Source organism: Mesoplodon mirus (genome assembly GCF_964341445.2).
Source record: "Mesoplodon mirus genome assembly, chromosome: 2".
Classification (NCBI taxonomy): domain Eukaryota; kingdom Metazoa; phylum Chordata; class Mammalia; order Artiodactyla; family Ziphiidae; genus Mesoplodon; species Mesoplodon mirus.
In genome coordinates, this window is record NC_138977.1 from 152,101,458 (window position 1) to 152,245,636 (window position 144,179).

Genomic DNA, 144,179 nt, shown 5'->3' on the forward strand with positions numbered 1-144,179 from the left:
ATTTGCTGCAAGATTTACTGCCTCTTGGTTGCCTAATTTATGAATTTAATCCTTTTATGCAGACTTCTATGTGGGCTATGTCTACAGGTCACAAGTTAAAGAGTATGAATTTCTGTTGTGTCTGTGTTGGGGTTGGCTAATTGCTATAACAAAAAATACCAAAAGTTTTGGAGCTTCACATAATAAAACATATTTTTCTCTCCTGTAACAGTCCATCATGGATGTTCCCAGTCAGAAAGTTTTTCTGGTGGCTTTCCTCCAGGTGGTGATTCAGGGACTAAGGCTTCTTCCATCATGTGGCTCTAATATCTCTTAAGGCCTTGGAGTCATCTCCAAGGAAATAGAAAGAGCATGGATGCTTGCTGGTGAGAGGGTTTATTGGCTAGGCCTGGGAGTGGCGTGGCATATATCACTTCCACTCATATCCCATTGGTCAAAACTTGGTCATGTTGTTCCACCTAATGGAAATGAGTCTTGAAAATATGGTTTAACTGCATGTTCAAGAGAAAAAGCAAAAGGGATATATTTGTCTCTGCCACAAAGGTATTTCTAAATTTCCATATGTACATCTTAATGAATCTTACGATTGCATCTCTGTGTAATGTTAATTCAAAAAGTGTGACAATAAGATGAATGATCACACACTCTGAATCTCCTTTTTGTGCATATGTGTGACATATAAACCTGGCTAAACAGTGGTTTTTTTGCGGTACGCAGGCCTCTCACTGCTGTGGCCTCTCCAGTTGTGGAGCACAGGCTCCGTACGCGCAGGCTCAGTGGCCATGGCTCACGGGCCCAGCCACTCCGCGGCATGTGCGATCCTCCCGGATCGGGGCCTGAACCCGTGTCCCCTGCATTGGCAGGCGGACTTTCAACCACTGCGCCATCAGGGAAGCCCTAAACAGTGTTTTAATACACAAAAATTGCTTCCAGAAAAACTTTTCTTAGCAAAATTTCCTTATATTTTGTAATTCTTAAGATGTATATCCATATCATATAATATATATTTATTTTTAATCTATTTTAAAATTGAGAAACCTTTGTTAGATGTGAAAATATATATTTCTTTTTCAAACTGAATCACTTTTCTTCAACTTTCCTAAGACATGAAAAATATAATCTTGCATGCAAAATATAATCTTGAAAGCTATCACTTCCCCACAAAATAATTTTCAATAAACTTAGTTGTGAATTTTAATTCAAGTGCTAAGTTTAAATACTGAAATTTATCATTTGGTAAGCTGACTTTGCACAGTATTTTGGAAGCCAAAATAGTCTAAAGCATGGGAAACCATATGTTCCTTGAAGGCACACTAGACCTCAGGGGATAATCATACTAAGAAGTGCCTTGAATAAAAAGAATTCGGTAATAAATTATTATTATTTTTGTAAATATTTAAACAAAACGCTCCATCGTATTCAGTGCTCAGGTTCATCATATCCAGAGATGCACTGATTCTTAAAGAGCTTACTGTTAGTGTAACAGATTAGAGTAGACCTAAGATTTGTACCAAAAAAAAAAAAAGAAAGAAATATGATACATATACTAAGTTCTGAAAGACATTTAGAAAAAATATGAGAGTTCAGAGAAAGCACCAGCTTGCTTCTGGTTGTGAGGGAAATCAGGGGGTGCTTCAAAGAAGAGATGGCATTTTAATTAGTTCTTGAAGATACACTTGATGACAAAAATAAGGAAAGATAATTTTCTCCAGAGGAATAATTTATATACAAAATTAGAGAGGAAAAAAGTTGAGAATCAATGGTACACAAGAAACGATGTTGTTAAATCTGTCCCCCACATAGAAGGCAGAGGAGATTACGAACTAATAGTGTTGTGCAAGTAGATAGGGATAGATGAGCTTGAAATCATTGGCAAAATCACCGTAAGCATACTTCAGTGAGAAAAGATATTGTATTCTTGCCACACATTATTTTAGGAAAGAGAGATGGAGATAGATGGTAGATAGAAAATTGATAGACTAGAGAGAGAGAGACAGAGAGAGAGAGACAGAGACAGAGACAGAGAAGGCGAAAGTATTGAACGCCTTTAGATTAAATTTGAACTCTAGTGTTCACCTGTACAGGTATACTCTGCTTTCCAAAAGTTTGTCTTACACCACTTTGCTTTTACAGAAAACCTACATTAGTGCCTGTATTCTATAATGGAAAGAAATCGGAAGAGGATTTTTGCTTTCAAGAAAAAAAGGTAAAAAGAGAAAATTATGTCTGCCAAGCAGTGAGGGGAGCACTGCCAAGCTCTTTCTCCTGGAACTATATTCAGTATCTTAGCATCAGGGCTCCATAGCTTTGAACTGAGTCTGTGAGCATATGTGCTTTATATCAATTTATTTTAGCGTCTCTTAGCAAGATGTGTCCTAAGGTAACTGCTTTTTCGATTTATACAATTTTAGCTTACTAAAGGTTTCATAGAAACACTCTACTTTCAAATAGTGGGGAAAACTTGTATTATCGAATATTTGTTACAATATTGGTCCCTTTAGTACTCGAAGGTAGTGAGCCCTACCTTATATTACTGTGTGCTAAAAAAGAGCAAGAATGTTATTTATTTGAAAACATGACCAATACATCAATCACAAACTGAGAATCTGGAAAAGAAGATGAGGAAAAGCTTCAGAAAGATTTGTCAGTAAAAAAAAAAAAACTTAGTGAGATTAAAAATCCATAAACCGTCAACAGTGAGTTACAATAAAAAATTTCAACATTTTCTATAAAGTCTTGTTCTGCCTGGGATAGATTAACTGTGTTTTAGCTTTATTTTTACTCATGTATTCCAGTAGCATTTTAGAAAAGAATATGATAAATGTCATAACAATGTTATCTATTGTGAAACGAAAGTGTAAGTTAAAGAGCACAGTGCGTTGCTTCATCCCCAGGACCTGGGACCATGCCTAACTCATAAGAGCTACTGAATATTTAGTTGTCTGACGAACGAATAAATGTTCAATCTGAATCAAAAGTACATACAGTTTAATTTCTTTTCTGCATTCTAGAAGTGTGAATAAATGTTTATGAAATTAAACTTTTCTGAACATTTGGAGTTTCAGTATTACTCTTCTTGTTTTGTTGAAAACTTTTAAAAGAAATATAGGTGTTATAAGTTTCAAGCTAAGAATTTGAATTTTATGGCTGTTAAATACTTGCCTTTATTCTTTAAAATTGTACTGGCATCAAAAGAAGTAAATATATACATGAAACTACACACCTTTCATAAGGTCAGTGTGAACATGTAACTAATACTCATTCATCTTCAGCCCATGTTTACCTCTCCCCTGCCCAACCCCCAGCTCCCAACACAGACATATAGTACTAATCTTCAAAATTAGATTAATGATCAATATGTTAATAGTCTATATTAACACAGACACAAGGAAACAACTCAAGAAACTTTCCTCTTTTATGTTGTATCATTCCTGATGGGCTTGGTCAAGTTAAATGTTCATGCTACAGAGCAGACCAGAAGGAAAAGTTCCTTGTTTTTCATTGAAGTTGAACAATACGTTTTTCTTTCTTGCTATGGAGGACATTAATATCCTACTAACTTTTCCTATAGATGGACCCTTTGAGTAATCATTGGATCATGACAAAATATTAATGAAAATTAATTTTTCAGCCCTCTTATACTTTCAAATCACAGTGCAATAGTGCTTTTCTACATGGGATTTAAATATAATGGGAGAGTTAAATGAGAAGTGGTTTCCAAAGTGGACTTCATAAATATCTTATTTGCAAGTGATTACATAGTATTATAACACATAATATTGTAACACAATATTATATGGCATATCTAGAGATTTGTTGGTTCCCAGTAGAAATAATGTATAATTTCTTATATATAATTAATACCGATATATTTACAATAAAAATGAAGGTAATTTTATTACCAATCGCTCTGAATTAAAAATACCTTCCTTTGAAGTGTTCTTCAGAGGAATTAAAAAGCAAGCAGAAATTGAAATGATTTTCAGTAAGTGGGAATTTATTAACCATATCATTTAGTCAGTACAAACCCTGACCCCAAACCCTTTTAAATGGATTATTTCACCCACTGTAAAACTGTTTTACATTAGAATGATATACCAGCATTACTGTCATATGAATGTCATAGTTTACACAGTGCATATTAAGATTCTGGCATATAGGAGTTATGGAGAAATTATTGTGACAACTCAGTAATGTTACAAATTTTAGAGGAGTGGAATTTTCCACAGAAATTTGATTTTTCAAATTCAAACTTCATGAAAAAAGTGTAAAGCAAATACTTATTTTTTAATCAAAAGAAATTATAATTAGTTTTGTTCCGAAAATTCTGCTACACCCTTTATGATATCGGGTAATAACACACATTAAGATCAAGTTTGGAATTCAGTGCTTGCAAATTTCCTTTTGAAATCCAAACTTTTAACCAGCGACTCCAGCAGAGGGCACCGTGCCTAATTTCCAACCTTGAAGTCTTTCTTCTCCAGGCTGCGTTTGGTTTCCTTAAGTCATGCAGGGGCTCCCTCTGCTGTCCTTTTAGACCAGAGAACAGAAAGATGTCAATGCACTGACCCCAAACCTTTTATAGTTGCACAAATTTTGTGCAACTATATTCCAAAGAATAACATTGCGTAATGTTGTAGTTGTAGATCTAGTCAACTTCACTACCCACAGGCTTACAAGAAAAGATAGCAAACAAGTTGAGTAAGGCTTAGTTAAATACTTCAGTAAATAAATGCTGACAAATGTTTCTTCTAAGATGACTAGGTAGATGAATAAAAAATTCAGATAGTACTTGCATATTATATAGTAAGAGGGGAGAATGACACGTAGACATTGAACCTTGATTAATTGTGATGAATTAAAACGTCAAAATAGCTGGGTAAATGTCTCTGTGAGGGCATAAATGTGTATGTATGTAAGTGCAATGTGTATGTGTATGGAGGTGTATGCATGGTGTGCATGGGTGTATGCATGTGCGTGCGTGTGTGTGTGTGTGCGTGTGCATGCAGTAGCTGAAGAAGAGAAGGACAGGGGAAAGGGATACTATGTACTTGAACTCTGTAACTACTTTTGATCCAAGTTATTTTTCATTAGTTTTTTGATTTGTATTTTCATTTTAAATGAAGCCAGAGAATAGATTTTGGCTAACTCTTAGTTTGTCCACTTACCTAACAGGATAAAAATAAATGAGGTCGTTTGATTCTGCACATGCAAAAAGAATACATATTTAAGCAACTGTCTTGATAATTTTTTTTTCAAATCATTTTCAAGCTAAATTGCAGGATAATTGCCAAAAAAGGTCTTTCTTTTCTTGCTACTTACTGAATTCTGTCCAATTTCTGTAACAAAGCAATTAACAAATTAATGAAATAGCATCAATTTTAATTTCAAGCAAGTATTCTAATTCTTTGCTTTCCTATCTGGAAGATTATGTATTAATAAATGAAATTTATGTATTAATAAATGAAATAGTGTAGGCCTTTTATACCTCAAGCTAAACACAGGTAACAGTTTCAAGCAAAATTATGGATATTCTGTTAACATTCACCAGCTTCCTTTTAGTTATAAATCTTAAGAAATGGAATATTCAGGCTTTCATGTCACAATAATGATAGAGCTCTAATTGGCCAGGTGAGTTTTTAAGTTGTTAATAATAAATATTGTCTATGGTATATTAATTGAATGGATAAATGATAAGAGTAAAGGGAAATAATTTTATGCAACACAGTATAAGAAACATGGATTGTCACATCTGCTGACATTTCTCTTGTGAGGTTGCTGTAACATGTGTAATGCTGTCTGGCTACGTGATGTTACTATCTTGAAGATAGGTATTCTTTGTTCCATTGACACTACTATATTTCTGCAGTGGTTCTGAGATCACAATTTAGGAAAACTTAAACAGCCATCACCACTAAAATATTTTTGTTTCATTTTTATGATCACATAACTCTATTATTCCATAGACAGAGAACATTTCCAAACAAACACAATGAGACCATAATGTAATAGGAAATGGAGCTTACAATTTGGGTAATTAAGATTTTAGTTAAGTTAGTCCATTTGCCTCATGATTGTTTCAGGTTTGGGGGACTGGTTGAAGTGCAGAAGGTAAAATGTTAAACTTTAATGAGTGATGCAATTTTAGGTGGAGCAAAAACGAATCCTTTTTGATATTTTAGAATAGATCTTTGGGTGTGGTATATTTCAAGGGGTAGATTTTACTCTTCCAATTTGGAATAATTTTAGCTAGAAAATTATATTTTTGAAAATTAATTTTCCTTATTCCATACTTATTTTAGTCCCAAAGTATTGTGGAAAATTTAGATCATTATCTCACCTTTAACATCACCCTAGTTGCTCTTAAAGTTGATGGGAAGACCTTCTCACCTTGGTTGTGTAATTCCTATCTCCTGTCCTTACCTATTGCTTGTCTTTAAAAGCAATTGACAGTGCTAAAATTTCATGCCAAATTAAATATTTTACTTAATATTATGATTAAAATTACATTTTGTTCGGAAATAAGAAACACTGTGTTTTACTCAGAGTCCAATACTATAGAACAGATCATTCTAATTAGGTATAAATAATTTTTAGGTGATTTTATATTAAAAGGCTTGCCCAGATATACTTATCATAAAGGTAGGATTTGACATGTTTATGTATGTCTGAATTTTTTTCTTTAGAATTGCTACCATTAAGAAAAAATGACTCAACTTCACACAACAGGCTTCTTTGCTGTAACTAATCCCTCCAGATCAGACTGAGCTGTTCAGGCTGTTCTTCCTGCCTGAACCCGCCGAGGTGAACTGAAGGCAGAACAAAAACAAAATAAAAATTCGGCAAAAATTCATTTCATTATTTTTTAGGAATTCCAGAACTTGTCAAATTATTTGAATTTCCAAGTAGTTCCTTGTCTCTCTATCACTGTCTGTGTATAAGATCCTACTCATTGTCTTCATAAAAGAGGGCACGGATCTTTTCAGGGAGCTTTTCAAGTAACCTCTGCATATCCCAGCAATAAGAAGGCATGAAGGCACTGCAGCCGTGTAAAGCCAGAGCAAATCAAACTCTTTCTCCTTGAAATAAGAATTCCTACAGAAATATGACATCTCAGGGGATTTTTTTTTTAGGAAAGCCTATAAAATAATCTGCTTCAAATATGAGGGTTTTTTCCATTCCCTATTTTTTAAAGATAAGAGGAATTAGAACTACAGATAAGTCATATGGATCAAAGTGGGTTGGTTTGGTTATCTGTTGTAAGGTTTTATTTTGAATCTTTTACAAAAAGATTATAGGTTAAGTTTTGTTGGGTCTCTGTTCTGCAACTCTAAGCTCTGTGTTATTTATAATATTTTAAAAGGGATTAGTGGAAGGGAGGTAAAGTGATAAACTTCCACATTTAAATACTTTTTCTGGCAAATTTTAGTTAAAATATCACAGACTATATTTGCACAGATGGAACACACTGATAGAACATCAGTCTACCAGTGACTCAAGTCCAGGTCTCTCTTGTGGACATTCGTCCTAGGAAGATATTTCACAACAGGAAACCTTCTAGACAATGTGCCCCTCTGATCTGTTAATATTCCTAGTTCTCACACAGACCACCCTGATTTCACTACTGGTATAGTAAGAATTTTTAGAAAGTTGGACTAAAAAATGTTCAAGAATTATGTGACTCCACCATTTTGTAATTCTAAAACCCCTGGAAGATATCCTCAACCAACACATTCTTCAGGGCAATATGTTACCTTTAAAGACTGTCAATCTAGAAAGATGGACTATAGAACTTTCCTCCTTACTATAACATGATTTTCAGTCCTATAATAAACACATGCACTTTGCCCCAAAGAAATTCATTCTATATACATTTCAGTTTATTTTTTTCCTCCAAGATGACCCCTCTCTGACAAAAGTTTCTGAGTCATTGTGTTTTTCCTTTAATTTTCCACTCTAGCTACATTTGGGTGGTATCCACATCAGCTAATTTCTAGTAGAAATTTAAGTCTTATTTTCCCTATCTTTGGAAGCTGAAACCATTGTGAGGGAATTCTTTCTGTGAGTACTTCATGCTGGGTGTTTTTGTTTCCCATAGAAGAATGTAATCTGTTGCTCAACTGGTAGACTCTGATTTAGGAGAAAAGTAGAGCTCATGAGTATAACGAGGGTCACGTAATCACATAGGACTCTTCATACTGCCCACTGGTTATGTATATATCCATATACATGGCTTTTAGATTATTTTTCAATTATACTCCATCCAGACATCAACCCAATCATCTCTGTATTATTTATGTTCGACCTTGTTCCACATGTTACATTCTATGGTTGACAACAAATATGGACATCTCAAAAATATATGCAAATACATATCAGTGTTTCAGGGACTAAGGAAAAATGAAAAACAAGAGTGTAACATCCTGGAGATGAAGGACTAAGCACACAAAATGTGCTCAATAATTTGTTGAAGAAATGAATGAATAAGAAAATTATAAATGTGAGGGCAAGATTAAAAGGCAAAAATGTATAGTTTGTCTTTTGGTATCTGAGTAGCCTAACACACACACAATGGTAAACCTAATAAAATCAGATTTTTGTTTTTCAAAGTTTTTTCTCTCTAAACAAGAAGCATGGTAGTTTAGGGGAGATTATGAAGTAAGTTGTTCCACCTTGTGTTGGGGGTGTATTTTCTTTTAATTCCTAAAAAGGTGCATGGATAGTATTCTCTAGAATTCAACTGAGAGAATATACTATTAAGGGAAATGAAAAAAATATTTCTTATCAGTTTTCTAATGGCTCAGTTTGTCAAATAATGCACCAGTTGTGAAGTTTTTAATAATAACTTCTTAAAATTAAACATTGAGGACCTGGAAAATATTTATTTTCTAGATAGAAAAAAGAAATGGAAAATCCCTGACTTACATGTCACTTTAGATCAATGTAAGAACTGTCATAGAAAGTCTACCAGCCCCACTTTCTTCCGGTGAAAGTAGAGCAAAAGACTATTTATCTTCCTTGATATCAACCACGAAAAGTTAGAAATAGAAAAAAGACACCCTAGTTTCTATGACTAACCTTTTGTTACTCTGCTGTCTATGAATTCATAGAAACTTTAAAATTTTCATTTTCAGGATATTTTCAAGCCCTAAAATATGATTACGTTATTCCCATTTATGCCTGTATATTCACTCCTGCATCCACACATAACACAATATAGACGGAGTGTATCTCTGGGTGCTTGTATATACATATATATCTATATACTCATATATTATTATGCCTTTTTCATATCCAGGGTAACTGAACATATTTATGCATGAATGTGCATGAACTCACAAGTGTACATTATTGCAGACACACCTACACGCTCTCCCAATTGTCATCTTCGGCCTTGCACATTACTGTTTCCCAACCTTCATGGCCTCAAGCATAAACATACCTTTCCTCCCCTGTTTACTGATTTACTCTTCATCAGTTAAACACAATCTTGTGACCATGACCTGCCCTCTTATCCTGTCTTTCTTTTCCAACTAAAAGAGCTGTGACTACCCGAGATCCTTATCAGGGGAAAATATCATTTATCAGTGGTAAAGTTTGGGACTCACAGGAGGGAAACTGACACTTCTGTGCAGTCCATTGAATCTCTGGAGCCAGCAGATGTTACTCTGCATGTTTTAAGCTTAATGACCTCTCCCACCATGTAAAGATTATAATGTTTCATTCCTCAGTAAACTTAAGTGAAAACCTACTATTTGAGAAAGAATATCATTTCTCTGGGGAAATCAAATCAATACCAGTTCTCTAGTTTCAATAGTTACAGTAAGTGCATATTTCTCATGCTTTATTCACAAAGGCATCCCTTTATACAAATAAGTTTAGATGCTAAAATCCAGCCAGGGCAGCCTGAGTCTGTAAGAACATTGACAAGTCAAGGTTTTCACACAGAGATCATGTGCACATTTTGCTTGTGCTATATTAAATTAATAATTGAGAAATATGGTTGAAAAAATATATACCATTGGCAACCACAGATGTCTATATTACACAGTATGTGGTTGGGCTAAAAGCTATTGCATGCAAAGAATACCCGGCACCAACTTTCTCTTCTGAACGCCATGACAGTATGAATTGTCATATATTAGAGCAAAAAATAAGACCGTTAAATCAAAAGGGATAAATGTAACCTTTGCAGTCTAAGAAAAGTCTGACATTTTGACTTTTATATCATTGACTAGAAAAAATACCTTAACTATTGGCATTAACCATGTTTCAAACCTTCCTCACTAGCAGGATGTCTTTTTCCTTGGTTGGAGTTAATTGTTCAGTACACTACTTTACACTCCTTTCTTTGAGTCTCCCCATTTTTAGTATGAATTTCTAGTATAACAACCCCACTACTCTCCAAAGTTTCTGGCTTTTACACTAAAATGTTTTTTGTGCTCTAATTACTGGTACTTGCAACACCACCATAGGGAAAATATTTCAATATCAATTTCTTTAGCACCAGAGTCTCACAATGAGTTAGATAGTTCATTTTTATACATGTACCACAAATAGTGGGAAACCAAGGGAAGGTCACAGGAATTTCTTTTACATAGCACACCCATTAGTTGTCCATGTTATTAGTTTCTGTATTACATAGTAAAGCACCCCAAGTGGATTCCGAATGTGCAGCAAATTTGTACGAACTTACCATGTTTTTTTTTCCAGGCTGTGCTCACCACTTCTTTCCCTTCCTGCCTGACAATATGTTGCCATGCTGTAAAAGCCCTAATGCCCATTTTCAACGATTAGCTGTACATCAGCATTACCACCACAAATCCACAAGTTTCACATCAAGCATTAAATGGGATGAATATTGATCTGCTAAAGAGGATTTATTTATTTCTAACTCTATCCAAAGATCAACTGCTAGCAGCTTTTGGGGGATCTGTGAAGCTCTCACAGCACAAAGCTACTGCATACATGACACTGGACTTGACATTTCAGTTCTGGAAGAAAACCAAACAGTAAATTCAGTGCAATAATCCTAGATAAATGAGATGATCACTGGAAAAGCTGAGATAGTTAAGTGGTCTATCAGAGAAGTCCAACGGATGGTATTGAACAGTTGCTACATAGAATCCTCACTCATGTCAGTATGGTCCAAAGCACCATCATATCAGATGCCAATATAATCACATTAAAACAATCTCTACCTCCTGCTTTGATTTCTCTGCCTGTGTATTTTGCTGGATTTACAAGTGATTGTAGATAATACACAATGTGGCAAAAGCTGTAGCCTAACGGGTATGAACAACAATTGTTTTGAATATGTGTAAGCTGCATTATAATGTAGCATGACGTATATGAAATGCATTAAATCGAATTATGCTATATAGCATGTGGGATGCAGCTCCACATTCTTACTGATAGCACAAGGGATGAAGGAGCAGATCTGAGTAACTTAAAGCCCATCAGTTGTAAAAAAACAATAAAGAATCAAATTCTGTCATAAGTATGGACTTGTGGAGTTCCCTCTTTCCCCCTAATTTGGAATAACCGTTCTCCTATATACCATTCAAGTACTATAATCACTTTAAAACTCACAAGCTAATATTGGCTGAACCAGATAAATATTCGGCTTTTGCATAAATTCAGTGTTGCTGAGAGCCGTGTCCTTTAACTTTAGGGTAACCAAAACTTTACTTCTATGCATATGAGTATTTAAACCACCCCCCTCCCACCCCTTAAATCTTTGATTACCAGAAGGTGTGGACATTTGCATTCATTCAGTTTATTTAATAGAATTAAGCTAAACAATCATTTATTTAAATTTTTTCTCATCAAAAATGCAGAAAATTAAATAAATAAAAACAAACTTCTTTGTGTGTCTATAAACATGAAAAATGCTTCCATTAATTAATTATCTTGGTCCAAATCATTACAAATTCAGTAAGCTCAATGCTATACATAAAAAATAATTTGTAATTTAGGTGGATGTAGTAAAAATAGTCATTTATGTGTCATTTTATACCACTTCATTCATTTAAAACACACAACTGGAACACGGTCCATTTTACTTTGTCTTGTAGAGACACCACCTTAAAAAGTAGTGTTTTTCATAAGACCACAGAGCTTGAGGGAAAAAAAAAGAGAGAAAAAACATCTTAACTTTTCTTGAACCTCTATTATAAAGTTTTGCTGTTTGATTGTTTACATTTGTTTTAATTATTAAACTTGTCAAACCGTAGAGTGAGAGACTCTAAACACTTCAAGAAATAAAAAAAATATTAAAAAAGAAAAGAAGGTAAGAAATGTAATGGGTCGAGGTTTTGTGGTTCAAAATTACCGGAAGCAGTATCTCAATTTGTAACTTTACCCTTTTGGAAAAAAATACTTCTGTATTAATCATAATGTTTCTGGAAGCTGAAAAATCATGCTCTGTTATGGATATTTGAAACTTTTGGTAGCAGATGTCCTTGGAAAAGGTACCACTTAGCTTAATTAGGGTTTGCCTGCAGACCTGAGGGTCTAGGTAGCCCCGGCCAAATGATGTTTATCAGTTTAAACAATGTCATTGGAAGACAGAGAAACTGGGATAAACATTGCATACTCATTCTTTTCACTCTGATTGTGCAGTTCATTGTAATTCATGTTAGTCACCCAGAAAATAGGGATTATATACAGTAATTTTTTTAAAAGATTAAAAATATATGCAAATTGCATGAAACAGTAATTTGGGGTTAGTTTCTGAGATTTTTCAATTACTCATTTTGAAGATCTTTTAAAAACTGAAAATTTTGTTTTAGTTTTTTTTAAAGGAAAACAAAGTATTTAGTTACAATATTATGTATCAGCTAATAATTCAGGAGATGAATTTTCCACATTTCTGAATCACATACCTTTTGGGGAAGAAAATATGCCCCCTTAAAGGAAAACTGGTGGGAGAGGTTATGACACAAAATTGTCTCTGTATGTAGGGCATTTCTCAAACCATTGATCCTAGAAACTGGAAAAGTCTTGGGAGTTTCAAGGCATCCATAAATTCATAAGCTATGGAACTGTATTGTCAGTACAACCTATGAGTCATACTTTTCTTAGTTCCCCACACATGAGAACAGCTGGTTCTCTTGGGTCCCTTTACCTGTCCTCCTCAGTGTCTCATCTTCCTTCTCAGCAACTCCTCTTTGGCAGCTTTTGTGGTATAGTACTCAGTATACATTAAAAATATCTATACAACTCAGAGACTTGCATGATTAAGAATCTCTAATGTCAACTAGCCATTTATCTCTGTTATGCTTAAAATTATCAGTAGACACACAGCGGCCATCCAACAAATGTTTTTCTTGTGTGTGTGTTAAACTAAATTGAAAACCCTTTTCAGGGATTTCTTAAACATGACTCCAGTTGAATCTGTCTTATAATTATTATTACTCAATTAATTAAGAGGAAGTCAAGCTGTTTAAAAAATTAGGAAATGTATTCATGGATGGCTTAAACAAAAATTTAAAAATTACATGCATTTAATAATCCACATACTTGCGATTCTAAAATCATTTTATATGTGTCTCAGTAGATATGATTCTAGTATTCCTAGAGCAGTCATACGAAAGCTGAGACTGCAGAATATTTGCTTCATTCTTCTTGGACATAATGCTGTTACTGAACAATAACTCCTTTCTTCAGAAACACTTCATAACATATGCCACACTGAAGTGGACTGCAATGCTTGTGGTCAGAGGAACATGGCAAGATTTCAGATAGGAAAGAAAACATTGCTCTCTCCCCCGACTTTTAAAAAATATGATCAGTCACACCTTTTCCCTTTCTGTTGGATGTGTAAGACAATGTCCATTCTCTTTCCATGTGTCTGTTGCTGTAGATACACCAAGGCCATTTAGGTAATGTGCTGCTTTTGTCTTGATTGTTTATGCCAGCTGAGAGCAAACATATAAGAAAGGTGCTAAAGCCAAGCTTTCAAGTCATTGTACAGAGACCTGGACTAGAAATTCAAGTTGGATTACTTAGTTAATCAAATGTCGCAGTGTAAAAAGCATGTGGAAGCACTATTTTGTAGTAGCTTATTTCAGAGACAGACCTTAGATCTCTGCTACCGTTTTTCCAATTTCCTACCAAGAGTCAATTCGTTTTGCTCACATTATTGCTCTTTCTCACGTTTCACTTTGTCTTACCAGAGAAAATGGCTTAATGCTGCAGCAGTGATTTGGAGAATACCAATCCCTTGATTTAGACAACAGGTTTTTACTTCTTCTTATCTATTGTTCTGGATGCTTTCTCTTATAAACGGAGTAGAACAAAGACCTATTGTTCTTAACATGCACTGCATGTGCTAGTAACATATATGGAAAAACATAACAGGAAGGGTTTTCTTTTCCAGTAACATATTCTACTACTGCCTAACAAAAGTGCTAGCAGCATGAAATAATGCAATAAACCTCTCTAACAGTAGCTGATTTGTATGCAACAATGACCATAAGGGTAACTCTTCAGCAAACCTGAATCTCATATATAATGCATAACAGTTAATAAATCATAGTAAAATCAGATGGCTGAGAGCCAACAATACCTAACTAGTAATGGAAAGGGGTGGAAAGATTTATAGAGAGACAGATTCTGTCTGGATTTTGCTTTTAAGATGCTCACCAACTGCAGTGGAGAGTATCTTATGTGGCTTCTAACTAGATGAGTATTCTGTTGATTCATTCCATCTCCCCCCCCACCCCCCAAGGGTCTTTTGCAGAAAGCAGCTACCCTTTTCCTTCTACCACCAGGTGGAGTGTTTTTTACTAAACATTTAAGGTCTTAACACTTCAGAACCAATACAAATCTTATGGAGCGAATATGTTCCTTTTGAACATCTAGTTATCTAAATAAGTTTTTAGTAAGGTGTTTCCCTCAATCAAATACATGTAGGTAAATATACTTTGAAACCTCTGTTCAAAAATCTTTTTCTTTAAATAGCATTTCACATTACCTTGACAGAGAAGCAGGGTTAGAGTGTTGCTTTATAGTTTCTGAACAAAGTGTTCTTAGATGTGCTCATTGTATCTCACTGCCAATGTTTTGCTGGCTGTAACATGTGAATCTTAAAAACGCAGAATCTGCAAATTTGTCACATGTCAAGAGAAAGAATATTGAAGACAACATGTGCCCTACAGATCTGAGAGAAGCATTCGCTTCAAATCTGTTTCTGGTTATTAGTAGGTCTTGGCCAATTTCCGGCGCTGACATGGGCTATTGAGATGTGTGGCGAACATGTCACCTTAGAGTTAGAAACATTTGAACCTACTGAATTATGACCTTTTACAAATTCTTCACATTAAAAAAAATGAAGATAAATTGCTGACGGAGTGGGTTGTAGAAATTATTAATGCCTCTGTTTGATTGCCTACATAATTTTCTATCCTGTGCAGACTCACGTTTTAATTTTAGATTGTTTTACATTTACTGCTGGACTTTGATGAATTGTGGAAAAGAGATCATCTTCCTGAATGTTATAATACTAACGTAAATACTTTCACTATTGAACAGTGTACATTATAGTGCCTTTTTAGTGATGTCTATTGGAGGTAAAAATGGATGAAAAATAGAGCATAAAACAACCTAGTTTTGTTTGTTTGTTTTGTCCAGTGCATTAGAATTATTTGCCTTCAATTATGATAGCCACAAGATGGCAGTAATTCCTTAGTAAATGGTCAGTTGCCTCTGCCCTGGGTTACAGGGTAGTGACTGACTTCTTAGAGAGAGGTAGGAAAATTAAGAGAAGGACCTCCTACGGTTAAAGGTGAAAACAAAATGGTGCAAGCGTTAGAGATAAGGGGAGAGGTGTAAAGTAGACTGAAATGTGTTTTATCCTGATGTGCTTCGGTTTTCAGGTGGCAGAAGTTGCAGGCGAAATTCAAATGAAAAGGTGTATCATACATCAGAATGATCCTCTTGAAGGCAATATTATAAATGACTACTTTGGAATAGTTTTATTTCTAGTTTTATTTCTCTATACAGTAATTAATTTCCCAGTGACTATAGAGATTTAGGCTTGTTCTGACAGCTTTAATGCTTAGCTCTCATGTGATAGTGCTGCAGAAATACACAGTGATTGTCGGCAATAGAGATGTTTCACTCTAAAAACACCCATATGTCCCTGAGATAAAATACTGGTTCAAAACAAAACAACTGGAGACAAAAATACATAAAGTGACCAATGCCTGCCCCAGAACACTGTGTACTTCAAGAATTCAGGACAGCCCATATTTCACAGTGGTAGTGGTGTGAGCAGGAGTGTAGGCAGTAAAACAAATTTGGAAATAGTACATTTTTCTGTTTATTCTCTACAGAGGGTTCCAATTGATGAAGAAGGTGAGCTTTATTTTTGTAAATGTTAGCCAACATGGATAAGGTACTTAGAAATTGGAGATTTGGAAAAAATATAATCAATAAGAATATTTAAAAATTACATAAATCAGATATAACTGCATAATAGTTAGCAAAAAAGCTAGAGGAAGCAATGTGTCAGAAAGTTGTCACAGAGATCTAAAAGGCTACATGTGGCAAAGGTCTGAAAAATACAACATAAAATTACTATTTTTAATATGCAATGAATTGGATTAAGTTTTACACATTTAGTGGAAAGGAATTTTATTCATTTTCGTCAGTGGTGTGCGAAGCCTATTTCAACTCTATTTTGTGTAAATAATCTCTGACTTTCTGCTCTATATCATAAATCCGATTGTAGCGTTTCAGGGTTGTGATGGGTTTCCTTCATGTCTGTGCGTGGAAAGAGAAGAATCAAGAGGGTTATATGGATACTTCAACCTTAAAATATTGTTACTGGTAATATCTGAATGATTAGAACAATAGCATGTTTCGAAAAATAATGCTTAATATTTTGACTCAATTTATTTGTATTATGTATTTTACTGGCATAGATCCATTGACTGAGAAGAATACCCATTTCTGTTCTTCCGTATTCTGAATTATCTGAAATAGCCATTTGTAAGAGCAGTTTAATGAATTCTGTTGAATTTCTTATTTTAACTATATAGGCAGAGCTAAATTTAGTAACTATAAATATATGATATTTAATGTATGTTTACAACTGTCTCCATGAATATTGAAGCCGTTACAGTATTGCCTCGTTTAAGCCAGGGTTGAAGCAGATGTATAGTTATCATAGTAGGACGACTGGGGATTTTTGTCACATTTTATTCAAGTAGAGAGAAGTGTTTGTGTTTGAAGTAGAGAGACCATATTTAGAGAAAGAAAGAGAGGAAGAGGGTGGTTGAGCAAACTGATGTATCTTTTATCTGTCTGTTTATAAGCTTTGACTTATTCATGATTTAACAATATTGTAGAACATAACTTTGAAAATTCTGAACTAGAAAAATAAATTTCTCCTGAGAAGTGGACACTTCTGAAGCTGTGAAACTTTTAAACAGGAGAGAATAAAGACATATAATCCAGATTTTTTTCTCAAAAATCCTTCTAAGTTATAATTGTCAAATCCTTTAAAAATATGATTAGATTTAACCTGGCAAACTATGGATATTCCCTAGTCAAATAGTAAATTATGTTCAAAACTATTACTTATTATGACATAAAGAAATTTAATAGCATATATATTTGCATAGCCAACACTTGCACTTGAGTATTAGTAATAAAATGAAATCTTGTTAAGCAATCATTTTTTGATATAAAATAGGCAAGATTATAGCTGAATGAGACATCTCTTGTTTGTGTCTCATCTCTCAACAACAATTTGGCATCCATCTACAGACACAAGAGCCTTTTGGGGAGCTGTATGGTCCATCATCATATGCTGAGGAGTCTTGCTCACCCGTGTGTTCAGTAATAGGTATACAGATCTTGATCCCAAATGTGGGCCCTGCAGTGACTCATGAACTAGCTCTGTCCTCTCTGGGCTGCAGTCTGGAAGCCACTGGAAAAGACTGTCTTAAACAACCACCCACAGATGAGAGAGCCTTTGTGGAAGTTCAGGTTTCCAGCTCAGAAATTGCAGCACACTATTAGAGCAAGAAAAAGAATGAGTTTAGATGCATTGGAGAGAGCAGTTAGTAATGACTAGAGGAGATGACTGCTACTTCAAATACAAAGACAGCAACACAAAACTTCAAGGAACATGAAAAATCAAGGAAACATGACACTACCAAAGGATCACAATAATCTTCCAGTAACTGATCCAAAAGATATGGAGAGCTGTGATTTACCTGTTAAAGAATTCAAAGTAGTTGTTTTATGAAAACTCAATTAGGGGACTTCCCTGGTGGTCCAGTGGTTAAGACTTCACCTTCCAACGCAGGGGGTGTGGGTTTGATCCCTGGTCAGGGAGCTAAGATCCCACATGCCTCGTGGCCAAAAAACCAAAACATAAAACAGAAGCAATATTGTAACAAATTCAATAAAGACTTTAAAAACTGTCCACATCAAAAAATCTTAAAAAAAAAACAACTCAATGAGCTACAAGAAAATATAGAAATCTCACCAAAAAAAAAAAAAAGTGCTAAATGTGTGACAGCTGGATGTATTAATTAACTAGATGGGAGAGTTCTTTCACATTGTATACATATATTAAATCACCATGATGTACACTTTAAATATTTTACAATTTTATATGTCAGTTATACCTTAATAAAGCTGATTTTTTAATTAAAAAATCAAAATACAGAAAAACAATTCAACAAAATCAGGAAAACAATACACAGATAAAATGAGAAAGTTTAACAAAGAGATAGAAATCAAAAAAGGAATCAAACAGAAATTCTAGAGCTGAAGAACACAGTGAATGAAATGAAACATACAAGAGAGGGCATCAAAGGTAGAATGAATTGATCAGAAGAAAGGATCTGTTAGTTAGAAGACAGGAACTTTGAAATTATCCAGTCAGAGAACAAAGAAAAAGAATGAAAAAGAATGAAGAAAGCCTATATGATCCATGTAATACCAGAAAAAGAAACCATTTGCAAATTATTGGAGTTCTAAAAGGAGAAAAGAGGGAGAAGAAATATAAAGAAATAATGGCTTCTTTATTATTTCTTTAAATAAATTCTCAATTATAAGAAGAATAAATCCTGAGGATCTGATGTATAGTGTGGTGACTACAGTTAATAATACAGTATTGTATACTTGAAAGTTGCTGAGAGTAGATCTTAAGCATTCTCACCACACACACACACATACACAAGAGTTAACTATGTTAACTGTGAGGTGATGGATGTGTTAATTATTGTTTTTTTAATCCCATTTATTTTTTAGTTTTTAATTTTTATTGGAGTATAGTTGCTTTACAATGTTGTGTTAGCTTCTGCGTACAACAAAGTGAATCAGTTATATGTGTATATATATATATATCCCCTCTTTTTAGATTTCCTTCCCATTTAGGTCACCACAGAGCATTGAGTAGAGTTCCCTGTGCTATACCGTAGGTTCTCATTAGCTGTCCGTTGTGTACATAGTAGTGTATATATGTCAATCCCAATCTCCCAATTCATCCTAACCCCCCTTCTCACCTTGGTATCCGTAAGTTTGTTCTCTACATCTGTGTTTCTATTTCTGCTTTGCAAATAAGTTCATCTGTACCATTTTTCTACATTCCACATATAAGTGATATTATGTGATATTTGTTTTTTTCTTTCTGACTTACTTTACTCTCTATGACAGTCTCTAGGTCTATCCATGTCTCTACAAATGGCACTATTTTGTTCCTTTTTATGGCTGAGTAATATTCCATTATGTATATATACCACATCTTCTTTATCCATTCCTCTGTTTAATTATCTTGATCTTGGTAATCATTCTACAATGAATAGGTATATCAAATCATCACATTGTATACTTTAAACATATATAATTATATTTGTCAGTTATTCCACAATAAAATTTTTTAAAAGTATATTTTTCTGGCCATGATATTTAACAAATTTAACAAATTTCAATTAAAGTGAATATTATTACATATTTCCTAAGATTTTCCAAAAATACATTATTAGAGAAAATATGTATTTGGGGAATTTTCTCATGGGAAACTATTTTTTCTAAGCTGAGAAAAATTTTCAAATTATTAGATATTTTACTGAAATTATTTACTTTTTCTCTGTTGAATTATATGTCCATATGAATATATGCTGAGCCCAAGATATATACTCATACCTATACACATATGATATTAGAATAAACTTTCTGTGATGTCCTTATTTACATGGCATGCATTTTCAGAAATTCTTGTCCAAAAGAAAGGATGAAATATAAACAAGCAAACAAAATTATTCTTATACTTTGACTCATCTATTTTTTTTTTCCCCTTAGTTCTCTAACCTGTCCTTGGAACAGGAAAATCATCACCACTTGAAGCACACACATGCGTCTGCATACATACACATTCACACAAACCTGAAGAGAATTATGTGGATTAGATAGCACTTGCTTAATTTTAGTATCTTGTATAAAGAGTTACTTTCAGTTTATAGAATAAACTCAGTAAAATTAACTCTCTGTTTTATGGTAAGATACTGGTTTGAAGGATTTAATTACAGCTAGTTAAAATAATGTTTTCAGGCAAGTTCCATCTTTTATTTATTCATTCACTCTCATCGCCTGTCTTCATTAATCTTCAAATTAGCAGGCATTGAGTGTGAAATCCTGGAAAGACAATTAACCAGGTATTGAGGATGTGAGGTATACCAGACAGATCTCTCCCCCTCCTCATCTATTCACTCAGTAAATATTTATCAAGCACAATCTATATATACACTCATCTAGAAACTTAGGATATACCAGTGACCAAAATACAAAAGGTTACTGACTTTGTAGAGCATTCGTTGTAATTATAGAAAACAAACAGTAAGTAATAGACATGATTAATAAGTAAATTATATAGAATGATATTAGCTGGTAAGAGCTAAGAGGAAAAATAAAAAAATAGAGCAAGGTAAGGGGCATTGGAAATGTGGGCATAAGAGTGCATGCAGCCTGCAGTATTAAATAAGATGTCAGGGTAGGCTTTATTAGTTCAGGAATTAGTGGGGAACGCATTAACATAATTGTAGAAATAATAATCATTATAGTAACTACTCAGGAGGCAAAGCACAGGGCACTGTGAGAGTGTTCATAGTCTGGAAGGTCAGGGAAAGCTTCCCTAAGTAATTGACATTTAAGCTGAGACTTGAAGGGTGAGACCTGAGGTGACCTTGAGTTTTATTGTTTAGCAATCTGGTGTTCCACCCCTATCTTGGAATACTCTGTGGCAGTAAGTAGTGGTTACTGAAATTATCACCTGACTGCTTGCTACTTGGAATAAGTCATCATTATAGTTTTAGTTTTGTAACACAGAAGAGAAAAAACAAATGAAATCCTGAATCTTCCAATGCTGTTCCCCAGAAGCCTATGTAGTATAGTCTGGATAACTTTGAGGCTTGGATTTGTGTTGGATTATTGCCAGGCAAATGTGGGAGAAGTTTTCTGCTTGCCATATAAAGGCTGCTTTATTCCTGTTCTCACTGGGCTGACATCAAGGGAGGGATTTGTAGGTGCTACCTAGGTTCCTAAAGGGAAGGTCAAGAAGGAAGGAAGCTGGTGAACTAAGGGAATCTTTACTAACATGAATCATTCTTTTCCCTCAAACTCTGGCTTTTATCAGAGACTAATGATCAAGCAGATCATCATTCCAACTTTTCTGTAACCCATTCTCACCCTCAAACTTCCCCTCTGTATGGTAAGATGTTTAAAAAACAGAAATTGAAACAATAGTCTACACCAGGAAACAGTGCACATATCATTTCCTTGAAGATAATGGGTAGGATAGGTGTGATGAATTCTCAAGGTTGCAGGTTCCATGTATAAATAAAAATCTTTGGAAATGGGCAACGTTTCAACAGAAATAGATACAGATTTCCAAACTAGATAAGAGAGGAAACCATCTAGAAGTGTGGTAAAAAGGTCCAGGAAGCACTATGAATTTTACAGGGATCTAATATGGAAGTGCTCATGAGTAGGGTCACCAAACTAAAGATGGAGAAGGAGGTTGGAGAAAACCAGCAAGGGATTTACGTGGAAGAAGGCGATGCTTTTTTTTTTTTTCTTTTTGACAATGCCACTTGGCCTGTGGGATTTTAGTTCCTCGACCAGGGACCGAACCTGCGCCCCCTGCATTGGAAGTGCAGAGTCTTAACCACTGGACCGCCAGGGAAGTCCCAAGAAGGAGATTCTTTAATCCCCCCAGGAGCAGTCTGATATCAAATGCTTCTTTCTTCTTCTGTTCATTCTATTATTCTTTTCTCCTCACTGTCCTTCCCTTCTTTTGTCCTTTTCTAGTAGGAGAGAGTAAGAAGAAGCTAAAAGCTGTCAGCTGATGATTTAAGTGGGTTAAATGGAAGAGACCGGGTACATCAGGATAGGGTGACATTGGCTGCCGTCTAACACATCTGCATTCCATCCAGAAGGCTGATGACCTGCAGAAGCCACAGGAGAGACAGCGGGCAGACTATCCACCTAGTTAGTAGCAGTTCTAGCCACCTGGGTAATAGTGCGAAACACAGTTCCTCCTCAGCCTCAAATGCATTCTTTTCTGAATCTCTCTTTTATACCCTATATCCTCTTTTCTAAATTTTCATGTTCTCCATATATTTTCTGTTTTGAATGACAGGATGACCATTCACTGTCTCTGTGACCTTGGATATATTATTTCACTTCTCTGGATCTCTATTTCCTCACTTTAAAATGAAAGTAATGACAGCATTGTGGAAATTAAATAAAATAATCTAAATAACACCCTTGCATGGTACTAAATGCTTCAAAACTGTTAACTGCTATTATTACTATTATCATTATTTATTCATGTTGCATTTTGTCTGTATGAAATTCAAAGCATGCACTTAACTGTGTATCGGGAATAGTGTTAGACATATATATAGAATCTAAAAAAAAAAAAAGTTTCTGAAGAACCTAGGGGCAGGGCAGGAATAAAGAGGCAGACGTAGAGAATGGACATGAGGTCACGGGGAGGGGAAGGGTAAGCTGGGACGAAGTGAGAGAGTGGCATGGACATAAATACACTACCAAATGTAAAAGAGATAGCTAGTGGGAAGCAGCTGCATAGCACAGGGAGATCAGCTCGGTGCTTTGTGACCACCTAGAGGGGTGGGATAGGGAGGGAGGGAGGGAGACGCAAGAGGGAAGGGACATGGGGATGTATGTATACGGATAGCTGATTCACTTTGTTATACAGCAGAAACTAACACACCATTGTCAAACAATTACACTCCAATAAAGATGTGTTTTTTTTAAAAAAAGGAATAGTGTTAGAGGATGCAGAGGTGACCAAGAAACAACCCCTAGCTTCAAAAACATCTTAGTGTAATGCAGGAAAGCTGTGACAGAATGTAGTAATTTCTTTAATAGATGAAGTCACAGGACATTGGGAATACCGAGTAAGAACTCCTAAATAGCCCCAATTCACTCCATACCCATCTTGTTCACCTATCCAGTCTCTTCTTATACTGTTCTCCAAGATATTACGTTTTTGCTACTTCTCACCTGGGACCTTTAAATGGCTCTCACTATTATTGGAATCCCTCTTCCTTATCTCCACAACTCCCTTACCTCCCCACACACAGACATTGCAAACTCATCTCACACCTCAAGTTCCCAAGTAGCGATTTCCTCGTCTCCAGTCGACAGCAGTTGATCATTTTCTTATTTGCACCACAGGTACTAATATGTCTGCTATTATTCTATTTTACAAATCAGATTGCAATTATTTGTTTACCTCCTTGTGCCCCCCCCCCACTAGATGGAAAGCTTAAAACTGGATCTTAGGCCTTATTTATTCTTGCATACTTAGAACATAGCACAAAACCTGTTACATGGTAAGCTTTCAATGATGCTTTAAAATTAACTAAAAGTTGAAACTACTTTCCCTTGAAATACTGCATGCTTTATAAGTGACCTATTCTTATCTTTCTCTACTCCACGTTCAGAACTCCCATTTATTGGTAATGAGCTCTCATTTTATTAATTGTGACCATGTATTAATGACTAACACGATTTCTCATTATAGAGTATGCAGATATTGAAACCCAATCCATTTGTGAAAAATGTGTTCAGAGATTGGGAACGTATATGCCATTGTTTCAAATGAGAACTCGCAGTGCACTTAAAGCCCTAAAACACTCAACTTCTTACATAATAATATCTCATAGTTTTCTGCATAATATAAAACATATAAAATACCTATTACCAAAATTATTTAATACTTAATAAACTCATTAATGCATATGTTTTGTGTAATATACAGTAAAGCTATATAGTATTAGATGTGAATTATGTTTTACTTCTACCTTGCAATAAACAAGGAATCGAATAAATAATTGAATCACCATTTTCAAATAACTTTTTTTATTTCCAACTTGTATAAAATACAGTCATTTCTGGATTTCTTAAGTTAACGGAATTTGTTTTCAGCTACAGTGAGTGCTATATCTGTGCTCTGCCCGGATCCCCTCTGCTAGTGGGAATACCTGATGCTGACAGTCATGACTGTACCCCTTCCTGGGAATTGCCAGAGGTCACAGGGGACCAGTCGACCAATCTCTTACCAGGTTATACCCCTTTCCAGAGTTCAGCCTGCTTCTAGTCGCTGGCTGATATGGGAATAAAAAAGTCTGGGCCACTTTGTTCAATTTGAGACAACTCTGAATGATCATCTCAGCTCCGGCATTTAATGCTTTAAGTGCATTGCGAGTTCACATTTGAAACAATAGCATATAGGTTCCCAATCTCTGAACACATTTTTCACAAATGGGTTTCAATCATCTCAGTTGCAGGATTGGTTGAAACCTGTTTTTTCAAACACTATGTACTTTAGTCCACCGTTGGTGGTGAACCAAGATGGAATACTGAGAAGGACATTGCACTAACTGGTGAGGTCTGAGAAAAATGGTAATTATTATTATGAATATGAGGCTACAAGGATGTTGTAGAGCACTGAGAGGGATAATGACAGGCTGGGGCTGATTAATCACCTATTTGTAAAAGGCGGAGGGCTTCTTTGGCAGCACTGAAGGAAACTTGCATCTTTTGTGGCTAAGGGCAGAAAGAATGAAGGACCAGGCTAAGGATTTAATTCTGAGAGTAATGGAGCTTCAGGAAATATTGAATTCTTAGCCTCGGCATGCCTCATATGCCAAGCACAGGGCCCTCATAAGGAAGGAATGGAATCTTGAGACTTTAAAGCAGGGATTCTGGGTAGATGCAGTTAAGAACTTTGCACTCCCAATACCCTTAAATCTGCTGTGCCTGTGGAGTGGCCCCTCTGTAAGAATCCTTTATTTGAAGACCAGGGAAGAGGCCCCGACTGAGGCTGATGCCTTATAAGACAACACTTGGTCCTCCCTTCCTGACCACCAAGGAAACAACAAGAATGCTGGCTCAGCATAGCTCAGCTGGGGATGTACTGGGCGTAGTAAAAGAAGAGTGGGACTCTTCAAAGGAACTGCAATGTGTGGTTAACATATATCAGCAGGAATCAAGGGACTTGGTCCTGAGGTTGCTAGATCAAGGACAGAGATATAAAGTTGAATATCGGAGAGTTTATCCATATGGAAGTACTGTCCTGTGGAGGAGAATTTAACACCTAGGTATGAGTATGGTGTTAACAAGTAGCTAAAATGGCTCTTGGAAGGTTGGGGTGGATTGGGGAGGGGGGCCTCAAACAAACAATGGTCCACACTAACTACAGTAGAAAGGCTGGCACTACTTTAGCAGATGGCGGAGGATAGGATCAATAGACTCATAGGAGTGGGCATGGTATAGTGGGTCTACCATGTAAGACTGGAACTTCCCTCTAGCTGGATATATTGTGTGAAAGAGCCCAGAAGACACTTTCTAACATAAGTGGTAAGGAATATGCTGGTGAGAGTGGTGCCAGCATCATTGATAAGCTCAGTGGTTACTGACTGTACTCTGTAGCCAGGGCTGATGGTAGGAGTTGTTGTATAACTGAGTTCTTTAATAGCAATGGAGATAATGATATCCTGAAATCAGAGAATTCATGACAGTGAATGAGGCAGTGGTACTCAACCATCAGAAACAAGGTGGGTGCTATTATCTCAATGAGAGGTAAGATTGGAGTGTTAGCCATAGAATTATAGAAACAGTTAAGAGAGCACAGTGCCTCTAGAGGCAAGGTATATGGGCAGCTAAAAAAACGGATTAGCTTAATTTATTCACTCAGAAGAAATCAAGAATGGATGATCCGGAGGCTGAAGGCAGTCACCTCTACAAAAAGTTCCCTGCCAGGTTTCTCTACTTGAGTCAGTTCTCAGACCTAGAACCCACTGACTGAAGGAACATTTCCTTTGAAGAAGGGTCCCGCAAGAGGTATTGTAGAGCCGAAAGCCATGTAGAAATGGAACCATCCATCTGCGATCATCAGTCAAAAACAATACTGCATCCTGTGGGGAAAGGACAGATTCATGCTACCTCAAAACTTAAAGAATCTCAAACTTAAACAGGGTGGTGATCTCTGTTCTGTCTCTAAGTTAATCAGTCTGGTACTTATTTCTCAACCGGGATCACGGTGGATGACAGTGGACTAACACAAATCCAGTCAGGTAGTAGCTGCAATTGTTGCTGCTGTGCCTAATGCGGTATTTTTACCCAATCAGATTAGCATAGTTTCTGGCATGTAGTATGTGACCATTTATTTGGCAAATGCTTTCTTTGTTGTATTTATTTAGGGGAGAATCAAAAGGAATTTGCACTCACATGGAATGAACAGAAGTAATATACATTAAGATCTTGCCCCAGGGCTCTGTTAACTCTGAAATCCTCTATCATATAGTGCAAAGGGTATTGGATCATCTGGAAATTTTGAAGAATCAAACATTGGTCCACAATATTTATGACACTTTACTAATTTAATCAAAAAAGCAAGAAATGACAAGTATGTTGGAGATCTTAGTAAGAAACAAGTTCTTCAGAGCATGGAAGATAACTCCACAAAGATTCAGGGACCTGTATTGATGAATTTTTTAATGACCAATGGTCTTGTGAATACCAGGCTATCCTCTACAAAATAAAGGACAAACTATCATACCTTTTTCCTTCCACCATTAAAGAAGCACAATACTTAACATCCCTTTCTAGATTTGAGGAATAATGTTCTGCACTTGGGAATACTGCTCCAAGCCACATACTGTGGGCCACAAAAATTTGTCAAATTCGGGTGGGGATGAAAGTACAAAAGTGTTTTGTAGTAGGTTCAGAATGCAATGAAAGCAGCCCTACAACTTGGACCACGTAACTTGTAAGAGCCTATGGTAGTTAAAGTATCTATAGAGGAAAAATACATCATGTAGAGTTTATGGCAAGCCTCAATATGAGAATTACAATGTACACTTGCAGGTTCTAAACGAAGGTCATACCATCTGCAACAGAACTAAAAATAATTTGAAAAGTAACTCCTGGAATTTGTCCATGGTATATCAAGGGACCATGTAGTCATAATTGCTCATTGTAAACTGGGTTTGTCCAGGCTTACCAAGTCATTAGAAATCCACTGTAAGATAGGAATGGTACAGGATGAAGCATGAGCCTGGTCAGCAGCACAAGTAATTTGCATGATCAAGTGGCTCCAACTGCCATGCCATTTTCCACTGTCACATCAGCACCTCTCTTAGCCTCCACCTATGGGCACAACTTTCTTTTTGACCAGCTGATAGAGGAGGAAAATGGCTGAGCATGTTTCCCAACTGGCTGGACTTTGTATGTCAGTGAGCTAATGGTACAATGTAAGCCTACTCAAAAGTACTACCCAAAGGGAATGCAATAAGAGGTAATTTTCCCAACGGGCAGAACTTTGGGCTGTGTATCTTGTCATCTATTTGGTGGAGTGACCTGAGGTAAAAATATACATGGTCTTATAGAGAGTTGTGAGTGGCCTGGCTGACTGGTAAGTCTTAAAGGGGAAAGATTCAAAGATTGTGCTCAAGGAGGTCTGGTATGTTGATATACATATGGGAATAGATAATGTATGTGAAGATTTTTGTATTAGCCCAGAGATTATCCAAAAGAATGCTTCAGCAAGTTTTATTTTTTTTGAAGTACAGTTGATTTACAATAGTATATTAGTTTCAGAGGTACAGCATAGTGATTCAATATTTTTATAGATTATACTACATGTAAAGTTATTACAAAATAATGGCTCTATTTCCCTATGCTGTACAATATGTTCTTGTTGCTTATCTATTTTACACATAGTAATTTGTATCTTTTAATCCCATACCCCTATCTTGCCCCTCCCCCCTCCCTCTCCCCACTGGTACCCACTAGTTTGTTTTCTATATCAGTAAGTCTGTTTCTATTTTGTTATACACATTCTTTTTATTTTTCAGATTCTGCATATAAGTGATATCACACAGTATTTGTCTTTCTCTGTCTGAATTATTTCACTAAGCATAATACTCTCAGTCCATCCATGTTGTTACAAATGACAGAATTTCATTCTTTTTTATGGCTGAGTAATATTCCATTATTTATATGTATACACAGCCCACATCTTCTTTATCCATTCATCTGCTGATGGACACTTGGTTTGCCTCCAATTTTGGCGATTGTAAATAGTGCTGCTATGAACATTGGGGTGCATGTGTTTTTTCAAATTAGAGTTTTTATTTATTTCATATATATACCCAGGAGTGGAATTGCTGGGTCAGATGGTAGTTCAATTTTTAGTTTTTTGAGGAACCTCCATACCTTTTTCCATAGTGGCTGCACCAATGTACACTCCCATGAACAGTGTACCAGTGTTCCCTTTTCTCCACATCCTTGACAACATTTGTTATTTGTAGACTTTTTATGCAAAAAAAACTAATCCCATTTAAAATTGCATCAAAAATAATAAAATACCTAGGAATAAACTTAACCAAGAAGGTAAAAGACCTATACTCTGAAACCTATAAAACATTGGATGAAGGAAATAGAAGATGATACAAAGAAGTGGAAAGATATCCTATTTTCTTGCACTGGAAGAATTAATATTGTTAAAATGTCCATAAGGACTAAAGCAATCCACTGATTTAATACAATCTCTATGAAACTACCCATGGCATTTTTCACAGAACAAGAATGAATAATCCTAAAATTTATATGGAACCAGAAAAGACTCCAAACTGTCAAAGCAATCTTAAGAAAAAAAGAACAAAGCTGGAGGTATCACACTCTCTGACTTCAGACTATACTAAAAAGCCACAGTAATCAAAACAGCACGGTATTGGCATAAGAACAGACACATAGATCAATGGAATGGAATAGAGAGCCCAGAAATAAACCCACACACCTATGGTCAATTGATCTGTGACAGAGGAGGCAAGAGTATGCAATGGAGAAAAGACAATCTCTTCAATATGTGGGAAAACTGGACAGTTACATGTAAAATAATGAGATTAGAACATTTTCTCACACCATGTACAAAAATAAACTCAAAATGGATTAAAGGCCTAACTGTAAGACCTGAAACCATAAAACTCCTAGAAGACAATACAGGCAGAACACTCTTTGACATAAATTGTATTTTTTTTTTTGGAACAGTGTTCTAAGTCAAAAGAAACAAAAGCAAAAATAAACAAGTGGCACCTATTTAAACTTTAAAACTTTTTCACAACAAAATAAACCATTGACAAAACAAAAACAGCCTACAGAATGGGAGAAAATTTTTGCAAATTATATGACCTATAAAGAGTTAATACCCAAAATATATAAACAGCTCATACAACTCAATATCAAAAAAAAAAAACACAATCTGATTTTAAAATGGGCAGAAGACCTGAATAGACATTTTTCCAAAGAAGACATGCAGATGACTAACAGGCACATGAAAAGATGCTGAACATCACTAATTATTAGAGAAATACAAATCAAAACCACAGTGATATATCAAATCACCTGTCAGAATGGTTATCATCAAAAAGTCTACAAATAACAAGTTTTTATTAGAGATTTTATGTTATTGTCCTCTCCAGTGTTGGAACACGGGTACATGAATGAAGTAGCCATGTGGCAAGGAGGGAGACTATATATGCACACAATATCCTGGGCTTCCACTAAGACCAATTAAACCACTTCCACTGTCAAATATCTAATCTGTCAACAACAGAGATTAATAGTGTGACCCTGAAATGGCACTATCCCCCCAAGAAAGCCAACCAACCACTTGTGGCTAGTTGTGTGTTAACATTGGATCCTTTTGACTTTAGAATGGGTAGCAGTTTATCTTGGCTGACTCTGACACATATTCTGGGTGTGCGATTGTTTGTCATACCATGAAGTGTTGACCAGCAACGTTAGTGGAGGATTTATAGAGTGTTTGATCTACTAACTTGAGACTTCACATATTACCATCTCAGACCATAAGGAACCAATTATAACATGGTATGATAAGTACAAGACTGAAATATATGTGGAGAGCCCTATTATCCTCTTCTATCTGTCCATTAAATGTTAGAATTATCTAGAGTTTGCTCTTCTGTTTCATTTCTTGTCCTCCCATTCTGCTTAGATATTTTTATCCTCCACTGTGGATTCAAATTCAACCCTTTTATATTCATATGACTCCCAAATGCATATATCTAATTCTGACTTCACCTCTGAAAGCTAGAATCATATTCTCAACTGCCACCCCGATGTATTTACCAACAATCTACTTACATAATTGACATATTCAAACTCTTTTTCCCTTTGAATCAGTCCTGTCTGTATCCCCCTGGGCAAATAGCAGAGCTGTCTCCAGCTGGCCAGGCCAGATACTTAAAGATTCCAATTCTCTAACAGTCTGTGCACTGTTTTGTTTTTTTTTTTTTGCCTTAAGAAAATTTAACAAGCATAAAAAGGTGCCCCCCACCCCTGACCAACAATGTTTCAGTATTTCGCAGATACTTTTAGGCCTTCACTTGAATATCATAAATACACATGCAGATAATTTGCTCAGTAGGATTATTTGTATATATTTCTAATAACAGGAATATTTCTTCCCCTTTTGATTATGTAAAAGACAGATAAGAATTGCTTAAATTTCTATGTATTTTTTAATAAAACTAGCCACAATTTACCATTCTACCATAGGTGAAAATACTCATATTTATATTCTATTTTCCAGTTATCTTACTAAAATATCGAGAGACCACTCTTAGACACAATCTTAGCTCTATGCAATTTTCCTGTGCTGTCCTTTTTTATTCTCTTATATTAGCAACTAACCACTGATGACCATTGTATGAAAATGATATCACAGCAAATTTCATTAGTGGGTTTTAAAATATATCACAAGTGACACTCAGGATGAAGTCAGAAATATTTCTAATGCTGAGTTGAATGTTATTACAGATATTGTTTCTCTATACTTTTATACCCAATAGTCCTACATAGATATAAATTTAATTGAGCTAATATAACTTGTTCTTTATATTGTCACTTTATTTATCATCTATATTTATCATCTTTTATGCATGGCTTTTAATTTTGGTTAGTTTGTTCCAGTATCTTTCCAGATGTAAAAATCAAGCTGACTGACACATTATCTTTTGTTGTCTTGCCCATTAAGAAATGGAAAATGATATAAAAATGCTTTGTGTCTAGTAGACTGACTTCTACCTCCCTAAACAAATATCAGTAATATTTAAATACTACTTTAATAAGTTGTACATCCTTGAGATGAGAGAAAACAATAATTATTGCAATCCCTATGGATTATACTATTCTAAAACCCTTGTAGAGTTTATTGAATAAGACTACGTTCACTGCCTATTTACTTCTGTGGTCTGTAGTTACTTTTGAACTATTACTAATGCCTTTCCCATCATTGCAGCAATTGACCAGCATTCTTCATTACCATGTCATGAAATGTGGTTTCTGGTCCTTTAATTATTCTCTGCATTATTTACATCTCTGCAAAAGAACTTTAAGTAATTGCAAGGTACACTTACATCACATTAAATCATTTTAATTAGATGTGAATAGTCTTTAATGGTTGATAATATTACATGTTTTATATTAATTTATGTTGAAATGCTTAATTCCTGTTGAAATAGATTATATTTTTAGTTAAGCAAAATGACAAGGCCAATTAATTATATTATTAAATTTGGACCTTGCAATTTAGAGTTAAAAAATTTTATATTTATTCATTTAGTTATTCAACAAATATATGTTCATTCCTGACTATATCCTAGGACCTTGTATTAGGTACTGGTAAACAAGGGGAACAGGGCCCTTGTGTTCATAGAGCTTACCAGCTAGGTCTAGAAGGCTCATGGACAATTAAGCAAGCAATTAGAATGAAATATGCTGTATGTTTGATAGGATGATGTGATGACTACTATTCATATCTTTCTGTAGTCTGAAATCAATATTAAAATAAATCATTAGCATTGACATATATACACTACCATGTGTAAAATAGATAGCTAGTGGGAAGATTCTATATGGCACAGAGAGATCAGCTCAGTGCTTTGTGACAACCTAGAGGGGTGGGATGGGGAGGGTGGGAGAGAGGCTCAAGAGGGAGGGGAATATATGTATACATATAGCTTATTCACTTTGTTGTATTGCAGAAACTAACACAATGTTGTAAAGCAATTATAATCCAATAAAAATGTAAAAAAAATTGTTGGCTAAATTCCAGTGGAGTAATATTTCAGGTTTTAACTTAGTTCTCAACTGATGGATAAATTTAGATAATCTCAAAAAAAGTGATCTCCTACATTGTTTTCTTTTTTTTTTCTGTATCATATCCTTTTCCCATAATGGTAGAAATGTTTCAGGAGCATCCTTTATTTTATATTTTGTGGTTTGGTATATATTTTTAAAATGGGTTTTCACATAAGGTTACCATACTGTGTAATTGCTACTCAGTCATTCATTCAAGACCCAGTTCAAAAGATGTCTCCTTCAAAACTCCCTCTTTGTCACCCAGAGAACCTTAATTCTACAAGCTCACCTCTGTGTAAATGTCATTTGTATAATCTACTGATATATTGTGACCTATGTATACGTTTGTTATAATTGTTTCTTTTAATCTTCAAAACTGAATTTCTTGTCTAGCCTTTGGACATTCCTTAAATTTGGATCAAGTGCTGAAATGTATGATTGCAGTACAGTAATTGCCTGATGATGAAAAATTCCCACAAAGTCTAGAATTGCTCCCAGATCAGTTTGCCAGTTAATGACATCACTGACATTTGTTTATGATGTTCTGTATTACAGATTTGGGGCCTGTGAGTTTTTCCCATTTTTAAAATCTTCTCTGCTTTTCAGTAAATTTCATGAAGGCAGAGACAATGTCTCATTCAGATTTATAACATCGAACACAGTGCTTTCCACATAGAAGGCACTTGATAAATAACTGTCAAATTAATTAATAAAACATTATTGTACTAGTTAGCTGGGGCTCCCATAACAAAATACTACACACTGGGTGGCTTAAACAACAGAAATTTATTTTCTCACAGTTCTGAGGCTGGAAGTCTGAGAATAGGGTGCCAGCATAATTGGTTTCTAGTAAGGGCTCTCTTCCTGGCCTGTAGATGGCTGCCTTTTCCCTGTATCCTCACATGGCAGAAAGAGGAAACTCTGATGTTTCTTCCTTTTCTTATGAAGACACCAGCCCTATAGGATTAGGACCCCAAGCTTATGACCTCATTTAACCTTACCACTTCCTCACAGGCCCGATCTCTAAATACATTCTCTTTGGGGATTAGGGCTTCAATACATGAATCTGGGGGCAGAGGGGACACAAGTATTTAGTCCGTAACAATCATGAATATAATCTTTAGAAACATACAGTGCATATTTGAACTTGCTATCATGTACACTCCAGGTCAATTATGGAAGTAAGTACCAGTCTTATTTCTTCATTTAGTTAATGGCAACTTGGAAAAAACGATTGCAGTGGTCTATATATGCATGTATAAAAAAAGCCTTATTTCCTTTCTCTAATTAGTAATATTTTTCAGAATTTCTCCTGTATCCTTTTTTTTTGACATCTTTAAATAATCCCAAATTTGAGAAAGGATCACTCTCAGTTCCTCCGTTCTCTAACCCCTATATTTAACTAGTCCAGTTGAGTAAACTTACTTCTGACATGCCTCCTGAATTTCTTTTCCCTGTGTGTATCCATGGCCATTGCCTCAGTTCAAGGACTTCATTTTTATTTGATCTAGAGATTGATGTAAATGACTCTAAGCTGGTCACCCTGGCATGAGGGAGGTGATGAGCTGCGTGGGAGAATGCTGAGCCTGGAATCAGCTGACTGGCTTGAATGCCCAGTTCTGCCTCTCAGTGTCTGTGACACCTTTTCAAATAAGGAAAATTCTTTCCTTAGATAACTTATTAATTATAATAAATATGATTTAGTAATTATTAAATGAAATAATATTTTTATAGAGTAGGCTCTTAGGAAGTTTTCATTCTTCTCTTCCTTTTCCTAGTCTCTATTTTCTCCTATATTCTCCCCAAAGGAGAAATCCCTTTAAAGCTCGTATTTGTACATGTTCTCCTGCCTGAATTCTATTACTGACTTCCCCAAAACCTACAGGAAAAATCCCAAGCACCTTAGTGTATTATTCAAGGTCCTTAAAGATCCAAAGCCAGCCTGCATACTTCAGGTCAAACACTTCAACTAACCCTGTCTATCATCTGCAGTCCTTAAGGTACACTAAGCCATGTTTCATGTAGCTTTGTATATATTTTTATTATCTGAGTTAATTATTTGCTATTATATTGTTATTGATGTACACCTCTGTCTCCTGTATTGACTCAGTCCCTTGCCACCTCCCCCAGTATTGCTGCAGACATACTTCACTAACTCTCAAGGTTCTTTCATTTATTCTTTCAGTAAACATATTCCTTGAGGTTTTGCTATATTCTAGATATGATATGGAGACATTAAAAAGACAGGGTTCAAGTCCATGCAAATTCTTGGTAATATTAGGGAGGACAATTTTATAGGCAGGTAAACTGATACACAGAAAAGTCAAGCAACTTATTCAAGGTTTCACACTTACTATGCTGTAGAGTTCAGACTACAAATCAGATCATCTAACCCCTAAGCAAGAAATATTTCTACTTCACCAAGTAAATTTTGGAACATAATAAATAGAATAGCAAAATTAAATAATTTGGGGGCCTAATATCTCATATTTGTAAACACTGTGTACAAATGTTTATGTTAGTTACTCATCATATTTGCTGATGCATATAATACCACAAACGATAGTTCCTCATAAGTTATATGACATGGATAGTGGGAGAGCAAACCATGCCAGTGAAAAAAGGTGATATGTTGGTAGTTTAGAAATGTAAGAAATATACCATTAGTACTTGGGAGAAATAGTAAGATTTTATAGCAATATAGATAAAAATCCTTGGTAATTTCAAGGGAAAATAATGTATGCTTATATAAATTAATCAATTCAGCAGACACTTATTGAGTACTAGCTGTGTGCCACATACTCTCCTATAAACTTTTAATTAGACACATTTCTATTGTAAGTGACTATACTAGTGAACATAGAACCGCAGTGCATTGTGTTAGATGTTTAAATAGGCTCGTTAGCCTGGTGCTGTATGAATAACAAAGATGCATTCACCTCAGAGGATGAGCCACCTGACTTTTAGTAAAAGATGAGTAGGTTTTCAACAGACAGAAAAAGGTATATCAGTAAATTAGTTTTTTAAAAAAATATATCAGTATAATTTACAAGGACTAGCATGTACCAAAATGTGGCATCATCCTCATGTTCTAATAAGATAACTTACTGTGGAATGAATATGTTCCAGTAATTCTGCATGTGTTTTTCTTTTTAAATTTGCATTTGTGTATACTAGGAAGTCGTTTTGAAACTTTCTGTATGTCAGGTATATTTTTTAGATTTTTTTGGTGTACTTTGAATAGGGCTTGCAAATTTTACAATTGCTTTTAGAAATCCTAACTTAAAAATTCTTGCCAGTATTATTCTCTTACTATGTATAATTGCATCTATACTTTGTTTTAAGAATCTATTCATATGTAAAACTGCCTTATGTTAAGGACTTTTCAGAATATTAGAACTAGATTATATAACTTTGACAATCAGAATTGAAGCTACAGTTAAAAATATATACAAGTGCACAGAAGATTTAGGGGCAAGTGTAGAATCAGTCTCAGAAAAAATGAAGCAAAAATGCTAAAAATTCATAGTTTGTAAAAACTGAAGTACTGGAGGAAGAGGTTTTAAAAATGATGGGTTAGGGCTTCCCTGGTGGTGCAGTAGTTAAGAATCCACCTACCAAAGCAGGGGACGTGGATTCGAGCCCTGGTACGGGAGGATCCCACATGCCGTGGAACAACTAAGCCCGTGCGCCACAACTACTGAGCCTGCGCTCTGGAGCCTGCGAGCCACAACTACTGAGCCCGTGAGCCTAGAGCCTGTGCTCCGCAACAAGAGAAGCCACCACAATGAGAAGCCCGCACACCGCAATGAAGAGTAGCCCCCGCTCGCCACAACTAGAGAAAGCTCGCGCACAGCAACGAAGACCCATCGCAGCCGTAAATAAACAAATAAAGAAAATAAATTTGTAAAAATAAAAATGATGGGTTAAATCACTGATAATAAAACCCATGGATCAAAAGTATTAAAGGCACAGACAAAACAATTGCTAGGCTATCCTACAGTATAAAAACATTACAAATAAGTAACAAATAAAATATGTTAGAATATTTGACTATAAAGCTTATTTCATTTCACTCAGTTTGTCACTTCAATTTATTTTCAGTCAGTTTGTTTGTAACTAATCTGTATGAACCAGCCGATGACATGTATTGAGAATGTGATGAGTCTAATGCTAGTATCAGGTATTAAATGTAATGCTAAGAAAAGTCTTATTCCCAACCCGGAGGGAATGAAGATTTTCCAGGGCCTGTAAAAACCAAAGTATTTCACTCTATTTTTAACCAAACCATGCTTTTTTAGGAGATGGTTTAACTTCAATTAAATTACCTAACTCTCACAAGAAACAATCAAAATTTCCAAGTGTTATCACATATATTTTTATTTAATCCTCACCATTGTTTGAGGAATGTAGGATTTTTATTAATTTCTTTATTTTATAGATGAAAACATTGAGACACTGAGGTTGTTTAGTAATAGAGTCATCTCAAATCCCAGTTTCTGGTGCTTTTTTTACTCTACCATGTATAATCATATCTGTATTTTACTGGTCTTAATAATTATATCATATGTGAAAATGCCTTACCTTAAGGACTTTTTCATATAAGTAGATATTCTTGGATATTTTCCAAGACTTGCCTGTTTTATACTGGATTCCCCTACAATTGACGTGAATGTTATATTTTCATAAAAAAGTGTTGCCACACTATTTTCTCAAACAATATTATTGTCAAAAGTATATTTAAATACTCACTAGATTTCTATTGCAAATGACAAAGATCCATGCCCAGTGTTTCAATAAAAAGGAAAGTTATAAAATGATAAAAACTAGAGCATTTTATATGCAATATTATCTGCCTCTTATTTAGAATTGCTTACGAAAAGTAATGGATTACATGGTACATCTAGGGTCTTAGGCATTGTATTTCTTACATAAGCAAACTTTGAAAAATTAAAAAAAAATCATATCTGTTTTCAATTCTTAAAATGAATGCTGTTCATTTTAAGAATTTGTTAATAGGTAGATTATAGTTTTAGCTCATCCTACATTGTTCTGCCATAAAAGGTCCCAAACTGCTAGTCATTTACTTGCCGACTGTGTTAATTTGTGATCAATTGTGTTAACTTATTTATTTACCATCTTTAATGTGTAAAAATGTACAATCTTTCCAAATATTAAATAATGTTTAAATGTACCTTTAATTGTATTTTTGTTGGTGTTGCTTCTAGAATTTTATGTAAGCAGTAACTACCTTTGTTTTTTTTTTAATGACTTGTCATTCACCTGTTCTAAAATTTAAAAAAAAGAAAAAAGGGAGGGAGAAAAAGGAAAGGCTGTTGGTTCAAATAATTGGCAAGTAAATGACGAGCAGTTTGGGACCTTTTATGGCAGAACAATGCAGGATGAGCCAGGGAATTAGTCTCTGAAAGCAAGCTGGCCCCATTACTCGTAATTATAGTTAATCATCAACAATTGTCTTGACCAAGATACAGATCAACACTGAGCACTAACTGAACAGAACTAATGAGGGTAATGGAGGATAAAGAAAGCCTGATTGAATTTAGCAAGGCATAGAATAACCTGAGCAGAGGATGCCTTTTTAGTCTCAGTTCGCTCTCCACCTGTTGTTTTAGTCCAGAAGGCACTAGCTTTCTTCAAATCAGGGGACCACGATTGTAATTCTCAGCATAGACATTGAAAAGTGGTTAATGTTTAGCACAGTGAGAGATATTTATTTACAAACCCCACACTGTGTTAGTATGGTGCCACTGTCTTTTAATCCTTGTCACTCAGAACGTGGTTTGAAGGCCAACCAAATTGGCATCCCCATGGAAGTTATGTAACTCTCAGGCCCCATTGCAGACCTACTGAACCAGAAATGCTGGTACTCAAGCCAAGGGATGCCTTGGACCTAATTGCTATGTTGTCTCACATTAGCTATCCAGGTACAGTTTCTTAGAGAAGGACAAGTGGTAATAATTTGCACTCCAGTCTATAATAAAAGAAATGTATTTGAGAAGAAAAGGTTATTTTTTTCCCAGGGTTTCTTTAATTCAAGACAGCATTAATACTCACAAATGGAGAGGTGAAAGGTCTCCTCTGGGAAGAAAGAGCCTATGTAAACAGTGGATACAACACGATGCCTTCCTTTAAATTGAAAACACTTTGTGTTGCAGTACTCTCTTCCATGAAGCCAATGCACTTCACTCAGATAATAATTTATTTTTACAGCTCCAGTATGTAATCATTCCTCCTTCATTCAATGTGGAAAGAATATATGAATCCTGAGAAACTTAGGTGATTTGGGCAACTCATTCAGTGGAAGTTTTGAGAACAACAAAAAATATATTTTATTTCTGGCCATTCCATTCAGTGCACTATACTTGGTGAATGTCAAGGTCTATTGTATTAGCCACTAACCTTCACTGGATGAACTTAGTACCAGATTGTTGAATTGCATACATTTTAGCTTTGGCCTTGTGGATCTCAGGTATTTAAATTGTACATTTAAATTATTATTATTATTATTTTATTTATTTGTTTTTTTTTGCGGAACGCGGGCCTCTCACTGTTGTGGACTCTCCCATTGTGGAGTACAGGCTCCGGACGCGCAGGCTCAGCGGCCATGGCTCACGGGCCCAGCCGCTCCGTGGCATGTGGGATCTTCCCGGACCGGGGCACGGACCTGTGTCCCCTGCATCGACAGGCGGACTCTCAACCACTACACCACGAGGGAAGCCCTAAATTAATTTTGATGAGTGTTCTTAATGGCTCCAAGATATTTATGTATTTATTCAGATAACTAGCAAGCACAAAACAAAGGGAGAAGTTGAGCTCACACATATTAAGACTTGGCTATGAGTTACTTTACACTTGTTACCTCATTTATTTCTGACAGCAGCACTAAGAAGAACGTTTTTATCCTCATTTTTTCCCCACATGGAAACTGAGGCTAAGAAAGGCTAAGTTAATTTACCTAATGCAGTAAGTGGAAGAGGCTGAATGCAAATCATGTCTGCTTGGTTGGAAAATGATCTCTCTGTTTACTGCACCAAATGTATTTACGCATCTTCATTGATGAGGATTTCTGTGCATATTGCATACCTCTGGAATGTGATTATTTGTTATCCAAGCAGAACGAAAAAGAGTACTAGAAGACTTTATTACAAACAGAACAGTCCTTTGTCCCATACCTTCTATACTCTTCTTTCCTTCTGCCATAGCCAAATATTTCAAATTCTCAAATCTGCTTCTTCTTGCTCTTATACCCAAGTGTCTATATAATGTTATTAACCATTACTTATTAAACCAATTTTAGACATGACCAATTGACTTTACATTTTGATAGTCAAAGACTTAACCCTTTTTATATTTTCCACCTTGCTCTAACATTTTTTTCCTGAGATTAATGTTCACTTTGTTTATTTAATTTGTTAAGTTTCCATTTCCCACTGTGCTCTTGTAAAGCTTGATCATTTCCTCTGAAGTTCTGGTGCAGAGTTCATAATCGCTAGGCCTCTCTTTCCTCTTTCCAGTACTGGGTTCGTTGCTTTCTGGATCTGATGTTTCTCTCTTTCTTGGCTGAGCCATCCTGTTGCTAAAATACACCAGACAGTAGTTTCCCAAGAAATGATTTTGGGGAGGAACATATTCTGAATCTATGCCTGTCTGAAAATGTCAACATTCAGTTGACAGTTCAGATGGTGTTCTAGTTATATATTGCTGTATAACACATCATCCTGAAATCTAACATTAACAACCATTTTATTATGTTCACAAATTTTGTGGGTCAGCAATTTGGGCAGGGCACAGAAGTGATGGTGTGTCTCAGCTCCACAATGTCTAGGGCTTGAGCTGGGAAGACTTAAGTGTCTGGGAAAGAGTCAAATGGCCATGCTGGGATCGATTAGAGCTGCTTCATTCACAGAGCTGGCACTAGGTTGGGTTCAGCTCAGATTACAGACTGGTGTGCCTACATGTGACCTCTCCATGAGGCTTGGCTTCTTCATAGCATTGGCAAACCCAAGGAAGGTCTTAAAAATCATGTTTTAAAACCACCACAGCCGATATCAAACTCTAGGTTTAAAAATCACTTTTTCCCCTTTGGAATTTGAAGCCATTTGATGGGAATATCTAATCTAGAAACTAATGATTTTCAATTTTATCTTTTTTTTTTTTCATTTTCTCTTGTAATTTTTGCATTTTGATTTTTCACTTTGCTTAATTTCTGAAATTTCTATTGGTTAGTGTACTGGCTTTTTTGACTTGATCAGTTCTTGTATCTTTCCCCTCCAGCTCTCCATCTTTTTATTTTGTTCAACTTCCTAGATTTTCTTAAGTTCATTTTATAGTTTTTAAAATGCTATTAAAATTTTTATACAGTTTTTAAAGGTTACTTTCCACTTACAGTAATTATGAAATATTGGCTACATCCCCCATCATGTACAACACATCCTTGAGCCTATCTTACACCCAATAGTTTGTACCTCCCACTCCTCCACCTCTAATTTCTATTTTTAGAAATATGTAGGAACTCACTTTTGTTCTCTGATTAACTTTGTTCTCTGATTAACTTTGTTCATAGCGTTCTATTTCTGGATCATAGATTCAGTATCTTCTCTTACTTATCTGACAATATTAACTATGATGATAATGATTAATTTTTGTTTGCTGCCTGTATTATCTTTTGTTTTTTATTTGTTTTAGTCCTTGTGTTTGACCCTGAAGAATTTCCTCAAACTCCTGGTAATCCTTTACCTTTGAGAGGGTGACCTGAAAAGATGATGGAAATAATTTGTAAATGTCTATGGTGGTAGTGGTGGCAGTGGGGCACTTAATTCTAGAGGCATTCTATTGATAGAAGAGAATTCTCGAATTTTCACAGAAAGATGCTAAATATTCGTATTTATGTAGCTTTTTACTAATTTGGTTTCTCTAGGTTTAATAATTTGGTTTTAATAATTTTGTTTCACCACTCTTGTATTAGAAGTATATGGCTAGATATCAGTGTTCTGGGAGTAGCAGGGAGTAAGGGATCTAAGAAGCCTCACCACTCATATGCAGATTTTATCCCATTGTTTTTATTCTTGTATCTGACTCCTCCCCCTCCTGTCCCCTGTATGTCTCTAGTTCAATTTTTCCAGCAAGTAAAGTAAGTATTTTCCAAGATTTAGAACATTAGTAACAGTGGGGACAGAGATCTACAATCTAACTTCTCCTAATTAAGGCTTTCTACCAACCTCCTCCTACCTAACCCTGGCCTATTATAGTATTTTGTTCCTCCAAGAACTAAGCCTTTTGTGAGTTCAGGATAGATTGGCTCAACTTCTCATTATTATTCCCATATATTTAAATTGCAGCTTTGTCTACCTACTCTGCTTATGTAAGTTACCTCTCCTAGGTCTACTTTTCAGCTTCAGAATAATGAATTGACTATTCATCTGCCTATAGTCATCTCTCTCATTTTCTTTATCCTTTTGGTTTATGTCTTTTCTGTTTCATTTACTGTTATTTCAATATATGTTTTGGAGGCAGTAGAAGATAAACACAATCTACTCTTTGGGGTAGTCTAAATGTTATAATAAACAAACTCCAAATCTCATAGGCTTAACACAATAAAGGTTCATTCCTACCCACATCACAGTCTATTGGGGGGGGGTTGGGGATTGCAAGGTTTACTTCCTGTCATGTGGTGACTTAGGAATCCAGACACCTTTCAGCTTGATACACCACCATCCCCTCCCTAGGACCTCATCAGCCTCCTGGATCCTCTTCACATTAGAGAAAGAGAGACCATACAGGATAGGGTGGAGGTAACTCCAGACTGAGGAGTTACGTATCACATTTGTCCATGTGGCTATGACTAACTTCAAGTGAATCACGGAAGTGTAGTCTGGCTGTATCCTGCGAAGAAAAGGAAGTAAGTTTGATGAGCATCCAACTTATTTCTGCTGAACACATATTTTCTATTTATCATTAAATCAGAAATCTCTAACATATACTCTTACCAAAATGTACTCATCAGTCAAATACAGAGAAAAAGACAGTTTAATTTCTATGATTTCTACATGTAATTTATTATATAGGATATATGTGCAAAATCTAATTTATGATAACCAACATGTTGAAAACTTGGTATAAAATCTAAGGAATATTTCTTTAATTTAATTGGGAAAGAGGAGTCTAATGCTAATTTCAAATCACTTGAGCATAATTTTCCCATCTATTAAATAAAGGTGGTTCTTGGTACCCTTCTACATGAATATTTTTTTGAAGAATATTGAAATAATTTCTATTTAGGGTATTCTCTAAGTGTCTTGGAAGAAAGACACTATGGAAATATAAAAGAACAAAACATTTATTAAGGGGAGAAATTTAAAAACACACAAAATTTGTTCTTTTTCATTGAGTTATTTTTAAATTATTGACTCTACTACCCAAACTTTGGACTGGGTATTCAGATGGTTAGTTCACCTGCCATTTCACCTATAGCTGGTTCTCCAGGTTTAATTGATTTTAAGTTTTAATTTCAAGTTCTATAATTAAATTTTTTTTTCTAGATAAGTGGGTTTGATTGTGTATCTTGTTGAGTAGCTCATTCGCAAACACTGAAGGTTCATTTTATAAAATCCATGTCCATACACGTCTGGCTACAGACGTTTTGTGTCAGGTAACCAAAGTTAGTAATCTGTTCTTATGAACAAATTTTTTTTTTTTTTTTGCGGTACGCAGGCCTCTCACTGCTGTGGCCTCTCCTGTTGCAGAGCACAGGCTCCGGATGCGCAGACTCAGCAGCCATGGCTGACGGGCCCAGCCGCTCCGTGGCATGTGGGATCTTCCCAGACCGGGGCATGAACCCGTGTCCCCTGCATTGGCAGGCGGACTCTCAACCACTGTGCCACCAGGGAAGCCCTATGAGTTCCCTTCCCCGCATTGGTGAGGGGTGGTAAAAACCTATGGCTTTTCACTTCAAATTTATATAAATAGGTTTGCTATTTCAGTTGAATTTCACACATATTTAGTAACTGATAGGAAAAAGTTTAGAAAGTAACTAATTTTTTTGTCTTATCTTCCCTTTATATCAACTGGAACAGCATTTTTTCAGATTTTTTTTCTCTATACTAGTTGAGATCTCAATTACTATATGAACTTGTAGAACCCTTCTGAGATGTGTAAGCAGATAGATAAATGTTAATCGGCTAATCACATAGGCTTTGCATTATGTGGGATGTTGAAAAATGCCTGTATTTCTAATATTACAATATCATCATTGTCTTTACAAGAAAAAGTGATAGAGTTGAAATCTTTTAATCTCCTTAAAATATAGGTCATATTCTATTAGATAAGATATCATGAGATTAAATATCAGCTCCCAAATAATACAATATCAGGAAAATAATGAGTCCAACTAAAGAAACATTTGCAGAAATTTGCTGAACACTTATGAAATACATAGACTTTCATCTTAAATTTTCCATTGGCAGCTCAAAAATTGGGCCCATTTGCTTATGGATTCTCCATTATCCTTTTTCAAACTTCCCACTTATTTTCTTTCTAAAAGATACTTCATCAGTATTTTTTTTTGGCCTCTATCTTCCCAATTCCTTCTCAAACTTTTCAATTATATACTCCTTCTTCAGTATCTCCTTTCACAATATTTCTTATTCCTGTCTTATTTATGCCAGATCTTCCTTCCTTTAAAAATAATAGATGGGGGCTTCCCTGGTGGCACAGTGGTTGAGAGTCTGCCTGCCGATGCAGGGGACACAGGTTCATGCCCTAGTCCGGGAGGATCCCACATGCCGCGGAGCGGCTAGGCCCGTGAGCCATGGCCGCTGAGCCTGCGTGTCCGGAGCCTGTGCTCTGCAACGGGAGAGGCCACAACAGTGAGAAGGCCTGTGTACCACAAATAATAATAATAATAACAATAATAACAGATGGGTTTTTTTGGTTGAATCCTATGAAATTGCTGATAATTGACTCTCTCTTGACCTACAAAGTGGCAATTTCATATGGTTCAGTCTATACGTGATAACTCTATCCTACAAGGTATTTCCTTCCTTTTAATGCCAAGTTTTTCAAACATGGTATTTAGTTTCTTTAAATTAAATACATATTGTTTCCTACTCTCTTGTATCTCAGATCTACTTCATCTGTATCCCAAAGGCCATCAACACTCCTGAACTGTCAAATTGAGTTACCTCTTCTGAATTCTCTTTACTCTTTACACCTTTTAAACACATTGGCATTGCTTAGGAAACTTCTAATCACTCTGATGCTTTAACATTCTAGCAGTCCTTCTATCTTTCTGACCTCTTTTCTTTCTTTCTTCCCATCACTCTTCTTCTTGCTTTATTTTAGTTATGGATCTTTCCCATGTCAGTCTTTGGACCCAGTTTCTTCTGACTTTAATCTTTCTTCTTTGGAAACTTTAACCCACGCTCATTGTATTGATGAATGTATTGGGGTGTTTTGTCACCCCCCAAATTCATTTGTTGAAGCCCTACCCACCAGTACCTCAGAATGTTACTGAATTTGGAGGTGATGAAGTAAGTTAACATGAGGCCATTAGCATAGCCCTAATCCAATCGGACTGGCGTCCATTAAAAAAAAAACAAACAGGAAATTTGGACCTACAAAGTGACCCAGGGGTTATACATGCACAGAGGAATGACAGAGTGAGAACAGTGAGAAGGCAGCCATCTATCTACAAGCCAAGGAGAGAGGCCTCAGAAGATACCAAACTTGCCAACACCTTGATCTTGGGCTTTCAGCCTCCAGAACAGTGAGAAAATGCATTTCTGTTGTTTACACCCTGTAGTATTTTGTTATGGCAGCCCTTGCAAACTAAACAATAATCTATATGTTCCCCACTTCTATTTTTCTGTGGAATAGGAGTCCTGGCAGATATTTTGTAATAAACAAATGGTGGTCAAATAAGTTTGAGGAACTTTATAGATATGAATCCACTATATTGAGATTTGTAGTGCACATAGGATATTAAAGACAGATATTCTGAAGGAAATTTTTTACTCATGCTTCTCAAGTTTATACTTATTTTATCATGACAATTTTTTCTTTTTATATCTTCCTCAATACCTCATAACATCATATGGAACATACTTTGGAAAATCCTAGTCTATATCTCTTGTTCTAATCTCAAACCATATTTCTAGTTATTATCTCTACCTGCCTATACATTTGTACCTGTATATCATTATTGTCTCTTGAAACCTTATTCATTTTATTTCCTGAATTTCTACTAGTTCAGTTCCTCTATCATCCAAGCTCAAATCTTATGCCATTTCTGACTTAGTCTTCTGTTTCTACTAGTTCAGTTCCTCTATCATCCAAGCTCAAATCTTATGCCATTTCTGACTTAGTCTTCTGTTTCCCTTGGTGAACTAGGTATGAAGTCCTTTCAGTTATTCTGTATGGATTGATTCCTTTGGATCATTCTAGAGGGAATCTATCATTATATAATTGGTTTATTGTTATAGGCCCCTAAATGATCTTCCTGTCTTAGTTTCTCTTTCTCTGTGGTAAACCATACCATGTGACTCAAATTCCTCAATTTTTTTCATTCCCAAAACTACTTTTACCAGAACACCCTACTGATCCAAAACCTTTTGTTATATCACAAACTCCCTAGCTTAACATTTAAGGCCCCTTTGAATCTGATTCTGACTTACATTTTTCTACCTTACTCCTCTATTAGAGCTTTCCGTTCTGTCCAGGATCATCTGAGACTTCTTTAATTCATCTGAGTTCAATGAACATTTACTGAGTATTAGTGGGATTGAGAGTCCAGGAATATCTACTGTGAGTCAAATACTGTGGTAGTTCTGCAAGTGCTACATACTCTCTACCTCCCCTCACCTTTGGATGTTTTTTCCTTCCCAATGATGGGATGTGATTTAACAGTCACTGTGACTCATTCATTCATCTCATACTTGCTAAATATTTACTACTTGGTCAAGTCATTAGAGAAACAGAGGTAAATAGAAGCTCCCAGTAGGAGAGAAAGACAAATAAAAAGAAAACAAATGCACATTTTAGACATCCATATATACTACAAAAAAAATTAATCTGATAGATAGTGACATCTGGAGGGAAGAAAATGATAAGCCGAGACATGAAGACTGAGAAGGAACATTGCTGGGAAAATCTAGAGTAAGAGAAGTGCTGCCAGAGGGAATGACTGCAGAGGTTCTGACACATGGTAGAGCCTAAATGTTTATAAAATATACCAAATTATGGACAATTGAGTTGAATTATCCTAGTGTTAACAACTAATGATTAGGCCTATATATCTAATCAGCATGTTTTATCTCTGATTGTCATTAAATCCTCCTGTTTACTCCAAGCCAAGTCTCATCTATAAGGTCTTCACAGCGATGTCTTCCATGGTGGACTGTCACTCTAAGTTTTTAGCATACATCTGACTGCCCATTGTGTACAGTATAAATAATTTTTTGGTATTGGTATCTAATACTTGTGCTATTTAGTATTTTTTTTTTTTTGCTGTACGCGGGCCTCTCACTGTTGTGGCCTCTCCCGTTGCGGAGCACAGGCTCCGGACGCACAGGCTCAGCGGCCATGGCTCACGGGCCCAGCCGCTCCGCGGCATATGGGATCCTCCCAGACCGGGGCACGAACCCGTATCCCCTGCATCGGCAGGCGGACTCTCAACCACTGCGCCACCAGGGAGGCCCCTATTTAGTATTTTTAATAATGTATATATCTTTGCTTTATTATTAGATTATAAATTCCTTAATGAAAATAATTCTTTATAAATTTTTCAAACACCCAATTGCTCCCTCTCAGAGTGTGATTGGACATAAAAGCTGTCTTTGTGGACCCCACTTTCTAGAGCAGAAAAAACTGAAAATAAATATGGCATACAGGTTATGTAAAATTTAAAGAGGCATACAGTAATTGAGAGTAGAGTTCATATTTGAGTCATGAAGCTTTTGAGCAGTGAAACAGGTCATGTGGTATTCTGCTAATTCAGTCTACAGAAAATATAAAAATGAGATCACACATTAAGCTATTCCAAGAAAATAGTTCATATCGCATGATTACCAGTTATGGTGACTGCATGGTGAAAAAGAGAGGCTGATAGTCAAGATCCCAAGACTGTCCATCAATCCTTGACCCACATTCTTCAGCAGCTTCAGCCACTTCCAAAATGACCCTCAGGGAACGTGTGCACAGAGCAGATCATACAAAATCTCTTTTAGTTTCTGACCAAGCTTTGATACCAATTCCTGTGCAATTTCAAGGTAAATTTTACCAGACCACCTGTGAGTCACAAGATCCCTCTTTAGCTCAATACGTAGACAAAACGCAGTCCTTGTCACATTCTCCCAACCTCTCTAATTTTGGTGTTAAAAGGCTTAACACCAGTAATTTTGATGGAGTTAAAGAAGCAGCAAGGAAAAATTAATCTGAGGGGGGAAAAAGCAACAAGTAAAAGAAAGAAAACTTCTAAACTCTGGAGCAGAGTGTACCTAAACTTTTAAATCCAGTACATCCCCAGGGCAGGGGTGGAGGTTGCGGAAGAAAGAAATGTGGAATGGACCCTTTGCAAGAGAGAGTCAGCAACAGGTTCCCTTTATTGCATAAGTTACAGGGTAGTATTAAGAGAGGAGATTGTTCATAGAAGAATAAAGGAAGTGAAAGAGAAAACTTTGGAGTCACAGAAGATAATAATCACTTGTAAAGGCTCACCTAGGACCACCCTCTACCTCAGGGCTTCTCTTTCACCTCTGACTCTGGCAGAGTTCGTAAACAACCAATCATGAGGCTGTGGAATAGAATGTACCATCTCAGGTGCAATCATTGCTCCTTGTGTACAGCATAAATTAACTTCTAATGCTTAAGAGTTACAATCTGGGTTTAATCTTGTTCCTTCCCTCTCTGGCTGAGGATGTTGGACTGATTAGTTCTTGCTGTATACTGGAGATAATAATAGTATTCCCTCATAGTGTTGATGTGAGCATTATATGAAAACACTGCCTAATATTTAACGAGTGCTCAACAATTTATTTGCTGTTATTATCATTATACCTTGCTTATCTATACAAAATATAACAAAATGTATATTATGGAATTATATAATTTAATATTTATCTTTCAAGTACTAAGAACAACAGTTTTAGCTTGTGATTCAAATGTCCTATATTAGTAAAGGTAATTGTATTTGTTTAGAAGTTGTTTGAATATTTTCTTAAATGACAAAAATCTTTTGGATTCCTGAAGCATGGATCAAAAGGATTTGATATAATATCTTACCTTATAATAAAGGAAAAATTAGCCAACATTTACTCCTAATTCAACCCGATGGTATCATCTATCTTCTATTACCATCTATCTTCTATTACCATCTATCTTCTATTACCAAATAGTTAGTGAAAGTAGCTAGTAATTAAAAGAAATTTTTAAAAAGAGGTGTTCCTGAAATATAAGTGCCAGTGCTGGTGTCTTGGTTATTTAATTCAGGAAATCTTGGTGGGCTTAGCTAATACTTGCAATATTAGCTAAGAAGGGTTGATTTTGCAGAATAAACACAAGTAGAAACCAAAGCAACAATTAATTAGATTTCCCATTTTAAGAATAATAAAAAGAATTGATGATCCTAATACTTTTCTGTGAGGATTTATTTACTTGTCATTCTTGATATCTTAAATGCCGCTGCCTTTTTAACCTCCTAAGTAATTTCAAACTTTAGTAAAGATGTAACAGATAAAACCTGATTTAGAGCTTATGGCTATATTGGGAATAGTGGACTTTTAGAGTAAATACTAAATTTTTAATGTCTGCCATGCCATTAGTTTCCCTCATTTCTGTGTTCTTAGATTCCTCTCAATTTCACTTCTGTTTTGTGTGCTTCGCTTTACCCCTACTCAGAAGAGGGAGAGCAGGTTTTGGACTCAGATTGTGAGCTGAAGAGTAATGCCACCTCATGTCTTTAATCCTGGATGTCTAGAAAAGAAGAAAGAAAATGTTTATTTTTCTTAAATATTGCTTGCAGACATTTGTCAAATTTTTCTTCGGAAATTTTTAAGGTGACTTGTTCACTCTTGGGGAAAATACACACTTAATTTCAATCTTCACACATGTGAACTGCTAGCATTTTAGTGTGAGGACCGTACCATGGTATATTTTACTATAGTTTTTTAAAGTTGTAAGAGATAGAGTGGACACACATTTTTTAAAAGTAATAATAATAACTTTTATTTAGCACACCATATTCTCAACTGATGCAAATGCTTTAGTTGTACTCAACTTTTAAATTATTGCACTAATTCTATGTGGATACTGAGAAAGATGAATGAACTTGCCCAAGTTCTGTGAGAACTAAATTCAAAATTTGAATCCTGGTACTCTGGTTTCAGATTTTGTAGCCAGCTAAGCTCTGAAATTCCAGTCATGTTGTGAAATTTTTGAAAGACAATTGGTCTAAGAGACACAAAAAAGTCCACAAAGTAGGCAAGGAAGTTGCTGTTTTCTCCTGTTAACATAGACCTAGGAAGTAGAATAACACAACTAGTAAACGTGAGCACAAGACTTAGTGAAAATGCCATCAGTTAGTTTCATGAGACATACTGTAAGAAGATGAACAGAATAATTTTAGCTCATCTTGAGACAGAGATCATTTTTAATTGAGGTTCCATAATCTCAATATCTTGGCATCATTTCAGACACATGTTCAGACAAGGGCTCATTTCTTTTTAAATGGTCAAGGTCATCTGAAGGATTGACAGAAACGAAACTGAGACACGATATTTTTTTTCCTCACACAATTTAACTTTTAATTCTATGCAGAAGCTATACATCTTGCCTCTCCCAGGTTTGCATTTAGTCTTTTTCCTTTTTAACACTGACCCACAGTCCTAGCAGTGGCACAGTCAGATTTGTATAGATACAAAATCTTTAGACAAGGACATAGTATATGTGAATACCCACTTTTCACATACATACAAAAGACAATATGTCATTTAAGGAAACAAGTTAGGTATTATTAAGCAATGATTTTAGATGATCAATCCACATATTAAAAATGGGCCAAATACTTTTCCTGCTAAGTAGAAGTTAATTGAGTTAAATAAGCTAGTTTCCTAATACCTAGTTGTGAATATAATGCATACCATACACTATTCACGATTTCTAAAAGGAGAAGTCATTTTGTACCTTTATTAATTGGCGTAAAAGAGTTATAAGAAAGAGTAGCTTCATAAATATAAGAACTGCAGAGGCAAGGCGGCCAAGGGAGGAGCAGATTCTGAGAAGAAAGGCGTGGCTCAAACTGCCAAGTAGCTGACAAGTCAGATGAGGACGTGTGTCATTGTTCACTGAGGTCTGTGCTGTGTGTACACCACTCCTCTTATCACTGGATGTCACAAGTAGTTCATCAATTGTTTACTGATGATAGCTATGGCACTGCCCTTCATGAGGGTTATTTTTTCTTTTTCTTTCTTCCTTTCTCCCTCCATCCCTCCCTTCCTTCCTTCCTTCCTTTCTTGAAGTATAGTTAGTTTACAATATTATATTCATTTCAGGTGTACAACGTAGTGATTTAGTATTTTTACACTTTATATTCTATTAAAAGTTATTACAAGATAATGGCTATAGTTCTCTGTGCTATACAGTAATCCTTGCTACTTATCTATTTTGTACATGGTAGTTTGTATCTCTTAATCCCATACTCCTAACGTGCCCCTCCCCCATTCTCTTTCCCCACTGGTAACCACTAGTTTGTTTTCTTTATCTGTGAACCTGTTTCTGTTTTGATATATACATTCACTTGTATTATCTTTTGGACTGCACATACAAGTGCTATTATATAGTATTTGTCTTTCTCTGTCTGACTTATTTCACTCAGCATAACATTTTCTAGGTTCATCCACATTGCTGCAAATGGCAGAATTTCATTCTTCTTTATGGCTGAGTAATATTCTCTTTTAGATAGATAGATGATAGATAGATAGATATCACATCTTCTTTATACATTCATCTGTTGATGAACACTTGGATGGCTTCCATATCTTGGCTGTTGTAAATAGTGCTGCTATGAACATTGGGGTGCATGTATCTTTCTGAATTAGTGTTTCCATTTTTTTCTGGATATAACCCAGGAGTGGAATTGCTGGGTCATATGGTAGTTCTATTTTCAGCTTTTTGAGGAACCTCTATACTGTTTTCCAAAGTGGCTGCACCAGTTTACATCCTCACCAACAGTGTGCAAGGGTTCTCCTTTCTCCACATCATCCCCAACATTTGTTATTTGTAGACTTTTTGATGATAGCCCTTCTAACAAGTGTGAGGTGCTATCTCATTGAATTGATCTGCGTTTGATTTGCTTTTCCCCAATAATATTGAGCATCTTTTCATGGGCCTGTTAGCCATCTGTGTCTTCTTTGGAAAAATTCCTATCCAGGTCTTCTGCCCATTTTTTGATTGGTGTTGGGTTTTTTTTTTGATATTGAGTTGTATGAGCTGTTTGTGTATTTTGGGTATTAACCCCTTGTTGGTCATATTATTTGAAAATATTTCTCCCATTCCTTAGGTTGTCTTTTTGTTTTATTGATGGTTTCCTTTGCAGTGCCAAAATTTTTAAGTTTAAATAGGTCCAATTTGTTTATTTTTGCTTTTGTTTCTTTTGACTTAGGAGACTGATCCAAAAAAAAAAAATCGCTACGATTTATATCAAAGAGTGTTCTGCCTGTCTTATTTTCTAGGAGTTTTATGATTTCAGGTCTTATAGTTAGGTCTTTAATCCATTTTGAGTTTATTTTTGTATATGGTGTGAGAAAATGTTCTAATCTCATTATTTTACATGTAGCTGTCCAGTTTTCCCAGCACCACATTTTGATGAAACTGTCTTTTCTCCATTGTATATTCTTGCCTCCTTTGTCATATATTAATTGACTGTAGGTGCATGAGTTTATTTCTGGGCTCTCTATTCTGTTCCATTGATCTATGTGTCTGTTCTTGTGCCAGTACCATGCTGTTTTGATTACTGTGGCTTTGTAGTATAGTCTGAAGTCAGAGAGTGTGATACCTCCAGCTTTATTTATTTTTTCTTAAGATTGCTTTGACAGTTTGGAGTCTTTTCTGGTTCCATATAAATTTTAGGATTATTCATTCTAGTTCTGTGAAAAGTGTCATGGATATTTTGATAAGGATTGCAGTAAATCTGTAGATTGCTTTGGGTAGTGTGAACATTTTAACAATATTAATTTTTCCAAAGCAATAAAACAGGATATCTTTCCATTTTTTTTGTATTATCTTTAATTTTCTTCATCAGTATTTTAAAGTTTTCAAAGTATAGGTTCTTCACCTTCTTGTTTAAGTTTATTCCTAGGTATTTTATTCTTTTGGATGTGATTTTAATTGGGATTTTTTTTTACCTTCTATTTCTGATAATTCATTATTAGTGTATAGGAAAGCATCAGATTTCTGTGTATTAATCTTGTTTCCTGCATCTTTCATATATTAGATCTCTGGGGACAGGGCCATGTAATGGATGACTTCCAAGTTTCTGTCATATGCAACTGTGTGGATAAGGTGCCTTTAATGGTATGAAGAACTGGAAAAGAAGCCACTCGGGCAGGGATGGATTGTAGATACTTAGTGACATGAAATCAAAGGCAAAGTTTCTGATGTTTAATTCCTTCACAGATATTTATTCCATAAACTCCACTACAGATAAAACCTTCTGGTAGGTGTTGTGGCTGATGAAAATATGTTCAACACATGATTATTATTCAAGATCTTCCAGTAGGATCACTACAGGGTATAATTTTTTTTGTTGTTATGTTGCACTAATGTTTAAGTACCAAGCCCACTTCTTTTTTTTTTTTTTTTTGTGGCACACGGGCTTCTCACTGTTGTAGCCTCTCCCATTGCGGGGCACAGGCTCTGGACGTGCAGGCTCAGCGGCCATGGCTCACGAGCCCAGCTGCTCTGTGGCATGTGGGATCCTCCCGGACTGGGACATGAACCCGTGTCCCCTGCATTGGCAGGTGGACTCTTAATCACTGCACCACCAGGGAAGCCCACCAAGCCCACTTTTGAAACAGCCTATCCAGGATTCAGTTTTCTCAGTTTTTCTCATTTGTAAAATAAAAGGATTATACACAAAATGCAGTCAATGGACCATTAGCGTTACCTGGGAACTTGTTAAAAGTGCAGAATCTCAAGCCCCACCTCAGACTTACTGAATCAGAATCCACACTTTTGCCAGTTCTCCAGATAATTAGTATGCACATTACATTTTGAGAATTGCTATGTTAGATGATCTTCCACGTCCCAAACTCTGTATTTATAGAGCTGAGTCACCTCCTTCCCTCATGGGAAACTTGTATGGGTTTCAGTGATCTCTGCCAATACATGTTAGTGGTAGAGTGTGGAGAACTATTGGTGTAATTAACAAATCAACTCTGAAAACCAGTCTGAAAGTATGTAGGAGAACTGATATTATCTAGATAGGAAAATGAGGTACTGTATTTTATCTCTTATATGGTTAAAACTTGCTTACAAAATACATATCTCAGAATTAGTCTATAGGGACTTAATTAGGCTTCATGTTTTCACTTATCCTCTTTAGGACAAAAACATTTAATCCTTGGTAAATTGGAACTGTAATCAAGTTTATGGCCAATAATCCAGAGTAGGTACTAGGATAATTGGTAAGTACTATATTATGAAATAATCCACAATACACAATAATGAGATATCACAATAAATATTATTATTTATGAGCATGCAGCAGTGACAATTATATTTATAAATAAAAGCTGATTCACCTGTGTTTTTTGACAATAAAACTAAAGATACAAATTAAAGAAAGCATTATAAAGCCTTTAGAGTGTGAAAAGTCAAAATCGTGTTATTAAATTGATAGTTTCCTTCAGCAACAATTTGTTACATATTTTTAATAGAATATATCTAATGAATAAATATGATCATATTTTAAACTTACAGTAATAAAATAGTTTTATTTTTCAAGCATATGCAAATTAAATATATAACCTATTTACTTTTAATTGTATGTATATTAAGAAACTGATAAAAATGCAAATTTAAAAATCATAGAATTCATGGATAATTATTTCCTTTGTAAAGGAATTTTCACATTTTAGAGAGACTAATTTGAGTTTTGGGGGATGCTAAGTCGCATTTCCTGCTTTGACAATACTGTTCAATTTAGATAAATTAAATTTATACAAGTATTTTAAAAACACACCTACTGTGAAAAGTGAGACTCATAGATAGTTTAAGAATCTTAGATCATTTGGTATCTGTTCCTTAACAGGTAGGATGACGCTAATTTCTACATATTTACATTTTTCTTTTAATTGAATCTTAGGTCTTTTCACAGGCGTGAGAGTTGCTTACCCAAATAAATGTTAAATTCTTAAAAATTAAAAGGGTGTTTTTTCCTCTTATTTTTTTCAACAGAGAACATCATTAACAGAGACAGCACAGGTAGCAATTAATGACATTAATTAACTATACTGTAAAGAAATAGGTTTTCTTAATTTTGCCTTATTTTTATGTTGATTATTTTGGAGAAATTTTGATATTCTGGAACTAAAAAGGATTCAGTAGTTTCTCTTTAGTCTTAAGGCCTTGTGAAACCTGTTTTTCTACTGGCAAGTTTTGTGTACATTATTATAAAAGGAAAATTTCAAATGTAACCTTTTACTTTTTGGTTTAGTTCCTTTCACTCAAAACAGAGACAAAAACAAAATATTTATAGTTCAACATTAAATCCAGAGGTTTCTTAGTACAGTCTTTGTAAAGTTCTTTTATTCTTCTACTTTTTTTTCTTATAGAAGTGAATGGAGATACTTTAATCAATTTTTATGTGCTCATACATGCCTAATACTTCTCTCCTTTATTAATGTACTAATAAGTGCTCTAATCCTTGAAATGGATTGTGGCCTCAAGCTGTCTTTGCTTTCACCTGAATTCTCCTTGGCAATCACAGAGACAAACTTACAAGACTCCAGATAAATTAGGATGCCAAAGAGCACAGTTAATAATTACTTGTTATCATATTAATATGTCACTCTCTCTTTCTCTCTCTTTCCCTTTTAATACCACACTCTATGCTGGATCCGATTTTTCTAATTTAAGAGGGGATATACAGTGCTACTTACCAGGATAAATATTTTAAAATCTTAATGCTATAGGACATTAAATTGAGTCCTATTATTTTTATCTTCATCATAGGAAGAAAAAAATCTATGACTATATATGAGGGTAGAAGAAGGAATGGGTGTTAGGAGTGGTGTAGTGAAGCTGATGGGTGCCAAGATCAATAATAAAAGGCGGAGAAATTAGAGTTATGATTTGGAAATTGGATCTAACATTTTAAAGATGAGTGTAGTCGATGTACAATCAGAATAAGAAAACCAACCCCCCAGTTGAACAGAATTATTGCAGTGGTAACAAATTTTAAGGGAGTACATCTTTTATTCCATTTTATTTTAAAAATATGCTTGTAAAGTATTAAATATCTCTTCCCAAAGATTCCCACATTATTTAATTTTAAGAATTAAATTTAAATAAAAATATGTTCTCACTTAGTATAACATTCTAACTGAGGACTGAAGCATTTTGAAACATTTAGCTATAACCCAAAGGATTAGAAATGTTCTTCCTCATATTTTTCCTGATGTAACCTTATAGTTCAGTACAGTAGCTAATTTAAAGTGAATATTCTCTTATAAAAGTTTATATTTTAGTTTTAAATCTAGCAGCATTGAATATTTTCTATAAGGGTTTATTTTCAAAGAAAAACATTTACACTTTGATATAGCTTTGAAATTTTAAAGTTTATTTTTCTTTGAATATAGATCCAAATTAACATAAAATATGTGCATACCTATTTTTGAATACTAAAATTGTAAATCTACATTGCAACCATATCCATTATACATTAGAAGATTTATAACTTTCTATACACAAAATATATGTCTGAGAAAAACCAGTATTTAATTCAATATTAGTAAACTGATTTGGGCATAAAGTTCGAACCATACCTAAAGGTATTTTACATCTAAAGGAAAATTCAACAATTTTGGATCTGGACCTACAGAAAAAAATCTTGAATAAGATATTAGTAGAAAGTAAACGTACTTACCACAAATATATCTGCACAAAAAGGAAATAATAAATTACGAAAAGTGCGTTTTACTTGATATGTATATTATTCCATTCTGATGCTGAAGTTATGTATTTGGGAAAATGCTTATTGCTTAAAAAGCATGTTTCTATAAAAGAAGTTCAGGAAGCCACTGCATTAGGAATTGGGAATACCTAAGAGACTGTCTTCCTGAAAGTTTTTCACTCTTTGGTCACCAGAATTTTCCAATAGAAAATTTCCCCTATGCTCAAATATATACTGTTGAATTCGATGTAAGTAACATGTATATATGTCAGGTAGAAGAGAAATATTTAGTGGAAGAAATTTAGCAGATTTTCAGTCTTGAAAAGAAAAATATCATGTACAATATTTGTAAAAGTTTCATGAATTTCTCTTACTTTTTAATATTTTATAAACACATTCTTCTTTATCTGGCATACTGTTAAATATGTGAAAAAAACTTTACAGAATATCTGGGAACTTCTATTTTGCTACATTGTCCTTCTCAATGGTATATTTTACTTGAACCGTTGTTTTACTTGGAAATTTTTTTGTTTTAGAAAGCATAGATCTTATCTGTGTTTATCTTTTTTTTGAAATACATTATGAACAAAGGAAGTGAGAAAAACTTTATAGTCAATTAGCTATCCCATTGCAGCTAGTGGTTCTAAATTTTCTGAATTAAAATTCAAAATTAAGGCATAATCATTTCCTAAAGGATTTCCTTGAGACAACCCTTATGTTGAATGCAATTGCAATGTTATCTTGTTACTTCCTCCTTCTGTTAGAGAAAAAGTCTGCTTTTCCATGTAGTTTTATTTGGTTCTCATCCTGAAATCTCCACTTCTATACTATCCTGCTGCATGGTCCTTCTGTGTGCTCTAGAGCACAATTTCTGTGAGACGTTGGTAATCTGAAACAGATTTAGAAAACAATGATTATCACGCAATATATCCATAGAATTTTATAACTGTTGAATAGATTTAATTTGTATTTTAATAAAATATATGTATGACATACTGTGATTTTAATCCTTTTGTGTTTGTGAACAGAAATCTAAAGCATTTGTGGTAGTGTCAAGATAGAGAAAGACATGAGATTGCTGGATAAACTTATTCACTCTGTTAAAACATTTTGTTGATGAGTGGTTTCTTTATATCACACATTGATTTCATTAGAATAAGAAACAGAATCACAAGAATCGAAAGAAATATTATTAAATTAAAGATGCTATATGACCATATTTCAAATACACATACCACACACACACACACACACACACACACACAGAGGCTAGTTTTCAATCTTTTTTAGAAGCAAGATCCAGTTTTCAACGTCTCTTGAATGGGGACAGGCACAGGATGGAGAAGATGGGAAGTTTTGGGCTGTATTCTATATAACATCTGGATTTTCCTACAAATCGAGACAACTTTCCCAAATCATTTCACATTCCTGTATCAACTCACTATCACATATTTTCTCTTCTTAAAGCTCTGATGATGGGCTTCCCTGGTGGCGCGGTGGTTGGGAGTCCGCCTGCCGATGCAGGGGTGCGGGGGACGCGGGTTTGTGCCCCGGTCCGGGAGGATCCCGCATGCCACGGGAGGGGCCACGGCAGTGAGAGGCCCGCGTGCCGCCAAAAAAGAGAAAAAAAAAAAAAAAAAAAAAAAGCTCTGATGATAAGTCCTGGAAATCCTAGCAAGAATTTTCCTCAGTAATGTGACACATTTTATACTTCTGACTCTTGAGGAATAAGAACTGTTTTATGTACTATGCTTTTGGATTCATAAAATCTTTCAAAAGTTAGCATGATAGAGTTGTTTTATGCCAAATGTGGTGCCCAAGTGATTATATACCATAATAATAATAATCCAGAAAAGTAATTCAGGAAAGGCCAAGAGTAATAAGGTCAGTTTTGCTTCTGCCATTATATGAGTGCCTATTTTAAATTAACTTCAGCCATTCAATGAAAAGCTATGCACTATGTCTTGACTTATTCAGTACAACAGTAGTAAATAAAGAAAGTGCTCACCAACGTTAGTCCCTGGAGTCTATATAAAGAATTTCCTTTTAACCTGGTGACCCAAACAAGTCCACAGTATGATTCAGATGACAGGAACATTCACTTTAATACTCATAACTCTAGGCTTGGAGAGCAGTTTGTAATTAAGGGGCAGGTGATTGAGAATCATTGATAAATCCAAACTACCCCCATCATTCAAAACCTAGTGGTATGGAAGCCATTTAAACAAATAGCCTCTAACTGCTCTTAATTGATGTGCAAGTGTATAATTTATACTATTTTCCTCTGGACCTGCTCAACCAAAACACTCATTTCCTGTTGAGTAATGGTGGTTGGTGCGAGATTTAGGACATTCATGAAACATATCCTGCCGTTGATATTGAACATATTGGCTGTTGTTTCATAACTGATCCCAACCAATGATAAGGAAAAAGAAAACTTCTGGTTTTGGATAAAGTTTTCCATATCTAGCTCTAAGTATTTCTGTCCGAAATGATTTGTGAAACAAGGTGGGGATACATAAATGATTAAATGAATAAATATTTTTATCTTGAATGTTACTACTTCTCTCTCAACTACAGAAAAAGTTTACTTAAAAGTTGTTGTATCCCTTACTTTCATCTATTTATGCCATCAAAATTCATACCACTTGAAACTAAGTAATTATTGCATAGAAACTTGCTCTCTTTTAGTTGCTTCTTTCCTTTATTCCTTCTCCTTCTGAAATGTTCCCTTTTATTTCTCCCTTTGTTATCATTTGACAAATAGCTTGATGATATGTCAATATTTTTTTAAAGTTTTACAAAAAATTTAGTGAACAATTCATAAATTAAAGCATTACATACCACAGTGAATATTTTCGCAGGTAGCTAGCTCCATTCTTTCTAAAACACCAAAAGATGATTCTTTATCATGCTCAAGAGAACACAATAAGTGTAGAGATTGTTCTGGGCTCTCAATTTCCTCACAAGACTGAAAGTAAAAGAAAAAAACTGAGTGATCGGGTATAAGACTTGGATAATTTACTATTGATGTACTGATTTAAAAAGAATAAAAAAGAAAAACTAAGAAGAAACTGAAAGTTTAAAATTTAACCGTAAACTTTAAACAAGTAATCAACAATTAATAACAGAAAGAGTATAAAACAGGAAGGCAAAATCTTTAAAATCTTAAAGATTTTAAAAGATTTTTAGCATTTAAAAATGTTAAAAATCTTCTACATTCTTACTTCCAAGCTTGTCTCACTGTGGAGAAACATTAGCTCCATACTTGTTGAAGACAAAATCCCTAGATTTAAAACTATGTTTTTGTTTTTTAATCAGCTTAAAACTTCACAGATTGCCACACCCTGGGAATGAAAAGTAGCCCCTACTTTTCCCATCAGCCTGAAAGAATTAGATGATGGCATTATTGTGGTAGAAACATCACCTGCCAGTTTAAATACACATTTTGGTAAACCTCTCCCATAGTATGGATTTAACTAGTCAATTAGCAAATGAAGTCACACTGTTTGCTTTAGTTTCATGTCATTTCACCAGAAATTCCATTGGTCTTATGTTAATTAGTATTTTCTTCCTATTTTGGTTTTCTAAGTATGGGTATATTATGGGTTATAACAATACTTATATTTCTGAGTTAGTATGTTAAGTATAGTCATATCAATAAGAAAAATACAGTAAATAAAATATATAAGAACAAGTGCACAAGACAATTAAGATTAAGAACATGTAATTATGTTCAATGGACATGTAAAAACATATTGTGCTCCATATACTAAAATTACATAAAGGCTGAGTGTATAATTTCCATTCCTGAGGTTATTTTATTTCTATTATTTCCCTACCCTCTTCAAATACACATTTATTATCATAATAAAATATTTTTGTCCGTGAGATGTAAATATTTAAATAATTTTATAAAAAGAAAATTTAAACATAATTGATACATAATTTGTTTCTACCTACCTAGATATACCAAAAGCAATGTTCTTTGATTTTATTATGGAGGAGGAGAAAAAAAAGAATTTTTAAAAGATGAACCTTAAAAAAGAAAAAATCCGACTTCCCTGGTGGCGCAGTGGTTGAGAGTCCACCTGCCGATGCTGCTGATGCAGGGGACGCGGGTTCGTGCCCCGGTCCGGGAAGATCCCACATGCCGCGGAGCGGCTGGGCCCATGAGCCATGGCCGCTGAGCCTGCGCGTCCGGAGCCTGTGCTCTGCAATGGGAGAGGCCACAACAGTGAGAGGCCCGCGCACTGCAAAAAAAAAAAAAAAAAAAAAAATCCTTAACCTCTATTATATGAGATAGTACTATCTCAGTAGTTTTCAGGGCTCTTGAGAATCAAATCTGAATGTCATATTTACCTACTAGCTGTAAAGTATATTGAAATAGGTCCCAAGCTAGGGCAAAAAAACATGAATATTATGGCAAGGGGGCTACACGTGGCAGCAAGTTGAGGCATTAACCTTTTGCCTCATGGCACCTGAGGTTAAAGTGTGCTTTAAACCAAAGATGAAATGATTATGGTATCTCAATTCCAAACCAGTTGATATTTGCCCACATCTTTGAAAACAAGAAATTGAAATATCACAAACTGACTGTGGCTATGTGAGTTACACATTAGAAAGGGAAGGGAAGATAGTTCTTTTACTGACTGGGCTGTTGGGAGGAAGTGTGAAGAGCTATACAAGAGGCATAATTAACCTGGGAGTAATGTTAACTGTGGCAGGGGCTGTCTGAAGGCTGATTCAGTCACTGTGAACAAACAGTGGTCTAGATTCTCTTTTCTCAGGGACTCTAGCAATCCTGTCTGACTTGTATTTATTTTAGTAGGGAATACTTCCTTTAGTCCTACTGAGTTTCCCTTCTACGGGTAAGAGCGCTGGTCTAGGGGGGAAAGGATAAGGCTCCTGCCTTAGTAATGGAAGAAACTATAATATATCATGAGTATGTTACCTCATCTATAAAAATGGGCATAAAATATTATTTTGCTTCAATAAAGAGAAATCTGCTATGTATGCCAGAGGACCTCCTTAGGTCTCTGGCAGATCCACACTGTATGATTCCTGTGATTCAGACCAAATTGCTATTTGATATAAATGGTAAATTGCTTATTTCATTCAGAAGCAGTAAAGCGTATGAAAACTGACTTTCATTAATTATAAAAATTAAAATTTATAAACTCTTAAAATTTACAAAGATTCAACTGGGTTCAAAATATTTCAATTATCCTAATTTTGAAAAACAATGGTCTATATATAAATATAACATTGTATTAAATAAAAGCCTATTTCTTACATACAACACATTAAATAGCAAATGCTAATATTTCCTGTAGTTTCAGAAAATAAAAACTTTCAAAATACTGCATATTTAAATAAATAAGTTTAATTTGCCCATAATTAGTAAAATAAAGTATAATTTTGTCTTATTCTTTTTTGACATCAGCTAATACTTAAAACATCCCCACTTTTCCTGCATTAAATGTGAGGCCAATTCAGTTCACAGTCAAAATTGCAGAGGAAATATTGTGAAACAAATCAGGGATAAATAAGAAGCCCCATACTTAGTATTGACTGATTTGTAATATAATGTTCCCAAATTTAATTGTTAGACCTAATTTTTTCAACTCTTCTTGGGCCTGAGGATGGAAAGACTTTTACTCTTGTTGGATTGTGCCTTCATTTTTCCCTTACAAGATGTGTTGAAGGATATGGACTGCAGATATGGATTTATCTTTTCTCCCTCCTAAAACACCACCAAAACTCACCAAATTAGGGGAAAAAATTTATTAACTGTCATTAACAAAGGAATGGTAGAATATAACATAAATTTTAAGAAATTTTGTGAAAATGTAGAAATGATTCAAGAATTGCAATTGACTCGAGAGCAAAGGGAGTTCCACCCTAAGTGATGTCTGTGACTAGACATAGGCACTGAACTAGAAATGAGCAATCAGGTTAATGTCTATAGACAGCTGGGGCTTCAGTTCCCCTTCTCCACCCATATTGACCTACCCACATGCCCACACACAGCAAGCCAGAGGTTTATTCTCTGAGAATTTGGGACAAGGTATAGCTGAAGACAGGGGTGAGGCACAGAGCTGACACCAGGGGATTCGATGAAAGCTTGAATGCTGACTAATCAGAATCTCCAGTCTGCTCTCTCCCTGCATTGTTCCCAGGAGAGCATCCAGGCATATATTCCATGAGGCAAAAAATTAGAGCATTCTTCTCTAAAGGAATGGAGGTCCTGAGAGACAATATCTAGACAGATTGACATTGGGGGATCCCCAGTGTAGAGCTAGCCACCGAACATTGTACAGAGAAGGACATGGGTCAACAACTCCCCTTTCTCCCCTGCAGAGAATTTCAATAAGCTTCACTTAATTATAGACAAGAGACCAAATCTTGAGATATTTAAGGAAAGCCTTCAAAACAAAGAGACCAAAACAAACAGAGGAAGGGGGGAAATAAACAGAGACATTAGAGAAAGGACTATAAAAAAATTAAATTGTAATAATAATCAACTGGATAAGAGGCAAGAGTTGTATTACTAGGAAGAAAAACTGGGAAGCTGTAAGAAAAATAATAAAGTACCTTTCCCTTGCCTAAAAAAGAAGTCTTAGAAATTAAAAATGTGAAAATTGAAATTAAGAAGAAATAAATAAAAGGTCCAGAAGATAAGGTAGAGGAAATGTCCTAGAAAGTAGAACAAAATGACACAGATATAAAACTTAGGAAATAAGCTATTAAAGAAACCTTAGAGGATCAATCCATGTGGCCCAACATCTGATTAACAGGAACTCTGGAAAAGAAGGGCAGGATGAAGAAAAATGAGGCTCAAGGATCCTGAAATCAGGAGAGTGGCCAAGGATTGTTCACAGAAGCCTCAGGGCAGTGGGCATATAGAAGAAGCCATCTAGATTAGAGCAGAAAGAGAGCCTCGTATGGGGAGGACATCTAGGTTAAAATACATACATAACTTGATACATTATCTGATGTATAATTGAGTGTTGGAGAAATTATTGCAAGGAATATGATGGGTTTTGGAGTATATGGGAAAAGCGGGTACGTATTTCTAGAAAACCAAGTAAATGAAAAAAGAAACTCAGAAAAATAATTGTAGGAGGAAGAAACCGTAATTCATGGCATATTACTTGGCTCAGCCATAGGCAATTGTGATACTTTAAATTAAAAAAAATATGAAATAAGCATATTGGAAAAACAAAGAAAAGCAGAAGTGATGATGAGGTAAAACTTTTAAAACCTTAACCACCGTAACAAGAAGTCAATGAATCCTCCCTAAAATAGGAAGTGCACACACACATACAAATATACACACAGTGGCTACGAGAGTGGAAATACAAATACTCACTACATATGATTGCTACAGTCAATCAGAAGTTGAAACTGTGATCATTGTTATGTTTTCTCCTGAATAAAATTGCATTTTGATTAATAGAAAAAAATGCCTAACCCAATACCCATCCTTTGATGGCCCCAGTACAGACTTTGTACAATCTTCTGCAATGATGGAGTATCTGTGATGCAGAGACTGGTGACCCATGGGAAGTCTGATTGCTTATTTTTGTTTTGAGTGTTTATTCTTAGGTAGAAGTTGTTCTCAAAGCAACTTTACAATCTGTTAAAGTCTGCTTAATCTTGATTATTGAAATTTAGGTTAAATATTTTATTTCTTACATAGAAAGAATTAGCAATTATAGGTCATTTAATTAGTAATGTCAGGAACTTGGAATGAAATACAGTATATCGTGCTAGATATTTTTTGTTCACAAAGATTTATCATTCATTTTGGAACATGCTTGAGCCTTCCACTCAATATCAAGATCAGAATACATTTATTTTTATTGTGAATGAAAGTGTGTGGCACATCACACCTTAGGAACATCCAGGCAGCAAGATAATAAAAAGTTATTTACTCCTGGTTAAGCATATATGACACTATTCTGAGATGAGTTATTATCTTTTTTTTTTTTTTTTTTTTTTTGCAGTACGCGGGCCTCTCACTGTTGTGGCCTCTTCTGTTGCAGAGCACAGGCTCTGGACGTGCAGGCTCAGCGGCCATGGCTCTCGGGCCTAGCCGCTCCGCGGCATATGGGATCTTCCCGGACCGGGGCATGAACCCGTGTCCCCTGCATCGGCAGGCGGACTCTCAACCACTGCACCACCAGGGAAGCCCGAGTTATTATCTTTTGACCTGAGAGAAAACTTGACTCAAAGCTTAAGTTGAGAGAATGTAAGTAGAATGTGTTTAACGAAATGACTTAGTGTAATGTGCTATTTTCTTACCATTAAAATTTTTTCCACAGAATTTAATGTTTTCTATGGGAAAGTAAGAAACAGCTATGTGCAGATTTTAAAATTTTTGTGAAAACATTAGAAATTATCTTACTGTCATTTATAAATGTATAGGGAAGTGAAAATCAGTAAAACTAGCATTTACTTAGTATCCTGTAATTCAAAACATTAGAATAAATGAGAATTAAAATGTTTCATGTCTTTGTCAGATAAAAACAACTGATCAAGAATACATTGAACACTGCTTGCCTTTCATCATATAACTTACTGTTTGTACTGAGCACCTTTTCTATGCCTTGGTGAACTGTCATATTCCTTTCTAATTTTGGATCAGCTTCCAACCTTTAATCCTTTGCATTTTCAATGCCATGAAATATCTCTGCGAGTTGCATTAACGTGAAGTCTTTATGCCAGCAACGTTTCTTCCGGGACATTGTCCCCACAATCACTTTTCTTATTTATGTCAATGCATTAGCCTTTACTAAGTCTTTTTGGGGGCTCAGCTAGAGTCTCTTGAATGGTAGCAATGCCAACATCCCACAGTCAGCTATTTCTTTTATACCTCCATTTCTACTTGATTCAAATTTCACTTCCAGCATCACCAGTGTTTTTCTTTGCTGTACTTTCATCCTTATTAACCAATTCCTTCTTTTGATTATCCATTTTTGTAAAATGGCATATGGGTTTGTCACTGAGAGACAAGGAAGCAGCACAGACACACACTTTGCTATCTGTGTATGAATTCAAAACAGATACACAGTGACCAAGCCCTGGCAGACTTGAAAAGAAGTGATGTACTTGCTCACTGACCATGATGGGCAACTATTACTAAACAGTGATTTGTGAACTGAAGAGCTAGCAGTAAAACTTATACTTTTTACAGTTACTCAAAGTTAATACACTGTGGTAACTGAAATTTGAACTGTGTTGTAGAAGAACTAGTGTTACTTAGCTAAACTATGGTAACTGAAATTCATGCATGTGGGAACCACACATAGTGAGGACTGGGTTTTTATTTTACCTATAACTTATACCTAGTTACCTTGACACTTTTTGATAGAAAGATAGAACTTTTTTCCAGTAAATCATGTTCATTCACTATTTGGATGATAATCGGGAATAGGTTTATAATTCAAGGGATTAACAGTTTTTATTAATATGTGAAATGGCTTGCAAGGTGAATAGATTTTGACTATTTATATTCAAATTCTGAAACCATCAAAATATATTTTTCCTTTACTGGATCAAAGTTTATTATAATCCATTTTGATTTATCACAATATAGACAATATACACACATTTAGCAAATTAGAGTGTGATAGAAAAAAGTTTCAATGTTAAATCAGTGCTGTGCCTACAGTTTTACCACTCTTGCAGTAGAGAGAATTCTCCTTTCTAAAATCCAGGGATAAAAAGTCAGTTACTTAGAGTAAAATTAGCCCTTTGGATCTTTCTTTAGAAAAAGTGACAAGTGGTCTCTGTTGATTCGTGGGTCTGGTTCAGATTGCACTATATAATTAGGTTTTAAGGAGTAATCTGAGGTCATTAAATGGAATGAGAATGGTGCTGATGCAGTAGAAAAGGAAGTCAAGCAGGGAGTGTTGGCAGAAATTAATTTAAAGTAGTGTGTTGGCACTAGTTTCGTGAGTTATGAGTATTTTCCAGGAGCTCATTTTTAGTGAAAGAACCACATCTCTGTGATTTTGCAAGTTCCCTTCTTTCAAATTCTGCAGACCACTAAAGAGGAGTATAATGAGACTTTGCAAATCTTAGTTACTCCATATAGGGACTTTCGGTTTCCTTTGTGGGAAAATATGTAAAACTACTCCAATTAGGAATAGGCTTCCTTTGCCTTTAACAGTTCTTTTCAGTAACAATGACTAGGCGTTCTCTCTCATTTTCTTTTTTTTCATGCTATTCTCATATTATGCCTTTCTGAATACTCTTGCTATGTTATTCACTTCATAATGACTCTTGAGTAGCCATTTTGTCATTTCTCTGGCTCAAAGTCTCCAAATTGTCAAATTTAAAAGGTTTCAACTCCTTCTCCTCACACACATTTTCCCAAAGGGATTCTTTGTAACCATCACATACATATGGGTATATTCATGAGATATTAGTATCTAGACCTACTTTTGGGAGCTCCCTATATAAATCAATCATATTTTCTTAGGCCATTACTGAGAATTCAGGCACTTTCTTTGCATCAGTAGTTTAAGGTTATTTGTCAAAAATGAAATTCAAATTAATTATTTTTCTGTTTGTTTTACTATCTACTGCTGTCACCTTTACCAGTCATTCCTTATATGAGGTAAAGAATAAGATGACATTTCACCATTTAATACTCAAAATCTCTAAGGAATACTCTCCTAGAACAGGTATAAAACCCTGATATTGAAAAAATACATATTTTAAAATCCCTGCCCCCATAGTTTCTTTCCACCCCTCAATAAATATGACTCTTGTTTGTATCCTGGAAAAATGCTTACCTACTTCATGTTGAAAAATTAGAAGGAAATACTTGCTAACGTATTTTTATAAATATACTATATTTTGTCAACAGTCAAAACAATGAAGCAACTGACATGTGCTGTTGAGAGTCTATAGCAACTATGAAAGATTAGGAATCTAGTGGAGGATAATGACTTTTTGAGGTATCACCTTACACCACTCAGAATGGCCATCATCAAAAAATCTACAAACAATAAATGCTGGAAAGGGTGTGGAGAAAAGGAACCCTCTTGCACTGTTGGTGGGAATGTAAATTGATACAGTCACTATGGAAAACAGTATGGAGGTTCCTTAAAAAACTAAAACTAGAACTACCACACGACCCAGCAATCCCACTACTGGGCATATATCCTGAGAAAACCATAATTCAAAAAGAGTCATGTACTACAATGTTCATTGTAGCTCTATTTACAATAGCCAGGACATGGAAGCAACCTAAGTGTTCATCAACAGATGAATAAAGATAAAGAAGATGTGGCACATATATACAGTGGACTATTACTCAGCCATAAAAAGAAATGAAATTGAGTTATTTGTAGTGAGGTGGATGGACCTAGAGTCTGTCATACAGAGTGAAGTAAGTCAGAAAGAGAAAAACAAATACTGTATGCTAACACATATGTATGGAATCTAAAAAAAAAAAAATGGTTCTGAAGAACCTAGGGGCAGGACAGGAATAAAGATGCAGACGTAGAGAATGGACTTGAGGACATGGGGAGGGGGAAGGGTAAGCTGGGATGAAGTGAGAGAGTGGCATGGACATATATACACTACCAAATGTAAAATAGAAGGCTAGTGAGAAGCAGCCGTGTAGCACAGGGAGATCAGCTCGGTGCTTTGTGAACACCTAGATGGATGGGGTAGGGAGGTTGGGAGGAAGACACAAGAGGGAGGAGATATAGGGATATATGTATATGTATATCTGATTCACTTTGTTATAAAGCAGAAACTAACACACCATTGTAAAGCAATTATACTCCAATAAAGATGTTTAAAAAATTTTTTTAAATGAAAGGATAAACTTGAATACATTGTAATTCATTTTTGTTCCCTTATAGATTAGTGTTTGTGGTAGTTTTCCCTCCCCTTGAGACCTGAGAAATGCAAGGAAGTTCTCAGACTAAGAATATCTTGATAAGTCTTCCATTGTAACTTTTTGGAAAATGAGTATTCTCACACATATGAAGCAGACATTGTTAATGACTCAATCAGGCTATATTTATTTCAGAATTGCAATTACAACAGACTATTAATTTCAGAGCGGTGTTCTTATACTACTTAAAGACAAGAAATGCTAAGCTGCACAGATTATCTTTGGAATTTACATATTTTGACTGGAGGTGCTCTTCTCTACAGTTTCATAACTGTAAACTCCAAATAAGTGATGTGAGGAACAATCTGAATTGATAGAGATTCTGTTAGGTAAGAAATAATACACTAATACATATTCTGTTTTTCCCTTTCATAGAATATTCTCTCCAAATGATTTGAGAACATTTACATAATTCTTCCTTTTAGAATTACAACATCCTTGAGTAGAAAAGAAGGGCGTATTTGGAAATAAAATTTTTTTCCTCAATGTATTTTGCATTTAAGAGGATAATGATAATGATTGAATCTTAACTATGGCTGAATTCACTTTAGTTTGTTAGTTACCTACATTATGCTTTCTGATGAAAACACTGTAATAACACGACTGGACATCTTGTACTGACATAATAACTTTTTTTTTTTTTGTATCTGGACCAAATGTGTACTTTGAGGAACAGAATTGTTTGACTACTTTCTTGCCTTAGTGACAATCAATTATATCACATAGCTGAATACATTAAAACATTACAAAAGAGAAAGACTTAAATGATTAATATTATTTATATAGTAAACAGATGCTAGTCTATTAAAGATGTGTACTAATTTTGACTTTTGTTTCTACTTGGGAAATTACTGCATGCAAATTTGTAGCCATAACTTAGTTGTTTGTTTGTTTTTAATCCATAGAATGAAAAAGGAAAGTAAGCAATATTATATACTCTAAATAATATGGCATGCAATAGTTCCATTGTGAAAGTCTTTTCTCCTTTTACTTTTTTTCCCGTTTATCCTTATTCTTTTCTCCTGTATCAGCAACATTCTGTTTGTTGTGTATCTTTTTAGTAATATGCTATTATTTTGTTTCGTATACTTTACAGCATGTAAATGATATCCACGATAAATCTTTCGATGTTATTTCATCCATTGCATCTAATTGCTGCATGACACAATGATTCACCACATTTTTGCTTTCCACTGATGAACATCTAACTTGTTTCTGTCTCTCTGCTAGAGCAATCTTGCTATAAAAGACACCTTGATAAATGTCCCTATTATGGACTTGTGTGACAAGTTCTTTAGGATGTTATCCCAGGAGCAGGATTTGGATTATCTATCTATGAATTCTTAATTTGACTAAGCTCTACCATCTAAATTGCACTTCAGAATGGCTGCACCAGCTTACAATGCAACTGACATCTTTTTCAGGTCTTTTAGACTTTTCATTTTTTCTGGAAATTATTCATTTCCTTTCCATTTTACTAATAGGGCTTTTATTCTTACTGATTTGTGAATTCTAGATAAGAGTTCCTTGTTAATTTTAAATATTGCAAATTTCTTTTCCCCTGATCTGTTATTTATATATTAATTTTATTTACCATCCATTTTTGAGAAGAAATCTTAATTTGCTTTAATCAAATTCATCAAATTATTTGCCTTATGCTTTTGTTTTGTTGTTTTTTAATGATAGGGCATTTCAACCCTATAAAATAAGATGTCCTTAATTAATGTTATGATTTTACAAATGCTGAGTAACATTTGTTTTGTTTGTATTTCTGTAACAATTTGTATAAAATGTCAATTAATGCCTCCTTGAGCATTTATTAAAACTCACCCTTAAGCAATCCAAAACTCTTTTAATACTATGATCTCAAAATTGATTTTATAACAACATATGATAAAATTCATTATAGCACTTCTTTAAAGCACTTTAGGAATAAATGACTATTTTCTATCAACATCATACTCAGTGGAACAAGACTAAGAGGGTGTGGTACTTAGTCTCCAATCATGGCTCCCTAAAATTCCTTCCCAATTCCTTATGTCCTGGTCAGTATTCACATGGGGTCAAAGCTTCATTCCCCTTCCTTTCAGGCTCAGCTGCTTTTGTGGTTGATTATTGGATGCAGCCAGTGATGATCTGGAACTTCTGAGCATAATACTTAACAGGACTGGCAGTTTTCACTTCCTGCCTCATGAAATGCTCCTTCTTGGAATCCAGCTACCATACTATGAGAAAGAATAAGTCATGTGAAGATGGTAAAATCAAGAACTAAGACTCTCAGCCAATAGCTCCAGCTCATCTCTCAAACATCTGTCAGACTTGTGAATGAGGCCATTTTAGAGAGTCCAGCCATCCAGAGCCTCAGCAAACTCAATGTGAAGCTGAATTGTCCAGTCAAATCCAAGAATTGTGAACATCTATAAATTGTTATTTCAAGCCAACATATTTTGGGATGATTTTTTTAATGCAGCATAGGTAATCAAAATAAGGATAAAAATCTAAGCAAATATGCCTGATAATACTATTTTTACTTGAATTTCTAATCACATCAGTAAAGATAATACAGATATAAGAAATGAAATATTAGAGAGAAAGAAACAAAATATCAATATTTGGAGATAATTTTTTGCATGTCTAGATGAATAGAACATAATAAAATCAAAATTTTGAAATTTACATAAAATTGTGGATCTTCAAGAAGAAATGAAAAGCATTAATGTGATGTATATTAAGGTAAATATAAAATACTATTTTTATTCTCAATTTTATTAAAATCCAGAGGACTATTTAAAGCAAAAATTGCAACAGTGCCTGTGGGGTTTATAATCTCTACATGAGAAATATGGCAGAAAGGATGGGAGGTAAATGGGTTCGCTGACTGCAAGTTTTCTACATTTTACATAAGTAGTACAATATCAATTCTAGGCAGAACATGAAAAATTAAAGATTCATATTAAAATCCCCAGATCAACAATAACAAAACACAAACAAAAGTAATGTAAATAGGTAGTTAAAAAGCCAAAAGATAAATTAGAATGAAAGTCTAAAAACTATTTAAATACTCACAAAAATAAGAAAAAAAAAGCCTAGAAGGAGAAACAAGGGAACAAAAAAACAGAGATAATAAACAGAAAAAAAAAATACAATGGTAGCCCTAAGTTCAATCATGTCAATAATTAAACTAAATGTTAAGGGAATAAATATGCTACTAAAAATGCAAAGATTGTTAGAGTGGATGACAAAAACAAGACCCAACTCCAGACCGTCTACAGAGATGAACTTCAAATATAAAGTCACAGATCTAAATAAAGTGTGTGGAAAAAGTTATATAAAGAGTAAACAAAAGAAGTCTGGAGAGGCTATATTAATATAAGATAAAATAGATTTCAAAATAAAAGCATTACCAGAGATAAATAGCAATGTCTTATAATGATAAATATGTTAATACATTAGGAAGACACAGCAATTACAAATGTGTATACATCTAATAATAGAGGCTCAAAATATGTAAATCAAAAAGTGACAGAAGTAAATGGAGAAGTAGACAATTTCATAGTCACAGGTGAATACATTTTTAACACCTCTCTCTCAGCAATTGAGAGAACAACAGGAACTTATTCAGTAAATACATAAAAGATCAGTAAAATACTATCAATCACCAGGATCTATTTATATTTATAGATGACTACATTCAGAATACACATTCTTTTCAATTGCATATGGTACATTCAGCAAGTTAGAACATGCATTAAGCCATAAAACAAATCTCAATACATTTATAATAAAATACAGAGCATAGTATCTGACCACAATGGAATAAAATTACAAATCAATAGCAATAAGATATCTAGGAAACACTAAATATCTGGAAATTAAACAACAAACTTCCAAGCCATCTAAGGATCAGAAGGAAATCACAAGGTAAATTAGAAAATACTATAAAATGAAAAATAAAAATTCAACAAATCAAAATTTGTGCAGCTAAAGCAGTACTTATAGGAAAATTGAAAGTTCTAGACTTGTTTATTAGTAAATAAGAAAGCCTGAAAGGCCTGAGGTTTCACCTTAGAGGACAGAAAAAGGATAGCAAAAGAAGAAAATAAGCAGAGGAAAAAATATCTATATAGGAAAAACTCCCTCAGTCCTTACTTTATAACATATGCAAAATAAATTTGTGAATGATTATAGATTTAAACATAAAAGCTCAAAGTGTAAAACTTTTAAGGAAAAGTATAAGAGAATATCTTTGTTACCGGGTGGTAGGCAATGTTTTATTAGGGCACAGAAAGCAATAAACATAAAAGAAAAATCAGTAACTTAAACTTTACCAAAATTAAGAACTTCCACTCATCAAAAGTCATCATTAAGAAAATGAATAGCTTTAGATAGAGAGAAAATATTCTCAAGATATATATCTGACAAAGGACTGGTATAAGACATAATGAATTCCTAATATTCAAAAATTAAAATGTCAAATAACCCAATTAAACATGAACAAAATATTTGAACAGATACTCACAAACTAGACTTATCAATGGTCAAAAAGGATATGAAAATGAGTCCAATGCCATTAGTCATCAGGAAAATGTGAATTAGTACCACAATGAGATATCTATATATGCCCAAACAGAATAGATATCATTTAAAATCTGGTAATAAAAATATTAGTGAGGGTGTGAAACAACTGGAAGTCTTATACACTATTAGTGTGAATGTAAAAAGATACAAACACATTGGACAAAGCTCTGGCTGTCCATTATAAAACGAAATTTATACCTATCTTATGACCCAGATTTCACTCCAAGACAGATAAACCCTATGTTCACAAAATATTTATAAAGAATATTAACAGGGCTTCCCTGGTGGTGCAGTGGTTAAGAGTCTGCCTCCTGATGCAGGGGACATGGTTCGTGCCCCAGTCCGGGAAGATCCCACACGCCACGAAGCGGCTAGGCCCATGAGCCATGGCCGCTGAGCCTGCGTGTCCGGAGCCTGTGCTCCACAACGGAGAGGCCACAACAGTGAGAGGCCCGTGTACCGCAAAAAAAAAGAATATTAACAGTGGCTTTGTTTATAATTGCGCAAACTAGAAATAGCCTAGTTGCTAATCAGTGGGAAAATGGATAAAGACACAGTGCAATGGTATTCATGGTATTCATGCAATGGAATATTGACTCATCAATAAAAAGGGACAAACTATTAACAGACTAGATCAACCTCCAAATATTTTGCAGAGTGAAAGAAGTCTTACATAAAGAGTACATATTGTATGAACTCATTTATATTAAATCCACAACAAGCAAAAGTAATCTGTGGTGGAAAAATCAGAACAGTAACTGCTTCAGAGTAGGGGATGAAGCTGGGGAGGGGGTTGACTGGGAAGGGGCCCAAGGAAAGTTTTGAGAGTGATGACAATACTCTATATTTTGAGAGCAGTTCTGGTTACCAAGTGTATACATTTGTCAAGAGCCCATGTTAATATTAGTGCATTTCACTGTAAACTTTATATGAAAATACGTTAAACAAATACTAAAGTCTGAGTAATGATATGCACACTGAAGTATTCATTGGCAAGTGAACAGAGGTTTGCAATGTATTTGAAATGCATTAAAACAAGATAAATTAATAGATAGGTAAAGGGATCATCATAACAAATGCAGTAACATGGTAGAATCTAGGTAATGAATATATGGTGTTCACTGTAAAATTTTTTTTAACATCTTTATTGGAGTATAATTGCTTTACAATGGTGTATTAGTTTCTGCTGTATAACGAAGTGAATTAGCTATATACATACATATATCCCCTTATCTCCTCCCTCTTGTGTCTCCCTCCCAATCTCCCTATCCCACCCCTCTAGGTGGACAGAAGTGAGCTGATCTCCCTGTGCTATGTGGCTGCTTCCCACTAGCTATCTATTTTACATTTGGTAGTGTATATATGTCCATGACACTCTTGCACTTCATCCCGACTTACCCTTCCCCTTCCCTGTGTCCTCAAGCCCATCCTCTATGTCTACTCTTTATTACTGTCCTGCCCCTAGGTTCTTCAGGCCTTTTTTTTTTTTCTTTGATTCCATGTATATGTGTTAGCATACAGTGTTTGTTTCTCTCTTTCTGACTTACTTCACTCTGTATGACACACTCTAGCTCCATCCACCTCACTACAAATAACTCAATTTCATTTCTTTTTATTGCTGAGTAATATTCCATTGGTGAAAGTGGGGTGTTAAAGTCCCCTACTATGATTGTGTTACTGTCAATTTCCCCTTTTATGGCTGTTAACATTTGCCTTATGTATTGAGGTGCTCCTGTGTTGGGTGCATAAATATTTACAATTGTTATATCTTCTTCTTGGATTGATTCCTTGATCATTATGTAGTGTCCTTTTTTGTCTCTTGTAATAGACTTTAAAGTCTATTTTATCTGATATGAGTATTGCTACTCCAGCTTTCTTTTGATGTCCATTTGCATGGAATATCTTTTGCCAACCCCTCACTTTTAGTCTGTATGTGTCCCTAGGGTGAAGTGGGTCTCTTGTAGAGAGCATATATACAGGTCTTGTTTTTGTATCCATTCAGCTAGTCTATGTCTTTTGGTTGGAGTGTTTAATCCATTTATATTTAAGGTAGTTATCGATATGTATGTTCCTATTACCATTTTCTTAATTGTTTTGGGTTTGTTATTGCAAGTCTTTTCCTTCTCTTGTGTTTCCTGCCTAGAGAAGTTTCTTTAGCATTTGTTGTAAAGCTTTTTTGGTGGTGCTTAATTCTCTTAGCTTTTGCTTGTCTGTAAAGGTTTTAATTTCTCTGTTGAATCTGACTGAGCTCCTTGCTGGGTAGAGTAATCTTGGTTGTAGGTTTTTCCCTTTCACCACTTTAAATATTTCCTGCCACTGCCTTCTGGCTTGCAGAGTTTCTGCTGAAAGATCAGCTGTTAACCTTACGGGGATTCCCTTGTATGTTATTTGTTGCTTTTCCCTTGTTGCTTTCAATATTTTTTTTACATTTAATTTTTGATAGTTTGATTAATATGTGTTTGGTGGGTTTCTCCTTGGATTTATCCTATATGGGACTTTCTTTGCTTCCTGGACTTGACTGACTATTTCCTTTCCCATGTTAGGGAACTTTTCAACTATAATCTCTTCAAATATTTTCTCAAACCCTTCCTTTTTCTCTTCTTCTTCTGGGACCCCTATAATTCGAATGTTGGTGCATTTAATGTTGTCCCAGAGGTCTCTGAGACTGTCCTCAATTCTTTTCATTCTTTTTTCTTTATTCTGCTCTGTGGTGGTTATTTCCACTGTTTTATCTTCCAGGTCACTTATCCATTCTTCTGCCTCAGTTATTCTGCTATTGATTCCTTCTAGAGAATTTTTAATTTCATTTATACTGTTGTTCATCACTGTTTGTTTACTCTTTAGTTCTAGGTCCTTGTTAAATGTTTCTTGTATTTTCTCCATTCTATTTCCAAGATTTTGGATCATCTTTACTATCATTACTCTGAATTCTTTTTCAGGTAGATAGCCTATTTCCTCTTCATTTGTTAGGTCTGGTGGGTTTTTACCTTGCTCTTTCATCTGCTGTGTGTTTCTCTGTCTTCTCATTTTGGTTAACTTACTGTGTTTGGGGTCTCCTTTTCACAGGCTGCAGGTTCGTAGTTCCCATTGTTTTCGGTGTCTGCTCCCAGTGGGTAAGGTTTGTTCAGTGTGTTGTGTAGGCTTCCTGGTGGAGGGGACTCGTGCCTGTGTTCTGGTGGATGAGGCTGGATCTTGTCTTTCTGGTGGCAGGACCACATCCCGTGGCATCTTTTGGGGCATCTGTGAACTTATTATGATTTTAGGCTGCCTCTCTCCTAATGGGTGGGTTTGTGTTCCTGTCTTGCTAGTTGTTTGGCATAAGGTGTCCAGCACTGTAGCTTGCTGGTCGTTGAGTGGAGCTGGGTCTTAGTGTTAAGATGGAGATCTCTGGGAGAGCTTTCACCATTTGATATTACTTGGGGCTGGGAGGCCTCTGGTGCACCAGTGTCCTGACCTCGGCTCTCTCACCACAGAGGCTCAGGCCTGACAGCCAGCCAAAGCACCAAGACCCTGTCAACCACACTGCTCAGAAGAAAAGGGAGGAAAAAAAGAAAGAAAGAAAAAATAAATAAAATAAAGTTATTAAAATAAAAAAATTATTTAAAATAAAAAAATTAAAAAGTAATAAAAAAAAGAAAGAAAGAAGAGAGCAACGAATCCAAAAAACAAATCCACCAATGATAGCAAGCACTAGAAACTATACTAAAAAAAATAAAATAAAATTAATGGATAGGCAGAACCCTAGAACAAATGGCAAAAGCAAAGCTATACAGACAAAAATCACACAAAGAAGCATACACATATACACTCACAAAAAGAGAAAAAGGAAAAAATATATACATATATAAAAAAAGGAAGAGAGCAACAAAATCAATAAAGAAATCTACCAATGATAATATGCTCTAAATACTAAACTAAGATAAACTTGAAACCAGAAACAAATTAGTTGCAGAAAGCATTCCCCAAGTCTATAGTTGCTCCCAAAGTCCACCACCTCAATTTTGGGATGATTCGTTGTCTATTCAGGTATTCAACAGATGCAGGGTACATCAAGTTGATTGTGGAGATTTAATCCGCTGCTCCTGAGGCTGCTGGGAGAGATTTCCCTTTCTCTTCTTTGTTCGCACAGCTCCCAGTGTTCAGCTTTAGATTTGGCCCTGCCTCTGCCTGTAGGTCGCCTGAGGACGTCTGTTCCCACCCAGACAGGATGGGATTAAAGTAGCAGCTGATTAGGAGGCTCTGGCTCACTCAGGCCAGGGGGAGGGAGGGGTACAGAATGTGGAGCAATCCTGTGGCAGCAGAGGCAAGCGTGACGTTGCAACAGCCTGAGGCACACTCTGTGTTCTCCCGGGGAAGTTGTCCCTGCATCACGGGACCCTGGCAGTGGCGGGCTGCACAGGCTCCCAGGAGGGGAGGTGTGGATAGTGACCTGTGCTTGACACAGGTTTCTTGGTGGCAGCAGCAGCAGCCTTAGCCTCTCATGCCTGTCTCTGGTGTCCACGCGGATTGCCACGGCTCGCACCCATCTCTGGAGCTCGTTTAGGTAGTTCTCTGAATCCCCTCTCCTGGCGCACCCTGAAACAATGGTCTTTTGCCTCTTAGGCAGTTCCAGACTTTCCCCGGACTCCCTCCCAGCTAGCTGTGGTGCACTAGCCCCCTTCAGGCTGTGTTCACGCAGCCAACCCCAGTCCTCTCCCTGGGATCTGACCTCTGAAGCCTGAGCCTCAGCTCCCAGCCCCCACCTGCCCCGGCAGGTGGGCACACAAGCCTCTCAGGCTGGTGAGTGCTGGTCGGCACCAGTCTTCTGTGTGGGAACCTCTCTGCTTTGCCCTCTGCACCCCTGTTGCTGTGCTCTCCTCTGTGGCTCTGAAGCTTTCCCCACCCCCTGTCATAGGTCCCATCCCTATTCTTTTGTCTCTGTTTTTCCTTTTTTCTGTTGCCCTACCCAGGTACGTGGGGAGTTTCTTGCCTTTTGGGAAGTCTGAGGTCTTCTGCCAGCGTTCAGTAGGTGCTCTGTAGGAGTTGTTCCACGTGTAGATGTAGTTTTGATGTATTTGTGGGGAGGAAGGTGATCTCCACGTCTTACTCCTCTGCCATCTTGAAGGAACCTCTGTAAAATCCTTTTAACTTTGCTGTATGTTTGAAAATTTTTATAAAAAATTGTTGGGGAAAAATATAGAATGGAAAAAATTCTTATACATTGTTGGTTAAATGTAAATTCATACAATTTTCTCTAAAACAATCTGTGGAGATATTTATATTAGTCATACTTTGCTATAACAAGTATGCATCAAGTAATAGTCCAGTAGGAAATGATAAAAAACACTAAAAATATTTCATGCATGCTCATGATTCTTTAGGAAAAAATTAAATGCCTAATTTTAAAAATAGTTAAGTAATTTTTAGTAAAGTTTTTTTTGGAGTTGTTTTAGTTATATAGAAAAGCTGTGAAGATAATACAGAGTTCCAGTATAACCTGCACTCAGTTTCTCCTATTGTTAATATTTTACATCACTATGATACATTTGTCACAACTAATGTACCAATAAACTAAAATGTATAATTTATTCAGATTTCTTTAGTTTCAACCTACTTTATTGGATGAACTATTTTACAGTCATTAAAGTGACTTTAAGGAGTGTTGAACAACTTAGTAAAATTCTTGTGATACAATATTAAGGGAAAACTCAACGTGATTACCTTTAGTTAAAGCATAAGTAGAATGGATCTTTATTACTTTTCAGTAAAAAAATGGTAAGCTTTTTTTTGTCTTCCTTTTTCCTTCTCTACCCCTCCTTTCTCCCTCACTTCCTCCATCCCTTTCTTCTTTCTTTCCTTTCTTAATTTAATATTTGGCATAGAAATATACATTTTCATCTTTTGAAAACAATGAAAACGTGAAGCTCTAGTTAAACCACATTAAACAGGTTTTTAAATTAAAGTTGAAATATAGACCTTGATACAAATCAAGTTCTAAAGAGTAAGTCAGCAACCTATTGACAAAGAAAAAAAATTATTTAAAATAACTGTTCTACACGTTTTCCCAACCCAGTGATACTAATGCAAAATATTGTAATGGACTTCACCTGGTACAAAGCCCCACAAAATGTGTTACAACATAAGAAAACAGAATGCAGGCTGACACATAACGACACCCATCAGAACGCTGGAGGAAACTGGAAACAGACACTGTGTTGGGGAGTAATGGCTATTCTTATGTTATATGGTGTGATTTGAAGAGGTTACCCCAAATGGGATGTGTAGCTCTTTTGCCCCAGGATCACGACTGTCGTACTTATGATTTATATAAACATGTGGCATTCTACAGTGCTCCCCCTCCATAAAAATCATCCTTAGCCAGCTGGGTGATGTTAACTAGGAACTAATCATAAACATCTGGTTAGTTTACATACATGTTGCCTTTATCCCCAGATTTCCACTAAATGAAGTATCTGTCTACTTTCATACAAATTATTTTAGCTGTTTAAAAATTTTCTCATAATAAAAAAGGAAAGGAAAATGTTTCTTTTTAATATTTTTAGCCCCAATCCTTTTTGTTTGCTTATTTCTTGGACCAACTCTTAGAATTTAACAAAACTCGTTTCTGCTTGAAATACCTAACTTCTTTCCTAACATTATATGAAAAATCTCTGATATTTTCTATTCAATGTAGTGATAAATTTTTTACTTGTAAATAATGGCCCATGACATAGTATTCTATTATAGAAAGTAGTTTTTCATATCAGTCTTATGTAAATTTATTTTTTCAGGAATACAACTAAAATGCATCGTATAACATTAGGTACTTAATTTATGAATGCTAGCAAACACTCCCCACCTAATTATCATTTATTCATTTATTAGCTATTTTCTCTCTCTCTCTACCCTTCTCCTCCTTTCTTGTTTTTCCCTTGAATTCTTCTGCAGTGTTTTGCTAACCATTACTTCTTTTATGGAATTTCTCTCATACTAAGATACTTCCTAAAATTTATATTTATACATACTAATTAAGTAATTTATCTCTTTCATTTGTTTTTACCACACCTTCGTGTGGAAGTGTACTATAATGAAAGCTGGAAAAATCTGAATATCAGAAATGTTTTCTCTTTGAAATTCTTAAATTCTGGTTTGATTCACATTGTTTAACACAAATTCCTAAAAGAAAAGTACACATCAGGGGGATAAGTTTGCTCTTAGTTCAGCCTGCAGAATCTCCATGAACCATACATGTCGACATTCTTTAGTAAAAAATCTCAACATGATCGCCCATGTGATCTTTTTACTCATTTCCATTCTTCACTCTGTCCTTTCAAATTAATTATCAAAGTTCCACACAAAACTTATTCCAAACAGAAAACTTTACCTAAACTCCTCAGCTTGCCTCTCCATGTATGCCGTGAGCCAGGTTGACTTTTGTGTTTTTTTGTTTTGCTTTTGTGTGTGCTCTATGTTTTAACTTTCCAGCTAGATTTACATTTTTTAAAAAAATTTATTCTCTTGGCTGTGTCGGGTCTTAGTTGCGGCATGCGGGATCTTAGTTGAGGCATGCGGGATCTTTTGTTGTGGGGCTTGGGCTTCTCTCTAGGCACGTGGACCCTGTAGTTTGCAGCACACGGGCACACTCGTTGAGGTGTGCAAGCTCACTAGTTATGGCGTGCGGGCTTAGTAGCCCCATGGCATGAGGGATCTTAGTTCCCTGACCAGAGATTGAACCCACATTCCTTGTGTTGGAAGGCAGATTCTTTACCAATGGACCACCAGGGAAGTCCCTCAGATAGATTTTAAATGGCTCAAGAGCACATACTGTTTTCTACTGATAAAATACTCTGCCGAAAAAGGTGCTTCATAAAACTCATGGGCCAGTGTTTTAATATGCTACATATTGATATATAAGCCCTTGTCTTTTCTACAAGGATACTGTATATAAGCTAATATTATATTTTTCAGCTTCCAGCTTACTATCATAGCAGTTAACCGTACTCACTAGGCAATCATAGAGCTGACTTTAATGTATCAGAATTGGGTTTAATATTTTCACAAAACAGTGGAATAATAACCCTTTGAAGTTGTATGGTAAATTTTAAAGGATTATAAACTACTTCACAAACTTTGAATCCAGTTCTCATACCTAATCTGCGTAAAGAAAATATAAGCTTTAAACTCAAATTCCAAATATCTATATGGTAGTTGAACATGAATTTCCATTCTTCTTGTGTTACCACTGTGGTTTATTTATACTACCAATGCAATGTTAAATATCTAGAGTCCCTTGCCAGCCTAGAATGTTTCTGTTAGAAAATTTCTATGGATTTTTATTAGAATTATTTTTCAAAAGAACCCTAAGGCTATTCCTTAGAGATGACACCCAATAATAGGCAAATTGCAAAGTTACTTGACAGTTGTGATGCATCTTCATATATTGTACAGAACAGCTGTCTAAGAACACTTTGGTAACCTTAAATTTGATAGAATTTGATGTTCTTCCTGTCAAACCTGAACAAGGCTGCTCTAGCTCTAAATTCATCTAAAGTACATTTGAGTATGTATGTCCAAAGGGAATCCATAAGAACTCTGAAAGTATGGAATGAATTTTGTCTTGAACTATTTTTATAAGGTAACACTTTATATTCATGGTAGCTGAATGTGTAGACTGAAGCAAAAGTATTTTATTTTCTTGGTAGGGCAGTGGAATAGTTAATAAATTTATCTTTATGGTTCTGTAGTGTATGCCTCCAAAACTCTATTGAAATTAATCTCTAAGCTTTAAATTGTACACCATGAATTCCAGGGTTGAGAAAGAGAGAAAGGGAAGGGCAATGAGAAACAGAAGAAAAAAAGCGGTAGATGGAAAAGAAAACACGGCTTAAAGAGTAAAAACAATTGCCTCAATTTTTCCCAAGATGGGAAAAATTCTCCTATAGAACATCCAAAGTGCTATCTTAATCAAATGCAAACTATAGCAAGGTAATAGTTGTACATTACTTCAAAGCTGTGATTTCATGGAATTTAATTGGTAGTTTTTCCTCAGAATCTTTGTATTATATGAAATTGCCTCGGGGAACAGGTGATTAATTAGCCGAGATTAGACATGGATACAAATAAAGCAATGAAAAGCAGAAAATATTGTTATACAACAGGTACACAACTGCTGTAAATGAAAAGTCAAGTAAAGTTCACAAGAGGAGATGATTTTTTTTTTTTTTTTTTTTTTTTTTTTTTTTTGCGGTACGTGGGCCTCTCACTGTTGTGGCCTCTCTGTCGCGGAGCACAGGCTCCGGACGCGCAGGCTCAGTGACAATGGCTCATGGGCCTAGCTGTTCCATGGCATGTGGGATCTTCCCGGACTGGGGCACGAACCCGTGTCCCCTGCATCGGCAGGCAGACTTTCAACCACTGCGCCACCAGGGAAGCCCGAGGAGGTGATTTTTGAAATAAACCTCAGAGAATTGATGGAATTTATCTAGGGATGTGTGCAATGGAAAGATAGTTCAGGCATGGGAAATACAACTGGATGGTGTCCAGAGATAGATTAACACTTGGGCATGTTTGGTGATTAGTAGACTTTAGGGTAAGACTGGAAAGATGGAGTTAAGTCACGATGATGTGTATGCCTTTCAGAACTTTCTCTGAAGAGACTGTCATAGGCTATCTTCCTTTTGTTTACATCACAGAAAAAGTTTGTCAGGATGGACATGTCACTCATATCCCTTTCCCCATACAATAAGTGCACATGTATGTAAGGACAAAAGAAAGTGAAATCTAGCATCTGTCTTTTGCCTAAAAGGATAGAACTCTGATCAGCAGGATGAAGAGCGGTTGCTTGAAGGGGCAATTGGAAAGGCAGTCATTCAGCAGTTTCCTGCAGTGGTGAAGACAAGGCAGCTCAGCTGCAGACTTCCTGGTATCTCCACCGACATAAAGGGGGAGCCACGAGAGCACACTTCTGGTCCTGATTTGGAACTCCCAGGACCTGAGAGGTCCTGGGGAAGCAATAAGGATACTGTGGCCCCGGCCTCCTGGCTTTCTCAGTTTCTCTCCAAGGCTCTCACCAAGGAAAAGTAGCCAGCCAGCTTCCTGAGCACTGAGGCTTTTCCAGACTTTTCCCCTCCCCCATTGAAAAGTTAACATCTCACAGATATAATCACATCACCCCTTTCCATGTTACCATTCGTCTTGAGTTTATGAGTGTAAGAGAAGTAGGGAAACCTCTCTCAGCACCTCGGAATAGTCAGTGATTTGACCCATAAACATTGGAAGCACAAAATATTGAATATTTATGCTGCTGTGTGATCTTGGCAAGCCTCAATTTTCTAATATGTAAAATGAAGACAAGATAAATATTTATTATATGGCATGGTTGTGAATGAAAAATAAACCCATATCTGTAAAGCTATTAACACATGGCCTAGACCATATTAAGTGCTCAATAAATTTAGTTGTGTGTGTGTGTGTGTGTGTGTGTGTGTGTGTTACTGCTGTTAGAGAGGAGCAGGGATGGGGGAAGGCCAATGAGTATTTCAAGGTTCAAACTTAGGTAGCATAATTTTTTTTTTTTTAAGAAGATGTTGGGGGTAGGAGTTTATTAATTTATTTCTTTATTTTGGCTGTGTTGAGTCTTCGTTTCTGTGCGAGGGCTTTCTCTAGTTGTGGCAAGCGGGGGCCACTCCTCATCACGGTGCGCGGGCTTCTCACTATCGTGGCCTCTCCCATTGTGGAGCATGGTCTCCAGACGCACAGGCTCAGTAGTTGTGGCCCACGGGCCCAGCCGGTCTGCGGCATGTGGGATCCTCCCAAACCAGAGTTCGAACCCATGTCCCCTGCATTGACAGGCAGATTCTCAACCACTGCGCCATCAGGGAAGCCCCTAGGTAGCATAATTAATCAAAAAATTAAATTTAGGGTGGGAGGATCTTTAGAGTAGGGTTGGAGGAGGGAGGTGGATGTACAGATGAAAAGTGTGGTTTAGGTCTTGCTGCATTTTAGATAGTGTTGCATTTTAGATGTTGGCAGTACAACCTAGTGGAGATGCCTTGCAAATAATTATAAATGTGGTTGGGACTGAATTTGAGAAACTCTATATTGAATTTTTTTTTTAGGGAATTGATAGAAGTAAGTTAAAAAGGAAGAAAACAATTTTAAAAGGAGATAATGTCAAAATAGTGACAAAAATAAAGAGAAAGGAAATTTTAAAAGAGGAAATAGGTATTAGGGTGGAAAGTTGCATGGAGATAAAGTCAATAAAGTGGAAATAAAACTGAAGTAGCCCCCAAGTTTATTTGTCAAGTAAGTTTACAATACAATTTTAGTAAGTTAACAAACTCAGTGTTACAAATTTATCTATATAAAATAGATTTTTAAAATACATGCTTTTAAACATTGGATCATGACTCTAGGGCCCCTTTTCAGAAAATCACTAAAAATTTCAATTTCAGAAATATGTCACATCTGCCTGTCTGTTATCATTCATGTGAATTCCAGTTATTTGGAGACCTGCCTACTAAAAACTGATTTACATAATCGTTCAGTAGTTTTTGGACAGATTTCTGTCCTGTGTTGAGCAGATTCTGTTTAATATTTAATCAGTACCCACTAGAATTGAATCTTTGCCTTCAAGGAACTCACAAGCAGCCTGAATCTAGTTGGAGAGATGGACACCTGAAGAGATGACTTCAGTGCAGTAAACAAGTAGATTTGGTGATTGAAGCATGTGTGGGTGCTATGGGAGCACCTGCAGAAGGTGCTCTCAGTTCTGTCTCAGTTCATAAAGACAAGGCCTAATCTAATCTTAAAGGATGCTTAGAAGTTTGCCTGATAAAGGAAAGGGAAACAGTGTTCCCAATACATGGGAGAGAACAGTCAAGTCTCAAAAGCTTAGATCAGTGTATACTGTAGAGGGAAGCAAGAGTAAAAGTCCACGTAAAATATACTTTCTCATTATCGGATGATAATGACCAAAAGCTTATTTGACCAAAAACTTTTTTTCAAGGAGAACATTTGGTTTGCATTTTTTACCAGTAAATTCTATCATTGAGATTTGGGTATGGATATATGAGAAGCAAACTGATTTTTAAGAAAGCTGTCAAAGCCTCTTTCTTGTAATCAGTTATCACTGTTTTAAAAAGAGAGTTTTACATTTTCTGATTGCAACTTATTTTAAAGAAGAAAATAATCTGAATCTATTTTTGATAATGTGGTGTTACACATAATCCTCATGATTTCCTATTCTATCAGTAGTAAATATGACAGAAACAATCCAGTAGTAGAAGAAAGCCCAAGTGTTAACCTATTAATATTTTTGAGGGTAGTGATATTCATATATTTGATTCATCTATACACTTCATTCATTCATTTATTCAACAAATAGTTCTAGAGCACCTCTGATGTGCTCAATAGAGATTCATAGATGAATAGGAGAGGTCTTTCCTTTCCTCAATTAGTCAATATTCTCTAATGATACAATACCAATACAATTTCCACTTTCCCCTGGAAAACCTCCAAGTTGGTGTGCATCACAGGTTATAAAGGACAAATAAGCCTGGCACATATTTCTTTAGAATCTGAGGGACATAAGAAATAGCTGCTGCTATACTCAAACTGTCAAGTGAGGGAGGGTTGTGCCTAGAAGTTCTCTACCATTTCAGAGAACTCATAAAACTCAATCAGGTAGCTCAAAACTCCTGACCAGTCCAAAACCAAAAAGAATCCTCTAGAGCAACATCATAAAACTTTTTCTATGAATGATCAGATAATAAATATTTTCGATTTTTTTGGTCATACACAAAATCATACACTCTTGAGAAGATCAAGAGAAATAGGGCAAAAAGTTTGGCTATGTGGCTAGGAAGTTCTAAGAAGTTCTAAGGAGAAAAAAAATATGTATATATATATGTGTGTGTGTGTGTGTGTGTGTGTGTAATATATATATATGTATAAATATATCTATCCAGTAGGGCTTCACTATGATATTAACACAGTTACCCACACCCTGAGAATCAGTGTATTAAAACATTTATACTCTTATCAATTTTAATGTATTAACCCACACAGCATTACATTAGTAAAAGTTGACATCAATGACTGAGTAGCTATGAACTCTATATGTATCCCACTACAAAGGTAGCTTCTCAGTGTACATAATCTTTTTCCTTACTCAAGATTACTAAGGAAGCCAGGGACCTTAATATTTTCATTTATATCTGCTGGCTTTTATTAGTCAATGAGACAAAGCCTACGTGAATTTTTTTCCAGGTTCAAGCATTTGTCAAGAAAGCATTTTAAAACAGTTCAAGTCTTCTAGACAAATAGATAAATCTTCTAGATAAATATAAGTTAAGGAAAGAGTACACTTGGCTCTAAAGCTGGTAAGAAATCAGAGACCAATCTAATAGTGCAATGAAAGAAAATGAACAAGCATTAGATGACTTTGTTTTGATTTAAACTATACTTGAAGGATTCTAATTATTAGATTAAAGTAATTGAGTTTGAAATCTGAATACAATGAAGAACAATGTAAATGTGTTACTGAGAAAGATGATTCAAAAAAATGAATCTTCCTCAGTCATTTCTGAATAACTTGGAAATTATCACATGTAATAATAATTGGCATCTGTGGCTCTTAGTCATGTTTCATAATGACAGTTTCTTTCAGAAGTGTTAATAATTACTTTAAGCATTTTTCTTGGCAAAGATTTACATGCTCAGGCCACCAGCACTTTCTGTGTTAGGCAATTTGCTTCGTATCTTTCTCCTGTATTGTGCAATTTTTGACAACATTTTCCATCATTTAAAAACTGTGTGAGAGAAGTTCCTTCTAATAGTGCTTTGCTATTACTTTCATTAATTATATATTAAGTTGCAGTTTGAATTTTCTAGAAATGATCAGGAGCATCTATTTAATATCTGTATGCTTTTTATGATTTGATTTTCTTCTTCCCCCACTTTTTTTTACTGAAGTATAGTTGACTTAAAATATTATATGTTTCAGGTATATGACACAGTGATTCAATGCCTTTTAATATTAAGTAGTACTGGGGAAATGAGTTATATTTCAATAAGATCGTTTATGTTGATGGTTTTGAGTATTTAAAATAAAACTTTCTACTTCTAATTTCTAGAAATAGAAACCTGTCCTGTGTCACACTTTCTCTCATCTACGGGTTTCAACTTGAAGGTAGATCAGTAAGGACCTTGGCATGTCCTCCCACTGTTGTTATTAACCTACAGATACAGGTGCAGATGGGACTTTTGTGTTCTACCAAAGCAGAACAGAGAGGCAGATAACAACAGATCATAAAAGGAAAAGGACAGTTCATTGCAGAAATTGAGTTTATCTACCATTGAAAGGCTCTACTACCCACAAGGGGGTTTAAACCAAATGTCCAAAGGAGTCTTAAAATGTCGAACCTGATACTTAAACCACGAGCCATTCTCTTGTGTTTATCCAATGTGCTTCTTACACTGACCCCTGGATATTAGAAGGACCCTATGCCCTTGTGGGAGCCTTTCCACATGCTTCCATTATTAAATGAGTTTGTTCAGCTCTGACTGCACTTGTGACAGTAAACACTGTTTCCCACGTTCAAAAGTGAGGATGAACTCCGGGCAGACATAGTCTGCACACTTAAGGTCTCCAGTGGTTTTCCAATTTGGGGAGGAAGGGAGGGAGTATGAATGTTATAAGAACTTACAGATGTGTTGGGCATAATGTTTTAAAACTCTCTTGCTCATCATTTTTATAGGACATTTTATTTTACTTGTGCCCTTTAATTTTAACAAATCCTCTGGAGCCTATTTCTTAGGGGTTTTCATTTGTTTTCTCTTTAAAAACGATTTCTTCCAGGAGAAATCCTCAAACACGTGAAAAATTTGTATTCAAGCTCCAAGCTTTGTGTGGAACAGCACTTAAGAGACCACTCAGAAGCTTCAGGCCCTGAAAATGCTGTGGGCAGCTTGCTTAACTAGATTGGCTACATGAAGCATGTTACACCTGTGCTCTGCCATCTGCACTGATTGCTTTTTAGCTCCTGAGTGCAATTCAAGGTGGTCATTTTAATCTCTAAGGCCCTGTATGGCCTGGGACCCAGTTATCTGATAAATTGCCTCTTTCCCTGGGCCTGGCAATTAATATCAGCCAGGTTGCTGCCACTAACAGTTCCCTGTTCTTAAACTGAGGAACCGAAGGCATGAGAGTGAGTGAGTTTGTGCACAGGATGTGCGCACGGAGCATGTTAAGACCCATTTCACTGGGACTTTCTAGCACTTTTCAGGTGAGCAAGAACATATAAACATGGGGCCAGAGTTTCTAACTGGCAGTCTAAGCATTTTGATAATTAGCTTTAAAATTATTCTCAGTACTTCACTTATACATTTCTTTTTTTATATGGTTAACATTTTGCTTTGATAATATATCCTTAATTCTTCGGTGGATGGGTGGCACTTTTTAAAGTAAAAGTCCCTTTTAAAAATAAAAGTAAAGTATCACTTAAATTCTCAGGAACATAAATTGTGATTGGGTTCAATGGACAGGTGAAGTATTCCCAAAAGAAACACACTCATTCAGTAAACATTTAACAGTCTCACTATGTGCCAAATACTTTTTTAAGCACTAAGGTACAGACACAAAGGGAGCTTATATAGTAAAAGAAATATATCACTATTTAAGAATAACTGCTACATAAATTTAATGTTTGCTGCTTTCCTTGCATACAAAATTTGAAATGGTATTTGAGGAAATTAGTGGTATTTTCTAGTCTCACATGCTGTAGTGCATATAATCCTAAGCACTGATATGAATGGGCATTATTTGACCCTGGGTTTTAAGATTACACATGAGTTAGTAATATTGTTTCAAATCTGTCCAATTCTAAATACCTTCCCAAAAAGGAATGCATTAAAAGGGTATGAATAACTTACAGAATCAGAGCAAAAGCAAACAGTCTATCTTAGGAAGAACAGGAATCTGGGGAAATCCCAGGATCTAGGGAAAGACTATAGGAAACTTTCAGGATACTTCTCAAAATGAATCCATTCCAGCTGTTTCAGTCACTGCATCACTCTACTCAAGATTCAGTTATCAGGAGTGAGGCAAGAGGAAAAATATAAATATTAACAACAGATTTCAGAATCAAGATGAATTTGTCCTTTTAAAATTTGGCAGATGGAAGCATCTTCTAATAGTTTTCATATTTATCTACTTGTGTCATGGCAGCTAGCTCTACTTATTCCCAACTGCAGGCTGAGCTCCAACCTAAACTTTAGAGTAAATTTTGTCTCTAGTTTGGGAGGATATTGAATTTCTCACTCAGTATTCTGACCTTGCTGCCATGGTCCCCATAAGTGGATTTCTGCACCAAATATATGTTCTCAGTAACGGTCTTCTGCTCCAGCTCCAAGTCTCCCAGTGATTAGGGATCTGACCATTATTATTGAACCTCCTTCACTCTCCCACTCTTCTTGTAGCACCTCTATTAATGGTCTAATTGATCTTTATTAATTGATTATCTTACTTTGCTTGAAAGACAGCATGGAATTGAGCTCTGCTTCAACTTTGGTTAATGATACTTACCACCATGTCCCCTTCTCCTACTTCCCCCAACTCCCACTGATTCCAAGGAAAAAATAAATTGATTTTAAATCCAGTCCTTGGACTTACAATGGCAGATTTTTTTTTACATAGTTCTGACTGTCATATATGTATTTAATTGCCCAAGGCTTTATTAGTCCATTGAAGTCTTCCTGGACATATCGTTCTTGTCTTCCTTGGTGTGACTTTCTCTTTTCTGCCCAAGTACCAGTTATGATACTTCTAAAATAATGAACTCATGCTTTCTTTTATGCACTCATTAGTTAAATCAACAAGTTCTTAATAGACATCTCTACATGGACATACACCTTTTAGTAATGAAAAAGATGAATTCAAACCTTTCAATTGCTTATAGTCTAGTGGAAGAAAAAACATACATGTTAAACACGGAGACTACAACAGTGCAAAGTTATATATAATTTAGTGCCAACATAAGAGTTACAAAAACAAATGCTACAGAGATTTAGAGAAGAGAGGATATTATATAGACATACTCAGAGAGGGAGGGAAAGGATGAGATTTAATCTTGAAGCAAAAGTGAGGCTAGAACCTGGATAATTGGTTTAGAGAGAGTAAGTGGGAGGGCTTCCTGAACAAATATTTACATTAAAGAGTTTATTTGCTTTGTTCAGAGGACAATCACAAAATTGACCAGAGTCAAGACCTTACTCATTGGGAGAACAGTTGGGAGATAAATTTGCAAATAGAAAATGGCATCAGATTGTGAAGGCTGTGCCCTTTGAATTTCTTTCTCAAGGCAGCAATAGCTGTGACAGCCTTCTGAACAAGGCAAAATTATGATTTACTATGTAACTTTTTTTTTTTTTGGAAAAGTTTGGCATTGGAGAGTGGAAGGAAAAAGAAAGCCAAGCAAATAGTTTTTGTTTTGTTTTCATATGCAAGATTGAAGAGAACTATGCAATTTTAATAGTGTTTATTTCTAATTATTAAAAAAATGAACTGATTGTAGAAAATATAGAAAAGTAGGAAGAAAAAGTCTAAAACCACTTACATTCTTAGAGCTCAGAGATAGCTCTTGTTAATAAATGCATGTGTTTCAATTCAATTTTTTTATAATTTACAAAATTGGGATAATGCTTTATATAAAGTTATTTGTCTTCACTATTACATTGTAATTATCTTCTCATTTTCTTTATGGCTTTGAAATATTTAACCTGTTTATCTGTAACAGTCCATTTCTTCTAAGAATATAACTTTTATCAATGTCTAGGAATCTCCTGAACACACTTCTTCATCTGGGATTCTGTTTTCCCTCTTGTTTTTGTTTATATTCACAACATTATTAAATCAGAGTACAATAGTTCAGTTTACCAGTACCTGTTAAAATCCAATAGGACCACTGAACTGTGTACCTTAAAACAGTGAATTTTATGGTGTATGACTTTTATCTCAATAAAGCTTCTGTAAAAAAAAAATCCAGTAGACTTTCTTTTTGTTTTAAATATATTCCTGTTGCATCAATTTCTGTAAGATAAAATATTTATAAATAAGAAAATTTATGCAAAAAATTTCAGTTACGTTGGGGCTCTTAAAAGTTGGGCTTTTCTCAGACTCATGTCTTTCTGTTTTTCAGTGTAAAAAGGAAGCAATTACTGACTGGTTTCTGGAAACATTTTCTCTTGGGATCATGCAGTTTAAATGTCTATTCTCCCAGTATTGCATGTACTAAAGTTGAGATCAGAAGAAAACATTCTGTTTACATGTGTGTGGCTCTTAAAATTTTTTATTTCTCTTTTGAGATTCAGTTCTGCAAAAAAGGAGCACTTTCTTTATAAAACATTCCCTGATTTTTATCAATCCTCTATTTGAGTTTACATTGCTTGAGAGGTACCTGCCTAAAAGAATGATGATAAATACTCATAAATATGATTAAGCCAATGTTAAAGTCAAAAACACCCACAACGGGAAAAGAAACTGAGTTTATGAACTGCTAGAAAACAAAGTAGAATATATAAAATCTGTATCTTTTGGAGGAATTTCCTAGAATTATATAGGTTCTTAACCATTATTACTCCAAATCATATAATTTATAGTTTGAAATAATGTTTCAAGTTCATTCAATATTAAGATTTCAATTTTTTTTTTCTAGAGAGAAGTTACTTTTTAATTCCTTTAAGGTCACTGGGAACAAAGAATATATTGAAGAAGGAGCTATGTTCCTTGGACCTTCAAAGATGACACACCTGATCTGCCTTCCCGTTCTTTAAATACAATGGGATGTGTGATTTTTCAGATTTTAGAGACTATCTAATCAGTGCTTTGTTTTGGAGATGAGATTACCAAAGTCTAGAAATCAGAGTACGGAAACCTGGGATTCTCACTTCAGCTATTATACTTTTCACTATACCATGCTATTTAAGATCCAGATTTAAAATTAATTTTAATGGAATGACCCATGACATAGATTAATTTCCAAACTTTAATCCTTGTGAAAGGAATGTACGCTTTTGAAAATAGTGCTATTAAAAGAATTTAAGTTTTCATAAAAAATGATTTTACAAAGTTTTGGATATCCTGAAACTGTATCAGGTCCACAGGCACCTGTTCCTGTCTGACAAATTGAGTAATAGTTGGATGGTCCCAGGCATCCAACCTCATGATACTCAGGACAAATGTGAACCTCAGTGCACAACGATGGTTTTATAAACTCTTTGATTATTTAAATGTATCTCATCTGCAAAGCAAGTTACCAAATATCAATGATTGCAGTTTATTAAAATTTTATAATTATAAAATTGAAAATGAGATCTTACCTACTTTAAAAAATAATCTTTGAGTGGCAATATCTTAATTTGTTTCATATTGTAGTTGTTTGCTCTCTGCTGTATTTCACTGATGCTCAGACTACATGGTAATATACACATATATATTTATGCACACATATATGAATAAATATATAAGTGAATATATGAATAATATTAGTAGTGTTGGTATTGTGAAATGACGTGTAGGATATTTTTAAAATAGTGTAATAGTTCCTAGTGTAACATAGAAAATCCAATTTCCCTGGAAAAATTTGTTTGACAATGGCAAAAACTATTAAGATTTTCTGGTTAACCAAAAATTATTAACTTCCATAAATGGAAATAATTTAGGAACATGAAAGGTGGGTCTGTTTATAATCAGTTTAAATAATTTTTGAGGAAAGTTTATTATTTCATAAATATTCAAACGTGGTTATCATTAATTTTACTTTAACGACTCTCCTGTAGAACTTCTCTCATCTAAAAGTAATTATTTATTTGGACCTCCTCTTCTCTACCTTTCCTCGTCTCATGTCTACCACCTCCTCTTTCTGTCATAGCATGATCTTTTATTGTGATTAGATCTTCTGTTGAAACTAGAACCACTTTCTTTTTTTTTTTTTTTTGCCTTATAACAAATTTAATCAGTTATACATATACATATGTTTCCATATCCCCTCCCTTTTGCGTCTCCCTCCCACCCTCCCTATCCCACCCCTCCAGGCGGTCACAAAGCACCGAGCTGATCTCCCTGTGCTATGCGGCTGCTTCCCACTAGCTATCTATCTTACGTTTGGTAGTGTATATATGTCCATGCCGCTCTTTCACTTTGTCACAGCTTACCCTTCCCCCTCCCCATATCCTCAAGTCCATTCTCTAGTAGGTCTGTGTCTTTATTCCTGTTTTACCCCTAGGTTCTTCATGACATTTTTTTTTCTTAAATTCCATATATATGTGTTAGCATACAGTATTTGTCTTTCTCTTTCTGACTTACTTCACTCTGTATGACAGACTCTAGGTCTATCCACCTCATTACAAATAGCTCAATTTCATTTCTTTTTATGGCTGAGTAATATTCCATTGTATATATGTGCCACATCTTCTTTATCCATTCATCCGATGATGGACACTTAGGTTGTTTCCATCTCCGGGCTATTGTAAATAGGGCTGCTATGAACATTTTGGTACATGTCTCTTTTTGAATTATGGTTTTCTCAGGGTATATGCCCAGTAGTGGGATTGCTGGGTCATATGGTAGTTCTATTTGTAGTTTTTTAAGGAACCTCCATACCGTTCTCCATAGCGGCTGTACCAATTCACATTCCCACCAGCAGTGCAAGAGTGTTCCCTTTTTTCCACACCCTCTCCAGCATTTATTGTTTCTAGATTTTTTGATGATGGCCATTCTGACTGGTGTGAGATGATATCTCATTGTAGTTTTGATTTGCATTTCTCTAATGAGTAAAGATGTTGAGCATCCTTTCATGTGTTTGTTGGCAGTCTGTATATCTTCTGTGGAGAAATGTCTATTTAGGTCTTCTGCCCATTTTTGGATTGGGTTGTTTGTTTTTTTGTTATTGAGCTGCATGAGCTGCTTATAAATTTTGGAGATTAATCCTTTGTCAGTTGCTTCATTTGCAAATATTTTCTCCCATTCTGAGGGTTGTCTTTTGGTCTTGTTTATGGTTTCCTTTGCTTAGAACCACTTTCTTTACCTCATATCTATAAGATGATTCTGATAATTGAAAATAAATAAAAAGTTTAAAATATAATAATATAAAAATGTTATTTATAGCAGAATTAAGTTTATTTGATTAGGAATAGGAAATGTAACCCATTGACTGCTAAGGCACATGACATCTTAGTTTAGTTTATCTTTGGCCCATGGCGTTATTATATGGTTTTATTCCTCCCTTGAATTTCTAATTATCTTTCTTTTCTCTTGTTTATAAAAAGCAGCATTTAGCTATACCTTTTCATTGTGAACACAGACCTCCTTAATTATAGTAGATGCCAATTGGAATCCACTTTTTTCCTGAGGACCTTTATTTCAGGGCCTCTGATTTTCTGTGTTAACATGGATGGCACATTTATTTTCTATACCTGCTGCAACCTAGCATTTGTGTCTTACATACTGGGAGTCAGGAAATATTATCTGCAATGATGGATCAAGAAATGAGGGTTTGAATACATTATTTAAGGTAATACATACTAAAATTAAATGAAAGAAGTAAAAAAGTATCTGTATACTTTTTTTAGGAGAAGAGATATAGTAGTGTAAGGTAATATTAATTTTTTTTTATTGAGGTGAAACCATTGATAATATCTAAATTTATATTTTTAGAAATTAAGGTATAAACCTACTTCTTTGAATTATTTAAATAACCATCAAAGAAGAAAAAACTAGAAATGATTAAACATAGTATTGTCAAGGGAAAAGACTAAGAGTATGGGAAGAGAGACTTACTTTTCACTATTTAAACATCCATATTTTGTAACTTTGTTACCATCAGTCTATTTACTCTTATAATAATAATAATAAAACTTGACCACTTTGGAAAGGAAAAATAAATTGTCATGCCCTGAAACTAAAATATCTAAAATTAGTTAAACTTTATTAGCAAGGGAGAGAATAAATATTTTTAAAATGAAAGTCCATATTGCTTCATATTAAAAAGTGTTTATTGAGGGCCATCTATGGGACTGGAATTATAATTCGTGTTGGAGATACAACATGGAACAATAAAAATGTGTCCCTTTCCTCAGAGATATAGTAGTTTAGACAAATAAAGACATATGTAAAGAAGATAATGGCTACTTTGGGGTAAAAGAGTACTCTGAAAATACTTAAAAGGATGATAAACCCAGATTTGAGAAGGCAGGAAGCCTTCACAAGAACAGGACATTTAAGCTAAAGGCTGTAGAAAGACAGATGACACTCAGATTAACAACTCTTTCGTACTTCCATCCGAACCTCAATTCACTCTCTTGTCTAATTTTGTCAAATTAGTATCAGAAAAATATTTAGCTTTTTCTCCCCAAAATAAAACAAAACCAACAAAACACACACACAAGGAAACACTTTTTTTTTTTTAAAGCCTTCTTATTTTACACTGGAGACCAATCTGATTTACTAACCCAAAGCATCAGATTATGATTCCATGTAGCTGCAACCCATGAAATGTTGTAGTGCTATATCAATACCCTGTTTGTTATTTCCAATAAAAACAATACTATTAATCATAATAATGCTGTGTAGCAAACTACCACAAAATCTCAGCAATCTACAATAGTCATCATTTATTTAGGTGTTTATCTGGGCAGCCGGGATCAGCTGATTTGAGCCTGACACAGCTGTGTGGGTCCTCTAATCTCAGCTGACCTTGCTCAAGTGCTTTGGGGCTCTGCTGGAGCACAGATGATCTAGCCCTGTCTCTGTGTGAGCAGTTTAGCTAGGTTCCTTGTATTTCTCACACTACTTCTGGAACCAGCAAGCTAGCCCAGGCATATTCTTTGTAAGTTGATGGCAGGTGTCTTGGAAAGAGAAATGAAATATGTGAAGACTCTCAAGGCCTAGGCTTAGAGCTGGCATACCATCAATTCTCTCTTGTTCTGTTGACCAAAGCAAGTCTTGTGGGCCAAACTGAAGCCAAGAAGCAGGAAAATATACTCTACCCCTTCAGCAGGAGAATCTGAAAAGTCACAAAGCAAAGAGAGTAGATATAGGGAAGATTAAAGAATTGAAGCAGCTGATGCAATTATACAAATACTAAAACATAGACTAATGTCCGATAAACTATTTCCACTATACCCACTCCACAGCTTTTTTGAAATAACACACTTCAAAATATTTTCAGAAACCCTTGTTTTTCTGGAGGTCCTAAGCATGTGCTATGTCAGCCTACTAGATTATCCTGCCCTGCCACCCTTAGAAGATTTTAATTTCAACTGGTTTTATATAGTTAAATATACCAATGACCATAAATATGATTTGAAAAGAATAATACTAAATATCATATCAGAGATATACTAATAAGAGCATTTATTGACCTTATATCAGAAGATTTTTGTGGTATGACTTTATAAAAGTCACATAAGTTATCAATTTCTTATCTATAAATATAATGTGATAATACCTGCTAGTGAGTGTGACTTCAAAAAATAAAATAAGCCACCTAATAGAATTCCTGGTAGATTGCAGATGTTGAATAAGTTTTTGTTGTGACCGTACTTAGAGCTCTAGTTTTGTGGGATTTGGAGCAAATTATTTAGGCCCTCTTAGCTTTAGTTTTCTCATCTGTTAAACTGAGATAATAATGCCTATTTTAGGAGTTATGAGAATTATATTAGTTGATCCATAAAAAGTTTATAAGTGTGACGAGATATGGTGAACATATAGTCAACAAGCATAATTAGCAACTTCTTGGAGTATAAATCTTTAATAAGTCTCATATATAATGTTAAGTTGCTTTTATGAAAGTTATTAAAACATACAGAATTATTTATTGTTTTATTAATCAAAAAAAGTTATTCAGTGTATTGTGCCCACATTAGGGAATGAATTGTTTACTGAAAAAAAAAGAGTTAATATAAGTTCCCTATATATGCTTATATTCTAGATGCAGATAAAATAGATGTGTATTTGAAACATAAACTAAAAAGCAGGCATGCAATTAATTCTAAAATGGTAATTTATTTAAAAATTTCTCTAGAAATTAAAGAAGAGAGAAGATAAATAGCCAGAAAGAGGCTAGAGGGGGCTAGAACTGTAAATCTGAACTGGGATAAATATTTCTGAGTGAAAAGGACATTCTAAATGGGGAAATAGTAGGCTTGAGCTCAAGAAACAGTGAGGAGACCAGACTGAAAAGAAAAAAGAAAAACTTTTGCTTAGGTTGAAATCGTACATGAATTTAGAAGGAAAAGGCGGGACCAGATTCAGGGGAACTTTGAATATCAAAAATTTTAATATCATATATAAACATAAACATCAGTCATAAATCAATTTACTTTGAGTTTTTAAAATATTTTGTTCATTAATCTTTGTATCCATACACCTAATATATATATAACAAATGAAGTAATTAACAATGCAATAACTTTCTTAACACTCGTATAACACTGTAAAACTATAAAAATTTTTGAACATTAATGAAACATCAAGACACTAATTTTCTTTTTAATCAGCCACTTAATTTCCTCTTTGATAACCACTTGAACTCTTCTTGACTTCAGAATAACCATTTAGTTAGCGAAATTTAGTGTTTGATTTTTCACAATTGTAACTTGTATTATTTTTATGAATCTCTGTTATGATAATAAAGGAAAAAAAGGAGAGAAGTTCATTGAGATCATGTAGGAGAACTAATACAGAATCACTGGTTTAGAAGGCCTAAGCTGGTGGTGGTAGAGAAAATAAGCTGGAATAAAGAAAGAATAGATTTGAGTATATGAGAGGGACTTGGTAAGACTGAGTGAAGGACCTGTACAGAGAGGGTAGTTTACTAATTTTTGTTCACAAGTATGAAATTTAAGAGCTAATGTTTACAAAGTTATTTCTAAAATTCTCTACTATTTTAATCACTAATCAATTAATCTTACAATAAATGCTTCTTGCTTGTGTATTATCTGCCTAGGGCTTTGATAGACAATGTGTACATTGTCCTAGACCTCAAGAAGTATGCAGTCAGTTTGGAATTTGTGGGTGAAGTAACTAACACAAACTGAAATGTTAAATTCTTGAGTATTGATGCTGAGTGGCATAGTAATTCCTAGAAGGGAGAGGTCTGAGTGATCAGAATAGACAATTTCTGGAGAGAGTAAAACTTTATATGTACCTTAACAAATACTTAAGACACAAATGTGTGGAAAAGAAAGGAGAGGGATTCATGATGGGAGAAGATTAAGCAAACAGAGAGATGTAGGAGTGATCAGGATATGCCCCACTTTCAGAAGGAACTTGTCTAAATGTAAAGGCATAAACATACTGAATGAGTCCATTGGAGTCAGAAAATGCAGGGATTGAAAACCAGTCAAAAGATTGGCTTTGGGTCTAAGGTTGAAGACAAGAGAGAGTTGTGGTAGCATAAGGAAGACAGTGTTAAGACAGGTCAGTCTGGTTGTGGTGGGCAGACTCATTTGAAAGAGAGAATGGAGAGCAGAGAGAAAATTAAGAGGATATTTATTTAATCCAGGTAAAGGGGATGTCTAGACCACAGAGGAAGGCGAGAACTACAAAGGGAGATATTTTGAAGGGAAAAAAGGGAAAGAAATCATTGAAGCCCAAAAGGCAAGAAGAGTCATACCAACATGAAGAGAACCCAGATGACTAGGAGATGGACCAAACCTGGGAAAGATGAAAGTGAGGTTCAGTGAGAATATGCAGTGCTGGAGACAACTACTAGACATCTAAATGAACAAAAACATTAGAAATTAGGGCTTAAAGTGAAGATGAACAGCCATTGCTAGAATTAGAGGTTCCAGAGCCAACCAAATAAGACTGGATAGCAGATGCCATACAACTAACTAGCTTTATTTATTTTTTACCTATTTATTTATATTCCATTTTAGATGATAAAACCTTAATTATTAAGGCACATTAAGTAAGTAGTACCTCTTTTTGAATTTAAAATAGCCATTCCATATTACTATATTATTTGGGGATATGTACACAAGAAGGCACGGGAAAGAAAACAATTCTCAAATATTAAACACAAACATAACTGATATTTTTTTCTGTTAAACGTTAAAAGAGCTAACATTTATATGACTGGAGTTCTAAGTACTTTCTATATATTAACTATTTAATTCCTACCACAACCCTGAGACATAAATATTGTTATCTCTATTTTAATATATATGGAAACAGAAGTGTAGAGTATAAGTGACTTGCCTGAAGTCACCCAGCAATTAAGTGACAGAACTGGGATTCCAACCCAGGTAGTCAGGAACCATTTTGTTGTCTTATTGTCTCCACTATACTTTTTCTGGAGCAATGATTAACTGTGAAACTTTATGTCATTTCTTATATATTAATACTACCTTATTTGTGTCAAGACAGAGAAAGATTAACCTTAGAAGTCTCAGTTAGATGAGATTTGGGCTGTATCAGGAACTCCAGAATAATAATTTTTTCAATTTTATTCCACATATGGCCCATACAATGACCACTATATCGCAAGATATTATGTAACCCCAAGTATGTAAAAACCGGAACTCTCAAACGATCTTCAAATAAAATATCATTTTGCAATTAGATCTTGTTCTAAACTGTTTTTCAAAAATAACTGCAGACTTAGGTTTATCATTTCATTTACAAATGTAGATAACATAGACAAAAACACAAAATTCTGTATAATTAGACAACAACAAAAGAAATCCCTACAATAGGATCTTGAATAAAAATCAGCTATTGATATTTATGTTTCCAGATTTGTTTTGAGCAAGAGTTTTAGCTCTTTATCCATATTTGTTTTTAAAATTCCAGCATGACCACATTCTATTCCGTGTATTTTTAATGTTAACACTGTTCATTGAAGGGAAAATAAAAAGTCTAGAAAGATCATTTCAACCATTGTTTGATCAGTTCCTTAAGCATAGAGGGCTGTTTTGTCTCAGAGCAACTACAGTGCACTGTTTGTAATTATGGAGGCATCTCGGAATCACAAGCACCAAGAGAGAAAGCTCTGTGATCTAGCTGTGACTGGGAAAGATACAATGCTTCAGTGAAAAATCAGTACCCTTGAAAACTAGAAATATTCTGAGTTTTGAACTAGCTGTGAACATTTAGAGGAAGAAGGAAGTTGCTTAATTTTGAAATGACATTCTATTTTTTGAAAAGTGTAGATTGAAGCATTTTTATATAGAAGTATTTTGTAATGAGTAACTCCTACAGACACGATTTTTATAAGTAAAGTGTAAATGAATCAGACCATATAGATTAAATTCCCTTTGAAATGCTCAAGGGTTTAAATAACTAGAGGATGTGTGATAGGCCCAAATCATTTGGGGTTTTATTGACCCCAAAGCATTCAAAAGTGGAATTGAGCTGCTCAGGCCACCAAAATGTGGCTTTTAGTCCAATGATGATACTTGATGTGAAACCTCAAGAAAACATTTTTTTTTATAATATAACACAATTATTTTTGCATTCAGTTAGTAATAGGTGATATAAGTCAAAGTCAAGAAAACATTTTCTCCTGATATTTTTTGACAAAATCCTGTGCTAATTTTATCTGGTTATCAACATAACTAATGTCCTTTTGCATGTATTGTTAAATCCTGCTTCTCAATTAGAATTAACTTGCTTTTCCAGAATTTGGTTAAAGTCAAGGGTGATGAGGTCCATGGGGAAGTGTGCAGGTGGAGAACCAGGAAATTATACCCTTGAGAAGCTCTGGGGTTTTTAATCATTGAGATCTGACCCATAATGACTGATGAAAACATTCTGCTCCTCACTAGTGACTTGCAGATGGTGGAACTAGTTCAAACTCATTTTCCCTTCTTTCTTCCTTAAATTAGCAAACATATGCATGTATGTATGTGTTTAAGAATATGGGATTGAAACAGCTGGCAAAAAAATCTTATTCCTGTTATTCATGACACCTAGCATCAGACTAAAGTGCTAGGTGTGATTTTTCCATGCAGAGAATTACCCTACAAAAGCCTTTCACCGTGGAGATTAAATCAAAAGCTGTGCTCTCTCACTTGCTACCCTCCCAAACCACAGACACACACACACACACACACACACACACACACACACACAGATATTTTCCCCAATTTTTAGTAATGTTCATTAATACTACTTTGGTGACTGATAAAATTAGTTTTCTCTCCCATATAATATATACAAGTAATATATATTTGCAGTGTATGTGCTCGTATGAGTACACACACACACATATGCCTGAGAAAGGATGATATTAGACAAAAAATAAAACACAAAATTATGAATCATAAATGACATTTAGTCTGTTACATATTATGATTTGTAAGGTGCTTTGCACACGCAGCTGATGATAGAAGAGATACAGACCTGGTAAGCTGAGAAAAGTCAGAGATATCTTTCCTGTATTTTCCCCACACTGTGTAATCTATGTTTACATAATTCATTTTTGTTTGAGAGGGGCAGTGACTCCCGTCCTTTCTCCTTTTTCTCATTGGTTTAAAAAATTCTTAAGGTCTTTTTAATTAACTAGAAAATTTAGCTCAATTGAATTTAAGACTGTATTATCATATTAACAGTGAAATGAATATAGTAATGTTAAAATAGAGCTAATGCTCATAAAATGTTTATTTTTGTTTCATTACAAAATAATAAAGCAAAAATATTAATTCTTCACATTAATAAATGTGTTGTTTGGTTTTTCTTCTAAAATAAAGAATTAATCTCTCTGTGGAAGAAAACATTGGATTGTAGCTTCTAAATCTTGTTAATATAGTTAGTCATTTGTTTTGGGGGAGGTTGTTCTTAAACAAGTTAGCATGACTATTAAGGAATATTTGGATTGTTCTTTTTTGTTAGGACAGCATAAGTAGATTGATGGTTATGACTGGTTTTATAATTTATTATATAACTTATTATATGTGATTTAATATATTACTTAAAATTTTTTAATGTACACTTTATGTAAAATATACACATATTACAGGTATAAGTAATTCAATTAAAATTATTGTCTCTAATATGACAATTCATATTATTATACAAGAAAATGATTTAAATAATTCTGTATATATTATATAAATATTTGTGTATGTGTGTATATGTTTATATATAAATATATATTGGAACAGTCACAGGTCAAAGACAAATATCATGAATATAAATTATAATTTTATACATGCATAGCTGTATTATGAAGGTAAAATACAAATTTTACTTATACATTACTTATATATTAAGTATTATTTAATAACATAGAGGTATAACCATAGAAATATGCCAATAGCAATTGAAAATTACTTCAGAAATTACAAATATGTTTTTACAATTATAAATATGTTAGTTATACGAATGGATAAATTTTTTTTAGCCACATTACCTCTGTTGTCAATATTTTAAATCAAACTGTTAAATACCCGCTGGTTTTAACGAATTTGTATGCATGTTCAAACTTTTTCTACTCTGTATGCTCTTGAAGAAATAGTTACTTTCTCATAGGAAATGCATCCATCAAACACTACCTGCAGCCCATGCTAGAATATGTCTTATTTGAGATATGTCTGTTCATGTATGCTTCCTCTCTGTTCTCTCCTGTATTTATTTCTGGTTATATATTCATTTGAAATCTACTTTTCTTTTCTTACTTTTTATTCTGGAAAGTTGTCCTCTCTCTCCAATCTCCTTATAGGAGGGTGTGAATAGCAAGGTGTTGTCCTAAAATGACAGCTTACCAGTCTTGGGCATGTCGTGGGGAGCTAATGGTCCAGACTGACCCGACATGTACAGTGTTTCCCTATCTCCCATTTCCATTCTCACACTACCAGTTAATCTGGCACATTCAGGGTTGTTTGATCAGCTGGATAAAATGATCTTGATACTTAGCAGTCTGAGTATCCTTTGGGTGGCTCTTAACTGTCTCTGAGAACATTGTGCATGTACCAGATTGTAGTGAATGTTCCCAAGATACATTTCTAATCAAAATATAATACAAAGGTTTAGATGGCTGTTACAGTATAACAAAAGATTGCATTGCTTGCTTGGCTTCATTCAGTTTTCTTTTTCTTTTTTTCTTCAATGCAGCCTCTAATCTCATAAAATAACTGTATGCAATTGACTATCTATGTCTTTGCTATTTAACTACACAGAAGGTCATTGCAAACATGCAAATTTCTCATGGTCTAAGTATTTTGTAAGAAGGGAAATCTCTGATTTATTCTCTTGTATTTTTAGTAAAGAAGGTCAGATCAGTTGTATTTAGCAGAGGAGTATGCAGAACTTTGGAATACTTACCTGTAGAGTTTGAACCTTGAAGGGACTGATAATTTCTGAACATTGCCAAAAGTCATGGGGTGAATCATATGATTAAAGAAATATATATTGTTAAGGAAATGTGTCCTAAAAGCAGAGGTGTTTTAAAATGCATTTTGCCATTGCTGATACATTTTTTTTTGAATAGTCAGTAGTTCAGAGCCCTGAACATTAAAGGGCATCAATTTAACCAGATCTCTAGGATGTGGGTGAAAGAGATGCAGAATCACAAAATTTATGAGTTTGCCTGGGACTCTAAATATATCAAATCATCCTCACTTCTCAAACGGTCTGGATTGCTTTAACTTCTTGTCCTGGGTCTTTCTGTGTTACAACAGGCCATCGTGAGGGCCAATAACCCAGCATCCATGGCCAGTTCTTTGTTTAGAGCCCCATCTGGTTATAAAACCTATCTTATTCCTTGGAGATAGACCAGAACCATGGGTCCAATTTACATGGGTTAGGTGGCACAAGTGCCTCTTCAGTTGTATAGTCTCCATAAGCTGCAACCGATTGACTGCGTAGTTTATTTACTTTGCAACGACCTAGTAACAGCAGCACGTGGCCTCCTGACCACATGGTTTGATTGCCATCATGGCCTTCCAACAGGGCTCCCTGCAGGGCTTCTGCAGTGCTCACAGCTTGTGTGGAATGCAGCAGCACAGCCTCTTGAGTGGTATGGGTAACCAAGGTCGGATTTTGTGTCTCTCCTCCCCAATTTGGTTTGGGCTGCTTGTGTGGTGGATTGACTGTCAGTTGGCTTTGCAGATTTTTAATGAGGAGCAAACATTGTTTTGGAGTGGCACAGCTGAGGAGCAGGGGGCTGGTGGAAGATGTTGTTTTTGGCAGAAATGATGGCAGGGTCAGGCATAACAGCTGGTAAGAGTGCACTTACTGTGGAAAAAAAAAAGGGTGTCTACTAATTGTAAAACTCAATTGTGTTGGTGAAGCTTCAGTCAACAGCTCTGATTTGAAAGTCATAGATTTTGCAAATTACTGAATTTGGAGTTACTGTTTCTAAGAATCTAAAAGAATCCTGTGCAGTAAACCATGATATTAGTATTTCCTTAGCATCTCTAGATGCTAGATTAGATTTGGGGGTTTTGTCATGTTATCATTAAGGTAAAGCATTTATGTATCCATCCATTTCTTATTTCACCAATGAGTATTTGTTAAGGACTTACTATTTGCCTTTCAGATGATAGGAAATTTATTTAAACACAGCCCCTGTCCTTCAATACTTTGCAATCTTCCAAGTGAGGAAAAACATCTGTAAATAACTGCAAAATGAGATGGCATATTAAGTATTATGGGAGTTCAGATGAGGGAAGGGAGTTTTTTCCATCTAGAAGGCTTAGAAAAAGCCTTAAGATAGAGATAACATCTGAGTTTAGCTTTGAATGATGAGTAGAATTTAGAAACTCAGACACAGGAAAAATAACATTTCAATTGAGAAAAGACAAAGGAAAAATACTAGGTGTAAATAGTTGTTTACTTTTATTGAAATGTACAACGTGAGCATTGGGAGATAAGATTCAGGAGGTAGATTAGAGATATATCTTGGTGAATCTGTTTTTTTTTTCGTATATAAATTCATATGTTTAATTATAAAGCCTTTGTAGTTTGTTGTTGTTACTTTTTCCACCCTAGCTCTCAGAAACCAGAATGTGAAAATAGTCTTATAAACAAGCATTTATCTAATTATTACATGACTTATTTCCAGAATCCTTCCATTCAGCAGTCATATATTAAGTTCCTCACACACTCAAGACATTGTTCCAAGTGCTAGTGAGACACAAGTGGAAGACACAGACCTGGCGGATGATAATTACAATTAGATGATCAGAGAAGTGGAACTACTCCTTGGTACTCCTTGGGGACTGTGATCTTGACCTTGATTCTATTTCTTGAACACACTCCATGTTTTTTGTTTGTTTGTTTTGTTTTTTACTTCACTGTCTTTGCTCCTTTTATCCTGCCTATAGGACTAAAGGCTAGTTGGAAAAAAAATCTAGATTTTATTTTAAGCAATGAGAAGTTGTAAAACTTTTTTAAACAGAGAGATTTAGGGGGTTGATCTTTGTAGAAAACTGTAGCTATTTATTAATCTTGTTATATATGCTGCTTATTACTGAATATGTTTTTATTTTGCCTTTACATATTTAGGCTTATAAGAAAACTCTTTAAAAATTTTGTCACTACTAAAGAGGAATTTAAGATAACATAGACAAAAATGATAATGAAATTTATATTTTTTGTGCATTTATACAAAACTTTTGCTAAGCAAATAAGTATTACAGGGAAGACATGGTGAGGTAGACAGACAGCTAATATGGAAATGAGAACATATGTTCTAGTATAATTTCTGCTGTTCAACATAGGACTTTAGTTCCCTTGTTTGTAAAATGATGGTGATGATATATATATATATATATATATATATATATATATATATATATATATATATATATACAGATACACACACACACATCTTTCCAAGTTTTTTGAGTTAAGATTTCAGGGAAATGTTTAAGCTTTGTAAGAGAAAGTACTGTCTTTAATCATTTTCAAGTACTTCAGAAAAAACAATTATTCATATATTAAGGATCTGTTGTTTAGAAATCATTTTTATCTCTTCATCTGTCACAGTGTACAGGAATCAGCCACGTAATACTTTGGTAATCCATATTCAGTTAACAGTTTTTCAGAGTAAATAATTGCATTTGTCTAAAGGATTTACTGTAATTCACAATTGCCATTTTTCAGGCAGGGTCTCTCCTCACTAGTTGATGTCATTGTCATGGTCTTCCCTGAAAGTGAAGGCAACATTTACTGATGCATCAGATACTCGAAAAGTTGAGAAAAATGTCATAAAATCACTCATTGTTTTTTAGGGAGGCAGAACTTTAGTCTGACATTTATTAGAAAAAGAGTGGGTTATGAAACTCAATGACACTCATCCTAACATTCTACTTGGAAACATATGTATTTAAATGTGATTCAAAGAGGAAAATACAATCTGTTAAACTTTATTTTCTTTAGCAGCTCCCTTTGCCAGAGTACACTGGAGTCTTTCCTGCCCAATTCCTGCCCAACTGTGAAATTAACAAACTAGTTAGAACCAGTTTGCTGAATACTTTTTCCACTTTATTTTTCTACTTGGTTGATAAGTGCATGATGTGCATCCTTAAAAACACATTTTGTGCCAGTATTAGAGTACTCTAAAATGGAAGGAAGAATATTTAAACTATTTATGTACAAAAGCCTGTGAGCTATTATAGTTCTTATAGTGACTGAAATGTACCAGGAAAAAACAAAAATACGAGCTATAAATCTGCCTTGATATATCTCATTTTCTGTTGTCTAGATCAGCCTTTAAGCATTTACCATTGGGTATATATGAAATTCAATGACAATATCAGTAACTTTAAATTAAAAAATCATTAAAAATTTTTGCTATTTTGATTTAAAATAGCATTTCACTATTTGATTTTATACAACCACTCCTTATTTTCTCTAATATCTATAAGGGCACAAAAATATAAAAATTCACAATTTTGTAAATTAAAGTGGAAAATCAAATTAATGTGAACATTTAGAAGGAAAAATTCGTAACTACAAGGTCCTTTGGATTAGAGCAGCAGTTCTCAACTAGGGGAAATTTCCCTTCCTCCCCTCCCACCAAGGGGATTTTGGCAATGTCTGGAGACATTATTGTCTGTCACAACTCAGGGAGTGGAAGAGGTGTGCTACTGGCATCTAGTGAGTAGAGGCTAGAGATGCTGCTAAATATCCTTCAGTGCACAGGAGGTCTTCAACAACAAACAATTATGTGGTTCAAAATGTCAATAGTGCCAAGATAGAGAAACCTTGGATTAGAGAAAAAATGGAAATACCTGGTCTTTCCATACACATAGCTTGTATTTCTGAAATTAGATAGAGACTCTTTGTCCTCTCCCACTTAGATACCTGAATCAAGAATATAAAATCTAAATCGAGGAGAAAGAAAGAAAATTACACTGAGAATTAATTATAGTAAGAACATGGAAGCCAGAAAAGAGGATTGATATCTTTACCATGGTGAGAGAAGATAACTCAATCTAGAATTCATTACATAGAAAATATCTCTTTAGACAGGACAAGAATGACTCAAAGATATTTTTGAATAAACAAAATTGAGAGTTTGTAACTGACAGTATCCCATTAAAGAAAATATTTAATGATATATGTAATGCATCTTTAATGTTCCTAGATGACAGTCTGAAAAGCAAGAAGAAATAAAGGAAAAGAAAGGTGATAAAAATGTTAATGTAAATAAATTTTGATTTTTTTAAACTAATAATATTAACTGTAGCTTAAAATTAACTAAATTATAAGTCAGTGGTGAATATACATAGTGTGGAGGTGTTTGATTATTTACAAGAGGAGTAAATATACTGATTCACTTTAAACCTGAATGAGTTAAATTCACATTTTAATGTCTATTGAAACTACTAAAAGAAGAATAATGGAGTATATAACTTCTGGAAAGCTTATGTAACTATAATTATTAGAAACAAGATAGATTTTTAGATTACATAAACATTTCTAGTGATAAAGAGGGTCAAAAATAATGATAAAATGGTCAATTTACCAGGGTGATATAAAAGTTTTAATCTCTTACACAATGAAGAACAGTCTTAAAATAAATAAAGCAAAAATGACAGCACTACAAAGAAAAACATACAATTCCACAATCATAGTGGAATATTTTAAAAACAATCAAACCCAGATCAAGCAGGCAAAAATATCAATAAGACTGTAGAAGCTTTAATCAACACAGTTAGCTTTAAGTAAGTCACATAGAACTTTTCCTTCAGTAACTGCAAAGCACATATTATTTTCAAATACATACTGTACTAAATTTTGAACACGTAATAGGCTATAAAGTAAGACTCAACAACATGGCAGTCATATTCTCTAAACACAAAGTAATTAAGTTAAAATTATACAACAAAAAACATAAACAAAGCCAAATAGAAACAAACCATGTTTAGAAATTTAGAAACATACTTTAAAACAACTTATAGATGAAAGAATACTCATATTGGAAATGAAACATTTTTAGAATAGAATAGTAACAAAAACCCTATATTTCAAAACTTAACGGCACAGAGGTTAAATACTTAGAAAAAACATATATACCATGAATCCATAAAGCAGAAAGAGAGAAAGCCTTAACTTTAATTTACTAAGGAACCATCTTAAGAACTTAGGAACAGAAAAACATCAGAATCACCTCAGCCAAAAAATTTAGGAGGAAAGAAATTATAGAGATGAAACAAGTAAGTAAAACAAATTACTGAAAGCTAATATACAATGAAAAGTCTGAAAAAAACAAATGTAGATGCTTGAAAAAACTACTAAAGTTGACAGACCTCTCGTAAGATTGATCAAGACATAAAGAATAAAGATGTAAATAATAGACTTTAGGAAAGGAAAAAGGAACACAACCACAGCTGAAGATGTAAAGAGTAAGAAGCCATGTAGTTTATATAGTAACAAATCCAGATTGAGTGTGTTTAAATCCAAGTTCCTCAATTTATTAACGTATGATCATAGTCAAGTTAATTAGTCTTTCTTTGCTTTATTTACACCATCTACAAAAATATGAAATAATAGGATCTATCTCAGTGGATGGTGTCAGGATTAAATAAACACTTGAGCATTTTGGAAGAAACAGAAATTAAGGAAGAGTAGAGGATAAAAATTCGAGTAAATGAAATAGCAGGAGGGAAAGCAAAGTTCCTGTGGGCACTAGCCCTTCCATTCGAGTATCAATTACTTTTTGTTACTGCATGGATTCATTACAAATAGAAGTTGAACTTTGTAAATTGGGGAGTTAAAACTTGTTGTATCTATTGTTCTTTTATTTTTGAAACCCAGCAGGACCTTGAAGGCCTTCCCAGGGACAGACCCCACCACAACCCTCAGTAGTGTCCCCGACCTGACCTGCCACTTGTTTGTAGAAAAGTTTTAGCCTCCTAGGCCTTCCCCAATTTCCAAAGAGCAGATTAACCAGAGAAGTGAGAAAATGTAGAAACAAAGTAAAGCACTCAAGCAAGGCAAAATAGTAATAGTTTAGCCATAAAACAAAGTCAAGCACTTTTAGTTCCTCCTCAAGGGCTAGAGATATTATGCTGAGTCATATCTTTGAATTATTTGGCAGATACGAAAATCCCCACCAGTTGGAAGAAGTTAACTGCATGCTGACCACCAACACACAGATCCCAGATGGGTTAGAATCAGAAGGTTGATGGTTGAGATTCCCAAGACATCACCCTGTTACCCTACCTCACCATCACCAGAGAATTGTGCAGGAGCTGATCACACATCCTGTGACCCTCTCCCTCCCACTGTCTTTAAAATCCCTTCCCTAAATGCCATCAAGGAGTTTGGGTCTTTTGAACATGAGCTGCCCATTCTCTTTGCTTGGCCCTGCAATAGACACTGAACCTTCCTTCACCACAACCTGACGTCAGTAGATTGGCTTTGCTGAGCATCAGGCAGGCTGACCCAAATTTGGTTTGGTAATTTGCAGTTTTTAAAAAATTACACTGTTTCTTTATATTCTCTAAATCTTGATCTTCTAGATGACAAATGTTAGTTTCTTATTCAGTAACCTCCATGAAACTATCCCTGATGAGAATTCTACAGGCTTAGGCAATCTCTCTCAGCTAATACACTACACATCCCATCAACTTATTAAAACTTCAGAGTGATTTCATATGTTTCTCAGTTCACATCTTGGATTTCTGCATAAAAACCTCATACCCAAGATATTTTGGATGCCTCTTTCTATGACCCCTTCATTTCATTCATTTAATCAACCAGTGTTTATTGATTCCTTAATATGTATCTAGGATAAAACAAATAAGACTACTTCCCCACACTCATGGAGTTTACAGCATAGCTGGGAAGACAAAGAATTAATCAGTGATGAAGGTAAGAGTGTGATGAGTGAAAGCATAAAGCTCCTCAGGAATCTGTGGTGGCACAGTCTCCTAAACTAGAATGAGGAATCAGGGAAGACTTCTTCAGCTTGTAGAGCCTTTGATGATGAGGGGATTTAAAGTTAGAACAGACTAATGGTTGGTTACAAGTGGCAAAAACTTGAAACAAACCCTGCTTAAATAAGAAGGGGACTGTGTTGGCTCACATGAATGACAAATCCAAGGGTTCAACCAAATATAAATCAAGAATCTGTCCTTTTCCATACCTTTGTTTTCTTTTTCTTAGTTTTCTTTTTTTATTGGCTTAATTTGTCAGGCAAACTCTGTCTTATGGAGCAAGATGGACTCCAGAAGCCCAGCCTTCCATGCTACCTGATCATGACCCCCAGAGGTAAGATTATGTTTTCTTTCTAGTCCACCTAGCAAAAAGCCCTGAGCTTGCTGCTTGTTGGTTTAAATTGTATGAATATCTAGTTCTTACCCACTCACCAGAGGAAAGGAATATAAAGTGAGGAACACATGCTCATGCTTAGCATTTGGGTGGCATGTATGTGGAGGCCTGGATTAACCACATCTGAGCCACATGGATGAAGAGAGGGAGGCATTGTTTCCCAAAGGCAAATTGAAGTTTATTTTCAGAGAGGAACAGATGCTGGACAGGGGGAAAAAAAGCCAAACCCCACCCCAAAATATAAAGACAAAAAAACAAGCACAGCAGATATCTACTGTGGACGAAGGTGGAAAGAACATTCTACACAAAGAAATAAGTATATGACAGTCATGGAAATATTGCATAACTGCGGGGAACAATAGTAGTTGAAAGTGTTTGGAGCCAAGTTTATGAAGTGGTGGTGAGGTTAGGAGGATTGTTTGGTAGAAGTACTTGAAAAAGTTGCCTTTTGTGCACATTTCCTCCTTTCTCAGCACCTGGGCATGCACGCTGGTATTGACTGTGAGCCGCCTATCCTGGTAACATGGTCTGCAACCTCATTTCTAGTTCAAGGGAAGGATTTGAAAGCTGCTTCAATGTTGCTGCCCTTCAGGAATGCCCAGATGGGCGCTAGTTTTTCTCTTTTGTAATTTAAATCATGAGAACAGAATTACCCTCCCTAACATGGATCTCAATATACAAAAAGTAGTAAGGAAAAGTATTTTAGTTATTTAAAAATAGTCTGCACATTTTTTTTTCTGTGTTTGGCTTTTCAAAAAACATTATATGTTATTGTCTGAATCTGGTATTTGTTATCCTAGCATAACACATACCTATTTACAGATTAATGCTTTCATTATAATCAAACCTTTCTTGGTATTTTTCAGGTTCAGTCTTTGTTTGCTTTGTGAAACAGTCATGTCTGTACATTTCTGTCTTTGATATTAAGAACCTTAAGAGGACAAGATAAATGTCTTTTTCAAAATGTTTTGTGTGTCTTTTTGTGAAAGCTAATAATTTTCTTGGCCATAATCTGTTCTCAGTAAATTTTGTTTGGATTGGGTTAAACTGAATTATATCCTTCAAAAATTTTATGAAATAAATTGTCATTGCCAAGCCTGATGTAAGATCATTCCGACTCCCACAAAGGTAATGACTGTATTTCTGTCTTTCCCTCTTTTTCTTATTGATATATAATTGTCTATTTACTTTCAAAATACAAGAAATTGTGATCACCTTATATTGGACTTAAGAGAAAGATAACCACTGAACATGTTGATAGGTTGAAAAAGAGAGAGGGAGAGACGTGACAGAAAACACTTCTATGAATTTGCAGCCACAGGAGATATTAGAAAATAAAACTATAGGAAAAAAACATAATACTGAATTTTTAAAAATGGAATTTTGATAACAGCATCCTACGTACTTATGACTCATATTCCAAAAGTTAAACTGATGCATTTTCATCATAATGATGAACATGTAGTTAAACTAAATAATTTGAAATTCAAGACTTGGCTCATTTAAATTCAGAATAGCTGAAGTTTCTTCATTATAGCACCAAAACTTTGAAACCTGGAACCTACTGTTATACAATTTTATTTAAAATGTTAACATGTATCTTTGTTTTTAAAAATATGTACCATAGAGCCTCATTTTATATTGGACTTCTTTGTAAGGTAAAAAGTTATAATGCAAAAATTAATATGATCAAAATTATTCTTGAAAGTCCATTAAGTTGAAGGTAAAGAACAGTATATGTGGCCAAATATATATTTCTATTGAAGAGTCATTTACTATCTCTTCATAATGTCAAGCTATAAGTTTGAAGTGACTTCTAGGTATATTTAAGGTTCATATTATACAAAAAGCCTTTTATTTAAGGTTTATGTTATATAAAAAACAAACAAACAAAAAACTTAAATGCACATCATGAGAAACCCACACTACAAGGACACAAGAGACAGGACAAATGTAACTGATTGAAGGAATGGCAAATTTATCTCTTTCATCTAAACTTTACCCTTGGATATAGGCTCATTTAGCAGAATGTCAGACAGAATAGCCTAGATTATTTAAAGTTTACCTTTTTTTAAATATATTTCTCTTTTTCCTAAAATCAGATAGTTACATTCAGGTAAGTGCATACATAGTGAGAAACCATGTATATCATTTATACATATACCAATAACAAATATCATTTAATACTTCTTTTATGATCCAGACAAAGTCATGGTTGTAAATAACCTGTGAATATTTGGACTTACTCCTTGACCTTACCTGTCTTCTTTATCTACTCTCTCTCCTTGGTGACTTCACACAATTTTTCCTTCCCTATGTCATTTGGCTTTAACTTTCTTTTTCCAAGGGTCAGCAAAAAAGAATTGGGGAATCATTCTTGACTTTTTTCTCACATCACAGATCCAATGTGTCAAGAAATCCCAAGGGCCCAACCTTCCAAATGGATCCAGAATTCACCTACTTTTCACCATCTCCACAGTTAATCAATCTGGTCCAAGCAATTTGTGTATTGTCTTTAATTAATTTATCTATTTATCTATCTATTTAAAAAAAATTTTTGCCTTCTGCTAACAGACAATTGACATTCAGTGCCACTAGTAATATACAGCTACTCTTTACCCTTTTTATTTCTTACAACTGATACCACCAAGCTTATTAGAGTTGAATGTAACATAAGAGTAAATGGACTCTGAAGAGAAATGTGAAATTCTTGTACATATAAAAAACACATTTTATACAAAATAAATGAGTCACAGGGATGAAATGTACCGTATGGGGAATAGTCAATAATAATGTCATATCTTTGTGTGGTGACAGATGGTAACTGGACTAATAGTGGTGATCATTGTGTAATGTATAGAGGTATCAAATCACTATGTTGTGCACCAGGAACTAACGTAGTGTTGTAGGTCAGTTACACTTAAAAAACAAACTCATAGAAAAAGAGATCATATTTGTGGTTACCAGAGGTGGGGAAGAGGAGGAAGAATTGGATGAAGATGATCAAAACGTACAAGTTGTTACTTATAAATAAGTACTAGGGCTGTAATGTACAATATGATTAACATAATGCACACTGCTGTATGTTATATATGAAAATTGTTAAGAGAGTGAGTCCTAAGAAAAATAATATTTTTTCTTCTTCTTTAATTTTGTATCTATAAAAGATGTTGGACACGGGACTTCCCTGGTGGTCCAGCGGTTAAGACTCCACGCTTCCAATGCAGGGAGCCCGGGTTTGATCCCTGGCCAGGGAACTAGATTCCGCATGCATGCCGCAACTAAAAAAAAAAAGATCCCGCATCCACAACTGAAAAAAAGATCCCACAGCCGCAGAGAAGGTCCCGCATGCTGCAACTAAGACCCGGCACAGCCAAATAAATAAATATTTTTTTAAAGATGATGGATATTCACTAAATGTATTGTGATAATCATTTCATGATGTATGTAAGTTGAGTCATTATGTTGTACATTTTAAACTTACACAGTGCTGAATGTCAATTATATCTCAATAAAACTAGATGAAAACATTTGTAAATGCATGGATTTGTGAATTTCTTTTGGATTCTTACTGGACATTTTTGCTTACATTCTGTTTTTTGTTTATGTTTCAGATGGTTGGTGTGCTCAGATAGGTGTTTCCTGCTGAAATTAGTTTTATTGATCAAACAAAACTAATCCTTAAATTTTGGTCTTTTCTCAAATTATTAATGGATCATCAACTTGGAAAATGTTTTCACTCTGACCGATCTTTATCACTTTATGAATTTTCCCTCAATAAAACACCATTCTGTGCTTCAAAAAGGTTTTATGCTGTCAACCTTTACCTTTAGTTCCTTGAGTTTGCTTCTTCAGATTTCAGGTATTTAAAAGATATCTAAGTTTATATTAAATGGCACATTATCTACAAAGAAAAAGTAATCTGAAACTGTGGAACCACTTCTGCAAATGAATAAGGAAAAATTGAACGTGCTAATGTCTCAAGGTCAAATTTTATGATTTTTTAATTTTGAAGAAAGAATTGAATGTGTCTCCAGATAGATTAATTTGCTGAACAAAGCAGTGCTTTTCCTGGTAAGTCGTCAAGTAGAAAAAAAATTTTGAAAAAGATCAGACCTGGACTAAGTTACTTTATCAGACTAAAATGAGTTCACTCAATCATTCTATTCTTCCTTTTTAAAATATGAATACTAATCATATAAACAGATATGACATTAAATTATAATTAATTAATTAATTGTATTAATATTACTGTTTTATAAAATAAATTTAAAATGTGCTCAATCTGAAATTTTATTTTTTGAAGATGCACATCAAAAAGAACATTTTGTATGGTTAGTATATTAACATATATAATTCTAATTTTGACTCTTTTACAAACATGCATTTAATCATTCTCAGCTTCCTTATCGGATAATGAATTGGATTCCAAGAACATCTTTTGCCATAAATTGTGAGTCAACTTTTTCATATAATGCCTGAACACCAAGTTTTTAATTCCAATTAAGATTGTTTCTTAAGAGAGAAGAGGCATATTACCATGGTGGAGGCTAGCACTTGGATTATCAAGTAGGATGATGTGAAAAAAAAGTACTATAGAAAGATATTTGTTTGTGTATTTTAACATAATCTTATCTATGTTTAGAGATAACATGAACACCAACCATTGTAGATTCTCCAGAACATAATTTTTAAAACTGAAAATCAATTAGATGTCAAAATTATAGAAAGTCTTTATGTAACAAGGTACTTTTCAAAGTTTGACTGTTAACGTTCAATGATGTGTAGACGGAGACATACAAGATTACTGCTATCAGCTTCTGAAATGCATGTAACACAATCTAATACAGTGTGAGGATCAATGCATCTGTCCATCTTGCATATCTGCCCTGCTGGAGAGAGCAGCGGTCAGACCAGTGGAGAGATCACAGTTGCTGAGCAACGGTTCCATCACAGACAGGCTTTTTGATTTGATTTGGCAGAAAGACAAGGAGTATATATATTTTTATACACAATAAAACAAGTCTATCATTGAACAGAAGACTAGCAATAGCAAAGAATCCTATGGTACAGTGTGAAGATTACAATTATTGATCTTTAGAGAAAATACATTTAGTATTACCAATGTGAAAGGAGTTAATTTGACTGTTAATTGTACTGATACTGTGCATCCATAAATGATTGCTCTGTAGGCAGAGAGGGACCAAAATTAGACTGGTAAAATATTTCCTTAGAGTCTAAGTGATTGTATCTTCCCTTTCCTAATCTGTTCATCGGACTGTGTGCAGAGAAAAGATCACACCTGTGGTAGTTTGGGGAGGATTCAAATCACTTTTCAATTTGAAAGCACATTATGGTTTCTGTTAAATAGGGACATAGATAGTTGGGAATGCTCTGGATTAATGTCTAATTTACTCAGTTTGCCCTTCTTCTTATAACTGGACAACTACTTGTAGTCTCATAAGTTTTGAATCATCATCCATGAGTCTTAGGTCTTTAGAATGAGCTTCCTGAGTCCTTGTTATTAGTTAGCAAATTTTAAAAACGAGGTGCATTGGCCAAATCTCCATATGCAAACCAAGTAGAACTTAAATGATCTAATGTAACAAAGGAACAAAATGAAATTATTTCTCACAGTATCCTTTGTTTGTCTATTCTTAACCACCATCTTAGAGAAGTGTAAATTAAAAGTCGAAATTACTTATTTCAGAAACTAAATAAATAGAGCACGCTGCTGCTTTTTCATTTCATTGTGTCATTGTGTACCTTCACTTCTGGTATTTTTTTCTTCCCTCTGAAAGCGCTATTTCAACAAGACCATGTAAATGTCTATAATTGCGAGAGAAAATGTTAATATAACATTTACACAGTTCAACAGCTTCAAAGCTGTTTCATTGACTATGCTTAAAAGGAAACTTACACACTGAGGCCCCAAGTCCACATAAATGCTAGTTTAGTGGGACATTTGGTGACAGAGCCTTGAAAACAGAAACAAAAAGGAAGGGAAATCAAACAGCCCCATCTTCCAGCCTAATTCCAGCCATTTAGAAGCTCTGTGCTTAAGCCTAGGATTACCAGTGATACTATCTGCATCAGCTTTGCTGTTCAGGAAGAAATGCCCCTCTTATTAAAGAAAAAAGGAGAAAAAGAAAGAGGGAAAAAAGAAAATAGTTTAAAGCCAAGTAATTCAGGCTTGCATAAATCTTTAATGGGTTCTGTCTTCATATGATTGGCTGTGCGTTCTTTCCTCTGCCCAGGGGAAACACTATATGTCTTAGAGGAGAATAATAGTAACTCCATCTTGTGTGTTATACGATATCTTCAAGTAATCCCGAGGATTTTGGCTTTGTCTGCTGTAAACAAAAGGCCACCCATACATAATGTGTCTGTGCTATTCCAGACTCCTCACCTTAGCAGGTGACACCCATAAGATGGACGTGGGAGACTAAGCCCATATGTACTGGCGGCAGTTTTACTCCCAAGACAGCTCGGAAAATGTAAAAACAAATAGCGTATTTCTCTTCCTATAAGAACAAAGTGTGATCAGCACCCTGCAGTTGTGTCAATTTTCTGGGCTCTTCTCAGGAGTAAGAATGAAACACCAGATAATATGCTTTGTTTTGTAAGCGATGAAGAAAATAACACGCCGTAGATTCATTCATTGAAAATGTATGGATGATTCCAAGCTCTATGTCAAACCACAAAAGAGAAATTAAGGAATAAAAGTATCCATCATTCACATGTTAAGATTTTACTGAAGATTAATATAAGTTACATAGAAAAGTCTATTTTATCATCATTCTTTTTTGTTCTTCTGGGGATGTGCTTACTGAGTTAGGTTCTGAATGGGTAAGCTTCCTAAGTGATGGATTTATTCACTCAACAAATGTATACCTACACATGTAAGAGACTTTCTTCCACTCTGACAATATGAGAAAGCTTTGACTTGTAGATGGACTTAGTACACAGACTACCGTGGTAAAATTTCAAATCTGAAAGAGAGACCTGAATCTGCTCAATTTCTTTATCATCTCTGATGCAGTATCAGTTCTCAGCAATTCTATGCTTACTAATTACATTGCATATAAATAAGCACATCTTTGTTTCACTACTTATTTAAACAGTACCAACAAACAGAGGGAGAATTTCTAAGTTGATTGGCTAAAATCAATCATTTAAAAAGCTAGATCTTATAGTAAAGAGTATTTTGAAAAAAGACCAAAACATAGTTTCTGCTCTTCTTCAGTAAAATCACAAATTGTTTCTAGGATACATTAAATTTTATGCACAAGTGCATGTTTATTTTTATTTCAAATTCCCAGGAAAGTTTTTGTGTGAGGTAGAAAAGAAATACGCATTGTCAAATACCAATTCTCAGTGAAAAGGTAAATTACAATTTTGAGACAATGAATCGATGTAACAAAAGACATGATGGTCATCAACAAACACATATAATAATTCTAATATTGAAAGTTTGCTGCAATGTGTAATATATGGTGGCAAATACAATAATTGAAAAAGCAAGTTGTTGTTAAAAGAGAAAATGGATTCACAGAGATATTATTATTATTTTTAATGTGGATTTAGACCATCCATTTCACAATATATTTCTAAGCAGGGTTAATATCTTTATACTGTGCTTTCTTAGTTAAGAGAGTTATATTGATTCATTCATTCTTAGACTATGCATCATGAACTAACAAAATAAAAGGCCTATTAATTCTTCAACAGATCAAGTTGTTGTCTGATTTTGCTCAATCTCCCATATGTAAATTTCAAAAACATAAATTTTAAAAACCCCAAAAAGCGGGCTTCCCTGGTGGCGCAGTGGTTGAGAGTCCACCTGCCGATGCAGGGGACACGGGTTCATTCCCCGGTCCGGGAAGATCCCACGTGCCACGGAGCAGCTGGGCCCGTGAGCCATGGATGCTGAGCCTGCGCGTCCGGAGCCTGTGCTCCGCAACGGGAGAGGCCACAACAGTGAGAAGCCCGCGTACCGCAAAAAATAATAATAATAATAAAAATAAAAACCCAAAAAGGGAGTAGGACATCAAAATGGCCCAATCATATTACAATTCCATGACTAATGTGTTAATGTATTTTATATAATCTCTAATTATATGTGAAAATATATAGAAACTCTATCATATGTCAGTTATTCAGTGGCAATTTAATGCTTCAAATTTGAGTCATATAATTCAGTATTTAATGAGAGATGTTTAAACAATTAGGAATTCAGTATATATACCCTAGGTCTCTTGACTTCTTTAACTGATCATTAACTTGTTAAGAAACAATGTGATAAATACTATACAAATTTATTATCTGAGTTTATTAATATTTTAATACATTAACATTTTGTATTCTAAGTTATCATTTTACTTTGCCTAATTAAGGTAAATTGGCCTCAGCATTCACTCTGAATAACTAGCTTAAGAAGATGGGATTTAACATATGTGGTCACATCTATAGTGAATGTACTGTTTTTCTGATTGAGAAATATACCTCTTAAATATATATTTTTGGTGACACAGGTATGGCCTAATGCCTCACTTAAAGTTTCAGCATGATCCATGTTCTCCTATACTCTGCTGTCACTCCCTCATTCATATCTCCTTACAAACCATCTTTAATTCATTTCTATTTTTTGCCTATTTTGCTGTCTAGGACTGTTGCTTTTATACAGTTTGCAAAGGGTGCCCACTCACACAAGTGTAGTTTATAAATATATTTTAAGCATTATTTTTGTGGTTTTAATCATAATAAAAAATGAGATGTTACTTAAACCAAAACACTCACTTGCCCTACATATGTATTATATACAAGGAGAACTTGAACTATTATTATATGAAGTAAAAGAAGGGACATTTGATCAGTGAGAAATTATTATGTCTTCATTCTGGAAAGTAGATCTGGAAGACACAAAACAGGAAGTAAAGATATGAATCAACTTTATTGTTAGTTGTCTCAATAAAGTTAATATATAAATAGTAAAAACAATACATTTTAGTATTATTAGCTTCGGTATTAGAACAGAATGTAAGGCATAATTCACATCTTATTATTTCTCTACATCATCCTTTCATTGAGATAACTAAAAGAATAATTCTAATATTTATTAAAAACTTAATATTTTCCAGAGTCTATCAGACATGCTGATTAAAACAAATAATGTATTGAATACTATCATTGATGGATATTAACAAGAATAATTTTAGGTTGTTGTAACAAATAATATTCGAGATTTCAAGGGTATAACACCATAGGGGTTTATTTTTTCTCACATCACATTTCAGTATAGAGGTACCTGGTAAGTGGGTGACTTTTCTGTGGTTACGCAGGCTTTCAAGCTCCTAAAAACTAAAGGCTCCAATAATTCTCTAGGCTAGGATCTCTTAGTGTTCTGGCCCTAGCCAGAGAAGGGGGACAGAGAGCATAAAGAAGGGTGCTAGTCTTCTGATAAGTCCTTACCACTTCTGTTCTTGCCCTGTTGCAAGATCTAGTGCCAGGATCTCACTGGATGTGAGGCATCTCTCAATTAGAGCTCCTGGTTTATAGCTGCCTCCCAGAAACAATTTTACACTATGGATATTTGAAGCAGACAGCTATCTGTCTCTGGCACGTAGGATATAGGGCTGGGAACTCTATATTCACTGTATATTTTATATTCTTTTTTGTTTGTTTGTTTGTTTGTTTTTGTGGTACGCGGGCCTCTCACTGTTGTGGCCTCTCCTGTTGCGGAGCACAGGCTCCAGACGCGCAGGCTCATCGTCCATGGCTCACGGGCCCAGCCGCTCCGTGGCATGTGGGATCTTCCCGGACTGGGGCACGAACCCGTGTCCCCTGCATCGGCAGGTGGACTCTCAACCACTGTGCCACCAGGGAAGCCCTGTATTTTATATTCTTACAGACAATTTAAACTTGGAATTATTATTTCTTATTTTACAAAAGAGAAAACTGAGGGTCAGAGAAGTTAATTCTTTGTACAAGTAAAATTTTGAACCCAGGTCTAACAACAAAAAAACCAAGCTCTTAATAATTGTGATATACATTATCAAATTATAATGCATATAATTATTCCCACAATACTACTACTAATATTAATTGAATTTGAATGCTTTTTATGTATTTGGCAATGTTCTAAGTGCAACTCAGTGACTCCTTGAGTCTGAAAAAACCCGAGTCCTCATCACTGGCACCTTCTCTTCCTGCAACTCCCACCACCAATTTCTATCAAATAGCATATCAACCATTTGTTAAGCAGAACACCAACGACTTTTTATGACTTTGCAAACACAAGTGGGGCACCTGTTGTAAGCACAATGGAAACTCAAATATGCCACTTCTCTCTTCCTCTGGTCCTGCAACCTGCTGGGCACACTGGCGTCAGCCAGCACAAGTTCGTTAGTGAATTCACAGGCACCTCGTCATTCCACAAAGGCAGAAACCTTGCCCAGTCACAGATCCAGACCTGGAGAAGATCTTAAAGGCAGTTTGCTCTCAACATCCAGCAAATATAAGTTACTTATAATGAGTTCTGGGTAAATATTCCCAGTAATGGAACTTACCACCTCACAACATGACCTACAGGTTTTAACTGGTAGAAAATGCTTAGAATCATAGAGTCACAGAAATCCATCTAAGTGTAGCCTACACATTTTTCTACTGTGCTAGTCTTACACACTGAGATCTATGAGATCAATTCCCAAATTTTATATCTGTGAAAGCAGAGGCCATGAGTGTTCAGGAGATCAATTTGCCAAAGATCCTATAGCTGGTCTTTCTGCAACCTCAATTCTATCCCTGCCCTTGGAAGTACTCAAAGCAATTCTAATTTCTTATCTACATGACAGACTATATGTGCTTGAAAACAGCTATTTTGTTTTCCTTAATTCTTCTCTTCTTCAAAATAAACAATTTCATTTTCTCACAATTTCTATGTAAAATCCTTTCAGGTATTGATGATTTGGAGAGTTTTTTTGTTTTTTGATGTCTCATAAATGCCCTTCCCTATAACCCTGGACTCTGTATGAGTTCTGACCAGTACAAGATACAGAAGAAATAATTTCAATTTATTGCTTAACTCTTCTTCTGTTAATTAAATTTAAGATTAAATTAGTTTTTTTTTTTTAGCTTACATTTCCTGGATGTCTACTCATGGTGAAATTCCATATTATTTTTCCTCATGTTTTTTTCATGTGTACAACATTATATTTCAACTCTTATGTACACTACAGTGTGCTTACCATCAAATATTTAGTTTCCATCTGTCACCATACAGTTGACCCCCTTTGCCTATTTCATCCTCCTTCCCATCTACCCTCTGGTAACCTCTACTCTGTTTTCTGTATCTACATGTTTGTTTTGGTTTGGTTTGGTTTGTTCATTTGATTTCTTTGCTTGTTTGCCTTTTTTATACTCCACATATGAGCAAAATCATATATTTGTCTTTCTCCATCTGACTTATTTAAGTTAGCATAATACCCTCAAGGTCCATCCATGTTGCTGCACATGGCAAATTTTATCTTTTTTATGACTGAATAGTATTCCAATATTTCCCATCTTTTTTGTCTATGCATCTGTTGATGGACATTTAGTTTGCTTCCATATCTTGGCAATGGTAAATAATGCTGCAATGAACATCTGGGTGCATTTATCTTTTTGAATTAATGTTCTCATATTCTTCAAATAAATACCCAGAAATGAAATAACTGGATCATATGCTGGGTCTATTCTTAATTTTTTGAGGAATCTCCATACTGTTTTCCATAGTGGCTGCACCAATTTACATTCCTACTAACAGTACCTGAGGGTTCCCTTTTCTCCACATCCTCTCCAACACTTATTTCTTGTCTTTCTGAGACTAGACATTCTAATGGGTGTGAGGTGATAGCGCACTGTGATTTTGCTTTAACAGCACGATATTGTCATCAAAACAGATGCATAGATCAATAGAAAAGAATTGAAACCCCAGAAATAAATCCACACATTTATGGACAATAAATATATGTTAAAGGAGCAAAGAACATACAAAGAAGAAAGGATAGTCTCTTCACTAAATAGTGTTGGGAATACTGGACAACCACATGCAAAATAGTTAAATTACACCACTATCTCACACCACACACAAAAATCAACTCAAAACTGATTAAAAACTTGGATGTAAGACCTGAAACCATAAAACCTTTAGAAGAAATCATACACAATATGCTCTTTGACATTGGTCTCATCAATCTCTCAGGCAAGGAAAACAAAAGCAAAAATAAATGGAACTAAACTAAAAAGTTTAATTAAATATATTAAACTAAAAAGCCTCTGCACAGCAAAGGAAACCATCAACAAAATGAAAAGACAACCTATCACATGGGAGAAGATATTTGCAAATGATATATCCAGTAAGGGGTTAATATACAAGATATATAAAGAACCCATACAACTTAACAAGAACAATAACAAGAATTTTTTTTTAAATAGGCAGAAGAGCTGAGTAGACATTTTCCCAAAGAAGACATACAGATGGTCAACAGGCATGTGAAAAGATGTTCAATGTCACTTTATTCTTTTTTTTAAAGAAACTTAAAAAGTTTCTACTTTTTCCCTATATATTTCTCATAAGGCATTATTATTTTTTAAATATATGTTTCTGTGTTCCTTCTTGTTTATTTTTTATTCCTTAAGGGACTTTTTCTCATTTATTTCTAATTCTGTTTGCATTTTTATTACCTCAGTCATGAGGTTTTTTCTTTTTTTTAATGCTGACCTATGCCCTACTTTCATCTCCTTTACTATTTTCTTAATGTCTGCAGTGCACTAAAGATGGCTACAAGTTCTTTGACACTCCTCTGGTTGATTCTAGGAGTGATGGTAAGGTCTATTTTCCCTTCTTGTCTTGTTTGAGCCCCAAACCACTGTATAAGAAGTTTTCCTATCCTCAGACCTGTGAAAAATTCAAGCCACATAGACAGGATCTTAAGGGTGAGATTCCTTTAGGAAACAGAGCACCAAAGAACATTAAGGTGCTGGACGTGTATGCGAGTGAAGAAGCTGTCTTGGAATTGCATCCTCCAGCCCCAGTTGCTCTAGCTGATGCCACAAGGATCAGAGACAAACTGTTGTGACAAGCTTTTCCCAAATTCCCGACCCATGAAATCATGGGCAAAGTCAAATGATTGTTTTGAGCCACTATATTTTGGGACAATTTATTACCTGTCAAGAGATAGCCAAAACAATTTTCTTTAACTCCTTTTGAAATAGTACATTGCAATTTTGATCTATTAAGAAAAAAAATCTTTCTGGTTCATTTTCATTGACTATAGGAATTATTACTCTGCTCCTGATACTCATTTTATTATTTTTAAATAATATCTTTTTATGAGATTGACCTCAACACTCTACTGTTTTTCCTTTTTACATTAATTTCATTTTCCTGATAGGATCCCAAGGCTTTTCCAACACTACAGAGCTTCCTCTTCTGCTGTTTTCATGCCGTATCAAAATATCTGGCAGCTTTTTTTTTTTTTTTTTTTTTGAGATGTCCTTGTTCTGTTCTCTTGCCTCACTTTTTCCTGGATCCTTTCTTTCCTTTGTCTTTGTTCTTCATTTCTGCTCAATTTTGATTCCATTCTTGGCACTTTCTCTTAAATGCGATGCCTTCTCCTGTAAGGAAGCCCTAGGGGGGTCAGTTTCAAAAGTTCATGGAGGCAACCTGAGACAGCTCCTTCGGACTGGACTTCTTGCACTTATTAGGTCAAAGAGGGTAAAACCCACTCAGCTTCATTTTCATTGGTGCACCATGAAGTCCGTTTATTTCCAGTTATTAACTGTGTTGGATATTTGGGGTTCTCCTGCTCCAGATCAGCCCTACACCCACTTGATTTCCTCTGCTTTCTCCTTCACAGACACTGCTAACAACAGATCTTGGAACCATTGATGGTTGGTTCTTTCACACTTCTATTTTGTTTTGAGGTCGATACCTCATCACCTAGTTTTTCATAAATATTGACCAAGTGTTGTTGGTTTTGCTCTCTAGTTAATCTTTCTGTTTTTACATGGGAGTCAGGAAGATCACAAAACTGCTGTCTCCACCTCCACCATCTTCCCATAATCCACACGTAATACACTAAATTGTAAAATTATGTGCTGGCTTTCAAAAAAAAAAAGTGTTTAAAAAAAACAGTCTAGGGCTTCCCTGGTGGCGCAGTGGTTGAGAGTCCACCCGCCCATGCAGGGGATACGGGTTCATGCCCCAGTCTGGGAAGATCCCACATGCCGCGGAGCGGCTGGGCCCGTGAGCCATGGCCGCTGAGCCTGCGCGTCTGGAGCCTGTGCTCCGCAGCAGGAGAGGCCACAACAGTGAGAGGCCCGCGTAACGCAAAACAAAACAAAACAAAACAAAACAAAAAACAGTCTATATTGCTTATACAAGAGATCCCATTGTTCTGAGAGTCTATTCACCACACATAGGCATAATTCTCCTACATTTAAATTTGACCCAAAAGTAATATACAAATATAATAAACAATAGTTACCCATCTAATTAACTATAATTTTATTTGTCTTAGAATTTAGAAGAGTTTTTGCAAGAAAGATTAGAAAGAAGTCTTGTAAAATAATTTGCATAAGGAGTTGTGTGCTATTGCTGACTTTTCTTTTACCTCGAGGGAAGGATTTATGTGCAGAACTGTGTCATTTACTTAGAGCTTCAACCAAGTACTAGAGTAACTAGATAGCACGAGTTTGTAGTGAGGATGATGGAATTCAACAAAAACACGTTTATTAAATAGAGATGATCTAATGTTTTTTCTTTTAATTAGCAAGCATTTATTAGCCAATTACTATGTGTAATTCCTTATATCCAACATAATGAAAGTTTAAAAGAATGACAGAATCTTTATCTTCAAGCACTCCACAATCTGGTAAATGAAATTAACATTTATGTAATTACCAATAATTTAATTGAGTGTGATGATTTGAAACATTGAGTGTTTATAAAAACATCTCCATCAAATACAGGACAGCTACATGATAATGGATAGGAAAATCATTAAAATGACCAACTTAGATTGATTCTAAATTTATTTAATAAATGTGTGCACTTGACCAAAATATTAAAGTACTTAGATACTCTATGCCTCAGTGTTTTCATTTATGAAATACAAGTTCTCAGAATTTTGAAGAGATAGCATTTTATACTTCTATAACTTCTTGGTAAATACTTAAGATATAAGTATACCCTGACTAATCTTAAGCTACTGATTTCCTGTGTGCAGTAATTGACAGAAAGTGTGCAAATCAGGCTGGACTTCTCATATGTTTTCCTGTATATATATATATATATATATATGCTTGAAAGCACACATTTCACATTTTCTATTTGGATAATAAGTGGATTTTTGAACTTTCTAGTTTAAAGTCCATTTGTATCACAATCGCCATCTTGGAAAACGAATGCTTGTTCGAATTTACAAATTCCTTCTGTAATCCTTCCTCTTGATTTTTATTCCATCAATTATTGAGTCATTTGACTTTATGTAGTTACCTTATTAACCAAGTACACTATATCCAAAGGACCTAGAATTCTCATACTAACAATATCTTCTGCCATGAGTGCTTCAATCTGTGACCTGACCAGTGATCTTGGAAGCATAAGGGATAAAAAAGAGAGCACCCTTGATTAAATCAATCATTTAATCAACAAGTATTAAGAGCTGTGAGAGAGATACAAAACAGAAGATAATTACCTCAGCTATCAAAGAGCTTATAGTCTTGTTAGAAATGTAATACAGGCAAGAGGCCATTAGAGAATAAGACAGTATATAATGAAGTGTTTAACTGGGGTGTGGGTGCAACCTCACATTCTTTTGCTGTAAACTAAAGAGTTAGACAAGATGGGCTTTAAGATCACTTTCAGAAGTATGATCTCTGAAAAGTAAAATGAGAGGACATCGATGAAGGTAAAGCCTTAAAGAAGTAATTTATCTCTGACAACTATGTTTCTTTTCTCCATCCCACTCCCATGCCATTCTGAATATTGAGGAAATCTTTTCTTTATAAAGTCTTCACTTAGGAGTATAATTTAATTGATCACACCTCATGATTACAAACATAAACTCTTTTTGGCAAACAAATATGCCATCAATTAAAATAGAATAATAAACAACTAAAAAAATACCAATGCCTAAAATTCTTTAATGTAATTAATTTTGCTGAAAGTAGACATATACATTTTCAATGAAAGCAAAAAGTTCTAAAACACCAAAAACAATGCCTGGTTGGGTTTGAATCTCAATTAGAAGAAGAGAGGAGGATTATCCATGTTATACAGATAAAACAGTTAGTAAAATTATCATCTGAGACAGCCTGAAGAGAAGGGCACATTGAAGGTATGGCATCACACATCACATGACTGCTTCAGTCGACCCTCGTGGAAAGAATGGGGAGTACAAAGACTGACTTAGGATATCTGCTTCTAAATATTCTGCTGAGTTTAAAGAATAAATTAAAATGCAGGATTTAAATTCTCCAACTGAGATGACATCAGAGGACCATGATCATCCATGGATGTCCTAAAAGAATCATCACTTTATTATCTCTAGTTGAAATTGCTTAAATAGACTGTCCAGTCTGACACTTAAGTTGCTAAATTACAATATAGGTTATATTCTGGACCTCCCCGAGATTCTTGTAAATTTTAGAGCATTTATTGGGAAAGAATGAGACCTCCAAATTGGAAAAGGGACATTATAAGGTTTCAAAGAACCCTTAGTATCTAATACTGCAACCCATACTAGGGGACTGGCCATGCTTTGTTTGAATATCTCATAAATACCCCATCTAATAACAAACACCAGTTTTTCTGAAATCTCTTTCAAGGTCTCTGATCTTAGTCACTCACCTAATTGTGACTGAAACTGTTAGAAAGTGGTAACGAGGAGCCGGGGCAGAAGCAGAGGGTCAACTCTTGAAGTCTTCTTTCTACTCCTAAATCATCAGTTTCTTTAGCTCCTAGCCCAGGTCTGCATGTTCTATCAGGTCATTTGTTCATTGTCATTCTCTCTGCTAAGCCATGGATTATGACAAATTTAGTCATGTGTTAAGTCTAATGTCAACAGCTGATCCAGAACCTGTCTCTTCATTGAAGTGCATCAACCCAATCTCCCACACCAGGCATGGAACAGTTGATCTGGCAAGGTCAGGTTCTCTATCCCAAGAAGCAGAGAATTCCAGAGCAATTGGTTTTCTTCTCTTAGTGACAGTAGTATAACCCTACTGCATTACTCCAGTATGTCACTTTTCTGGTTCTTTGCCATAATTTATTCTGTAGGGATCCTGGTCGTTTCACCACTGCATAGGGTATTATGCAGGCCTATGCTATTGAGGTCTATGTGCTGATAGGAGCTGGTAGGCAGGAAATAACTATGATCTATGTGTCTTCATGAGACACATGCATGCAAGAGGGTGAGAGTTACACATCACAAAAATCCAATGAGGTTTGTAAGATCCTATAGTGTGCAGTATGTAAGATAATCTCCTCAAAGGTAAAAGAACCCTTGCCAGACTTTACATTAACTAGCACTGGAGAAAAAGGCATAATGCTTGTTGGGGTTCTTTAGATTTAGAGGCAATTTAAACCATACTTGTGGGTGTTTTTACAGCCCCTATCTAACTTGCAATACAGATTCTCACCAGTCAATTATTAATTTCACTTGATCCCACATTTTATGTGACTGAATTTTTGAATCCCACTTATTTCTCCCCGTTCCCCACCCTCTTTTATATAGTATATGACTATGGCTGCTAAGTTTATCTATTCAGTACATATTATAAGATAATAAGGCAGGACTCAACTCAATTAGGAAAAAAAGGAACTTATCAAAGATAAATACAGTAATGGATAGAATTTCGTGTCCACCCTTTGAGAGGTGGTGGGGATTTTCATTCCTATTCATTGTACTTGTGTGGTAGATGGAGAATGTGGTTACTTTCCTTGTTGTTGCAGAGCTTGTGTACAATTAAGAAGTGTATATATGGATGTTAGAAGACAAAGGGCTGGACTGTTGACCTCTCTTGTCATGCTGTTCTATACTGAAGAGGAAAAGCTGAAAGCCATATTTCCTAAGCTCCCTTTATGGTAGGTCCTAGCTGTGACTAGGTCCTCCAAACCAATGCAATCACCTGAGACTGAGAGCCAAAGTGAGGCAGAGGCCATGCTTCTGAAATACCAATTGTGTCTGCAGACAAGCAGTATTGGGAAGGCATTTGATTTCTCTTCTCAACATTAGCCGTGCACTAGTGTCTCATCAAGCTGGTGGGTATTGAGAAGCAGGCTCCAGGAATCCACTGGTTGGAGTGAGTCATGTTAGGCATGGCATGGTCTTGGAGCTCGTAGAGATAGCAGCTCACCTATTTGATTCATTCAACAAATACTTATTGAACACCTATCCAATGCCAGACACTATTCCTGCTCCATGGGTTGTCCGTGAACAGAGCACACCCTGCTCCCTGCTCTTGTGGAGCTTACCCACCATCAGTGATTTCCTGGTCTTGTGACTTATGATTATTTCCTTCATAGGGGCAGTGACAGGGCACTCTTGGCCAGGGAGTTCCTGACTGGAGGCAAAAACAGCAGTTCCATTGTGACCTGGCTCTGGGTCTGACTCTGGAAGTCACTTCAAAAAGCCCAATTGAAAGTCTTTCCTCAGTGTTCCCAGAGATTTATAAGTTAAATAACACATTATATTAAATTCCTTCTTGCCCAAGCTATTTAGAGAGAATTATGTTCACAGCAAAGGGACTCTGACCAATACCAACCACGTTGGTGTGCTCATTCATTCCCATTTTGGCCACCTTGAAAGTCCCACACATTCTTTACTGTCTACTCAGCTAACATGTCACCTCTAACTCTCTGACCCTTTTCTGTCCCCCATGAAATTAATCGCTATTCCCTCCGGCTTCCATAGCACTGTGGCAATCTGTAAATGCTTCCTTTATAGAGTTTATCAAGCTGTGTGACTTGGCTGCCTCTCTTGTTCTCCTCCTGTCACCCACACAGCACACAAGACAGCAACTGGGCCTTATTTACCTTTGTGCCTTTGACACCTGACTGTGTTGGTCAAACGAGTCACCTGTGTTTCATTTACTCATATATTAATAAATGAATCACAAATTTTCTTATTGCAAAAATATTTTAACTGCATTTATACCCTTTTTTTCCAGATAGATTTATTTGTACCATTTTAAACATTATATAAGAAATTATCATTAGATTTTATGTTTAGGAATAACATCAGAAATTAGGTAGTCCGGATTCTTTTCCAGGTCAGGAATTTCAGGCCAGAACAATTTTGTTTCTTATTCCAAGTTTAGTGTTCTTCTGTTTTATTCTACAGTTACTGGCCTTGACTTGGTTTGTAATTTCACTGAAAACAAGTATTGTCTTTGAAGCTCCTCAGGGCTCCCCAGGCTTTGCAGGTGAGAGGGTAATTGGCCACCGAAGAGCTTCTTGGAGTTCCCTCAAAAGTTCATTTATGGGACTGGAAATGCAGAGGCGGGGTGTTCTCCATTTAGAGCAAGTGCTTTTGTCAACAGATAGGTTCACAGACACTAGATAAACTGTCAAATATTTGATTCTGATTCCATAAATTATATATCACTCTCTTCTACATTATAGTTTTCTTCTGTAAGGTGCAAAATGATTCTATAATATGAATGCACATGCTATTATTTATAAAATTGGAGTGCAAACTAGTTAGGTCATCAACAATGTATTAAAAGAGCACTTTGTACCGATTTTTCTTCCAGCACTTAATCTATTTTATTATAAGCAAGTCCTTCCATCTCTCCCAGGAGACTGGACCCTGTGAGAGAAAACCTCATATCTTCATGGTTTTAGGTTTCATTCCTAATAAGGTGCTTGGCATAGGCTATATGCTTTATGCTTGTTCTTGAAAGTTCTTGGATGTAAATATGTTATCTGCAAGACAACAAAACTACTAAATTTGCCAAATTAAATGAAGCAAAACCAATTTCTCTTATTTCCCTTAGACTAAGAGTTTATTTTCTGTAGAAATGGATAGGTGTTTCCTACTAATTTGTGGATCATCCATTTAACTTCAACAAGTTTCTAGAGGCCTTTCCAATATTTCAAGGAAGAGGAGAGTTTTGTCTTCTCTGTATTAGGTCTTGGCAAAGGCTGCTCACTTCTCTTTCCCAAATCACTCCACAAGCCATGGAGTATCTGGAGTTCAGGCCTGTGAGCACTTTGAAATGACCCCAATTAACAAACTTGACAACTACTTCAACAAGTATCGTCAAAAGTGGAAAAGGTCCATTTTTAAGTGGTACTTCTGAGAAGTGTGAACTCATAATGGGAAACATACTCACATAATCCCTTACAAACGAATCATCTTGAAAATGAGTCCTACACAAGTTAGATATAAAACACTGTGGTTCTGACAGAGCACACACATGTGAACCCTAATGAGTGTAATATGATCCCGTTCATGGTGACAGTCGTGGTTGACATCAGGTGCTGGAATGAAGACCAATGACTAGGATATACAGTTGTTCAGGAAGAGTTTCAAGTGAAGCTCGTGACCATGATTCCTGTGTGCTTTAGAACAGGAAGGGTGAGCTGTAAGGACATTTCTTGATCTAAATTCAAAGACACTGCAAACTTAAGTGACATAATGAAAAACAGGAATCGAATTTAGTACTTGGGTACTTAGCTCACTCAATCTTTTCATCATATTTCCCAAGTGAGTTGAAGCATAGACAATAAGTCATTTTTGGATGAATTTTAGATATTTCAGGGAATAATGCAACTTTTACATCTCATACTAGCAAAAGTAAGAAGGCAATATGAATTTTTTTTTCCACAAGAAGCTCACCTTGATAGCAAATACATATTGACCATAAATCCTCCTTACACTTTAACACTCATATTGAAGAACTAGGTCCTATAAGCAATTAATGTGTTAACTTGATTCGATAATGCAGAGAATATTCACGATTTCCACCTTGGAAGAGACTGATTCTGTCATCGCTTTAATAGAACTCTGCTGGAAATCAAACACAATTTTTATTCTAGGGAATGATTACTGTGTCTTGTTTAATTCTCCCCTAACAAATGTCAGCACTAATGTATTACAGATTATTCAGTCAATTTGATGGTTCCAGGTGAAAGAAAGGAACACAAATCTCTTCTTTTAGTGTAAAAAGGGTCAGCCGGATGACTTCCCCTGCAGGAGCCAAGATGAGGCTTGACATGAATCAATCAAGAAGGCTCAATTTTACAGTTATAGTGCCTAATGCCTAAACATGAGCGGACGGGTGGAAATTAGCACCCGATTATGAGCATACATGATCTTCCCCTGGAAGACAATAATATTGGCATTAAGCTTCTCAAGAGGGGAGATGCTGCTGGTTTTTAATATGTCTTAAATTATGTCAGGAAAAACACTGGAACATCACACAAAAGCCACAGTCAGTGTCTATTGCTATCTCATAAAGCTGGAGATCTTTACAACAATATTGACACAGGAGCAGGCAAGCAAATGTCAGCCAATATAACATATGAAATACTTAACGTAACCAATTTTCAGCTGTCAATCAGCAGGGAATAATGACTGATGCAAGGAATCAATACGCCACAATTGAATTCCAGCTCACAAACTTGTTTCGTTCTGTGCTATAAAAGACTGTCAAATGTCACACCCCAAGAGATGCAACAGGATTCCAAAGATTTATTTATTTCAAGCTCTGAAGTCTATTAGCAATAGTGCTCCTTTGCTATTGGAAATAGAGCTTCGGTGACATTAAATTTTCAGAAATGACAACTCGTGTTTCTGACAAATTAATGATCGGACTTTCTTAGTCCCATATTTATTTATTTTTTGACAACATGAAGTACAATTATTCTCAACCAATTCTTGGGATTTCGGAAAGCAAATATTTGACATAATTTGTCAAGTAAACTGCTCACAGAGCCAACCGTTCTTAAACAAGTTGTCCTATACATTGTAAATAAATGGAAATTGCATATGACAAAACTTAAGCTTATATTAAATCCAAACCTTAATATTATGCAAAGGCTTGATAGCAAATTAAATCTATAAAATTTTATCTTTGAATAACAGTATTAAATTCTACTCTCTCTACTGCATGGTTAACTTTTAGGAAAAAAAAAATACTGCATCCATGTAAAAAAACAAAACGAAAACAAAACAAAGCAAAACAAAAACACCCAAAACTGTGTTATCCAGAACACCAGGAGCTTATTTTATCTTATTCTATGGCAGCGATTTTAAAGTTGATAGTCTGAACCTATTTTTTAAAAAGCCATTTTAGTATTAATCAAGCATTTTTAAAATGTAACTTTGATGTGACATAGTAATTCCAGAGAGGCTTTTTATAAATTGGGAGAAAAATAAACACAGAAAATTGCTATCTACCCTTTCCTAGCTATTCCCACAAGAACATTTTTTTTTCTTTTCAGCCCTATTATTTTATATTTTGCTGAATATTCTTCCTAAATCAAAGAAGAAAAACATAGAATATTAGTTTTATGAAAGAAAGAACAATATATCAATTGTGATCTCCTAGCAAGCATTCTTTTTCCCTTTGGGGCCAAGGAAAATAAGAGTCACATACTCTTATGAGGAAAATGAAGCAACAAGCTATTTGTCCCTCAAGACCCAGTTATACATAGCAGACATGTAGCAGGTTTTCGCCATCACCAATAGCTCTAAAGACAGGGCAAAGTAAAAGCCTGCTACTCTTTGGGCAGGAGCTCATGGAGGCATCTGCTAAAGGTGCACAATTATCACCAGAACTCTTATCTGGTCAAACCCCTGCTTGTGGCCCTTTTCTCACCTTTTTTTACAGAGTGCCAATGTGGTGGGCCCATATATTGGGAGAACTCAGCTCTCCACCACAGCTTATGTCTAGGGTAGATTATATGATCTTGTATCAACTCCCATTATTAAGTTGATCTGACTTAGTATTAAATATTTTAAAGGAAATTATTTTCTTCCAATGTATCTGGCATAAAAAAAGATAAAACCCAAATAGAACATGTTTAGAATCTGATGTTTGTTTATGAACAGACCAGCAAGAAACCTACATTGTTTATAAATGGGAATAAAAAAATACTGTTAAGGCAGAGTTACTCATGTGGTTGAATGGGCTGATTAAACCCAGAGAGAACATCGTGGGCAGAGCTGCTGTATCCTTCATTTGTTCTTCTCTGAAAATGATAACATTGAACTGTAAAAGTTGAGATTGAAAAGCCACTAGTGTGTTGTCTAATTTCAACTTCAGAAGCTGCTGTGCTCTCTTGGTGACTTTATGAGGGAATAAGATTATAGGTCACAAGAGCTTCTTTATTTCCCACCTGTAGCTTCTAACAACATTTTATTAAGGATTTTCCCATCTTCTTTCTCTGACCTATAAGGGTTGAAATCCTAACAACTGTTACAGGACATTGACCAAATGGTATTAACATAGATTAGTGACTCTGAAATGAAGTAGCCTTTTATCAGAGCTCTATTTACGGGTGCCTGCTGATATTTTTACTGTGCTAATAAGATAAACATAATATATCATCATGTAAATAAAAAAGGAGCCCTTAATACGGTGAAACACTTAGAGCTTCATGTTTGCTTCACAGAGAATCACACCAAGCTATTGTTATTTGAAGGTTTAATGTTAATTTGTAAAACAAATATGTCGGAGAGTTGTCCATAAATATCTTCTTAACAGGCAGTTGCTTCCTGGCTTGTTTAGATGGTTTTTTAATTGCTCACTCACTGACTAGATCTCCAAAATAAAAACTAGTGGGAGAATTTTAAGTGCATATACTTATAGTATACACTCTTATTGGAGGATATAAATTCTTGTTTTCAAGAATTAGTTTTGAGACTAGATGTGTGATTTCTTGCCTGGATAGTTTTGAAGAGTAATGAGATGATATTTACAGGGCACTTGGAGAGCTAGGAAAGGTGCTAAGTACCAAGGACTATCATTGGTCTTCATTCAGAGATATACTTTAACTGAATAAATGTAAACACAATAAACAAGAACACCCTGTTCACCACTCTGGTAGACTAAAAAGTGGAGGCAACACCTGGGTCATTGGAATGTCTGAGGTTTATATATTCCTATATTTCTTTATGCCAAAGCCAATGCTGCTTCTTTTTTTTTTTTTAAATAAAGAAACCAAATGTATTTTCCAGACATTATATTATTAATTCTAAGTCAGTTTACTTCCAGACACAGTAAAGTTAGACTATCTCAAGATTTTTAAGGCTATTAGGTTTAATTTCTAAAATTGTTGGCAAACTTTTACTACTATTAGGCAAATTGATTGTAGAGTCCACTTAATTTTTTTCTGTTAGTAAAATGTGAAAAAAAAGAAGTTCCATTTATTCTGCAGTCAGATGGAGGATTTGAGAACACTCTGACAATAATTGTGTTTATATGAAACAGATCAAAAAGAGTCAGTCTAGCAAAAGGGAGGGGATATGGGAACATATGTATATGTATAACTGATTAAATTTGTTATAAAGCAAAAAAAAAAAGTCAGTCTAGTGTTTTCAGCTGTCTTAATGACAAAAATCAGATTGTCTGCACAGCTGATTCAATCAATAGTGGAGAAATCGGTTGAAATGGCAAAGAGTGATTGGAAAGAAAACCAGTGGATTCAGTACAGTCCTGTCCTGTTTATCTAAGAACCAAATGTCTAATCTGTTATTTACATTGAGGCATTTCTCTGCTCTGCATTTGTCCTTGTGAATGTATATACAAGTCTAATAGAGAAACAAATATACATTGCCTAGTATGTCTTTGATTATTAAAATGGATCAGACTGAAAAGCCACCAAAATTTGGCCAAAATTTGGCTTTTTAAATTGGGATTATGTGTTATTAGAAAAATTCATTAGGTGAGATGAGTAAGAACTAAATAATGACACTAGGGACATATTTCAAAGGTATGTATTTAACCTAAAAGGAGGTGAATATTAAAAACTAAGTTGATTTTATTTTAGATGCTTTCTCTTTGAGAGAAAGATGAGAGAGATGCCTCTCTTAGTCTGCCCTCTTCTTTTTTCTATAATGTAATCCTTATAGGGAAATCCCAGTATTCTAATCTGTGCAACTTCTTAGAGTGTAAGAGGATTGAAATGCAAATGTCAAACTGGATAAACCCAGCATTATGGGTTGAACTGTGTCTCACAAAAGATGTTGAAGTCACAACCTGCAGTTCTAGTGAAGGTGACCTTATTTGGAAATAGGGGTTTTTGCAGATGATCAAGTTAAGATGAGGTCTTAATAATCCAATATGATTGTGTCCTTAATAAAAGAAGGGAAATTTGGACACAAATACTTATGAGAGGAGAACATCTTGTGAGCATAAAAGTAGAGGTCGGGTGATGTGTCCACAAGCCAAGGAACACCAAAGTCTACCAGCAAGTCACCAAAAGCTAGGAGGGAGGCATGGAACAGATTCCGCTCCCTCAGAAAGAACCAACCCTGCCAAAACCTTGATCTCAAACTTCTACCCTCCTTATTGTGAGACAACAAAGTTTGGTTGTTTAAGCCACCCAGTTTGTGGCACTTGTTATGGCAGTTTTAGCAAACTAATACAACCAGTAATCATGGACCAATATATATTATCAAACTTTTACTTTTTATCCTTTGATTTATGATAAAAAAGACAAAAAATAAAATCATCTGAGGAACTTCAAGTCTCCTGTAAATTGCATCTTTTCCCTGAACATGTGTCTGGGGTGATGGAGTAGTCCAAATGGTGCTTGAGAGTCTGACATAGACGGTCAAAAAACTCCTGAAATCTCCAGAACATTCTAGGTCTTGTGCTGAACAAGATTTTACATATCCTTGGGCAGTATCTTACCAGTGTCCTTTGAGGAAGAGAGAGAGAGAAAAGTTTCTTCCTTGAGACTTGACATTGGGAATATAGATCTTTCTTAGCTGCTTTATCAAAATAGAACCAAGATTCTCACCAAAATGCAGTGGCAGAACTAACTGAGTCAAATTAGCCAGAAAGCCTGTATGGAAAAGACATAGCCCCATTAGTACTCACTTCAAGGAAACTGGACCATCAGAGTCAGAATTACTTTAGAAGACAAGATAGCTAAATGACCTTGTGTTTGTGTCAGAAAACGAGCCCCTTTGACTGTTAAGTACCTGATACCAGTGCCTTGATGGAATTGATTTATTCCTCACCAAAAAATATTTTTCCTGCAACACTAAATATACAAATTGAAATTAAACTGACTGACCAAAAAGTAAAATATACAGTGGACTCCCCAGATGAAAGGAATACTTTCTCATAGGTTAATATTTTTTCAATCTTATCATAGGAATATTACATAAGCACAGATTTATTTAATAGGCCCATTTCCCTCATATTTGGTTATTATTTTGAGATCAGACCTCCTAATGAATTTGTACATTATTAAACACTGGGGAAAATGTGAAGTCTGCTGTAATGTAAGTAATATTCTAAAATGTCTATTTCTCTCTCTCTCTCTCTCTCTCTCTCTCTCCTCCCTCCCTTCCCTCCCTCCCTCTTTCCCCCTTCTCATCCCCCCTGCCCCCCACCCCATTTCATTTCTAAGTAGCGTTCTGTCACAGGTGAGAAATCTCGAGATAGCACAATAAACTTGGAAAAACAATGACATCAGCGAAAGAATGAGGACAGCATTTTCGGCCTTCTGATTGGTAGTCTGATATAATTACTCTCAAACCAAACTTCCTGTCCATGTACTTAGCATGCAATATATATTGGGTTTAAAATGATATTTTCAAAGCCTCTTTGCAATGCCAAGAGTACCATTATGTAGCCTATTCTCTTTATTAAATGATAGTACTAAAAGGTTATGTAAAGGCAAAAGATTAAATTGTTTAAAGTAAAAATAAGGGTCCTTTATAATTGAATTCTTGCCTGCATTTTATAAAACTAAAATGAGTTTATTTTGCTAAGTCAAGCAGTAAAAAGAAGGAAATACTTCTCTTTTATAGCCATGTACCTCTAAAGCCACTGTCCAGGAATTTTCCAGCACTAACATTTTTGGTCTGCAGAGACCAAAAATATGCAGATAAAGTTAGTCCCAGCAAATATTCCACAATGTAACCAAGCTTTCTTTACATACACAGGGGAGAAACAAACCCACAGATTTAATACAAATTTCAAAAAATGTGGCCTCATAAAACTGTCATTCAGAGATCAGTAAGGACTCTGCTTTATCTACTTAGTGGCGGACATTAACAACTCCTCTGGGCAGACACCGGTCAACGTACTAATTAGCCAGAAAACTGTGACGACTTGCAGTGGGTTCTTTTTCCTATGAAAATATTAATACTGCTGTATGAGGTTTCATATGATGCATGGTGACTTACTAAGTGAAAGAAATCGGAAAAAAACTTGAAATCAGGAAGTACAACAAAATTAGAGTTGCTCACATTCCAATAGTTATTTGTTAAGCATCTAGGAGGTATCCAAAATTTTTCTATAAGCCAAGCCACAGAAATTTATCTTCCTTTACCAAACACAGAATTGTTGTGAAACCCAGTAAGCTTCATTTTGAAATGTCGAATTCCAAAAAGAGCATCTTAATGTTTGGCAAATATTCTAGTCAGCTATTGTAGAGTTTTTGATTTGGGCTCCTTGACTGACAATAGTCAGAAGACGTTGATGGACTGTCTGGGATGGTTTGCCCTATTGGGAGTAATTTCTGATTAATTTACAGGATAGCATTTATATATTGTCTCAAAGCAATCTTTTTTATCTCATGTATTTTTAAAGAAATCTGTCATATCAGCCACGGGTTATATATGATTAAAAGCAATCATAATTCACTTAGAAAAAAAGAGACACCAGATTTACATATCACCTACCAATTGTGCTCATTTAAGAATCTTCTTTAACAATATTATAGACAATATAAATACCAATTATTATTTTCATGTTAATAGATTCTAGATATAAATAAAACTTCTCTGCTATATATGTAATGATATTATGAACCTTGATTTCTTCTGCTGTGTAAAAGTATTATAAAGATATTTAAAACCAAAGACTCTTAGACTTGGATTTTAGAGGTCAAGAACATTCTCTTTTTAAAAAGTGGGATGAGGGAAGGGGCAGGAACAATGTAGTTTTGCTAACTTATTTCGCCAAGGTAAGGACATTATTTTTTTAATAAAGTCTGTCCCACATCACTACTATTTTAGAAAAGAGTTACTTTATTACAACAAAAAATTTGGAAGGAAGATTCTTGGACTAAAAGGTTTATGTTCACAAGACAGAATAGTTGACAACTTTACCATCACATATATAAGAATCTTGTCTTATTTTCCTCTTTTTGTCCTGAACTTATGAAGACTTGCTCAAAGCCATCCCTGGTCTGAGAACTGGTTCATGGGAACCACAGCATCACATTTCCTTAAGAGGAGAAAGAAAATGAAACAAATTCTGCACTTTAACAAAGACCTGTTCTAAATTAAGGATGCCCTGCTTTAACTCTTTGGCTAGCTGGCCATCTATTCATGGTTATAATACTTGGATTGTTTCAACAGACAAACTTCTCACAACTTGTTTTCTTATAGGAGCAAGAAAATGTACATGGCTATTCATTTTAAGTTCCTTCTAGCTGTGACCATACAGACTTGGGATGTGGGTTGGCTGTCACCTCAAAAGATGGTTTGTATTTCTAGGAAAGAGCAAAAAAGAACATGTTGACTATAGTAGGTAATAATTTTCAAAATCTCTCAGTTTTACCTTTATATGTTTACTTTGATTTGGGGAGGCCCCAAAAATGAACCCCCCACAAGCGACAGTCCTTGGATGGGTGATGCCCCAAGATTTCTAAAATTATTTTGTATTTTTTTAAAATTTTAAAATGATGTCAGCTAAAACTTGTATTTATTTTAGACTAAAAATACAATAGATGATTTCTCTGGTTTCCATAGTCAGGGAAAAACATGAATGTACTTTTCTTTTTATATAGTTTCTTTCTCCTGCTAAGAGAGAAATAAAAAGAGCAAAATGTATGTATTTTGTATTTTTCCATTTTAGTTTTTCTTTTGTTATTCTTCCGAAATAAAGTAGGAGAAATGTGTGAGATGTGTTTTTACACTTATTGTCCTAACATAAATTGTAATAGGAGTTATTTAGTACTTAAAATGCTGAACTATAATTTAAGAAATGTTGATTAAATAGCTTATACGTTGACACCTTTCTTTCTAAACTCCAAAATAAACTTTAACAGCATGAAAATTAACTGATTTTTTCCTCACTCAAATTTTAAAATAATATATTAAATAGTAAAATTAATTAAATCCACAAAACATAGGATTTATAGCATAATATCTAAAATTCAGGATCCTACCAAATTTGTGCTATTAAAAATATTCTTCTTTATCTAGAGCAAAACTTTGCCAAAACTGTTTCAGAAAGTACAGAGTGACAGGACAAATTTTCCCCTTCTTTCAAATCTTACTTTTGTGGGTTACCATTAAAACCTCAGCATTATTCATTCAATGTGGCCATAAAGAACAGTCCAAATGTTCAGTGGAGAAACTTTTCATTTTAATATTCAAATCATGAAACTATGTCAAGAGATGCAAGAATTTTGACAAACTGATTAGAAGTAAGATATTTTAAGTTTCAGGTGGAAAAACTCTTAACATGCATGTGTTACTGGGCTGCAAACTTTTCAGACACTAATAATAGGAGTTATGTGAATACAGTTCAATGGCAGTTATGTTGAAACTTTTCTTATCCCTCAGATAACATGATAAATGAGTGATAACACTATTAGAAGTATCTTATCACATATTTTGTAATATCATGAGTCTTTCAAAGGATAATTTATGGATCCGTAAGAAAAGGTATAGCCGTGATATTTAGTGCTCTTTGAGAGACTTTCAATCAAAGAAGAAAAGACACATTAAAAACTCTGAAACTCATTAACCTTCATAAAATACTGGTGAGTTAGGTGGCAAATGTTACTCTTCTCAGTTCATAGATGACTGAACTCAAGCACCAAGAGGTTAACTGATTTTTCCAACTCACAAAGCAAGTCACGGCACAAAGGGAGGTCACAAAGAACTCTTGACTCTTGATTCACATGGGACTCTACTCTTTGGACAAATGCTTTATTAAATAAGCACATATTGGTTATAATTTACTGGGTAATGTCATTTGGCAGTTGTCCAAATATTTTGCTCATGACACAAATATCACTCTCTAAAAGGACAAAACTGTCGGATTTAGCCAAACACTATAATTGTTTGGATCATTGAAGGTGAGTAATTGAAGGAAAAATTCCAGACTGCTTTTATCCTAGTGAAACTATTAAAAATATATGGATATTTTGAAAAAATTAATAGTTTGTTTTCACCAATAAGATAAACATCACATCTAATGGACCTTCTATGAGGAAGTCTTCAAATATAATATATGGGAGAAACCTGCATGCATTTTTATTTATTGTCACTAATGCAAAAACAAAAGGGTATCTGATTTTTTAAAAATTAGAGGTGGTAAAAAAGGCAGGCATTCTACTTAAAAGAACATTTTTGCTGTGATATTTTTAAAGCTAGGTGATAGGTATATAGGGGTTCCTTTTTATTATTTTTCTACCATTGTATACATTTTAAATTCTCTGTGATAAAATATTAAAATAAATAAAGGGTTTAGAACAGCTTCTAGAAAATGTAAAAATAATTATTTTCAAAGTAAAAAATAAAATTGAAGGGTAAACATTTAGCAGTGGACATAAATTTGATTATTTTTACTAGTGATCTAGAGTGTTATTTAATACCCAAAGCTATTCAGATGAATAGAGTGTTTCCAAGTTGTAAAAGGTTAAAAGATGATCTCATATGTCAGTTTTTTTAAATGACAAAACAGAAAGAAATGAAATAGTTTGTTCAAAATTAAATAGTCAGAGTGGTCCTAGAGAATTCTTTAATTATGTTTCTGGGAATTTGGGGACCCTGTTGGATGTGTAGTTTTGGACAAGAGTAGGCTGTCTGAACAAATCTCAACCTCCTCATTTACACTGATAAAAGTGTAATTTTAATCAGTTTAATTATGTCCAAAAATTAGGATAAAGAGAAGAGAAAGGGAGACAAAAAAGAAGGGAGGAGGGAGAGAGAGAGAGAGAAAAGGAGGGAGAAAAGGAGGGAAGAAAGGGTGGGAGGAAGAGAAGAACCCAGTGGCTTATGCTGGACAACAGGGAAAGTTCATAAACTTTATCCTTCATCTTTCCTTCTCTCTTCCTTCCCATCTCCTTAAGTATGTTTCTTGTTGTTTATCATGTGAACTGTTGTAGTGGTAAACGTATAAGTTTTTTCACTCTCTATTTCCTTCAGCTTCAATCCATTTTACATACCATTGCTAGAGTCATCTTTCTAAATGCAATTCTGATCATATTAAGTCCCCTACTCACAAACTTTCAAAAGTCTTCTGTTTTCCACCAAATTAGGAAAAAAAATATCACCTGGGAATCAAAAGTCTTTCACAGTATGATGACTACCTATTTTTTCAGCTGCATTTCTAATTCTTCTACCACTTGATATTGCATGTTTTAACCAAACTTAACCTACTCATTTTTCCTGAATATGCTTGAGCTCTCAAGTCATGCTTATATGCATAGACATGTCCAAATTTGGCATCCGCCATTCTAAGTGCCTGGGATCACATGTTTTCTCATCATTCTGCCATGGTATTTGCCGTTTGTTCCTTGGACTTTGTAATCGGTCTGATTCTTAGTCCACGGAAGTGATGAGAGATGTCTCATTAGTAGATACAGAACAGGGAACTCTCTCTTTTCCTGGTAATCTTGGCTTTGTTTTCTCTGCTAGGCCTACTCTTGAAACAACTAGAAACCCATCATTTTTGTTCATTGCAAGTATATAGTCGTCTTCTTCAATTAACAGTATTTCAGGTTTTTTGCTTTGGAGAACTAATTTCCCATTACTCTCAGTTCATGGGATGGCAAGACAAGGAGGCATATAATGTGGAATTCATTGACTTGACATACGCAGGGGGAGGGCAATGATGGTCACTCCATTCTAGGCTGAGAAGTCTGCAATTTTGTTTATGTGGTAGCCAAACTTCTGTCAAAAGGTAATGTCTTTACCATGGAGCACAGATAACAAGACAACTAAGGTTAGTGTTTCGGGAAGTGGTAGAAAAATTTCAGAGGCCCCTTGTCTCTGTGAATAAGCAAATCTACATAGCTTACAGCCTAATAATATTGATCTGTGGATGACTAAAAAATTAAAATATGAGTCCCACACTGTAGTTAGTTCCAACATAGGCAGAAAGATGGGAGTAAAAGTGTGAAATTATACTGGGACTTGGAGAAAGCATCCCCAAATTTTCCTACTATTTATTTCCCTTTCCAGTCAAAGGAAACAATTGGCACCATTGTAAAGAGCCACATATTGAAATGCAGTATGGTGTAAAGGGGCAAATTAATTGCCACTACATCTCATGCTGTGGTGGTACATTGCTCTGAGGCTAGGGACAAGCAGAAAGCACTCAGATCTTAGACACTGAGACCCTCACACTGCTGGGATCTAGATTCAAGAATTATGATACTGCAAGATCTCTCTCTTAGTTACTAGTTTATGCAATTGGATAAATGCAAATAGAGAGAAAGGTCACAAACATTTGCAAAATTGTGTTGTCTGAGAAACCCCATTTCAATTTTCCTTTCCAATATTATCTCCATACTCAAAATTCCATGTCTCTGGGGCGGAGCTGGTTCAATATTTAGTCTCCAGTTCAGATGCCTGATTGACTCAGATCTGGTCACATTTCTACATTGCTTTGACCTCAGGGATTGCATCACAGATGGATACATGACCCAAAGTGGGCAATAATATGAGAGGTAAAAACTCTTCTTCTGTTGTGGTTGATGTACTAGAAGAATTTAAGTTTAGAGTTTCTGGATGCCACTTAGAAAATTTTGCTTG